The sequence below is a fragment of the Dromiciops gliroides genome, chromosome 3 (assembly GCF_019393635.1).
Source record: "Dromiciops gliroides isolate mDroGli1 chromosome 3, mDroGli1.pri, whole genome shotgun sequence".
Lineage (NCBI taxonomy): Eukaryota > Metazoa > Chordata > Mammalia > Microbiotheria > Microbiotheriidae > Dromiciops > Dromiciops gliroides.
In genome coordinates this window covers 442405280-442549458 of record NC_057863.1, presented here as the reverse complement: position 1 = coordinate 442549458, position 144179 = coordinate 442405280, and the positions used below count along the sequence as shown (strand labels likewise).

The 144179-nt window shown below is 37.9% G+C and overlaps 1 protein-coding gene across 1 annotated transcript; it reads left to right on the top strand.

Moving 5' to 3' along the window:
- The first annotated feature begins 33547 nt into the window (after positions 1-33547).
- On the top strand, positions 33548-122687 carry HAT1 (histone acetyltransferase 1). The gene is given in 14 exon segments (XM_043994375.1): positions 33548-33666; positions 54642-54746; positions 71445-71520; positions 73326-73446; positions 93203-93382; positions 93687-93808; positions 94309-94413; positions 94737-94843; positions 99987-100138; positions 103103-103219; positions 122285-122303; positions 122306-122380; positions 122383-122420; positions 122422-122687. Coding segments are annotated over 14 exon segments (1350 nt in total). The 5' UTR covers positions 33548-33563; the 3' UTR covers positions 122452-122687.
- Positions 122688-144179: the final 21492 nt, after the last annotated feature.

Below are 144179 nucleotides of genomic sequence, written 5' to 3'. Positions count from 1 at the left end.
AAAATTCTCCCTCTCTGCAATACACATTACTTCTAGGTCTGACTTCTGGGACCAAGAAGAATGAATGTAAAACCTCTCTGTATGTCAGCCTTTCAAATGCAAAAGACAATAATATTGAGGACCTGTCCTCTCTCTTTTCTGGTGTTCAGGTCTTCATTTCTCCTGCCTCAGACCCTTGCTTAAGTGTGAGACCATGAGCAAACTTTTTTACCTCTCTGCTCTTCAGTTTTTTCATTTGTAAAATGGACATAATAATACCCCCTAATACCTAATGGGGTTCTTGTGAGGCTCAAGTGAAATAATGTATATTATTGTACACTTTAAAGCACTATGTAGATTTAGTTATTTTATTGTAATTCTCTAGACCAAAGATCCATAGTTTCTTCAAATAATTTTCATATGTCAGGGCCTCCAATGCTCTCGCCATCTTAGACATCCTTTTCTGGAAATCCACAATATCAGTGATATTATTACAATATTAATGATCTGGTATCAGTAACTGAAGTCTGTATTATAGAGGTGATCTGACCAGGGTCAATGGGACAGTCACCTTCCTCATGCTTGACCTCTATTAAAATAACTTAAGGTAGAGAATATGGAATCAGAAGACTGGGGCTCAAATTCTGCCTCTGGTAATTACTATCAATAAGCCAATCAATAAACATTTACTAAGTGCCTACTATGTGCCAGGCACTGGCCCTGGCCTCAAGGAGCTTACAATTTATGAGGGAGATAACATGCAAACATATACAAAACAAGCTATAGACAGCATAAATCAGAAATAATTAAGAGGGAAGGCACTAGAATTAAGAGGGGTTGAAGAAGACTTCTTATAGAGGGTGTGATTTTAGTTGGGACTTACAGGAAACCAGGGAGGTCAATAGTTGGCGTGAGGAAGGGAGAGCCTTCCAAACATGGGGGACCTCGAGAAAGAAGGCCTGAGACATTATAATATCTTAGCCTGGAAACAGGTTAGAAGTGTCACTGGATGGAAGAATGTCTCTTAGGGCCTGAGGTGTAGGAAGACAGGAAAGGTAGGAGGGGGGCTGGGTTATAAAGGGCTTTGAATGGTCAAACAGAAAATAGTGTATTTGCTCCTGGAGGCAAAAGGGAGACAGTGGAGTTTAGTGAGTGAGTGTGTGTGACAGGATTGGGTCTGTGCTTTTAGAAAATCACTTAGTGGCTGAATGGAGGATAGACTGGAGTGGAGGGATGACGAGGCAAGCCAACCCACCAGCAGGATATTGTAATAGTTTAGGTATGAAGTGATGAGGGCTTGCAATGGAGTGGTAACAGTGTCAGAGAAGAGAAAGGAACATATGTGAGAGATGTTGCAAAGGTGAAATTGACAGGCCTTGGCAACAAATTGAACACAGGGGCTGAGAGATAGTGAGGAATTCAGGATGACTCCAAGGTTGTGATGAGCCTGAGGGACTGGAAAGATGGTCCTCCCTCCACAGTAACAGGGAAGGTAAGAGGTGGGGCTGTTGTTGTTTGTCCTTTGATGTCTAAGAGGACCATGACATGGGGGAGGGGAGGGGAGACTAAATCTGATGTCATGACTTGCAGTGAATTGGATTTAAGTGAGGGAGGGCTGTGCAAAGTCACCAACCTCACTCTCTCCTCCAGAGCCACCATTTGGGTCCAATGAGTAAGAGCTGCCCCACTGGGGACCCAACTGGCAAGGTCCAATTGGGCAATGCAGCTCCCTCTCCTTCTCCCTCTCCCTTCCATCCTTCCTTCAACACTCTTTGCCTCTTTTCTTACCTAGACTCAGTCACTGAATGGACATTGCCACCTGAGAAAGACCTTAGTTTAAAAAGGCCAAGGTGTCGGAGCAGCTAGGTGGCGCAGTGGATAGAGCACCGGCCCTGGAGTCAGGAGGACCTGATTTCACATCTGGCCTCAGACACTTAACACTTACTGGCTGTGTGACCCTGGGCAAGTCACTTAACCCCAATTGCCTCACCAAAAAAAAAAAAAGGCCAATGTCTCCTACCGCATGAGAACTATCTCCAGTCTTCCTGATATGTGAGGTGGGAAGGACTTAGGGGGGAAAAACATGTTTTGCACATATTGTTTAAGATGTCTACAGGACACCCAATTTAAGATATCTGAAAGGCAATTGGAGATTTGAGATTGGATGTCAGCCGAGTGTGGGACAGGATAGGTAGATTTGAGAATCATCCCCTTAGAGAAAGTAAATAAATCCATGGGAGCTAATGAGACCACCAAGTGTAGTAGTATAGAGAAGAAAAAAGAATTAGGGATCTCTGTTGTATAAAACACTGGACCTGGATTCAAGAGGACCTGAGTTCAAATCCAGACTCAGATACTTGACACTTACTAGCTGTTTGACCCTGGGCAAGTCACTTAACACTCATTGCTCCACCCCCTACACCTCCAAAAAAAAGAATAGGGATCTCTGACAATATCTGGGTTACTAGGAGGAAGTCACAACTTCCCTGGCCCACAGTTTCTTCATCTGTAAAATGAGATTGGACTAGATAACCTCTGAGGTCCTGTCCATAGTCAAGATTTATGATCATGTGATTGCCATTTCACACTACAGATTCATGGAACTTGTAGCCTGCTAAAACTCCCAGATCTTTTTCAAATTTTTTTCAAGTGAATTGTTTTTCTAGACCCAACAACTCTATTCTGTGTTTTTGTAGTTGGTTTGTTTATCGAGGTTTGTAGGATTTTTACATTTATCCAAATTACTTTCATCTCATTATATGTTATAATCTGTTAAGATCTTTTTTTGCAGGGGCAACTAGGTGGCACAGTGGATAGAGCACTGGCCCTGGATTCAGGAGTACCTGAGTTCAAATCCGGCCTCAGACACTTAATACTTACTAGCTGTGTGACCCTGGGCAAGTCGCTTAACCCCAATTGCCTCACCAAAAAAATCACAAGGTCATAGCCATCTTTAATCTTCTTCACTTAAAAGCAGGAAAGAATAGATACAAGAGAGATAGAAGTACCAGCCTCATGCAAGCTCCAGGTGAAGCAGGGCTGATGGCCCCTCCCCAATCTGCCAGCAGCTTGTTTTCTTTATCCAACGTCAGGCAGGCCGGGAAGACCCTGAACCTAGTGACCGAACTTGCCTTACTAGTGCCTTTTGAATGTACTCAAGCATTAGGTACACTGTCAATTAACAATCCATTTCCTCATCAGGTTGGTGTCAGATCAGTACATTTAGATCTGTATATGCTCCATTTGGGGAAGCAGAGTTCTTCCGTTACACTTTATTGTGCTTTTCTGCATGCAGATTTCCTGATCCTTTCCATGTATAGGATTGCCTCAGCCCTCTTGTGACACACTCACACACACAATTTCATAATTTGTTCATCTGTTCCCTGATTAATGAGTACACTTATTTTCCAGTTCTTTCCCACTACAAATAGAACTGCTCTTTTGAGTCCTTTTCTTCTTTCTTTAATCTCCTTACAATATTGCCCTAATAGTGATATTGCTGGGTCAAGGAATACACAATGGGTAATGACTTTAGGGATATAGTTTGAAATTGTTTCCCAGAATAACTGGACCAATTCATAGCTCTGCCAATAGCACTGACAAATCTGTTAAGTATTGATACCTTCATCTAAATAACTGATGAAAAAAATGTTAAATACAAAGTTAAGGATAAGATCCCCAGATTATTCTACTATAGGCTTCCCTTCAGGTTGATATAGATAGAATTGTTAGACTACTCTTAAGAGTCCAATTATTCAAAGAATCCAATCTAGCCCACATTGATCCATTTAATTCATAAGAAGAGACTTTGTAAAATGCTTTCTTGAAATCTAGATTAAGCTAGATCTCTGGTAGTCCTCTGATCTAACAAACCTGCTTATAAATGAATGCTACTCAAGCTACTCAAGGAATGATCACCATGTCTTTTTCTAATTGACCATAAGCCTCTTCTTTAATAATATATTCTTGAAAATGCATATGCCTTCCTTTTTGCAGTGGTGATATATGATATTGTACTACTACATATGCTGTCGGATTCCACTGTGTTGGCTAGTTTTGCTGAATTGTTTGCTCTCCCTCTCTCTTTTTTTTTTTGCAGGGCAATGGGGGTTAAGGGACTTGCCCAGGGTCACACAGCTAGTAAGTGTCAAGTGTCTGAGGCTGGATTTGAACTCAGGTACTCCTGAACCCAGGGCCGGTGCTTTTCTCCACTGCGCCACCTGGCTGCCGCTCTCCCTCTCTTTTTAAAATTATTTGTTATAAGGTATGCCTCTTTGGGTTAGGGTTGGATAGATTTGGAAATGAAGACAATATAAAAACAAAAGATGTCAATAAAACATTAAAAATATCATTAGGGGCAGCTAAGTGGCACAGTGGATAGAGCACCGGTCCTGGAGTCAGGAGGACCTGAGTTCAAATCCAGCCTCAGACACTTAACACTTACTAGCTTTGTGACTCTAGGCAAGTCACTTAACCCCAATTGCCTCACCAAAAAAAAAATTAAATTAAATTAAATTTAAATTTAATTAAAATTAAAATATCATTAATGATTTTTTTGGTGAGTAATCAAAATCAAGGTCACTGTTCTCTCTCTAGTAATAAGGTCTACAAATTCTTCTCTTTTTTGAAAATTGGGATATTTGTCCGTATCTAGTGTTATAGCACTACTCTTCCTATCCAAGATTTTTTTTATAGTATTTTATTTTATTTTCCAATTACATATAAAGATTGTTTTCAACATTCATTTTTGTAAAATTTTGAATTCCAAATTTTTCTCCCCTGCTTTTTCCACCCCCAAGACAGCAAGCAGATATAGATTATATATGTACAATCGTGTTATACATATTTACATATTAGTCATGTTGTAAAAGAAGAATAAAAACAAAAGGGAAAAACCACAAGAAAGAAAAAATAACAACAAATAAAGTGAAAATAGTATGCTTTGATCTGCATTCATACTCCATATCTCTTTTTCTGGATGTGGAGAGCACTTTCCACCATGAATCTTTTGGAATTGTCTCAGCCTATCCAAGATTTTTCAAAGATCACGGAAAATGGTTCAGCAATCATATCCCCCAGTTCTTTCAGAACCTTAGGATGTAGTGACCTTAACTCAAAGAAGTGCTTTCCTGCCATCTCACTTATCTTGAGTTTCAATTCCCTGTTAACCATTTTTTGTTCTCTTCTCCCCAATCTGAAGATATTTCTCTTTTCTACAGAAAACAGAAGGAAAATATCTGAATAGTTCTTCTTGTCCCCATTGTCATTGACTCATCCACTCTGAGATACAGACATTTTCCTTCTTTGAATTTCATTTTACCCCCCAACAGAACTAAAAAGTTCTTTTTATTATCCTTAGAGTTCACCACCAATTGTGGTCTATTGTGAGCTTTGTGTAATTTAAGATTCTAATCTGTTCCCCCAGTTTTGGGGGAAACTGACTAAAATCACTGATAAAACAAGTTTAGGTTTTTAAGGGTTTATTGGAGAATAGAAAGAAAAAGATTGAGAACAGAATTCCAACAGCCTGGCATTCCTATCTTTCCTCAAATTTCCTGTGAAGTCCTCTGCCGCCACCACCACCATCAAGTCACGAACCCAAAAAAGCGAGAGCTCTCCACGAAGGCTCTCTTTCCTCCTTCCTGTCTCCTCCCAGAAAATAGGAGGCTCCTCAAGTTGATTGGCTGGTAGCCTTGATAGACAGCACCCATGGGCAACCGTCATTTCCTGATGCCAAGGAAAAGCCACATGGCCTTGCCCTCTGAGGCATTTTCCTCATGGCGGAGCTTTCCCACAGCAAGTCTCCAGTAGGTGGCATCATTCCAATCATTACAGCTTTAAAGTTCCTTACACCATCCCTATTGGGCCATGCCATTCTTTTGTAACCATCCTTAGTTTTCCTTTATTCTATCAACTGTACATGTCATTTAAAAATTTTAGCTGGTCAAATCCTTATGCATCCATATGAGTCTATTTAGACAGCTCAACTTTTCTACCTCATCAAAACTATTTTTGTTTGTTTTCAGAATTTCATCTCTCAATGCAATTAGATATTTTTGAAAATTTCTCACCCCATTTGGCTCAACTTCCTCTATAACATTTTAGGTAATGGAAGTTTGTCTCTCCTTTGTTTGAAATCATCCAAGTCCACTCTTCCAAAATCAAATTTATTGATTGCATCAATACTTTATGTCCCCTTTCCATTCCAAAATGGATATCATATACGTTCAAAAAAATTAATAAGTTTATTAGAAATGAAAATACAATTTTTTATTCTTATGGCCAGAAAGCTTATTCCATCCCTTAGAATTTCCCTATAGGTAATTTCTCTAGACTAGATCATCAGAATATTTATATGACTTCATAATGAAAAACATTCCTTTTTTTCCCCAGCTGCCCAGAATCTTAAAGACAAAGGGTTTTTTTGAGTATGTAATAAGAATTATCTATTTTAAATGGAAGGAAAAAAATTCTACTTGATTGCTTCAAACTGCTAGAATAAGAAAGAAAGGTTAGCATTAGGCAGAATATTTCTAGTAAAGGGGGCAGCAACACTGTATTTGTCCTATCATACTCAAACATTTAAAAGTGAAGACACTAGATCACAGTGAAAGTTTTCTTGATAAGGTATTCATATTTTATGCAACTTTATAAGTTTTGTCAATGGGGGCAACTAGGTGGTACAGTGGATAAAGCACCGGCCCTGGATTCAGGAGGACCTGAGTTCAAATTTGATCTCAGACACTTGACACTTACTAGCTGTGTGACCCTGGGCAAGTAACTTAACCCTCATTGCCCAGAAGAAAAAAAAAAGGTTTGTAGGTGCCTACTTAGCACCAGAATCAGAAACTGAGAGACAGACAGACAGAGAGAAAGTTTCCACTTCATCACTTCCCTCTCCTATTGATGTTCCAGGTAATGGAAACTCCACTGGACTTTTCCAATTTGGCCAGATATGGTAAATTGTGATTAAAGTAAATCAACAAATATATACTGAGAGCCTATACTGTGCAAATCATTGTTTTAGACCCCAAGAAATATGTAAAGAAATTTAAGGCACAATTTCTATTATAGTGATTATGTATTGACATTAGTTAGAACTAATCTAAATTGAACTATAAATTGTTTAAGCTATAAAATAAGTATACTTTACAGGAGCTGATCAACCAGTTGACCAGCAGAAAATAAATCTGTTAAGAAAAACATTTCACAGAATTTCATTTGTAAGTTATTCTTTTCATTATCTATATAGAAATGTAATTGTGAATATAGTATAGTAAATATATATAAATATATAAATACTATATAAATATAGTAATGTAATTGTGAATGAGAATTTTGTCAATTTTTTTTCTGGATTGAAAAAAATTTTAAACTATAACAATGAATTTGAATAGCTAACCTGGAAATGAATTTTCAGAAAATCAACAAAGTTGACTGTGGGTAGAAGAGGGACTGTGAAAGTGTTTTCAAGAAGATAAATTTAAAAATCAGTCACCATTTTATCATATGTTCATTGCTGCCCTCTGAAAACTAGAAAATTGGCCATTTGCTAGTTTGCAATCCTTGCTACCTGGGAGGCTGAGGCTCATGGATGGATCTCTTGAGCTATAGAGTTCTGAACTGCTCTGGACTTGGGTAATCCAGTGTCTGCATTAGGTCCAGGATCAATATGGTGAACTCCACTGTCATGGGAGAAAGAAGGTGGCATTCTGTAAAGAATGACACTCTCAAACACAGTCCAATTAGAATTAAAATGGTCTTTTATTGGGCACTATAGAAAGTAACCAAGAGACAAGTCTCTTAGAGAAGACTTAGCCTCAAGGGAATGAGATGGCTTGGAGACATCTTTCACCTCAAACAGAAGGCAGACCAAAGCTTTTATAGAGGATAGATAGGGTAACCACCAGATGGTGGAAAGATCCTTTTAGGAGTGGGGTGGGGTAACATTCCTGAGAGTCAGGGTTTTTCTTTTGGAATGATAGTTCTGTCCTCTGGAGTTATTTTCTGTCTCCTAGCTCAGGTAGAAGCCCCATCTAACTGATTTTTCTGCTATAGAATTTTATCTCCCCCTTTTTTTTTGTGGGTTTTTTTTTTTGGTGGGGCAATGAGGGTTAAGTGACTTGCCCAAGATCACACAGCTAGTAAGTGTCAAGTGTCTGAGGCCAAATTTGAACTCAGGTCCTCCTGAATCCAGGACCAGTGCTTTATCCACTGAACTACCTAGCTGCCCCTCCCCTAACTTTTTAGGTGTGTTCATCCTAATATCCAACTGGACAGTTTAAACTTTTAATAGTCCATTTACTCCTTGATATGTCTGTCCTGTCCTAAGCCCTATGTCACCACAAAGCCACCACGATGGCTAAAGAGGGATGATCTGGACTAAGTTGGAAACTGAGAAGCTCAAGGATCCCAGGTCAACCAGAGAGGGACCAGGCATGAACCTTTGAACTTCCAGACTAGGTGAGATAGGAAGCCCCTAGTCTGTCTGTCTGTCTGTCTCTCTCTCTCTCTTAAGGCCAATAACTATTCTTTTAGACCTGGCTTCCTAGAAAAGTTGATATAAAGTTTGACTAGATTGGGGATTTAAATCTGCTAGTGAAGTTACCAAACATGTGGGTGGCAAGTATAAAACTGAAATGTAAACATACTACAGAAATCCACAGTACTTTGTCTACATACCTAGTCAATTTTTTTTTTTTGGCATCTGTCTAATCAATGGTGATTTAGAGCATTTTTTCATATGGGAATAGATAGCTTTGATTTTTTCATCAGAAAACTGCCTGTTCATATCCTTTGACCATTTCTCAATTGGGGGATGACTTGGATTCTTATAAATTTGATTTAGTTCCCTATATATATTAGAAATGAGACGTTTATCAGGAGTACTGGCCATAAAAATTGTTTCCCAGCTTTCTGCCTCCCTTCTAATTTTGGATGCATTGCTTCTGTTTGTACAAAAACTTTTTAATTCAATGTAATCAAAATAATCCATTTTGCATTTCATAATATTCTCTATCTCTTGTTTGGTCATAAACTGTTCTCCTTTCCAAAGATCTGAATGGTAGACTATTCCTTCCTCTCCTAATTTACCTATGGTATCACCTCTTATATCTAAATCATGTACTCATTTTGACCTTATTTTAGTATAAGGTGTAAGATGTTGGCCTATGCCTAATTTCTGCCATACTATCTTCCAGTTTTCCCAGCAGTTTTTGTCAAATACTGAGTTCCTATCTCAGAAGCTGGAGTCTTTGGGTTTATCAAACAGTACATTACTAATGTTATTTACTACTGTGTCTCCTGTGCCTAGCCTATTCCATTGATCCTCCACTCTATTTCTTTGCCAGTACCAGATAGTTTTGATGACTGCCACTTTATAGTAAAGCTTCAGATTTGGTACAGCTAGCCCACCTTCCTGTGCATTTTTTTCATTATTTCCCTTGATATTCTTGACTTTTTGTTTTTCCAGATGAATTTTGTTATTATTTTTTCTAGCTGGTCACAATTAGGTTTGCTTCTGAGCTGTATCCATATAAGGGAGGAATTGAAGAATTGTCCCTGTAACATCTCCCCCATTGACTAAGAAATACTGAGGTTTGGATCAGCTAGTTTTTTTGCATAGATTGTAACCCTTGAGTAATCAGACCAAGCTTTCATTAGTGAGGGAGACACAGAGCTGACTGTGCCATTGCCATATTGTGGAAAGCTGATCCCCCCCACACACACACCTTTCCCTCTGTGATGCAGGCAAGAGATAAGAGTCAGGCATGAGAGAGAATAAACGAAAGGGAGTTCTTACCTTGGCACTGTGTCGAGAAGTCAGCCTTTACCCAGAGTCATCAGGTCCAAGCATGGTTTGGATGTTTGGCTAAGCTTTTTGGTGAGGGAGGGAGACCTGGGCTGCCTGTTGCCGTCATGTGCAAAAGCTGACTGGCCCTACCTCTCTATGCTTCAGGCAAGAGGTGGGGGGGGGGGGGAAGAGCAAGAGAGCAAGGGAGAGAGAGAGAATAAAGCAAAAAGGAAGTTCTTACCTCTTATCTCTTGGTTTTGTGTGGCAAGAGGAAGGAGGAATTTCCCATGCCCCGAATTGGGTGCCAAAATTATGTCATGGGGGAAATGGATGGTAGGGGTCCTTAGGTATTCCTCTTTAAAGAATTATACCCTCTCGCACACAAATCCAATTGGAATAAAATAATCTTTTATTTAGGCACTAGAGAAAAGGAACCAAAAGTCCAAGGACTTCAAGGGGAGGTGGTTCAGAGACAGTCTCTGAGATACCTATGTCCTTGATAAGGAGAAAGGTCATAGCTTTTATAGATGGTAGATGGGGGTGATCATCTGAGAGTGGAATGTCCCTTGTTGGGGGTGGGTTGGGATAAGTTGGGTGAAGGGTGGGTGTTCTGATTTCTGGAGCTCTCTCTGTCTCCTTGGCACTGACCAGGCAGCAGACATGCCTAATGGGCTTATCTCCCTTACTTTTCAAGGTGTGTTCATCCTTGAGTTTAGCTGGCCAGTTTAAACATTAATACTCCCAAATTCCTGACCCCTTAATGAAATATAACCAGGCTTTAGTGCATACCCAGATAACTTAAAATGGAGGTACCCATGTGGAAGATGCCAACAACCTGTTTGTATGGGAAGACATTTTGCATTCTCCTACCATGTAAGTGGAAGCAGCCTCTTCCATTGGCTGTTTAGTTGGAACTGGCTACATCTTTAAACGACCAGAGTGAAACAGGCTTATTCTTTTTTATTTTTTTTTAATTCTTTTTTTTTTTTGCGGGGCAATGGGGCTTAAGTGACTTGCCCAAGGTCACACGGCTAGTAAGTGTCAAGTGTCTGAGGCCGGATTTGAACTCAGGAACTCCTGAATCCAGGGCCGGTGCTTTATCCACTGCGCCACTTAGCAGCCCCAGGCTTATTCTTTTTCCAGGGGAAAAGATGTTCTCTCACCGCCAAGGCACCCTGCGCTAAGCTGGGCAGGGAGAAGGACGACCTTCCCTTTTCCCTTAAGACCTATAGTCTGAAGAAATTGGCTTGGAGATTTGGTCTTAATTTGTCTTCTTCAGTTCTAGGTTTAGGAAGAAGGGGCTAAGATCCTGGAAATGAAGCCATGGTGACCTTGGAGGCAGGATTCCAAGCTAGAGTCCAATAAAGGAGCCCTGAGAAAGAAGGATCTGGGTACAGAAGGGGTACTTTGGACTTGAAATTTGGTGGAACTAATGTTATATAAGAGCTAAATTAAGCTAAGACTCTCCCTTCTGCCTCCCCAAAGAAGGAAGTATATGAGGGTTTTGTTCTTAGGTTGGGGAGGTGGTGGAGGTTTGTATATTTGCTCTTGTTATATCTTGGAAGTAAACATTCCTTTGTAAAAGCTAATCTGATTGTTAATTGGTTAAATGGAACTGGGAGGTTTAGGGAGCACACAATCTGTGGGGGTTTGGGCAGCTAGGTGGTGCAGTGGATAAAGCACTGGCCTTGGATTCAGGAGTACCTGAGTTCAAATCCAGCCTCAGACACTTGAAAGTTACTAGCTGTGTGACCCTGGACAAGTCATTTAACCCTCATTGCCCCTCCAAAAAACCCAAAAACAATCTGGGGGGGATTGAGCCAATGACGGGGATGAGACTAGGCTCTCTATCTCCTAAGGGTACCAGAGAATCTTAGTGCTTGGGAGAAACCTAACACACCTAACCCTTAGGCAGTGAGGGCCATTCTGGTCCTATTACTGTTTATAATACTGTACCCCGGTGCCTGCCAAAATCTTTTGTCATGATTTCAATAAAGCAATCTGACCTTTGCACAGCAAGGATATTTGAAGGGAGTTATAGAATTTATAAATGTAACCTAGTCCTAACCTTTGCCTAGTTCTAAAATTGTCCCTGTACTCCCTGAATCATTACCACACCTGTCAGTTAAGTTTTGCTTTCAGTCTATTCCTTACTAAGCATATGGGATGTGGCTAGAGGTGGGGTTTGAGAAGGGGAGATAAGGAAAACTATCTGTTTCTTTAACTGAAGACTCACTGTCCAACTTTGAAGCAAGTCAATTTCTGTTTTGTAGTCTGAGTCAAGCTGACACGAAAGTCAGTGAATCAGAAGGAATGCCAGTCTTGCAGTTGTTTTCTAAGTTTGTCTCTTCCCTCACGCATCTAGATACAAGGTTAATTTTATGGCTTTAGGTATTTCTGAGTCCTTCAAAACACAAAAATCTTTCTTTCCTGTTATGTTAGCCTTGTAAACTGAGACAAATGATCTTTTTTTTTTTTTTTTGCAGGGCAATGAGGGTTAAGAGACTTGCCCAGGGTCACACAGCTAGTAAGTGTCAAGGGTCTGAGGCCAGATTTGAACTCAGGTCCTCCTGAATCCAGGGCTGGTGCTTTATCCACTGCGCCACCTAGCTGCCCCCGACAAATGATCTCAGTGGAATTTAGATCTCTCCCCAAAGGGGAAGACTGGAGAACACAAAAGGCCAGTTCTTGAGATTTAAATCCCCTTCTTCCTAAAAGTGAAGGAAACCAGAGAAAGACAATGCCTGTGGAAATTACAAAAGGTTTTATTAAGCAGGGAAAAAAATCTAACACGATCATGGATACTATCCAGCCTATTGCAGAATAGGATGTCATACAACAGTTTGTGAGGGTTTATAAACAGTTTAACTGAGTTTTTTTTTGTTGTTGTTGTTTTTTTTCGGGGCTATGGGGGTTAAGTGACTTGCTCAGGGTCACACAGCTAGTAAGTGTCAAGTGTCCAGATTTGAACTCAGGTACTCCTGAATCCAGGGCTGGTGCTTTATACACTGCGCCACCTACCTACCCCTATAAACAGTTTAAAGAAAGGAACGTGAGGAATTTGGAGGAAAAGGTAGGCTTAGAAAGGCCCACTCCCAAGGGGAGGAGGGATGTATATGTGAGGAATTCGAGGGGTGGAGGATGTGGCCTTTGATACAAAAATCTGAAGGCATTCTTGGTGGTAGGCATTTCAGGTCAAGGCTTGATTATGTCATGGGGTGCAGAGCACCCCAAAAGTTCTCTGGGGCACATCAAGGAATCTTCTCCTTAAGAAACTAAACCAGGGGCAGCTAGGTGGCGCAGTGGATAAAGCGCTGGCCCTGGATTCAGGAGTACCTGAGTTCAAATTCAGCCTCAGACACTTGACACTTACTAGCTGTGTGACCCTGGGCAAGTCACTTAACCTTCATTGCCCTGCAAAAAAATGTATTAATCTGTTAACAGTTATAAATCTGGTTAAAAGAGACTATATGGGAGACAAGAAAGATTTTCCAAATTACCTGAGTATGTTTGAAGGTGATTTAGAATAAGCAGAAGAGGGGCAGCTAGGTGGCGCAGTGGATAAGGCACCAGCCCTGGAGTCAGGAGGACCTGAGTTCAAATACAGCCTGACACTTGACACTTACTAGCTGTGTGACCCTGGGCAAGTCATTAACCCCAACTGCCTCAAAAACAAAAAACAAAACAAACAAAGAATAAGCAGCAGCTTATAAGGAGCAAAAATACAGGACTGCTACATTCCCTATTATTCTAGATCTCCCTATTCTAGATCTAGGACCAAGTTTGCTTGATAATTTTTGTATAGATATGCTCATACCTGGAAAACCTGGTACTTAATACACAGTAGGTACTGAAATGATACATTATTAATAAAGGAAAAATTCATCCCCTCTGCATGGAATATTTTCCCATTTCTATTTTTTGTTTTTGCGGGGGGTAGGGGTGGGGGGGGTTGCTGGGCAATGAGGGTTAAGTCACAAAGCTAGTAAGAGTCAAGTGTCTGAGAGCAAATTTGAACTCAGGTCCTCCTAAATCCAGGGCTGGTGCTTTATCCACTGAGCCATCTAGTTGCTCCCTCCCATTTCTATTATTTAAATTCATTTATCTTACATCTCCACAAAGAATGAGCAATGTGCTAAATAATGCAGATGATTTTCACAGAGATGAGATAGCCCTGAATGATTACTATAGTGTAGAAACAAGAGAAACAATAGAGGCAAAGGTATGGGGGGGATTTGTGACCTGGATGGGGGGGGGCCTAGCTCACCCAAAGAATTGGAGGCTTATCTTGAATCTTATAAAATAAAAAGAGATTTATTAGGAAAGAAATATATGGCCGGGAAACAGATCACCTTGGTGACTGTTCCACTGGAATAAGGCATTTCCCCTTGCAAACACTGGGGCCAGATAACTAAAAAGAGATCTTCGATGTTAACAGGGTATCAGTAGGATATGTAGCATCCAACCATATCCTGCATATCCTCTTGCAGACCTTAGGATTGCTTATCATCATACTAGGGTCATGTCCTGCCACACGTCATACCTGAGGTGGGAGAGAGAGCTGCTTTTCCCTCCATCGTGGGGAGTTGGGATCTTTAGATTTCTTGGGGTCCTACTGCATTCCCATAACAGTGCAGAGTTGATGAGAGGGAATATTTGAAGTAAAGAAGAAGGAAGATGTGATTAAATCCACTGTGTAGGTTATAGAAGTAAATACTGGTCAGAGAAGCAGAACATCTATAGACAAATAGGACCTTTGACACAAATGAGCCATGTACTATGGGAAAGTCATAGCCTCTGAGGGACTGGCAACTATCTAAGACTATAAATTATTGATAAATTGCTAATTTGTATTGGTGGAAGAAATTTCTAGAGGAAGTTCTTCTATATTCAAATCCCTTGCCCAAACCCAATTTTGACTTATTCCCAATGTCTACCTTCTTTGAACCTATTCATGTGATATTGAATAGAATGGTAGAAATCATGAAAACAAATTGACTGGCTCCACTACAAATTTTTTATAGACTCTCAACGGGGCCCTCACCACAGAAAGGCAACCCTTTTACATCTCCCTAATTTAGTCATTACCCCACTCACCTTAAAGTTATCTTGACTAAAGACTTTACTCATACTTTACTGGGGGAAAAATTAGCCATTTGAAGCGAGCTCCCTCTTCTTCTCTCAACTTGTTGAGTAAGTCGAGAGCCTATAATCAGTAAAGGTAAAATGAGAATATTTCTACTACTCACCTTGTAGGTGTATCGTGAGATTCAAATGAAACAATGTATACAATGTCCTTTGAAAACTGATATGGGCCTTAGGATAAATCAGAAGAAATTTCTCCTGTGAGAAGCAAAACCAAAGATGACCAGATAACAGGACAGATATATGGGGTGTGAGAATTGGAACAACACCCCCTGCTGAGAGGGACATTGTGAGAATCAGGCCTGAAAAGAAAACATGTACCTTGGCATCCAGAAGTGACCCTTCTAGGGTTTCAAAAGTTGGATTGGCATCAGGAAGTTGTGTCAATCAGTGCTACCAGCCAATTAGTTTGGAGCTGTGTGTGAGGATACCCCTGCTTCCTGTTTCACAGTGGGCTTCTGGGAGAAGGGGCTAAGGATCCAGCTTTTTTGGTTGAGTACTTAGGTTTGGTGGCAGACAGAGAACTTCACATGGGCTGTTAGGGAAAGGCAAGGTTTTATCTCTGGCTATCCTGCATAGATCTAAGCTAAGAAATATGTTCTCAATCTCTCTCTCTCTTCACTAACTTCTTATACATTTTAATAAATATTTAAAAACCTAAACTCTTGCTGAATTGATCAGTAAAGCTTTGCTAGTTTCTCCCCCACACTGGGGTCAGGTCAGGCAACCTCACATTAGATTTTAAACATCACAGCTAGAATTTTAGGCTTTACAAGGAGAATCAAGGAACTATTAAAGTTTAGATTGACCAACTACATATCAGGATGGAAATACCTAAGATGTATAGGGAGATAAAATTCTATAGCAGGAAAGTCAATTAGGCATGGCTACTAGCTGACCAGAGCTAGGAGACAGATAACCCCAAAGGTCAGGACCATCATTTCAAAAAAAACCCCCTTGACTCTCAGGAATATGACAAGCATATAGGCTCTCCCCATACCACCCCAAAAAGAAACTTTCTATTTTCAAGTAGACACTCCGTCTGTCTTCTATAAAAGCTATATATATATAAATGGTATACCTAATCCTCCTTCCTTCTCTTCTGGGAGGAGAATGTTTTTAAGTTCTCCTCCCTTTGAGGCAAAGTCTTTGACTTCCTAGTGCCAAATTAAAAAAAAAAACATTTTAATTCTAATTGAACTGTGTGTGTGAGAGTATGATTCTTTGTTTTGTCTTTTTGTTGTTTTTTAGTGAGGCAACTGGGGTTAAGTGACTTGCCCAGGATCACACAGCTAGTAAGTGTTAAGTCTGAGGCCAGATTTGAACTCAGGTCCTCCTGACTCCAGGGCCGGTGCTCTATCCACTGTGCCACCTAGCTGCCCCGAGAGTATAATTCTTTATTGAGGGATACCTAAGAATGCCCACTTTTCCCCCATGACAAAACTTTCAAGCATTATATAACTGTTCTATAGCACATAGAAAACTGGGTTAAAGTCCTTTGTCTGAAATGTCCTGGCCATGGCATTGTCTATAACGTGATGTTTAAAATCTAATGTGTGGTCACCTTACCTGCCCCCAGTGTGTGTGTGTGTGTGTGTGAGAACCAGCAAAGTTTACTGATAAATTCAGCAGCAGTCCAGGCTTTTAAGTATTTATTATTTATTTTTATTTTTTTGATGAGGCAATTGGGGTTAAGTGACTTGCCCAGGGTCACACAGCTAGTAAGTGTTAAGTGGGGGCAGCTAGGTGGCGCAGTGGATAGAGCACTGGCCCTGGAGTCAGGAGTACCTGAGTTCAGGTCCGGCCTCAGACACTTAACACTTACTAGCTGTGTGACCCTGGGCAAGTCACTTAACCCCAATTGCCTCACTAAAAAAAAAAAAAAGTAAGTGTTAAGTGTCTGAGGTTGGATTTGAACTCAGGTACTCCTGAATCCAGGGCCACTGCACCATCTAGCTGCCTCTTTTATTTTATTTTTATTTTTTTGATTAAGTATTTATTAAAGTATATTAGGGGTTAGCAAAGAGAGAAAAAGCCACCTTCGCCTAGCTATCCAAGAGGGTGAATTTCTGCAAGTTAGGAAACATGGCTACCTTCCTCCTTTTTCTGCCACCAGCTCCTTCCCAAACCAAAGAGACCATTCCTCAGCCGCTTCTCCTGGAAGCCCCCTGTGGAACAGGAAGCAGGGCAATCCCCACACACAGCTCCAAGCTAATTGGCTCGTCCATTGATTGAATGACTTACAGGTGGTCTATGAATAGAGGTAACTTCCAGATGCCAGGCAGCTTCCGGATGCTAGTCACATGCTTTCTTTTCAGGGGAGGTGTCGCTCTTGTTCTCAGAATGTCTTTCTCAGCAGGTGTTGGCACCCTGATTCTCACAATAACCTCTCAGTGGACCCCAAGCAAAGTTCTCCCCCCAACCCTAGGTCAATGAGGGTTAAGTGACTTACTCAGGGTCACACAGTTAGTAAGTGTCAAGTGTCTGAAGCTGGATATGAACTCAGGTCCTCCTGGATTCAGGGCCGGTGTTTTATCCACTGCGCCACCTAGCTGCCTCCCCCCCAATACTCTTAACAGTAAGTTGAAGATCTGCATTGTTAAAGAAATTTTATACCATTGAAATCACAGTTGTTTTTTGTTTTCTAGAGAGCATATGTGCTTTTAAAATGTTTTGTGGTGATTATTTTTATTCTGAACTCAACAAATACCAAATCAAACAGACATTTGCATATACATGGATACATTAGAACAGAAAATGGTTATACAAAGAACTCTTCCTTTTCTTTTTAAATATCTAACTTCAACTTGTAACTTTCAATCCTGTTGTGCTTGTCCCTGCTTCCTTTTGGCTTTCCTTATGTTTTTTTCTTTGTGAAATCATAGTTTTGAACATAGTAGTAGTAGTAGTAGTAGTAGTAGTAGTAGTAGTAGTAGTAGTCATAGTCGTAGTAGTCGTTGTCATCGTAGTAGTATTGGAGTAGGTCCTGACTCAGCCTGACCTTAGATCAACTTTGCAAAAATTGGTGTCTTGTTTTCTGTGGCCATACATCCCCTTTTTCATGTCTTTCTACCCAGAAATTTCTCCTGGCTTCTAGTACCCTTGCTATTGTTTGCTCTGAACTTATTTCAAAATTTCCATGGTTTCTTCATTCCTCTGCCATTCCTTTTTTCTCCCTCTATCCCCATTTCATCTTTCGCAATCCATCAGATTGATGTTCCTAATGTAAAGGAGTGACCCCTCTCAGTTGTTGTAGACATAAGATACAATCACCAGTAATGCTGTGCTAAAATAAGTGTGCAGAGGGATATAAGGAAAGAAAGTACAGACAGATGTCAGATGACAGGTGTTAAGGTACTAACACTTTGCTACCACTTTAGGACGTGTGAAGTCTTCCTTTATGGAATTAGAATAGTTCAAGATTAGCGGCTAGAAGACTGGACATAATTCTGTTAGCCTTTCAACCACTGTCTTGCTAAACTCTAGTCATTCAAAGCTGTGAGCTGCGTTGTGGATTGTGATCCTTCTACCTATACTAGAAGGCAACATGGCAGAGTGGGGAAATTTTCTCTCTACCAGCCCCTTCCTTCCAGTAGAAGACACTAGATCCAGACACATACTGTCTAAACACAGGGAACTGAATGGAACAACTTGAGGTAGGAAGTAGTTTTAAGGAATGGTACATATGCTGATCAAGAGGAGAATGTAAACTTGAGAGAATAAAACTTGAATACAGATTTAAAGTGGAGGACAGATGAGTTTCTCAGTAGAGATATATTCATGAGAAGATTTTTATGACCACAAGGAGAAAGAGGCTATTTGAGGCTTGCCAGTATAAAGACATTAATTGCTTTGGCCACACGTGTTCCCTGCATGTCTGCTTCACTGTCATTGTATTCTAAATTTCTGCCCACTCTTTTAATAGATACCATGTGTATTTGTGGGAAAGTGTGCCCCAGGTTTATGAGTGGGCTACTGCTCTTATTGTGCGATCTTATTAAATTCTATGGCTTTGAACTAATACTGTTTTTTAGCTGGTGGGGGCTCATGAGCAATAGTTGTAGGAGTGCAGCCACATAAGTATTGCAGAACCTGGGAGCAGCAGCCACCCTTTGGTGGCCTAAAGTTGGAGTTCAAGTTGGGGAAGGAGTAGAGAACAAGTGCTACATGAAAACAGCATTTTCCTTAGTCCTCTTCTCATATACTAGACTCTAAATAAATGTACTGAGTTGAATCCTCAAGATTTTTAACAGCTTCCTTGCTGCCTTACAAAACCTCAAATGTCTTTGCCTGGTTCTCTATAATTTGGCCCTACTTTGTTTCTTGCCACTCTCTAGTACTGCCCCCAAACCACATTCTTTTTCCTTCGTTCTTTTTTCTTGGTGGGACAATGAGGGTTAAGTGACTTTCCCAAGGTCACACAGCTAGTAAGTGTCATATGTGTCTGAGGCCAGATTTGAACTCAGGTCCTCCTGAATCTAGGGCCGGTGCTTTATCCACTGTGCCACCTAGCCGCCCCCAAACCACATTCTTTCTCACCTTGCTACTTTTATTCCCATTGTACCCTCCTCCCACCCTGCAATCTCCCTATACTTATACCTTAAGGGCTAGCTCATGTTTGGTCTCCTTTGACTACTATTGCCCATGCCGATCTCGTCCTTTTCTGAATTCCAATTTAACACCCCCCCCCCAAAAAAAAAGAATAGTCAGCTCCTTGTGGGCAGGGTGAATGTGATATTAAAAAACAAAAACAAAACCCAACAACAACAACCCAACAATCCCCAAAACAAATACACAGTTCCTGACACTGGTACTCAATGAAGATAATTAAATGAGTAAGAGATCTCACTGATATACATGGTCCTTTACGTGTTGCAGATTTCCACCCACCCTATCCAATTCTCATCTTCCCAAAAATTCAAGACAAGGGGTCCCTCTAACATGCTAGAGGTCTTTCTCAACTTCTTATTTGTAAGAGTATCGGTGTAGTACTCTCATCTCCTGACGTGAACAGCCCATCTTCTCTTCTTTTCGTGTAAATATATATTTAAAATATTTTTTTTATATATAACAAAACTTAAAGTTTTGTTCCCAAAGTGTTCTTAACTTATATATATTTTTTTCCTTTTTATATTCCAACTCTTTTTTTTAGATCATTGTTCTGTCATGGGGAAAAAATAGGGTAGGGATAGGGGTTTGGAGTTTGAGGTCCTTAGAAATTCCTCTTTAAAAAATGATACCCTCTTGCACACAAAAGCAATTAGAATAAGATGGTAGCTTATTAGGGCAGGGGAAGGGAAGGGAAACCAAGAGAGAGAAATCCTTGGACTTCTTCTCATGGGGAGAAGGCATGGCACTGAGTGTGGCTCTGAGATACCAATCTCCTCGAGCAGGAGACAGACAGGAACTTTGATAGAGGACTGATGGGGGTGACCATCTGACTGTGGAAAGTTCCCTTAGTGAGGTGGTGATTGGAGGAGTTGGGTGAGGGGTGGCTTCAGATCTCTGGAGACATCTCTCTCTTCTGGACACAAAGGAAGCAGCCACACCTAATCTTATCTCCCCAGGGTTGAGGGAGACTAGAATGAAGGGTGGGGGTCGCAGAGCAAGCTCAGTCCAATCTGGTTCCACTTATCTCTCTAGGCAAGTCTGTCCTCTGCTTTAGTTTCTCAAGGAGAAGGTTCTTTGATGTGCCCCAGAGAACTTCTGAGGTGCCATGCGCCCATAACAGTTCTAAATGTCCAAAATCATTTTTATACTAAATTAGAAACACAGGTTTTCAGTGTGAAGGTACACTGAGGTCATGTAGTAGAAACCGTATCTGTCCAAGAATCCTGAATGTATTACCCACCTTCTGCTTAAAGACCTTTAATTATCCCTATAAAAGGACCAGTAAATCCTGACATCTAGATCATAGGATCATTGTTTAAGAGGAGGAAGGGATCTTTGAAGTCATATAGTCCAAGTCCTTTATTTTATAGGTAAGGCCCAGAGAAACTGTAATTTGCCCAAGGTCACAAAACAGTAAATGACTGAACCAGGTTTTGATCCCAGGTCCTCTGACTCCAAATCCAAGGCTCTTTCCAGTTATCATACACAACTCTGTACCCCCACTTTCTATTGTTAAATAAAACATTAAATAGTAGTCCCAGAAGAGGGCTCTGTGGGGCTCTATTTTGGTATTTGTGCGCCAAGTGTAAGAAATTTGTCTCATGGCCAGTACCAGCTTTATATGTAGGTGAAGTAGGCAGTCAAAATGTTAGGGTAAAACAGAGAAAGGGCAAGCTTGGGATAATAACACAAACTCTTCACTTCACAATTTTGAATAGTGCCAAACCCACTTTTGAGTCTAGGGGCAGCTAAATAAAATAGGGAATAGAGTCAAGACCTGAGTTCAAATTTGGCCTCAAACACTTACTAGCTGTGTGACCCTGGGCAAGTCACTTAACTCTCTTTGCCTCAGTGTTCTCATATATAAAGTGAGATGGAGAAGGAAATGGCCTTCCACTCCAGTATCTCTGCCAAGAAAATCCCAAATGGGGTCTCAGAGAGTCTGAAATGATGGAATGGCAATAACAAGAAGTTAAGGTTCTAATGAAATAGACAAGGTGTTTTAAAAGTTTTAGTGTAGTTTTAAGCTAATTCAGTTTTACCTTGCTGAGTTATTTCTATTTTTATTAATATATTTTGTTTAAAAGTAATTTTTGTAACAGATATTCAGACATACAATAAGCACTCAAACATTTTAAAAAATCATTCATTCAAACAATTACCTCTTGTACCATGTACATATGCTGAAAACAATTAAGCAAAGCAGCCTAATTAAGCGATTGCATTAGTACATGATATACTTAATTTTAAGAACCAAGTATGTTAGTTACAGGATAAATCATCCTTTGTGCACCTGCAAAAAAACACAAACAAATAGTTTTTCTTCTAGTATTTCAAAGGTAAGAAACACTAACCACTAATTTCTAGGTTTTTCCTTTACTCCATGGTGACAGGGGGATTTGGAATTATGCTTGTCTTTTATTATCCTTATAGCCATTCCATAAATATTAATTATGCTAAGAGGTTAAAAGCTCCTTCTGTAAATATTTAGTGTGGATTACTTTAGGTCTACCTAATATGGAATCATCTATCTTAACTTGTTACTTTATCTTCAGCTTCTATAGTTTGTTTCATTGGTAGAATCTGAAATAGGCTTATAATTTACTAAGTTCTCCTGATACTTGGTGAATGCCAAGGGGAGAAAGATGGGGAGAAAGAAGAAGGATGTCATGGGCTCATAAGGAAAACTAGGATCCCATAAACTCCTCTACATTTGGTCATATAGCAAGGGTTTTACTTAGTTGCAAAGGAGTGCTCTGCTGTGGCATGAGGAAACAGTGAATAATATAGCCCTTTGTTTCAACTGTGTGACATTCAGAAACAACATATATCCAGTATTTAATGTGTAAATTATGTAAAGTGTGTACTAAATTGCCTTTTTTAAAAATGCTACAAAAATGCTCTAAGCAAACATCTAGGACTGAACTTAATTAGAATGAAATAATTTAATGGGGAATATTCTTAATCTACTGAACTAGAAATGAATAAAGCAGTTAAAAAAAAGGTTGGGAAGAGAGGGAGGGAGAAAAATTTGGAACTAAAAATCTTATGAAAACAAGTGTTGAAAACTATCTTTACATGTAACTGGAAAATAATAAAATACTTTTACGATTTAAATAAAATAAAATATCTAATTAAAAACAAAGGTTGAAAATGAGTTCACATAGAATTATATTTCCCAAAATATTTCATGGTAGTAAGTGGAAGTAGCTTTCTTAATTCAAATAGATTGTCTAATTCAACAGGAGGCATAAAAAAAAGTTCTCAATTTAAGTAAAAAAATATAAACCTGTAATAACTTAAGAGAAAATCCTTAAAATATCCACACATGGAACTGTTACTAGGATTCTCCTAATTTAAATATGTGGATTTTAACAAAAGAACAATGTAAAGTTCAAAACGTGGGAACAATAATTTAAGTCTCCTTTGAAGAAAACACCATTTTTGTTAATCTATAAAGAAAACATAGTTGTTCAGAGTTTGGTGGTGCTGGTGGTGGTGGTTGTTTTTAATCTGCAAAAGGCACAGTCATGTCTGGGAAAGGATAAGAAGGAGGCACCAGAAGAAAATAGCAAGACAATTACCGGGCATCTCTGAAACCCTTACTACTAACACTTTTAGATATCTTCCTAAGAAAAGTACATTGCAGGGAAAGTGAGAAAAACATGACCTAGCTTTATAGCACAAAGCTTAAAATAGGAATTCTTAGTATTTTAGAGATGAAGTTGAAAATTGCCTTTTGTTATGAAGAGGAGAGGGAATCATAGAATCTTCACAGCTTAAGGGGCCTTAGAGATTTAGACCAACCCTCTCATTTTATAGATGGAGAAACTGAGGTCCAAAACAAGAGAAGTTACTTGTCAACAAGCATTTATTAAGCACTTATTATGTGCCAGAAACTGTGATAAGCACTGATACCAAAAAAAAAAGTTGCAAAAAACACTATCCCTGCCCACAGCAGAAAGAATATATAAATAACTATGCATATATGGTAGAAATTATAAATTTAAGGTAATTGGGAGTAAGGGAAGGATACTAGGAAAACTCTCCTGCAGAAGGCAGGATTTGTTAGATTTTAAATGAAGCCAGGGAAATTAGGAGGGAGATAATTCCAGGCTGAGGCGACAGTCAGTGCAAAGGCAAGTAGTAAGGAGAAGGATTTTTGTGTAAGGAACAGTAAGTTGGTTGGCCAGTGTAGCTGGACTGCAGAGTGGAGGGAGGGGATTTTAAAGTTTAAAAAAGGGAGGAAGGGTTCAAGTTATAAACACTTTAAAAGGGCAAATGGAAGATTTTACATTCGATCCTGGAGGTAATGGGGAGCCATTGGAGTTTTTTGAGTTGGGAGCGGGGAATGCAACATCGTCGGACCTGTGCTTTAGGAAAGTTACTTTGGCAGCTGAGCAGAAGTTGGACTGGAGCTAGAAGAGACCTGAGGCAGAGACACCAACCAGCAGGCTATTGGGGCTTGAGGTGATAAGAGTTTGTGTCAGGGTGGCAGTTGTGTAAGCAAAGAAGGCTATATACATATATACATAGACACACAGACAGGGTTTTATACACACACACACACACACACACACACATACATAATGTGGAGGCAGAAAGGACAAGACTGGTAACAAACTGGAAATCTGGGGAGTGAGAAGACAAGAATGACATCCAGGTTCTGAGTCTGGATGACTGGGATGCTGATGATGCCTTCGACAGTAATAGGGAAATTGGTCGGAGTCTGGGATCAGGGAAAGATAATGAGTTCTATTTGGGTCATGTTGGTTTTGAGATGTCCAGCAGGTAGATGGTGATACAAGACTGAAGTTCAGGGAAAAGGATAGGATGCAAAAGATGGTAAATATTTAACAATTGACTCTCTGTTGAATCCACAGTATTACCATCACTTTCTTAAGTCTAGACAATTAAAACAATATATCAAGCCCTGATTTTTAGCATTTGCCATTTTCTAAGGTGTAAATGTTTAAATATTTAAAGAAATTGGCTCTTGAAGGTGAGTATGAGGTGATCCTATATAGAGTATGAATCCAAAGAGATATACCTTAAGTACATACATTGTGCTCACTAGGTTTTATCTGGACCTTTGGCAAATAAATAATTTTATAGGCATAACAAGAGGCTACTGAATACATCTCAAAACACAAATTTTATTTAGATAAAGGGAGGTCTCTATCACTCATCCAGTTTAATTCTAGGATGTTTCTATCTGAAATGGTGATCTTCTCTCTTTGGCTCTACTCTTAAGTAGAAGTCAAATTTCTTTCCACTCTCCTCTTAATCCAAAGAAATGAGGATCTCTGTTGGTTCCTTGTTCCCTGAAGTTCAGTCTAAACTATATTCTAGGCATCTCCTTAAATATGTTCTGAACAAGTCAGGGACTAGAGCATGAAAAGTCCAACAGTTCACTTATTTATTGCCTTGTCTCTCCCTTTTACTAAACTGTCTCCCAACTACCAAAGTTGATTTGATACTACTTTTCTTTTAAAATTTTCATTAGTTCTGTCAACCAGTCTCTCTTGGTTGATAGTTTCATCCATTACAAATGAACAGATTCTTGCTTGCATAGAATACACAGGCTGTGGCCTCTTGTGCCAATACTAGAAAAACATAATGAGTACATTCAGGAAGTGTTCTGGAGTCATTAGAAATTGGCTCCAAAGACTGATTGTTTGGCAAATGCTATAAATCAGGGCATGACTTCTTGTTTGTTGACTGTCTAGAATTAAGTATGGAGAAAATAATAATGTAGATTAAACTTAAAAGTGCGTTGTACCTACAGGTTTTCCTGGAGAGCCAGCTGTTAAACATTTGCCAGCACACTCCTGAACACATCCCTCAAATAGGTATTGTCCCTACCTTTCCTAACATGTAGCTTACTGACTTTTCACAGGTCTATTTTCCTCCCTAGCTTTTGAGAGATAATCTTTAGCCAGATAGCTGAACTGTGTCCCTTTACCCAGATTCTACTGTTACAACCTAAAAACCAAAACCTGTAATACATGCCTTCTTTATTTTTTCCTAAATTAAGAAACTTTTAAGACTGAAAGTTGAAGAATAGTTGCTTCATTCATAAAGGGAATTTACTTATCAGGAGTTCTCTACACCAATAAACTAACACATCCAGGCCAAAAAAGGCAGGAGAGATAAATCTTTATTGAGGCCTTTTCATATCTCTGCAAATCATTTTATTAATATTATATTAAAAAAAAACAAGAAAGACTCAATCTGGTTGATCTACCTAGTAGTCATTTTTGCTATCCCTAAAAATTTTCCATCTAATGAAGAATACATTCTCTACATTGTTAGTCAACATCTTGTAAAGCAGTGGTCTCCAAACATTTTGTGTGTGTGTGGGGGCAATGGGGGTTAAGTGACTTGCCCAGGGTCACACAGCTAGTAAGTGTCAAGTGTCTGAGGTCCAGATTTGAACTTGGGTCCTCCTGAATCCAGGGCCGGTGCTCTATCCACTGTGTCACCTAGCTGCCCCTCAAACTTTTTTGACCACATACTTCTACCAGCAATAATATGCATTATAAAATATGCACAAAATAGAAATAAAAAAGGATAAGATAAAGATGAAATAATAGTTGATCCTAGAAGTAATATGGGACCATTATAATTTATTGAGTAGGGGACTGATACTGTTACACCTTGGTTTCAAGAAAATCATTGGCAGTTGCGTGAAGGGGAGAAACTAGACAGGGGCAGCTAGGTGGTGCAGTGGATGAAGCACCAGTCTTGGATTCAGGAGGACCTGAGTTCAAATCTGGACTAGCTGTGTGACCCTGGGCAAGTCACTTAACCCTCATTGTCCCACAAAAAATTAAAAAAAAAAAAGGTCATTGCAATAGTCAGTGGTGGAGTTATGGGAGGAGTGGTGACATCCTGAACTGGTGTCATGGTCCTAGGAGTAGAGAGAAGGAAAAGGTATGAGAAATGGTGTAGAGATAACTGAATAGATATGTGGGGTAAGAATGAGGAGTCGAGGATGATAATAAGGTTGTGAACTTGGGTGTCTAAAAGGACAATAGTGCCCTCAAAAATAATAGGGAAGTTTGGAAGAGGGTTAGGTTTGAAGGGAGAGTTGATGTAATGATATACACCATGCAGATTATTATCCATCTATGCTAGTTCATCCTGTGAGACTAACTCTGACTCACTGAAAATAAACAGGATTTAGCTCTGAGGAGAGGGGAATCTTTTTTTTTCCTTAATAAGGAACTGTCAGTGGATAGAGCACTGGCCCTGGAGTCAGGAGGACCTGAGTTCAAATCCAGCCTCAGACACAACACTTACTAGCTGTGTGACCCTGGGCAAGTCACTTAACCCCAATTGCCTCACTAAAAAAAAAAAATAAGGAACTGTCTCAGAACTTACATCAGTCATTAGTTGATATGGGGGCAGAATGTGAATATACTGGGAGGGGTTGAGAGATGGATGAAGGGGAGGAAGGATATTTTCCCAATGGCATCTCTGCACCTACTCATTTGGTTATCCTGGTGGAGGTTTTGTTACAACAGAACAACAGAACAGCTACTATGGGCCCACACCAAGGCAAAAGGGAAGAACTTGAGAGTTTGAACACTTATAGAAGAAGGCTGAGTGACAGTGTTGGGAAATAATGATTGAAGGGGGCTGTGTGGTTATGTTGCAAAGAAGCCTCAGTATCAGCTATTGTGGCGAGGGTGAATTATAATCCATTTTACTACCCTCCGGTTGGTAGATGTGGTATCTTTTGGGGTCATACAATCGATCTTACTTCAGAGACCAGTGATTTCAAGGACCAACAATTTCAGGTAAAGAATGTATTTTGTGTATGAAATAATTTGAAGTTCTCCAATGAGCTAACCATAATTTTGTTTAGTACTAGACTCTGTGCCAACAATGCAGTATGGCTGCTAAAACCCTAACACAGTTTTAGATGACAATAATAGGATAGTATCTAGATAATGGAAGTAAACAGTCCTGCTATACTTTTTTTTTTTTTTTTTTGCAGGGCAATGGAGGTTAAGTGACTTGCCCAGGGTCACACAGCTAGTAAGTGTCAAGTGTCTGAGACCGGATTTGAACTCAGGTACTCCTGAATCCAGGGCCGGTGCTCTATCCACTGCGACACCTAGCCGCCCCCTCCTGCTATACTCTTTACTAAATAGACTCCACATAGTATATTTTCTGGTTTAGGTACTACAGTTTAGGAGGGATCCTACCAGATGAGTGTTTTTCACTGAAGGTCAAACAGGACGGGAGTGGCTTGGAAACCATCTCAACAGAAGGAACAACTTAAGAATTCGGAATGTTTAGCCTGGAGAAGAGAATTAAAGGCTGACTTAGGTCTTCACATATTTAATGGGCAGTAATATAGAAAAGGAGTATAGTTTGGAATTATATAAGAAAAAAATACTAACTATTCATATCCTTTGACTCAGTGATCCCCCTACTGGGTTTATATCTTAAGGAGGTCAGTAATAAAAATAAAAGACCCATATGTATGTAACCCAAGTCTCAAAACCCATTTATTTGTATGGGACTTTTCTTGTTTACTCGATGTTCCTTGCTTGTGTGAGGTGCAGAATTGGCAAGAATTAGAGAAAAGACAGATTCTTGTCTTCTAGAGTCCAGATTCAAGAAAGTCACATGGTTGCACTCTCTTCACGTCCTTGAAGGGAGAAAAAGACTGGGAAAAAGCTGACATTAAAGAAGCCAGCACTTTGATCATATTTCTATTCCTAGCTTACAACACTAGACTTCAGAGATTTTTCCCCCTAGGTGAGATCTAGGACACTCTCTCGGTTTATTTGAGTTACCTCAGAGCTAAATCACTCTGTATATGGTGTAGAATATATTCTGATATGTATACTTTCTCTGATTTCTATTTATCTGTTTGGGTAAATAGGTTTTTTGGCTATTTGATGTGTGGAAATGGCATATGGTAGTAAGGGAGTCAAACTTTGGATAAATAGCTTGGGGCCTTTTTCCCCCATAAAGGATAGAGATTAGGAAGGCAGCTTGAATCTAAAAACTACTTCCCCTAGCCCAACAATATTTTGTTTTTGTTTTTGTTTTTAGTGAGGCAGTTGGAGTTAAGTGACTTTGCCCAGGGTCACACAGCTAGTAAGTGTTAAGTGTCTGAGGTCAGATTTGAACTCAGGTACTCCTGACTCCAGGGCCGGTGCTCTATTCACTGCTCCACCTAGCTGCCCCATGCCCAACAATATTAAAAGCAGTAGATAGATATGATTCTATTCTAATACCACCTCTCTCTGAGGAGGCAAGACTGCCCCGCCTTTGGCCCAAAGCCCTTCTTCTTCTCTTGAAAGGAATCAAAGTCTCCCTTGGGGAAATGTGAGGGGAGGGCATCTAGAGATACCTAGTCTCACCTCCCTTTGAGTCACATCTGGAACAAATCCATATGAATATGTATAACCTGCATGAGCAAGTTCCTTTTCTATGAAGATTATGTCTCTGGATGATGGCTGTGGGACTCCAGATGCAAGAAAGTCTGGTAGTCTGGGTGGCCTTTGCTATTCCCAAGACTCTTGGGCCTACCTACCCCACAAGTGGCAGTTAATATTGGTGATAGCTGGGATGAAGGCAGGAATTTCAGTTTTGTAGTGATGCTCAGTGCTCTCTAAGTCCAGTGGTTTCTCAGTTTCTTTTCTTCAAGACATTGTTCAGGAAGCACTCAAAATCATCAAAATTTATATTTATTACAAACAAAATCATAAGTAATTGATAGAGAAATGCCATTTTAAATAATGAGAAAATGTATCAAATACTTGGGTATTAACCTACAATATCATTTTTATAGAAATTGGGGAAGAATCAACTAATTGGAAAGAGTCAAAGTATGTGGCTAGTATGATCTAATATAGTAATGATTATGATATCACTCAAATTTAATATAGGTTTAATATAATGCTAATTTTAAAACCCATAGAGCAGTTGACAGAAAAAAAATAAATTAATATAATTAATATGGAATACAAGGTCAAGAATTTCAAAATAAATTGTGGAGGGGGAAAACAGAAAGAGAGACTTCTATCAACAGATGTCAAATTATACCTAAAGCAAAAATTACCAAAACTATCAACAAAATAGATCTGCTAATTAGGAACTAGTTCCAAAAACTTGCAAAACACTAGTGTTTGATAAATCCCTGACAATAAAATAAAGGGGTAAAAAACTGTTGGCAAAAACTGGATAGCAGTATACTTTTTAAAAATAATCATAGGATGCACAATTGGCCATATGCCACAATAAATTCCAGATGGGTCAATTTGTCTATATTTTTTAAAATTGAAAATAATGGAATACTATCAATTGAAACTGTAGGTAGGTAGACAATTCTTAGCTATTCAAGTAGAAGAAATCACAGGAAACAAAACCAGATGTTCTTTATAAACTAAATAACTCTGGTACAGCAAAAAAAATGCATTTAAAATAAAATTTAGAATAAATGAAAATAAAACAGATTTGTGGTAAAAGATTATTTATAATAAACATTTCTGATATTAGTCTGACATCCAAAATCAATAAGGAATTGGCCCAAATTTATGAGATCCATTCCTCAATAGATAAAATACCCCCCAAAATGTGAACAGGCAGTTCTTGAAACAAGAAATAAAAATTCCATTTGAAACTATGACATCAACGGAAACAATTCTATAAGCATTTAGTTTCTTGCTTTAATTTTCATAATGCACTTTTGCTTTTAGCAGTTTTACCATTAATTAGCTTTTGGAAGAAAGTAATTTTTTTATTTCCAGGATAAACTATGTACATAATTAAATGGCAATTTTGTAAATGCTGAGTAAAAGATGCTACTGCAAGTAATGTTTATTGTTTGACTCTGTAAGAATAGATCATGCTAAGTAGATACTGTTGCTTATAACCTGGTGATTAAATATAACATTAGAGGCAACATGTCAGAAACACACTGGACATATATGCAGAAAACCTGAGTTTGAGTCACAGTTCTGCCATTTATTTTAGGTAAGTCACTCTAAGCCTCAATTTCCTTATTAGAAAAATCAATTCAACATATACTTATTGAGAGCCTACTATTTGTAAAGCACTGTCAGTTGCTGAAAATGTAAAGATAAAATTGAAAGCTCCTTCTCTCAAATAGCTTACATTCTACTGGGTAGGTATAATATACACAATTAATACAAGGAAGTTTGAGGAAGGAGAAACCACTAACAATGGGGGACTTGAAGAAGACTTCACAAGCAACACTGGAACTGGGCTATGAAGAAAAATGGAGGAGTCTGAGAAGCAGTGGTGAAAAGGGAATTCGTTCCAGGAATGGGGTAAGGCCTGTCCAAATGCAGTAAAGTAGAAAATGGAAAGCTGAATTCAAGGAACAGCCAGCAATTCTGTTTCTTAGGATTTTAAAGCACATGAAGGGGAATGTGAAATATAACTGGAAAGGAAGGTTGCCACCAGATTGGAGACCTCTGAGAACCAGCCTAAAGAGTTTGCATTTATTCTAAAGAATATAGGGAATACTGAAAGCTACTGGGCAGGACAGCAACATGGGGATGATGATATATACTAGCTACCTATGTTACAGGTTTTTATGAAGAAACTGACTGTAAAATATATATAAATGATGGTGGCTGCTGCTTCCAACCTTATTTATTATTTCTTCTCTAAAAGTCTAACTTCAGAATACTGTAATTCTGTTTAAGATTTAGTGAAACAAAGACACTAATTCCTCTTAATGATTTCTTATGTATAAAGCTCAAAATTGTTGACAATTGGACTTTTTTTCTTTTTGTAAGGCAATTGGGGTTAAGTGACTTGACCAGGGTCACACAGCTAGTAAGTGTTAAGTGTCTGAGGCCGAATTTGAATTCAGGTCCTCCTGAATCCAGGGCTGGTGCTCTATCCACTGTGCCACCTAGCTGCCCTGACAGTTGGACTTTTAAAGAAACTACAATGTTGGTATGTCTTACGGAGTTTTGCCATTTGGAGGTTAAAATCCTTTTATAAGGATCAACATTTTGCTTACATAATAATTATACCATTCTTGTCTTTTTGACTTAGAGTGCCTTATGTATAAAATCTAGATTACAAAACTATAATATAGAGCTAGAAGGGGCCTAAGAGGTCAAACCTCTCCTTTTATAGATGAACAAGGTGATGCTCAAAGAAATTAACTTGTAAAAGGTCATACAGCAAGTAGCAGAACTGGGCTTTGAATGTAGGTCCTCTGATCAAAAATCCAGGGCTCTTTGTACCATAAGAGGTGCCATTCAGGAAATGTAAACTCAGAAAGAGGTGGGATAATCATGTAGAATGAGCAAAGGATAGCAGATGGACAACTTATGCACTATACTAGTACTTACAATGTAAGTAAAAATACCTAAAACAAGAGTTCTTAAGTCTTTTTGTGTGTCATGGACTTTTGTTTGTCATGGGCTCTTTTGGCAGTCTGGTAAAGCCTATGGTCCCCTTCTCAGGATGATGTTTTTAAATACATAGAATAAAACATACTATTACAAAGGAAAGCTATTATATTGAAAGTTATCAAAACATAGTTATTGGGGGGGGCAGCTAGGTGGCACAGTGGATAGAGCACAGGCCCTGGATTCAGGAGGACCTGAGTTCAAATCGACCTCAGGCATTTGACACTTACTAGCTGTGTGACCCTGGGCAAGTCACTTAACCCCAATTGCCTCACATACACACACACACACACACATATATATATATATATATATATATATATATGTGTGTGTATACATGTTGATTTTTAAAAGCATAAACCTGAGGTTAAAAAGCCCTGACTTAGAGGAGGGCTTCCCAGAACATTATGTAGATTCTCAGTGGAGCAGCTGTGGAAGAATATAAATGAGAGTCAAACAGGATGATGGGGTTTGCAGTAGATTGTGATCAGTTTTGAATTTAATGACATCGCAGATTCACGGAAGATTATAATCTCAGTGGCAAAAGAGAACCCTCAAATAACATTGCTCTTATTCTAGTCTTGGTCAGCTTCCTCAGTCATAGTTATAGAATTCTTATCAAGGTCAAATGGGGGTGGGGCAGGAGTTAAAGGAACTTTTTCTTTCTTTCTCCCCCTTCCTCATGTTCCCAAGTCTTGGTCCTTAAAGCCATTTGTGGTTTCATGCATGACTTTGAAACATGAGAGGAGTCATTCCTGTGTAAACAATGTTTAGGGGTTCTTAAATGAGCTTCATTCTTCAAGAGAGTAACATACCTAGAACTATTAAATATTAACAAACACAAGGGCCAAAATTAGCCATCATCTTACCTACTTCATAGCACAGGCCATTTAGAGCCTCACAGTGCTCGGGGTCCCTGGTCCCAGAGGTCCTACAAGTTGTATTTTGGATATTGTTGCTGCTTGTCCTTCGTTCTCGAAGAGGACCATTATTTTAGACATCCCCAGCCTGTCACATAGCAAGCACTTAGTAATATTTGTTGCTTAGATGACGACCCAAGGAATCATTGCTTCAGTGCTGTCAGTTTCCTAGTGACCCGAGAATGAATTTATGGAGAAAAAACCCATATTACTTACAGGTACAGGTACTTATTTAGGAGCTTGCTTACTCTTAGCTGTAAGAGCACGAAGAAAAGCATGTTAGCTTTGAAACTTACAGGACAAAATTTAAACGAGAAAACTGAGTCCACTTTTCTTTGATTTTGCTGTCCCACACTAGGAAGACAGGTAACAAGAACATTAGTAGCAGGTTTTCAGAAAGGACGCCAAAGGCTGAGAGTAAAGCCCTCTTAGGGGGGCGGGGTTATTCAAATAAGTCCTTCACGGACTCCTAAAGAGCAGCGACTATTCATAGCTCTCTTTAAAGGCTGGGGATCCTTGACCTCCGGCTTCGCCTAGCTGGAGGACAAGCGGGTCAGCCCTTTTGGTTGCTAGGCAACAGTGGGCCGTCTGCCATGCTCAGCCAGATTGCGCTGGGTTTCCCAGCGCTTCCGCCCCAGGGGCCCGCGGGCTGCGCGCTCTAAATGCTTGCTCTTCAGCCTGCCGGCCGTTCCGGGAATGGGCGGAAGTGCGTCACTGCGGCACGCTCACTTCCGGGCAGGGAGCGCGCGGGTTGATTCGTTCTCCTCGGCCGCTTCAGCCTGCTGCACGGAAATGGCGGGTAAGTTCCCGGGAAAAGTTTACCTAGGGGGAAAGGGGGCGGGGAGGCCGTGAGGATGGGGTGCCGAGGTGGCGGCGGCTGCACCGGCGGGAGAGGCTAACGTCGGTCCGGGATGGGAGGAGGGGATTGGCCATAGCGTCTTGTGCACCCTGCCGCTGGAGCGCAAGCTCCGGACTCTAGTTCTTGCTCTCCTGCTAGTCTCTTCTTTTCCTCCTCCAGCCCCGGTCCAGACCTCTGCGCTACTGGGGCCGTCATGCCCGGGGCAGCCGGAGTTCGCAGGGCATGGCCTGGGCTGACAGACTCTACTCCCCCCCCCCCCGCCCGACTCGTTCCGCGCCTCTGGCCCCGCGTTCATCTTGCCCCTCCCCCCCACGCCTGCCTCTCCTGTTCGGTCGCGAGCGCCCCTCCTCCCGCCGCCTGACAGCGACACCTCCCCGGGCCCGGGAGCTGACGGCGGCCGCGACGCCTCGAGGCCCCGCCCCGAGCCTCTTTTCCCGCGGTTTCGGGACCGCCAGTCCCTGGCTGTCAGAAATGCTTTATAGTAACCCCCAGCCTCTCATCTGTCATCTGGCGCTCGCTTCAGTTTAGGGTCTCTCGGGTTCCGTTTAACTTTAGGTCGGGAAGCGGGTTGTTGTACATTTCCCCTCTACCCGTAGACTTCCATTTAGGGTACAAGTACGGGGGACTGGAAGGCCCCCCCCCCCCCCCAAGCTCCAATATGTTTGTTGTATTGACCCTACTTTACCTTCTCCGGACTCACCACTTTTTGATAATTTACCTTGATTTGACTTTTTCTCTGTGGTAGACGTTTTCAAACCACTTTAGCAAGTGTATGTACTGGTCTCCCAAGTTGAATAAAAAAGTACCTCCAGGGCTACAACTTCTTTCAGACACATTAATATTGCATTGATTTCTACCTTTATCTTCCTAATATAACCAAACTCTTAATTCTTTTTTCCCTATTAGGCTTTAAGAAAACTCAAATGAGATAGTCTATTCTGTTAACTGAGTAGAGTTGAACTATAGCATTTAATATAATTCATTTTTTATTACTTTTTATTTTATTAGTTTGTTATTGTTGTTTGGTCTTTTTTTTTCAGTTGTGTCCAATTTTTCCTCATTTGGGATTTTCTTGGAAAAGATACTGGAGTGGTTTGCCATTTCCTTCTCTAACTCATTTGACAGATGAGGAAACTGAGGCAAACAGGGTTAAGTGACTTGTCCAGGGTCTGCACCTAGTGTCTGAGGCAGGATTTGAAATCAGGAAGATGAGTCTTCCTGACTCCAGGTCCAGCACTGTGCCACCTAGCTCCCCAGTCTAGACAAATAGAAAAAGCACCAGGCATTTCAAAGATCTAAACTGTGGGTAATTAGTTACCCATGGGGTTGTATGACTGAATGTGGGAGTCAGCAATAAAAGGTTATGTATTACATGTTTTATATACCATATATATACACCAGTGGTCTGGTAAAAATTTCTTGGGCAAAAAGGGATAGAGAATGAAAAAAGTTTAAAAAGCCATGGTTTAGAGGCACAGAATTGCTAGATTTAAATGGGTATCTTAGAAATAATTTTATCCAATGACTTCACTTTGCAGAGGACATATCTGAACTTGTACTACTGCATAACAAGTGGCAGAACTGATACTGGATATTCTGATTTACAATCCACTGTTCTTTTCCATTCTACTGAATTCCCTCTCTGAACTTAAGCAAACACATCTGTTAAATGGGTATGAGACTACTTACCTTACCTTAATTAATGCTTTAGGGCTATTGTAAGGCTTAAATCAAGGAATGTGTGTAAGATAATTTATACAATGTAGGGTATTTAATACCTTTTGCTAGACACTGGAATACAGAAATTAAGAATCTATTATAATTGTATGTAATTGTGGTTTGTTGTTCATTCTCTTACTTCTGTCTTGGTATAAGTGTGATGAGCTCAGGAAACCTCTAATTTCATTAAGTTTTATTCTTTGCTTAAAGGGCTACTTCACCAGTTCTATCTAATGAACAAATTCTACCTAAAATAAGAACCACATGTCTTGCTTTGCTGCAAATTAACCTGACTTCAAGGTTTGATTTTGTTACTGTGTGCCTTTTCTTGTTTTTTTGTTTTTTTGTTTTTTTTTAGTGAGGCAATTGGGTTAAGTGATTTGCCCAGGGTCACACAGCTAGTAAGTGTTAAGTGTCTGAAGCCTGATTTGAACTCAGGTCCTCCTGACTCCAGGGCTGGTGCTCTATCCGCTGCGACACCTAGCTGCCCCTGTGTACCTTTTCTTAAGCCTTTCTCTTAAAACCCTAGTGTTTATTAATATTATTGAAAAATGAAATGACATGTATGTGATACAATTAGGAATATGCTTTCAGTCAGTTCAGTTTGAAAAGGGAAGGGGATGTAGTATGGTCATTTCTCATTTTGGGCCAAATCTGTTTTTTCTTTGGAGTGATTTGGGTGGAAATGATTTGTTTGTACAATTTTTATATACTGAATTGGGGGGAAAGATCAACATCAAGGATCTAAAATTTGTATACTAAATTTTTATATTGGGTATAAAAAAATTACATGTTCCTTTATTTTTTTACTATAATCAAACTCGTATTTCCTTTTTTTCCATTACGCTTTAATAACACTCAAATGAGATTGTCTGTTGTGTTGTTTTGAAGTAGAGTTGAATTATAGTATTTAATGTAGTTCATTTTTATTAGTTTTAATGGCACACTTTCCATTTCAAAGCATATTAAGAATATAGGTCACCTACACCAAATCATAGAGTTTTAGACCCAGAAGGTACTAAGTGCCATCTAATCTAACCCCCTCATTTTACACATGAGGAAACAGTTGCAAAAATTTAATGCATTTGCTCAGGGTAATATAGTCAGGAATAGCTACAGCTCAGGTCACTGTTTCCATTGCTCTTTTTGCTATGACTCAAAGGAAAGCAATCCCTTTTTCTTTTCTTAGTATATATATTGAGCATATATGGGGAGAGGGGGGAAGAAGCCCTTATATATTGTCTATTGTGTGCCAAATACTGGGCTAAACACTTTTTTTTTTCTTTTGGGGGGGGGGAGGGCAATGAGGGTTAAGTGACTTGCCCAGGGTCACACAGCTAGTGTCAAGTGTCTGTGGTCAAATTTGAACTCAGGTCCTCCTGAATCCAGGGCCTATGCTTTATCTACTGTGCCACCTAGCTGCCCCCTCAGTTGCTTTAAACGATAGGTTTTCTTTAATTTTTCTAAACGTTGTGTATCTTCAGGTATAAAATTACAGAATTTTAGTGCCTGAAGGAAACAGATAAAATCTATTCACAGAATTAGGTGGGGGCAGTTGGGGTTAAGTGACTTGCCTAGAATCACAGGGCTAGTAAGTGTCAAGGGTCTGAGGTTGAATTTCAACTCAGGTCCTCCTAAATCCAGTGCTAGTGCTCTATCCACTGCACCACCTAGCTGCCCCAGAATTTTTTCTTTTGTAAAGGAGATCTGGGAATTTTACTTGATTTATATAGACATATATTATCCTGGACTTGAACACCAAATGAAATGAGCATTTTCGTATGCAAAGTGCCAAAAAAAGAGTATTGTAAATGAAGCCACACATCTTTTATGACTTGCAGTTTGCTTTTCCCTTTAAGTATATAGTAGATTCAACGTTTAATTTTCAAAACTGTCCTGCTTGTCTTTGTTTCCTTTTGGCCTTCCTTTTGTTCCTTTCTGTGCATTTAAATGCTTCAATGACCTATTTTTCTTTCTTTCCTTTTGGGGGGTGGCAACCCTATTAATAGCCTACCCTCCTTGGATAGGGAAGAAAAAAACATTCTAACAAATATGTATAGTCAAGCAAAACAGGTCCCCACACTGGTCATTTCCAAAAATATCTATTTCCTTTTTCACAGTCCTTTGCCTTTGTGTGAGGAAGTGAGTGAGGAAGTGAGTACTATGTTTCATCATTGGTTCATTGAACCCATTCCTTAAGTCTTTCAAAGTTGATTTTCTTTACAATGTTATTGGGGTTTTTTTGTTTGTTTTTTTTGGGGGGGTTGTTTTTTTTTGCGGGGCAGTGGGGGTTAAGTGACTTGCTCAGGGTCACACAGCTAGTAAGTGTCAAGTGTCTGAGGCCGGATTTGAACTGATGTGCTCCTGAATCCAGGGCCAGTGCTTTATCCACTGCGCCACCTAGCTGACCCCAATGTTATTGTTAAATGTATATAAGTTCTCTGAGTTCTACCTACTTTACTTTGCTTCAGTTCAAACCAGTCATTTCAGGTTTCTCTGAAACCTTCCTTTTTGTAATTTCTTCTGGCATAAGAATACCATTTCGTTTATATACAGCAACTTATTCATCCATTTTCCCAATTGATGGTCATTTTCCTTAGTTTCTAGTTCTTGACTGTAACAACAAAAAGCTGCTATGTAAACATTTTAGTACATGGAGATCCCTTTACTCTTTTTTGGGGGTATAGGCCTAGTAATTGTATGCCCAGTATTTAAAGGATATGCAGTTTAGTGACTTGAGCATAGTTCCAAAATGCTTTGCAAAAATTAGTTGGACTATCTCACAGCTCTGCCAATAATCATTAAGTGCTTACTGTGTTTCGGGAACTAGGCTAAGTACTGGAGATACAAATACAAGCAAAAGACGTCCCCTGCCTTCAGGGGGCTTAACTGGGGGAAAAAAATGCACTAAAGGGATTTGAGGAAGTGGGTGAAGAAGTATGTAGACTTGAGGGATGGTTTTGAAGTCAGAGAATCTGAAGCACAGGTGAGAGGGGAATAGAGATTGTCCAGATTAGGCCCCCTCGCCCCCCAAATGGAGGCCTCCCCCAACTCACCTATGGGAGGAAAGGGTCTGAATGGCTGGTGAATGTTCTGGTGAGAAGGCCACAAGGGTAGATGCATGTTCCATGGTAGGGAGACCCCTGGCATCGAGGCAGGTTCCAGGGTGAGACTGCAAGCGTAAAGGCATAGTATTGAAGCTCTGAAAGTCAGAAGTACAGTTGGTAGTGTTTTAGTAGTAGTACTTTCATGGCCTCTCCCACAAATGGGTCACTCCCTTCCCCTTCTCTGAGTTGCTTTAATTTTCCTTTTCTCTTAATTATTAGTAATTTGGAGCATTTTTCATATGGTTTTTGATGGCTTGAGTTTCTTAGAGAACTGCATAGCCTTTGACAATTTTTCTCTTGTTATCTGTTTTACAATTTATCATGTTCTTATATATTTGAATCTTTTAAAATTTATCTTGGATATCAGACCATTATTGGAAATATTTGCTATAAAAGTTCTCTTCTAATTTAACTTTCCCTTTCCCTTTTCTATTTGGGGGGGGCTGGCAATGAGGGTTAAGTGACTTGCTCGGGTACCCAGCTAGTAAGTGTCAAGAACTCAGGTCCTCCTGAATCCAAGGCTGGTGTTTTATCCACTGTGCCACCTAGCTGCCCCTCTTTTTCCACTCTTAATAGCATTTTTTTCCAGTTACATGTAAAGATAATTTTCAATGTTTGTTTTTTTGTTGATTTTTGGTTTTGGTGGGGCAGTGAGGGTTGAGTGACTTGCCCAAGTTCACACTGCTATTAAGTCTCAAGTGTCTGAGGCCAGATCTGAACTTAAGTCCTTCTGAATCCAGGGCCAGTCCTTTATCCACTGTGCCACTTAGCTGGCGCCCCCCCCCCTTCCCCGACTTTTTTTTTTTTGCAGAGCAATAGGGGTTAAGTGACTTGCCCTGGGTCACACAGCTATTAAGTGTCAAGTGTCTGAGGTCGGATTTGAACTCAGATCCTCCTGAATTCAGGGCTGGTGCTTTATCTACTGTGCAACCTAGCTGCCCCCTCAACATTTGGTTTTGTTTGTTTGTTTGTTTGTTTTTGCAGGGCAATGGGGGTTAAGTGACTTGCCCAGGGTCACACAGCTAGTAAGTGTCAAGTGTCTGAGGCCAGATTTGAACTCAGAGACTCCTGAATCCAAGGCCAGTGCTTTATCCACTGCACCACCTAGCTGCCCCCAACATTTATTTTTATAAGATTTTGAATTCTAAATTTCTTTCCCTCTCTCCCTTTCCTTCCCCGTCCTCCCCTTTTCTTTCCCTCCCCAAGACAGAAAGTAATTGATATAGGTTATATATGTACAGTCATAAGTCATATTAAACATTTCCACACTAGTCACGTTGTAAAAGAAGAATCAAAAAAAGAGGAAAGCCTCAAATCCCCCCCCCCCAAAAAAACCCGTTAGAAATACTATGGGTCAATCTACATTCAGATTCCTCAGTTCTTTTTTCTGGATGTGGAGGGAATTTTATTTTATTTTTTTAGATTTTTGTAGGGCACTGAGGGTTAAGTGACTTGCCCAGGATCACACAGCTAATGAAGTGTCTGAGACTGGATTTGAACTTAGGTTCTCCTGAATCCAAGGAGGGTGCATTTATCCACTGTACTACCTACCTGCCCAAGAGCACTTTTTGTTTTTGTTTTTGTTTTTTGTGGGGCAATGGGGGTTAAGTGACTTGCCCAGGGTCACACACCTAGTAAGTGTCAAGTGTCTGAGGCCAGATTTGAACTCAGGTACTCCTGAATCCAGGGCCGGTGCTTTATTCACTGTGCCACCTAGCTGCGCCCCCCCCCCCCCCCCAGCACTTTTTATAATGAGTCCTTTGGAATTGTCTTGGATCATTGCATCCAAGTGTATCACATTTCATCACCACACAATGTTGCTTCTAATGTGTACAGTGTTCTCCTGGTTCTGCTCACTAAACTCATCAGTCCACTTAAGTCTTTCCAGGTTTTTCTGAAATCTGTCTGCTCATCATTTCTTATAGCACAATAATATTCCATTGCATTCATATACCACAACTTGTTCAGCCATTCCCCAGTTGATGGGCATCCCCATAATTTCCAATTCTTTGCCACCACAGAGAGCTGCTATAAATATTTTTGTACATATGGGTCCTTTTCCCTCCCTTATGATCTCCTTGGGATACAGACCTAGTGGTATTGTTGGGTCAAGGATATGTACAGCCCCATGGCCCTTTGGGCATAGTTCCAAATTGCTCTCTAGAATTGTTGGATCAGTTCACAACTCCACCAACAATGCATTGGTGTTCCAATGTTTCCACATCTTCTCCAACATCTATTATTTTCCTACTTTGTCATATTAGCCAATCTGATAGGTATGAGGTGGTATCTCAGAGTTGTTTTAATTTGCATTTCTCTAATCAGTAGAGATTTAGGGCATTTTTTTCATATGGCAATAGATAACTTTGATTTCTTCATCTGAAATCTTCCTGTTCATATCCAGTTTCTCAATTGGGCCTACCTGGATTACTGCAGCAACATGCTGGTCTATCTTCCTTCCTGAAGTCTCTCTGAACTCCATTCCATCCTAGATTTAGCTACCAAATGATTTTCTTAAATTGCTGGTCCAATGTCATCACCTTGCCTTAATTCAGTAAACTCAGGCCGCTCCCTCTTGCCTCCAGGATCAAATACAAAATCTTTTTTGCATTCAAAACCCTTCATAACCTATCCTCCTTTCCAATCTTCTTAAACCTTACTCCCTGCCACTTAATCTTCAGTTTAGTGACACTAGCCTCCTTTTCCACAACCAAGACATTATCTTTCAGGTCTAAGCATTTTCTCTGGCTGGCTCCCATACCTAGAATGCTCTCTCCTCATTTCAACCTACTGGCTTCCCTGACTGCCTTCAGGTTCCAACTAAAATCCTATCATTTTCCCAACCCCTCCTCCTTCTGGCTCCCTCTAGCTGTTATTTCTTATTTTTCCTGTATATAGTTTGTACATATTTGTTTGTTTTCTCCACCATTAGACAGTAAGATTCTTGAGGGCAAGAACTGTCATTTTGTATCCTGGAAACTTAGCATAGTACCATGGGATAGTAGGTGCTTAATAAATGTTTATTTACTGACTCATGAATTTGACCCCTTTCCATAGTTTTAAATAGTTTTCCTTCCTTGTTCTTTTGCTTTGACAGTGATGTGACCTTAAATTATATCATGTATCCATTTGACCAGTCATCTACTGTGTGTGATTTTTTCAGGGCAGCTAGGTGGCACAGTGGATAGACCGCTGGACCTAGAGTCAGGATTTTAAGTCTGGCCCCATACACTAGCTGTGTGACCCTGGGCAAATCACTTAACTCTATTTGCCTCAGTTTCCTCATTTGTAAAATGAACTGGAGAAGGCAATGGCAAAACCACTCCCATAGCTTTGTCAAGAAAATCCCTAAAAGAGGTCAAGAATTGGACGCAAGCGAAAAATTACTTTGTTGTTGTGTGAGATTTTGCTTTATTCCCAATTTCTGTCAGTTTTCCAGTTTTCCCAGCAGTTTTTATGAAATAGGGCATTCTTAGCCCAATGGTTGAGGTCTTAGAGTTTGGTCAAATACTAGACTCCTAAGTTCATTTTCTTCTATATTTATCATATACCTAATCTGTTCTACTGATTAATTTTTTTAAACCAGTATTAAATTGATATGGTATTTCTAGGCCTCCTTCTTTGCTATTTCTTTTTATTATTTTCCATGAGATTCTTGACCTTTTGTTCCTCCATATGAATTTTGTTACATCATCTACTTCTATATATTAACTGTTTGGTAGTTTGGTACAACATTGTTATATATTAGCCCAGTCCAATAATGAGCAATTAATAAAATTCCACTTATTTAGGTCTCTCTTAATTTGTGTATCTTGGTTGGTAAATTCCCAGGTAGTTTATGCTTTCTGTTGTTACTTTGAATGCAATTTCTCTTTCAATCTCTTCCTGCTGGGTGTTGTTGGTAACATACAGAGATGCTGAATGTTTAGGTAGACTCATTTTATATCCTGCAAATTCGCTAAAGTTATTGTTTCAATTAATTTTTATTGACTTTTAAAATGTAGACCATATCACCTGCAAAATATAGTTTTGTTTCCTTGTTGCCTCTGCTTCTTCCTTCAATTTCTTTTTCTTATTGCCATAGCTAGTATTTCTAGTATTATGTAAAATAAGCTGTCCTATTAGACGTCCATACTTTACTAAATCCTGAGCTTATTGAAATGTCTCTGGTTTCCTTTATATATAAAACTGGTTTTTTTAGATGACACTTAACCGTACTAGAGAAAAGTACATTTATTACTATGCTTTTAAGCATAGTTTTGTGTTTTAACAGAAAATAGGTGTTATATTTTGTCTGACCCAACTTCCCCTTTTCTCTTTATTTTGATAGGCAAATTAAGACCTTTGAGAGATTTATGAGAGGACTTAAAATCTGTGGAATTTACATTTCATAGGCAGTTTTACTACCATAAATAATCAAGTAAAAGAATACCTTCCTTTTAAAAAAATTATTTTTAAAGGTATCCCTGAATAATTCTGTACCCCTTCTTCAATTTTTACAAAAATGACACTAGAAGCTTCTATAAACTGGTCCTTGCCTATTCAGACAGTTCAACTAAAGATCTGGCAGCCTGTTTATTTGCTGGTCAACAGTGATTTTACCTACTTGAAATTGCTTCTTAATTTCTTTCCTGGCTTTCCCAAATAAAGAATGCAAGGCTATTAGATCTTACCAGTGCAGGTGATTTCTCAGATCACCTCCATCACTAAATTCTGTGAGTAAAATATCAATATATTGGGAAAAGTAGAGGATAGAATTAAATCCATGTAATACTTAGTTTGCTTTGGGTAATTAATTAACATTTTATATTTAACATAACAAAAATAAACTTAAGCATTAAAACGGTAATAAATAAATAAATAAAACCTCCCTATCCTTATGATTATATAGACTTACCTCTTTGATCACTTTGTATATATTCTAAGTCTATAAGCCATTGTAGGCATTAAATTCCTATAAATATTTGATATTGGTCTTTTATATGGCATAATTTTTAATATTTTGTGTGGTGTTATATTTGGAAATTTGCATTAATTTCTTGAATTAGGAAATATTCCTTTTCATACTATAACTACAGAAATGCAAATTTTTACACAGTAGGGATTAATGTGCAAAGTTCTAGGGTTTTTTTTCTTTATGTATAAAAACTTATCTGATAAAAATTTTGCTAAAAAAATTCAATAGCTATTGATTTTATTATGTACAAAGCACTGTTAATAAGCATTGAAAGAAATAAAATGTTTCAATATAAAATGGTTACATACAAAATTGGAATACTGTTATAGTACTCTTGTTTTTTTTAATTAATAAAGTATTTTATTTTTTTTCCGTTACATGTAAAGATAGTTCTCAACTTTTGTTTATACGAGCTTTACAATTTCAGATTTTTCTCCCTCCCTCCCCCCTCCCCCAGACAGCAGGCAATCTGATATAGGTTACATATATATACACATAATAACATTAAACATATTTCTGCATTAGTCATGCCATAAGAGAAAAAATCAGAGCAATGATGAAAAACCTCAAAATAGAAAAAAACAACAGCATCAGAAACAAAAGAAATAGTATGGTTCATTCAGCATCTATACTCCGCAGTTCTTTTATTTTCCCTTGGATTTGGAGATCCTCTTCCATCACAAGTTCCCTGGAACTCTTCTGTGCCATTGCATTGGTGAGAAGAATATAGTCCATCACAGTAGATCAACACTCAATGTTGATGATACTGTGTACAATGTTCTTCTGGTTCTGCTCATCTCACTCATCATCAGCCCACTCAAGACCCTCCAGGTTTCTCTGAAGTCCTCCTGCTCATCGTTTCTTACAGCACAATAGTATTCCATTGTATTCATATACCACAACTTGTCCAGCCATTCCCCAATTAATGGGCATCCCCTCAACTTCCAATTCCTTGCCACCACATAAAGAGCAGCTATAAATATTTTTGTACATGTGGGTCCCTTTCCCCACACCTTGATTTCTTTGGGAAAAAGACCCAAAAGTGGTATTGCTGGGTCAAAGGGTATGCACAGCTTTATCGCCCTTTGGGCATAATTCCAAATTGCTCTCCAGAATGGTTGGATCAATTCACAGCTCCACCAACAATGGATTAGTGTTCCAATTTTCCCACAGCTTCTCCAACATTTATTATATTTTCCTTTTTTGTCATTTTAGCCAATCTGATAGGTGTCAGGTGGTACCTCAGAGTTGTTTTAATTTCCATCTCTCTAATCATTAGAGATTTAGAGCATTTTTTCATATGGGAATAGATAGCTTTGGTTTCTTCACCAGAAAACTGCCTGTTCATATCCTTTGACCATTTTTCAATTGGGGAATGACTTGGGTTCTTATAAATTTGATTTAGTTCCCTATATATTTTAGAGATGAGGCCTTGATCAGAAGTATATAGTACTTTTCTTAAAGAAATAATTGAACTCTGAGGTACCACCTGACACCTATCAGATTGGCTAAAATGACAAAAAAGGAAAATAATAAATGTTGGAGAAGCTGTGGAAAAATTGGAACACTAATGCATTATTGGTGGAGCTGTGAACTGATCCAACCATTCTGGAGAGCAATTTGGAATTATGCCCAAAGGGCAATAAAGCTGTCCATACCCTTTGACCCAGCAATACCACTTTTGGGTCATTTTTCCAAAGAGATCATGGAAAGGGGAGAGGGACCCACATGCAAAAATATTTTTAGCTGCTCTTTACGTGGTGGCAAGGAATTGGAAGTTGAAGGGATGCCCATCAATTGGGGAATGGCTGGACAAGTTGTGGTATATGAATACAATGGAATACTATTGTGCTGTAAGAAACAATGAGCAGGAGGAGTTCAGAGAAACCTGGAGGGTCTTGAGTGGGCTGATGATGAGTGAGATGAGCAGAACCAGAAGAACATTGTACACAGTATCATCAACATTGTGTGTTGATCTACTGTGATGGACTATATTCTCACCAGTGCAATGGTACATAAGAGTTCCAGGGAACTCATGATAGAAGAGGATCTCCAAATCCAGGGGGGAAAAAAAAAGAACTGTGGAGTATAGATGCTGAATGAACCATACTATTTCTTTTGGTTTTGGTGCTGTTGTTTTTCTATTTTGAGGTTTTTCGTCCTTGCTCTGATTTTTCTCATAACATGACTAATGCAGAAATATGTTTAATGTTATTATGTGTGTGTATATATATATATATATAACCTATATCAGATTACCTGCTGTCTAGGGGAGGGAGGGAGAAAAATCTGAAATTGGAAAGCTTGTATAAACAAAAGTTGAGAACTATCTTTACATGTAATGGGGGAAAATACTTTATTAATTTTAAAAAAAGAAATAATTGAATTAAATCCATTGTTTGATAAATTCTAATTTGATAAATCCATTTGATGAATTACCAGAAGAACTGGAAAACAAGTCTAGAAATTAGGTTTAGATGAACATTTTAGACCAGATTCCACAATAAATTCAAGATGGCTAAAAATCCTAATTATTAGAAATGTAGCTTTTTTGTTTTTTGTTTTTTAGTAGCTTAAATTCTATTATTTTTAATAGTATTTTATTTTTTTCCTGTTACATGTAAAGATGGTTTTGAGATTTGTTTTTATAAGGTTTCTAGTTCCAAATTTTTCTCCCTTCCTTTCTTATCCCCTCCCCAAGACAGCAAGCAATCTGATATAGGTTATATATGTACATATATCTGTAACATATTTCCATATTAGTCATGTTGTCAACAAAGAATCAGAAAAAAAAGGGGAAATCCTCAAAAAAGGAAAAAAAAAAAACCAGAAGGAAAAAGTAAAAATAGTATGGTTCAATCTGCATTCAGATTCTACAGTTTTTTTTTCCTTGATAAGCATTTTCCATCATGAGTCCTTTGGAATTGTCTTGGATTATTGTATTGTTGAGAAGAGCTAAGTCTATCACAACTGATCATCACACAGTGTTGTTGATGCTGTTTACAATATTCTCCTGGTTCTGCTCAGTTCACTCAGCATCAGTCCACTTAAGTTTTTCCAAGTTTTTTCTGAAATCTGTCTGTTCATTTCTTATATAGCACAATAGTATTCCATTACATTCATATACCATACCTTGTACAGCCATTGCCCAATTGATGGGCATCCCCTCGATTTCCAATTCTTTGCCACCACAAAGAGAGCTGTTATAAATATTTTTGTACTTGTGGGTCTTTTTTCCTCCCTTAATGATCTCCTTGGGATACAGACCTAGTAGTGGTATTACTGGGTCAAAGGTAGAGATAATGTTACCAAAAAAAAATTAGGAGTGAATATGATTATATACTTTTGACTGTGATGAATGGGGGGCATAAATTCTTAAACCTCACTAAGACTTTTGGGGCATTTTCTGTACATAGGCAAGTCACAGAAATATAAAACCAAAAGCCATTCTACAGTAGAGGTCAAAACATATGAACAGGTTTGTTTTTGGTTTTTGCAGGGCAATGAGGGTTAAGTGACTTGCCCAGATTCACACATGTAGTAAGTGTCAAGTGTCTGAGGCTGCATTTGAACTCAGGTCCTCCTGAATCCAGGACTGGTGCTTTATCCACTGTGCCATCTAGCTGCCCCCAGCCTTCATTATCTTAAGAGACTGATGCCCCATGGAGGATTTATATGAGGACATGTGCAAGAATATTACAGGACATGGAAGTATTAGTGGGTTTCAGAATATACTTTTAGAAGACTTACCCATATTATGACATGTCAACTCTTAAGAGGAAGAAATAGGAAAAGAAATTTACATTAAAGTGTTTTCATCTTTTAAAAAAAGCAAAATTACTTCCCAGATGTATCCTAAAATCAGAACATAGTTAGCTTTATACTTTCTGCCTCTATATCTACAGTACTGCATCCTGAAGTATTATTATAAGTTCCTTAATAATTAATTATTTGATTATGTTTTCAATACTCTACCTTTTAAGATGCCTGCATAGTATATTATATATTTGTATAACAGGTGCTTAATGCTTAAATCAAAGTGAATAATTTTTAGAAGGTTGGTTTCTTCACACCCTATCACTCCCCAATTATTTTCAACTTGGGCTGAAATCAAAAGGATATCTCCTCCCCAATTGAACTGTAAGTTCATTTAACCTAGCCATCACTGAAATTTCCATATTGACCCATCTGTATGACACATGTGCTCTTTTTTGTTTGTTTGTGGTTTTTTTTGCAGGGCAATGGGGGTTAAGTGACTTGCCCAGGGTCACATAGCTAGTAAGTGTCAAGTGTCTGAGGCCAGATTTGAACTCAGGTACTCTTGAATCCAGGGCCGGTGCTTTATCCACTGCACCACCTAGCCGCCCCGACCCATGTGATCTTAATGATGACACATTTAGATGAAACCTACATATCTTTGTATCTGCCCACAGCACCTAGTACAGTGCCTTGCATATAGCAGACACTCAAATATTGAATCCCCCACAATGCACAATTCCTCAAAACAGTTAAGTAAAATAGCCTATGGTTATAAGAGAAGTACATGTAGCCCTACACTAATTTCCATTTGTTAAAATAGAGAAGAGATTTATGCTTTACAAGTTATTAACAGTCCTTTTATTATTAATTTTTTTTTTGTGGGGCAATGAGGGTTAAGTGACTTGCCCAGGGTCACACAGCTAGTAAGTGTTAAGTGTCTGAGTCAGGATTTGAACTCAGGTCCTCCTGAATCCAGGGTCAGTGGTTTATCCACTGCACCACCTAGCTGCCCCCTAGTCCTATTATTTTTGATTTGAGTTTTCATGCCATTTGAAGTTGTCTTCATTTTTGTGTTTGTAGATTTGGATATAGTCTTTTGGTTTGTCTTGTTCATCTTCACTTCATGTTGGGCTTTCCTTATCTTCATATTCACTATTCTTTATGGTATAATAATATTTCAACATATTTACATATTATGTTTTTCTCCCATTTCATAAGTTAGATGTGGTTTGTTTCCCCTTTTTTTGCTATTATAAAGAGCTGTTATAAACATGCCTATATTGTGTTTTAAATCCTCTTTATAAAACTCTAAAGCCCCACACTTTCATATTCTATAATGTTTTGAATCCCTTACAAACTAGAAAATGAATAATGTATATCAGGATGTATTTAGAATTCATTTTATTTAAAATGCTATTGTAAGTACTAGATATTTTAAAGTCAGAGTTATGAATTAATTTTTTATGCCTTTTTCTTTGTAGACTAGATAAAACTGTATGGAGTGATTTCATCAATTAATCAGCAAGCCTTTATAAATTCTTAGAGTGCCAGACGACATGCTAAGTGCTAGGGATACATAGAAAGGAAAAAAAATAATTTCTCTACCTTTAAGGAGCTTCCATTCTAATAGGGGAGACAATATGTAATTAGGTACATACAGAGTACATTGGAAGGTGACCTGTAATTGGTAGGGGACTAGGAGAGGCCTGCAGAAGGTGCCATTTTGAGACAAGGCTTGAAGAAAGCTGGGATTCTAAGAGGCTGGGGTGAGGAGGGAAAACATTCCAGGAATGAGGGGTCGGCCACTGCAAAAGCACAGGATGCAGTGTTCTGTGTGAGGAACAGCAAGTGAGTCTATAGCTGGATGTGGGCGGGGGTGGGGTGGGGTGGGGTGTAAAATGTAAGAAATTGGAAAGGTACAAGGGGTCCAGGTTGTGAAGAGTTAGGAACTGTCTATATTCTGGAGGTAATAAGAGAACCACTGGAACCTGCAGTTTAGGAAAATCACTTTGGCATATGCGGAAGGTAGATTGAAAAGGAAAAAGATTCGAAGTAGAGACGTAAATTAGATTATTTTTGTAGTCCACAGGAGTGGTGATGGTTATAGAATTGTGCTTGTAAATAACAGAAAATTTGTATCTTATTTTATAGGGAATGGGGAGACAAAGAAGCTTTTTGATCCAGAGGGCTAATTAGGAAGCTGGCATAATAGTTCAGGCAAGACATGATAATATCTTGAACTTTAGGGGGATGGCTGAGTGGAGGAAATGAATGAGTTACATAGGAATCTACCAGTTTTGTCAAATGGTTTCAGAGGTTGAAGGTGAATGGAAAGCGGAGGATGACTTTGAGGTAGTGAATCTGGATGGTTGGAAGGACAGTGGCGCCCTCAACAGAAATAAATTAGGAACTAGGGTAGGTTTGGGGGGAAAACTATGAATTTTAGTTTGAAATGCTTGTAGGACATTCAAATAGAGATGTCTCTTAGGTATTTGATATTGTGTAGGACCTTGAGTTTAGGGAAGTAATTAGATTAGTAGGTCTAAGAATCATCTGCATAGAGATGCTAATTGGATATTTTGTAGCTAGTTTGAAGTTGTGTGGAGAGAAAGAGGACTTTGGGACTCCTTCCTGAGTTCAAATCCAGACTCAGACACTTAGTTTTTTGACCCTTGGCAAGTCACTTAACCCTGTTTACCTCAGTATTCTCTTCTGTAAAATGAGCTGGTGAAGGAAATGGGAAACCACTCCAGTATCTTTGCCAAGAAAACCTCAAGTAGGGTCATAAAGAGACTCAAGAAACTGAACAACTACCACGACAACAAAAACCTCCCCAACAAGGAAGAGCCTTGGGGAATATTTCTAGTTAGGGGTGGCACTTGGGATTCAGCTAAGGAGACTGAGGAACAACAAGAGAAGGTAAAATGTGAACCAGGAGAAAACATTGTCTTGAAAATCCCTGAAGAAAAGGGGTCTAGTCAGACATCCTAAGTAGAGAGATGAAAAACCTGAAGTTTAGGCCTATGTCTGCTAGTTACATGAGGAAGCTTAGATTCAGAGTCAGTCATAGAATTTCAGAGTTGGAAGGGGCCTTGGCCATCTAGTACAATCTTTACCTGAAAAAATATCTCTGCTACAGACAAGAGGCCAATAAGTGGTTATCCAATCTTTTCTTGAAGACTTTAAGGACACTTTAAGGAGTAAGGAACCCCTGACTTGGTGTAGTAGAAAGAACATGAGATGGGGACTTGGGTGTAATGGAATTGAAATTATACCTCAATACCAGTGTAAGCACAGTCAAGTCGTTTAATGTCTCAACCTGTTTCTTCATCTGAAGGAGTTGGACTAGATGGTCTTTCTTTAAACTCCCTTCCAGCTCCAAATCTTTGAACCTGTGACCCCCTGAAAGCACCTTTTCTACTTTTGTTTAGCTTTAATTATTAGGAAAAATCAGGAGACCGATATTGAAGTACAAAGCCCTTTCTTTGTACTATTCAGTTTCCATAATAAGATCTTTTCCATTATTTTGTTACCATAAAGGTTTTATTGATGTTTGCAGCACAGCTCGTTTTAGGTTCTGCAGAGGGGGCAACATTGACCTTTAAAAAAAATTATACAGAAAAATTTATCAGCATCTTGAATTTTTAGTATAATTCATCTCTGTCTCAATTCACATACTTTTCAAAACTAGTGATGAGTAGAGTGTAGTAATAGTTCCTGGTTTATTCATTCTACTCTTTTTATATAGCTTCTTAAAAAATAATAGGGGGTGGCTAGGTGGCACAGTGGATAAAGCACCGGCCCTGGATTCAGGAGTACCTGAGTTCAAATCTGGCCTCAGACACTTGGCACTTAACTAGCTGTGTGACCCTGGGCAAGTCACTTAACCCCTATTGCCCTACCAAAAAAAAAATATTTTCTCATTTGATCCTCACAACAACCCTACAGAATGCTATCATTATGCCCATTTTACATTTGAGGAAACTGAGGCAAATAGAAGGTTGAAATGACTTGCCCAGAGTCATGCAACTTCTAAATGTCTGAGGCTGAATTTGAACTCAGGTCTTCCTGACTTCAGACCATAAACTGACATGGCTTAGTAGCAGATATTTAACACGTTTATGGATCTTTTAGTGATACTTAAAAATCTAGAGCAATGAAGGCTTTCTCTCCTTCTACACACACATACACACTAAAATATCTTGTAGTAGTGCTACACTGAAAATGATGAAATTCTGCTTCATTGGCAGCAATTGCAGTAAAGTCATTGTTCTCTTAAGCAGGCATGGAAACTAACTTTTTTACATCCAGTCTTAAATCAAACTAAAAGATTGCAGCAAAGCTATCCAGCTTACTGTAGGAATGATTTTAATTTAGCAATAGTGTCTCCTCTTCAAAGGTCATACCAAAAGAACACAAGCACTGGCAGGTCTAGCTACACAGACTTAGAGTACAGACCTGAAGAGAAGCTGCCAGGGTGAGGGGAAAATAAACCAGATTTGGATCAGGAGGCCCAAGTTTGAATGAATTGTTCTGATAGCTATGTAGTCCCTTCCTCTCCACCAAACTAGTCATTTAACTTCTCTGGACCTCTGTTTCCTCATCTCTAAACTCTGCTATTTACCTCACAGGGTTATTGTGAGGAAAAATGTTTTTTTGGTAGGACATGGTACAGATTTCACCTCCAGGGCTATATTTTTCAAAATGAATTATCCAAGTTTCATATTGCTGCTTGTCAAGTTGATGGCAAACCAGTGTTTGAGGAAGTACTCAAATAATAACAAATTAACATAACATTTTGAGTTTATAAAGTGCTTTCCTCATAAAAGCCCTGTTAAGGGAGGTATGATGGTATGTAATTATGCCCACTCTATAGATGAGGAAGTAAAGGCTGTGACTTAGCAAGAGTCACAAAGCTGATTTGAAGAACTGTAACTGAAAGTCAGATTTTCTGATGCCAAGTACATTGTGTTTTGCTTCAGTGTTGCAAGTATAAAGGAAGGGCTGAAGTAGGGTGATTTAGTTACCTTGGGAAATTGACCAAATATCCTTAGTTCCTGCCAAAGCTCTCGTCTAATGATTGGTGACCATAACTTGTTAGGTCATTAAATATGGTGTAGAAGTCTTATTTTATTTCTTCATTTGTCTGTATTGGCTAAACAGTAAAGATTTTGTTTGAAAGTCATGTTGTATCTGAAAGCTGCTTTGTCATCTTAATAGTACACAATTGATAATGTGCATTAGCCATTTCTGCTCCAGCAGCATTTTTCCAGCATTAAAAATGAAATGTTATATAGTAGTTGCCAAAGACAATTTTCTCTTTGCACTATATTTTTTGAGGGGGCGTGTGTAACAGGGTCTTTGACATTTTAAGACACATCATTGGCACTGCATGTGTTTTGGAAAACTTTGTGTAGATGTAAATTCCTGTCAGGAAACCACTGTAAACAGGTTTGTATAGTATGAATTATATCACTGTATGTTGACTAAAGAAGAGCTGTGTGTTCTGATACTTTCAGACTTAATATATAAAGCCTACTTTGTAAGCATCCTCCTTAAAATATTGAGTCCTTTCAGTTTGAAATTGCTAAAAGCAATTTTAAACTTTTTGTTTTTGTTTTTGTGAGGCAATTGGGGTTAAGTGACTTGCCTAGGGTCACACAGCTAGTAAGTGTTAAGTGTCTGAGGCCGGATTTGAACTCAGGTCCTCCTGACTCCAGGGCCGGTGCTCTATCCACTGCACCACCTAGCTGCCCCAGCAACTTTTTTTTTTAATTATTTTTTTTTCCCGTTACATGTAAAGATAGTTCTCAACTTTTGTTTATACAAGCTCTCCAATTTCAGAATTTTTCTCCCTCCCTCCCCCCTCCCCTAGACAGCAGGCAATCTGATATAGGTTTTTATATATATATACACATACATACATACATACATACATAATAACATTAAACATATTTCTGCATTAGTCATGTTATAAGAGAAAAAATCAGAGCAATGACGACAAACCTCAAAATAGATAAACATCAGCACCAAAAACAAAAGAAGTAGTATGGTTCATTCAGCATCTATACTCCACAGTTCTTTTTTTTCTTGGATTTGGAGATCCTCTTCTATCATGAGTCCCCTGGAACTCTTCTGTACCATTGCATTGGTGAGAAGAATCTAGTCCATCACAGTAGGTCAACACACAATGTTGATGATACTGTGTACAATGTTCTTCTGGTTCTGCTTATCTCACTCATCATCAGCCCACTCAAGACCCTCCAGATTTCTCTGAACTCCTCCTGCTCATTGTTTCCTTTCTTTTCTTTTTTTTTTTTAAGTGAGGCAATTGGGGTTAAGTGACTTGCCCAGGGTCACACAGCTAGTAAGTGTTAAGTGTCTGAGGCCGGATTTGAACTCAGGTACTCCTGACTTCAGGGCCGGTGCTCTATCCACTGCCACCTAGCTGCCCCCCTGCTCATTGTTTCTTACAGCACAATAGTATTCCATTGTATTCATATAACCACAACTTGTCCAGCCATTCCCCAATTAATGGGCATCCCCTCAACTTCCAATTCCTTGCCACCACATAAAGAGCAGCTATAAATATTTTTGTACATGTGGGTCCCTTTCCCCTTTCCATGATTTCTTTGGGAAAAAGACCCAAAAGTGGTATTGCTGGGTCAAAGGGTGCCCCAGCAATTTTAAACTTTAAGAAGATTGATGAGATCTTTTTGGGAGGGTTGAGATGGGGAGGGGGATGCCTATTTCTTTCATTTTATTGTTATAGGGTCATCTCTACAAATTTATCTTACATTACATACCTTACATACCTCAGTGCACTAGACACTGAGAGGCTAGTGACCGACATGGATCTGTGTCAGTGGCAGGACTAGAATCTACATATTTCTGACACGAAGGCCAGTTCCATATCCATTATGCCATTCTGACTCTAAGACAAGTTGTTTTTACTAATTTTTAAAAATCAGAAACTTAACCTTGAGCATCACTATAATCAATTAAACTTGCAACTTAACCATCTTAATTGTGTTATATTCTAAGTGTCTGAGGCTAGATTTGAACTCAGGTCTTCTTAACTCCAGGCCCTGTGCCCTATCTACTTTATGAGGTGTTTTGCAAATCTTAAAGCTCTATATAAATGCTAGTTATTTTAAAGCAACATTTACAGTATATATTCCTAATGAGGTAATTATTGGGTCAAAATGTGTGATTTTTGATACTTTTACTGTTATATTGCCATCATTTGAGGCTTTAATAAAGTTTTTATGTTTAGACTTTAGCCTCCCTAATATTATTCTCATTCATAATTTTATTTGACATTTAAATAACTTCTAATCAAATGCTTTTGATATCTTTTCCTTCTCCCATAGGATTTGGTGCAGTGGAAAAATTTTTAGTGGAATACAAGAGTGCTATGGAAAAGAAGTTGGCAGAGTACAAGTGTAACACCAATGAAGCAATTCAACTTAAATTAGGTATGTTACATTTTAGGTGTTTTAAATCCTGCTTTTGGCATATATACACTTCTTTTTTTTTTTAATTAATAAAGTGGGGGCAGCTAGATGGTGCAGTGGATAGAGCACCGGCCCTGGATTCAGGAGTACCTGAGTTCAAATTCGGCCTCAAACACTTAACACTTACTAGCTGTGTGACCCTGGGCAAGTCACTTAACCCCCATTGCCCCGCCCCCCCAAAAATTAATAAAGTATTTTTTTTTCCGTTACATGTAAAGATAGTTCTCAACTTTTGTTTATACAAGCTTTACAATTTCAGATTTTTCTCCCTTCCCCCTCCCCTAGACAGCAGGTAATCTGATATAGGTTTTATATATATATATATATATATATATATATATATACATATATATATATATATACATATATACATGTGTATATATATAAATATATATATATATACAATATATATATATACAATATATATATATACATATATACATGTGTATATATATATATATATATATATATAAATATATATATATATACACACACACACACACACACATACATACAATTCTTTTTTTTTTAAATTTTTTTTTTTTTAGTGAGGCAAGTGGGGTTAAGTGACTTGCCCAGGGTCACGCAGCTAGTAAGTGTTAAGTGTCTGAGGCCGGATTTGAACTCAAGTACTCCTGACTCCAGGGCCAGTGCTCTATCCACTGCGCCACCTAGCCGCCCCATACGTACACTTCTTAAAGGTTGTTTATTTCATGTTGATAGGATTCATTTGTGGAAGGACTTTTTAACTTTTATACTTAGAACCTTCTATATCTATGGTTCACAGCTTTCTGCTTTGATATGAATAAATCTCAATTGTGGTCACTGATTCTGTTAATGTAGAAACAAGGTAGATATAGAATATAGAAGAAAGAAATAATAAGGATTTTTAATATTGCTACAGTCAGGTCAATAGCCTTGGTTATGGCTGGAGGGGTGGAATAGAGACCTGTATATCAACTCACTCAGTAAGAAGAGAAGTCAGAATAGAGATTCTTTATTATTTAAATATGTTATGTCAACATTTGCTTAAGCTAATTTTCTGTCAAAAAAAAAAAAGTAAGATTTGTCTAGCACTACTTGTTCTTTATGAGCCCTATGATCAAGGAGCTTACAGTCTACCAAAAGGGTTAAGCATGTACATAGATAAGTAAGTAAAATGTAATTAGAGGAAGAGAGTACTAACAACTATATTATATGGAGTTGAACTTGGAGAATCAGGAGAAATTGTAGGAAGTGACACTTGAACTTCGAAGAATTTTAAGAAATGGTTGTGAGGAAGGAATACATTTTAGGGATGGAAAATAGCCTGTGTGAAGGCATGCAGAGAGGAATGTCAAGTTCAGAGATCAGCTAATAGGCCAGTTTAGCTGTAGCATCGAGTTCAAGGGTAGTGATGTAAAATAAATATGGAAACGTAGAGTGGGGTCAGATCGTTGGAGGACTTTTAATGCCAAGCTAAGGAGTTTATCAGTTTAGAAACAATAGCAGGGGGTTGATATGGTCAGACTTTTGCCCAAGGAAATTTTATTTTAGCAGTTCATCGGGGTATGGATTGGGGAAAAGAGCTAGGAAGCTTGGAGAATAATTAAGGAACTATTACAGTTGTGTAGGGGGGGAAAATGATTGGGGCTTTGTAAATGGAGGAGAAAAAGGAATATAGATCGGTAGGATTTAATCAGTTGTCAGTTGATTGGAATTGTAAGAACTGAAGAAAAGAAAAGAGTAAAGGAATTACTCTGAGGTTACAAAACCAGAATGTGATGGTTAGTCTCTTGATGATCCAATATAAGAATAGGGGAATGTTTCCCTTGGTTCTACTCCTAGTTGCGTGATTGCTCCTTCTTAATCTTTCTTGCTGGATCTTCATCCACTCCATACCTGCTAACTTTTTTTTTTTTTGCTGGGCAATTGGGGTTAAATGACTTGCCCAGGGTCACACAGCTAATAAGTGTTAAGTGTCTGAGGCCGGATTTGAACTCAGGTCATCCTGCATCCAGGGCCAGTGCTCTATCCACTGTGCCACCTAGCTGCCCCATATACCTGCTAACTTGTAGGTTAACTAAGTTTGTCCAAAGTTCTTTTCTCTTCTGCCTCTATACTGTTCTATAGTATTTTCTCTGGTGGTCTCAAACCTACTTATCCAGCTCTAATCTATCTCCTGACCTCCAGTATTGCACCTCCAATTGTAGACATTTTAAACTTAACATATTCAAAATGGAACTTCTTATCTTTTCCCCCAAACCCAACCCGTTTTCTGATTTCCTTATTACTCTTGAGGCTACCATCTTCCCAGTCACCCAGCCTCACAACCTTGGTGTCTTCTTTTTTTTTTAAATAAAAGTATTTTATTATTTTCCAGTTACATGTAGAGATGTTTTCAACATTTGTTTTTATAAGTTTTCCAATTTCCAATTTTTCTCCCTCCCCCCCCTCCCCTAGACAGCAGGTAATCTGATATAGATTTTATATATATATATAAAATAACATTAAACTTATTTCTGCATTAGTTATGTTATAAGAGAAGAATCAGAGCAAAAAAGAAAAACCTCAAAGAAGAAAAACAACAGCTTGGTGTCATTTTCTTCACCTTACTCTCACCCCCTATATTCAATCTATTGCCAAGTCCTCTTAACATCTCATACTTAACCACTCTTCTGAAACTGCTGCCATCCTGGTCCAGGCCCTCATCACCTCATGCCTAGACTGTTGCAATAGTCTGCTTGTTTTCCTGCTCATCTTCCATTCAGCTTTCAAATTGGTCTTCCTAAGATGCAAGTCTGACTATGTTGCACCCTCTGTTAATAAACTTACTGCCTCCCTATCACCTTTAAGATGAAATATGAAGGGCAGCTAGGTGGGGCACTGGATAGAGCATCGGCCCTGGAGTCAGGAGAACCTGAGTTCAAATCTGGCCTCAGATACTTGACACTTACAAGCTGTGTGACCCTGGGCAAGTCACTTAACCCCAATAGCCTCCCCCCTCCCCCCCAAAAAAAGATCATATATGAAATCCTTTGTTTGGTATTAAAAGCCCTTCATAGCCTGGTCCCTTCCGTTACTGCCTTTCCAGTCTTCTTATACCTTACTCCCTTCCACATAACTCTTTCATCTAGTGATGGTGGTCTCCTTTGCTCTTCCTTGCACTCAAGACACTCCTCCCAAATTTGGGTATTTTCTTTTTTTCTTTTCTTTTTTTTTTTTAAAGTGAGGCAATTGGGGTTAAGTGACTTGCCCACTGGGGTCACACAGCTAGTAAGTGTTAAGTGTCTGAGGCCAGATTTGAACTTAGGTCCTCCTGACTCCAGGGCCGGTGCTCTAACCACTACGCCATCTAGCTGCCCCATCTTTTTTTTTAAATTAAATTAAATTATTATTATCTTTTAAATTTTAATTTAATTTTATTTATGTATTTATTTATTCATTCATTCATTCATTCATTCATTCATTCATTCATTCATTCATTCATTCATTTATTTTTAAAATGGGCATTTTCACTGACTGTCTTCTGTGCCTGGAATGCCCTACCTCCTCATCTCTGCCTCTTGGCTTCTCTGGCTTTCCTTCAAGGCTCAGGTAAAATCTCTCTCTCTCTTTTATTTTTTTATTTTTAATTTTTTTTGGTGAGACAATTGGGGTTAAGTGACTTGCCCAGGGTCACACAGCTAGTAAGTGTCAAGTGTCTGAGGCCAGATTTGAGCTCAGGTCCTCCTGAACCCAGGGCTGGTGCTCTATCCACTGTGCCACCTAGCTGCCCCCAAATCTCACCTTTTGCAAGAAGCTTTTCCTGAACTCTGTTTATGCTAGTGCCTCCCCTCTGAGGGAGTGCCCTCCCCCTCTGAGGGAGTGCCCTCCCCCTCTAATTTATCTTTTTTTTTTTTTTGGTAGGGCAATGAGGGTTAAGTGATTTGCCCAGGGTCACGCAGCTAGTAACTGTCAAGTGTCTGAGGCAGTATTTGAACTCAGGTACTCCTGACTCCAGGGCCGGTGCTTTATCCACTGCGCCACCTAGCTGTCCCTCTGATTTATCTTTATCTTATATGTATCTTGTTTGTACATGGTTGTTGGCATGTCGTCTCCCCCATTAGACTGTGAGTTCCATGAAAGCAGGGACTCTTTTTGCCTTTCTGTATATCTCCACTACTCAGCAAATGCCTGATATAGAGTACATTCTTACTGAACCTTAAGAACATGTAATTTCCTTGAGTATAACTGGCCTGGTTGCTTAGTTCTTACCAACAGCAGATCAGAGCACATCTGTAACTAAAACTGAATAGACTTGCTTGAGGCTCAGAAAGGTTAGATGACATCTCCATCTTCACAGAGCTAGTAAGTCTTTGATTTGAACTCAATTCTTCATGACTCTAGTAGTTTATCCATGCTGTTATTTGTAGCTGTTTGTTAAAGCAGACCTTTGGTTTCTCTAGTTTTTGGTTCCATGATTGTGAAAATACGTTGTATTTCTTCCTTCCTTTCCTTTCCTTTCCTTTCCTTTCCTTTCCTTTCCTTTCCTTTCCTTTTCCTTTTCCTTTTCCTTTTCCTTTTCCTTTTCCTTTTCCTTTTCCTTTTCCTTTTCCTTTTCCTTTTCCTTTTCCTTTTCCTTTTCCTTTTCCTTTTCCTTTTCCTTTTCCTTTTCCTTTTCCTTTTCCTTTTCCTTTCCTTGTCCTGTCCTGTCCTGTCCTGTCCTGTCCTGTCCTGTCCTGGCAATGAGGGTTAAGTGACTTGCCCAGGGTCACACAGTTAGTAAGTGTCAAGTGTCTGAGGCCACATTTGAACTCAAGTCCTCCTGAATCCAGGACAGGTGCTTTATCCACTGTGCCACCTAGCTGCCCCCATTGTATTTCTTTTAAAATAATTTTTTTCTCCCATTAAGTTTTATTTTCCCAAATTACATGTAAATACAAATTTTGACATCGTTTTTTAAAAAACTTTGTATTCCAAATTCTCTTCTTCCCCCCAACAACTCAAGCAATTCAATATAAACTATACATGACAAGTCATGCAAAACATTTCCACATTAGCCAGGTTGTGAAAGAAAACAGACAAAAACAAAAAAATTATGCTTCAATCTGTATTCAGAAACCATCAGTTCTCTGTAGATGGACCTGCATTTTTCATAGAATCTTCAGAGTTGTCTTGGATCATTGCATTGCTGAAAATAAGCAAGTCATTCACAGCAAATCATCTTACAGTATTGCTGTTGTTTTGTATACAGTACATTTCATGTTGGATCAGCTCATGCAGGTCTTCTGGATTTTTAAAAATAATTTTGTTAAAATTTTGTCACTAATTTTGACTAGTGGTAAATAAATAATGAAGACTACTACTGGTTTGCATTTTTTGGTTTGTTTGTTTTTTTGGGTGAGGCAGTTAGGGTTAAGTGACTTGCCCAGGGCCACACAGCTAGTGTTAAGTGTCTGAGGTCACACTTGAACTCAGGTCCTCCTTACTCCAGGGCTGCTGCTCTATCCACTGTGCCACCTAGCTGCCCCTACCTGTTTGCATTTTGAAGCTATTTTCAGAGTTTTCTCTAGAGATAAATACTTTGAAGAGTAAGTGCTTCTAAATATGTTAAATGCTGTGGCATTCAGGTTTGTACAGATTGGGATTTTTTTGGTGTTAATGGGGGAGACCATATGTCAAGTCTGTATGTGTGTTTAACACTTACCAACACATATGTATCTACCTTATTTATGTACTTGATTTACTTGTAAGTACATTATCTTGAGAACTAAGAATTAATCAACAAAACTTCTGAGCAGCCAAAAGGTATAACATAAAAGTCTGTGCACTAAAGATTCATGGAACCCAACCTTTTTACTTATTTAAACAAAATTGCTTTCCTGCTTTTTCTGGGTAGTACCAGTTGTGGGAAGGGGGAGTCTCTGGATGGATTTCTCCTGGAGATAGACATGGAGAAGTGACAAATTAGTTAAGATAGTGATTAGCCTGAGGCTAATTGACTGTTAAGGCAAGCTGACCTATGAGACTCTCAGTGACATATAGCATATTGTTACATTGAATATAATTTAAGAAAATAGTGAAATATATTTCCTTTTTTTTTCCTTTTATGAAGGGTAAGCCTCCAGTTACCTGGAAAATGCATATGTATGGGATGATCCATTCTCCAGTGATACTAATGGCACAATATATGTATATTCATAGATATATTAACATTTTATATAAACATATTAGAAATTTTTGACTAACATCTGCTTGGTGAATGATTATGTAAATTAGTTAACTGTAGCACAGTGATCCGTGATATAATTGAAATGGATACTCCCTACACTGATTCAGATTGAAGTATCCTGTGTCTCAGTTAATCTTCATTAGTGGCTCTGTTCGAAGACACATTACCCACCTCACAACCTTTTGGTGATAAGCTTTTCTCTTGTCCTCAGAAAACAGATAATTCATCAGTATCAGCCTTCTCAGCTTATGTCATGCTAGATCTCATGTTCTGATATAGCTTTTTTTTTTAAAGTGAGGAAATTGGGGTTAAGTGACTTGCCCAGGGTCACACAGCTAGTAAGTGTTAAGTGTCTGAGGCCAAATTTGAACTCAGGTACTCCTGACTCCAGGGCTGGTGCTCTATCCACTGCGCCACCTAGCTGCCCCTCTGATATAGCTTTTAAGAGTACCATGTCACTTATAAATATCAGTAGGATTTTAGTGGAAGTTTGGGGTCAGTCTTTTTGGTTGATATTTCAAAGTTTTGTTTATTTAGCAAATGGGTTTTTCTAGCCAAATAACTAACCAAACCTGTTTAAACATCTTTATTTTAGCAGTATAACTAATGCAAAACAGTTGAAACAATAAGGAGGCTAAAAGAGCCTGAAAAGTAAGCAAACACTTATTCTCCTTGCCTGTAGAAACATGGAAGCCAAGGACAATTCTGGTTTAGAGTATGAACCTATTTGTGTAATATTACTGGGGATGATGGAAAACTATGAGCAGTGTCACCCCAAAACGTTGAAAAGAAGAACCTGCAAAGAGAAATTGGCATGAGATTCCTATGTACTTTTTGAAGAGATGACAATGATACTTAAGAAGATGAAGTTGGAAAGAATGTCTGGTCTTAAACAAACATATAGATAAGAACTCAGTGCTAGAGGTATTACAGTTTTGAAGGTATTCTGGGATTGGCTTTTCAGCATATCTTAAAGGGTATAAGATTTCCAAAGGGATAGAAAAAAGATCATGGAGAGTTTTTATTCAAAAGGTAATTGGGGGGGGTAGCTAGGTGGCACAGTGGATAAAGCACTGGCCTTGGATTCAGGAGTACCTGAGTTCAAATCCAGCCTCAGACACTTGACACTTAACTAGCTGTGTGACCCTGGGCAAGTCACTTAACCCTCATTGCCCTGCAAAAACAAAACAAAACAAAAAAGGTAATTAGGGAGACATAAGAAATTACTTACACATATTCCTGTTTTATCTCGGAAACTTTTCTGGGAGTGTTCTCTACATTCATTGAGAGTAGATTAATGTGGAAGGACATAGACAAGCTATTCTTATTAGGGAGATCTCTGATGCATTGAACTATATATGACCTAAAAGAGAATTTTATTGGTATCAGAGTAAGAATGAGATACAACACATGGATAATCTGATTGGTATGTTGGTACTTCTAAGACAAGAAGATGACTTAGTACATAGCACCATATTCTCTATGAGGGATTTTTGAGAAAATATGGATAAAAATTATATAAGCTAAAAAGGCATGGAGGGAATATCCACACTTAGGAAAATACAGATACATCACAGTAACATTCAAGAAACATCTGAATTTTGTAGGCAAAGATATTGTAGGATGTTAGCTGTTTGAGAGCCAAAACTAGTTCATTTATTGTCTTTGTATCAGTGCTTAGTAAAGTGCTGGGGACATAGTAGGCATTTAGCAAATGTTTATCATTGACAAAAGATGAATTATTAAATGGGGTTTCTGCCCTTATGTACTCTGTGTAGATTTTATATGGAAGAAGATATGTAAATATCAAATTAGTGACATAATGAAATTTTAAAATGTATATATCTATCTCTAATATTCTCTGAATAATAATCTGAATTTTAATCATGGTTATGGTATAGACAGTTGGACTAAGTATATATCAACGTGTTTCCTTTGGGCTGAGAGGGAGAGGCAGGAATAATGAAGAAGTGAGTATATAGTCTAAGCAGTTCAGGATTCTTGTTAATTCAGTTTTCTTGTGTATAGATGCTTAAATGAAGCCTAAATAAGTTACTTAAGATAATCTATTGTATTTCTGTATTCTAAGGATCATAGCTCTAGAGCTAGAAGGAACTTCAGCAAAAGAGAAGGGTAAGCCCAAAGTCACATAGATGGCAACTGTCATAAGAGGAATATAGTTCCTCTGACTCCAGAATTGGTTGCACTTATGACTTCAGAGTCAGTGATTGTACAGTTAGATTGGATGAACTCAGTGTTCATGAATATAGGATTATGGAATTTTTAACCCAGAAAGGTTTCTATAGATCATCTAGTCGAACTGCCTTTATTTTATAGATAAAGAACAGAAACCCAGGAGACTTAAGGGAATTGCCCAGTAATAACTTGTATCTATTATAGGGCTCTAAAGTTAAGAATGCATCTTCCTTATAACAGCCATGTGAGGTAAGTAGTTAAAATATTATCTTTATATTATAAATGAGGAAGAAATTGAGGCTGGGATTTTGCTAAGGTATTAAGTACATTCAAGGCATTCAAGTACAGTCCACTTTCCAGGATACAATACTGCCTTGGCTAACTGTTCTTCTTTCCTTTTTTTAATTTGCCATCATGGAAGGAAAGACCATGTCTCTTAGACCTCGATAATGAACTTGTTACCTACAGTATCAAATATACAACCCCCTGTTAGGCATTTAAAATTCTTTATAACCTGACTGCGTCCATTCCTCCAGCCTTTTAATAACTTATTCATTTACTCTTTTAGTTTCACTGCCCTACTTGCAGTTCCTTGAACACAACACCATCTCCTATTTCCTTGCCTTTGCACTGATTTTCCCCCATGCCTATAATGTTCCTTTACTTCTTCTTAGTTTCCCTGACTTCCTCAAGGCTTGGTTCATCTTTTGCAGACGTTTCCCCTTCCCCCTCATTCACTCTTTCCTTCCCTTTTCATATCCATCTACTTGTTACTAACTTTATATGGACCTAGTTTTTTTATTCTCTCTCTCTCTTTTTTTTTTTTTTTGCGGGGCAGTGGGGGTTAAGTAACTTGCCCAGGGTCACACAGCTAGTAAGTGCCAAGTGTCTGAGGGTAGATTTGAACTCAGGTACACCTGAATCCAGGGCCAGTGCTTTATCCACCTAGCTGCCCCCGACCTAGTTTTTTTTACATGTTGTCTCCTCCATTATAATATATGCTTCTTGAGAGCAGGGACTGTTTCTTGCCTCTATTTGTTTTCCCAGGAAAAAAACATGATGCCTGACCCATATTAGGTGCTTGATAAATTCTTCTTGACTTGCTTTTAGTTTGTTGTTCAAGGAACAAGTATCTTGACTAGGAAGTCCGATTCCTCAAAACATTGGAAAAATTATGAGAATACTTCTCACTTATTCATGTGTCTTAATTAGTTTCCTAGTATCCCTTCAACCTCTTATAATGGATGGTAAGGCGCTCTGAGGTTTCCCCTTCTAACATTCATCCCTGTTATTTTGTAGATGATAAAACTAGCATGGATGAATTTCCCATGGTCACATTGTGAGTTAGGAAACATAGGATCATATGGAAGGGTCCATAGATGTCATCTAGTTCAGCCCTCTCATTTTATAGATCAGATAACTAAGGCCCAGAGTGGTCAGATGTAGTAAATGGCACAGACAGGAATCATCCAGGTATTTTATGCTTCCAAATGCAGCACTTGACTGCTGCAGTCCTGAATAATCTTGTGTATTTTGGGGGGGGGGGTGAGGCAGTTGGGGTTAAGTGACTTGCCCAGGGTCATACAACTAGTAAGTGTTAAGTGTTTGAGTTTGGATTTGAACTCAGGTCCTCCTGAATCAAGGGCTGGTGCTCTGTCCACTGTGCCACCTAGCTGCCCCCAATCTTGTATATTTTTAAAAAATTAAATTAATCTCAGATATTTGGGAAGAATTTTAAATGTTATTATAATTACAGAAGGTATACTTGGAAGTCAATTAGGGTACCTATTTTTATTATATGGCTAAAAATTATTTGTAAATAGTAGAGTAAATGCATGTAAAAGATGCTTTTTTTTTTTTTGGGCGGGGCAATGGGGGTTAAGTGACTTGCCAAGGGTCACACAGCTAGTACTTGTCAAGTGTCCGAGGCCGGATTTGAACTCAGGTACTCCTGAATCCAGGGCCAGTGCTTTATCCACTGTGCTATCTAGCCGCCCCCAAAAGATGCTTTTGAAACATCCAACAGCTTGTTGGTGCCTTAGGGGGGTATACCATTATACTTCACTATTTTTCTCACTAGCAATAATACTAAATTCAAAATTGCTTTAGTTAAAACTGACATCTGAAATAGTATAATTCCCATTTTATATGATGAGACTTGCCAGTAGAGGTAGCTGATGGTGCATTGTATAAGAATACTGGGCCTGACATTAGGAATACCTAAATACTAACTGTGATCCTGGGCAAGTCACTTAACCTCTGTTTGCTCCAGCTTCCTCAGCTGTAAAATGGGGATCATAATAGTATCTACTTCCCAGGGTTGTTGTGAGAATCAAATAAGATATTATTTGTAAAAGTGCTTAGCATAGTGCCTGGCACACAGTAGGCATTACATAGATGCTTATTCCCTCCCTTCCTCCCAGTGTACTACAACCAATAAGTGTCAGAGATGGATTTCAAACCCAGGTGTGTCTCCTGATTTCAAGAACAGTCCACTTTCCATGATACAATACTGCCTTGGCTAACTGTTCTTCCTTCTTTTTTTTAACTTGCCATCATGGAAGGAAAGGCAATGGGTAGAGAATAAAGTACCAAATGAAAAGGTTAATTGCCTGTAATTTAAAAAATCTCTTTACATTTCATTACAGTGATTTGTCATATGCTTATGTATTATAAGTATGTAATATGACTATATCTATGTGTTTTATCTACTAAGATCCTAGTTTCATTAAAGTCAGGGATTATGTCTAATCAATGCTATTATTATTCCTAGCACAGTACTTTGTGCATACTAACTGCTTAATATGTTTATATTTTGTATTACAGGTTTTTTTCGTGGGGCAACGGGGTTAAGGGACTTGTCCAGGGTCACACAGCTAGTAAGTGTCAAGTGTCTGAGGCCGGATTTGAACTCAGGTCTTCCTGAATCCAGGGCCGGTGCTTTATCCACTGCGCCACCTAGCTGCCCCCTTTTTCCTTTTTTTTTTTTTTTTTCTATTACAGTTTCAGTTTGATCCTATGTGAGTTGTAGGATGTTAGTTCCCTACTGCCATTGTATTTTTTATCAGTCTAGGCCTGGAACTCAGATCTACTTCTAGTACCCCAGAGATGAAAGCAACTGGCTAGTCCTTTGTAGGCCTCAGAAATATACTTTTTCTATCTCTTAATGTGATCTGTATAAGTCTGAGGCTAATTAGGGACTTCCCTCCTCCCCTCAATCTTAGCCATCTTGCATTTCCTCATCCTGAAAGTTACAGCCAAAGCCTGAGGTATTCTGTCCTCTTTCTCTGCCTCTCCCTTAGGTTGGTGTTTTTCCATTTCCTTCACTCTGTCTTAGAGAGCTGTATGTTTTTAGCTCCATTTGGAATACTCATTCCTCTGTCTTTGCTCTCGCTGATCCTCTGAAACAACGCGTCTGTGTACCAGTGGAACAAGGCACCTCTTTCACCTTCCTTATGTCAGGCTATTGTCTTGCCTCCCAAAAGAGCAGTGGAGACTTGATAGCTCTCTGGAGCCCTTAGGGATTTAATCACTTCCCTATCTCATAACCATGAGTCTTGTTTGGATCTTTCTTGCCACTGTCCCCCATTTCCCAGGCCTAAAAATTGTGTACTAATAATTAGAACAAAAAAATTGTATGATATAAAATAATATAAAATCTTCACCTCTAAAATATGCAGCCAAAACCATTTTATCACAAGTACTTAAAAAAATCTCCATGATACCTTGTTTATACTATTAATGACAGTAGAGATTGTACACACATGATTTTGAGAACCTCCACTTTTAAGAGAAAACAAAGAAATAAAGAGATATGATAAGTGGGGTTTTTTGGTCTTTTTATTATTTTTTTATTGAAACCATAATAAAACCATGTCAGTCCATTCACATTTTCCTGTAGGGGAAAAAAAGAAGCCTTAGGTCTGCTATTTATTTGCTCAGGATACAGGTATAGTAAGTAACAGGTAAGGAACTACATAAAATATAAAGTTTGGAATTGTGGAATTTTCCTGTATTCTTGAATCACAAGTTTTCACAAGGAGTTATGATGCCACCCAAATAAAAAGGGAGTGGTTCAAAACTTTTCTAGGTAACTTTTTTCTTTACCTGCCATTGATTAAAGATTAGAATTTTGATCAATGAAATTAAATAATTCTAAAAAGGAAACTTAATTAAAGGAGTAAGATTCAAATTGACTTAGATAATTTGAAAATCTTTAATTTAGAATTATCTCTGAGATATGTATACCTATAGATAGTGAAATTCTTGATATTTTGTCAGAATGAGAGTGTTGATTGCGTCAAATCTTGAAATCTTCAAAGCCACATAAATGAGATCTATAATAATATAGCAGGGTTAGGTCTAAGTATTTACACAGGATAAAAACAAATTGATGAAGAACATTAATTGTCCAGAATGACATCTAGAGAAAGAGAGAAAAAGAGAAAGCTCATGTGTACTCTGTATGTGTGTGTATACATATACACACAAATACTGCAAATAGATAATTGATAGACACTGAAATTGGATAATGAATTAGACATGGGGTAGAACTGGAGGAGAAGAGGTTTAAATTATTTTTGGGAACTTGCAGAGTTCTTTCAAAGACCCCAAACTTCTCTCTGAAACAAAGGCTCATCTTTATTTTTAGACCAACATTCTTTCTATGATGTTCCATGGCTTTGAGTCAAGGGACTTTGAAGAATTAGAATAATAAAGAGGTACATGGTGAGTGTGACCAAACTCTCAAACTTTTCTAAAGAGGAACTCTGGAGAGGTAGTATAAAAGCTTCTCTCAGAGAAAAGTATAATCAGAAAATTGGACTGGTACGTGGCAAGAGGAAGGAATGCATTAATAGAGATTGTGCCTTGGGAGGTTAGGAGACCTCAAGGAAGCGTTGAGAACATTGTTTGGAAATGGACTGGTGTCATACACACTGGGTGCATAGGTAATAAGCATGACTATATTATAAGGGATGAAGAGATCACAAATATATTTGGAGTAATTTAGATACTGAAGTGTAACTTGTAAGAATAATTAGACTTTGAAGGTAGCTAGGTGGCACAGTGGATACATTGCTAGACCTGGAGATAAGACTTCGTAAGTTCAACTCTGACCTCAGACACTTGCTAGCTGTGTGACTCTGGGCAAGTCACTTAACCCTGTTTGCTTCAGTTTCCTCATCTGTCAAATGAGCTACAAAAGGAAAAGGTAAACCACTCCAGTATCTTTGCAAAGAAAACCCCAGATGGGGTCACGATGAGTCAGACTCTACTGAAAAACAATTGAATAATAATTGTTCAAGAGGAATGATTTGGGAGAGTTAGCTATACATGATTGTTGTTGTCATCGTTGTTTGTCCTTCATTCTTGAAGAGGACGATGACATCAGGATGGTGTCATGAGTTGTACTGAAATGGATTTAAGTGAGGGCAGGGCTGTGCAAAGTAACCATCCTCACTCTCTTCTAGAACCATCTGGATCCTGTGGCGAGATATATATCAGGATGACTGGAGATGGCCCTGGATGTTTAAGGCAATTGGGGTTAAATGACTTGCCTAGAGTCACATAGCTAATAAGTGTCTGAGGTGATATTTGAACTCAAGTCCTCCCAACTTCAGGGCCAGCGCTCTATCCATTCTGCCACTTGCTGTCCTTGGCAGTACATGATAGGACTTTATATACTTGTAAACTAAAACAAATATAAATTATTCTTTATTTTTTGCTTAGTTATAGGTCTTTTGGGGGGGGGTGAGGCAATTGGGGTTAAGTGACTTGCCCAGGGTCACACAGCTAGTAAGTGTTAAGTGTCTGAGGTCAAATTTGAACTCAGGTCCTCCTGAATCCAGGGCCAGTGCTCTATCCACTGTACCACCTAGCTGCCCCAGTTATAGGTCTTTTTTTTGTTTGTTTGTTTTGTTTTTTTAGTGAGGCAGTTGGGGTTAAGTGAGTTGCCCAGGGTCACACAGCTAGTAAGTGTTAAGTGTTTGAGGCCGGACTTGAACTCAGGTACTCTTAACTCCAGGGCCGGTGCTCTATCCACTGTGCCACCTAGCTGCCCCTATAGGTCTTTTTTAATGCCAGGTAACAAAATTGATTAAATTTTCATGAATGACAGTCATAATAATGCTATTCACTATAAATAGTTATCTTGGTTTTTCTTGAGACACTCAATATTATATAGGTTCATATATCTTGTGCCTGACTTCTTAGGAGCCTACAAGGAACTTAGGATATGATAATTCGTGAAACCAAAAAAATGTAATTACGTTTTTACCAAATCTTTCTCCCTTGTTCTTTACCTTCTTTCCTTTCTTCAGTGTTCTCAAATTTGAACTGGAATTAGAATTGTATTATCTTTCAGTAACCTATTTTAGAGGCATATATGGATTCTTCAGTGTTAAATAATAGAATGATACAGTCTTTCTGAAGGTGTTAAAAGGTATTCTGCCCCATTCCCAACAACTAAGTGTTGTCTTAGGTTTATTTGTTGTTGTTGAATCATAATTAAACACATAGAGGACCTACAACCACTTCTCTGAGGCAATTATGAATCAAGCAGGCAGGCATTACCATAGTTCCCAAGCTGTGATTTGGGATGAAAAGTAAAGAAGCTGGAAATTATAGTTAGAAGAGATTCTTTTATTATGGGAACCATTGAAGGAAAACCATAATTATTCAATATAAACCACATCTATTTGGCCCTGAACCTTTAGTTGTGCTCATTATGTGACCTAAGAAAGGAAATCCACTTGATGACTTTTGACTAGTATATGTATAGATTTTCCTTTATATTTGTATGTGTATTGGAAACGGGTAGGAGAGGTTGCAAGAAAATGAGATATATACTAAATGGTACATAGAAAACTGATGTTGGATTCTAGCTTCAGACAGTAACTTAAGACCCTGGACAAATCACTTAAATTTCTTTCTCTTTGTGTTCCTGGGCAAGTCACTTGACCTCATTTATCAGCTTCAGTTTCCTTATCCATAAAATAGAGATCATACTAGTACCTACCTCCCAGGGTTATTGTGAGGATCAAATGAGATAATATATGTACTTTTTTTAAGTGAGGTAATTGGAGTTAAGTGACTTGCCCAGGGTCACACAGCTAGTAAGTGTTAATTAAGTGTCTGAGGCCGGATTTGAACTCAGGTACTCCTGACTCTGGGGCCGGTGCTCTATCCACTGCACCACCTAGCTGCCCCGAGATAATATTTCTAAAGTGCTTTACAAGCCTTCATAGAAATGCTGGTTATTGTTATGGGGGGAGGGGCATCATCCATCCCTATGCAGATAACTTTAAATGACTGATTTGAGAGCTTTATGTAATGCAGAGAAAATATCCCAAGATAATAAAGCAAGTTCTCTGTTTCATTCAGCCAAGAAGCATTTATCAAGCACTGTGTATATGCCAGGCATTGTGCTAAACTCTGGAGATATAAAGAATGGAAAAAGGCAGCACATCAAAACCAACGAACACAACTGTATCTGACAATATATGCAGCATTCTAAATACAGTTTCAAAAGACAGTTTAAAATGTTTTTTCTCAATAGCAGTGTCAATAAACTAAGTATATAGTTTTCTAAAGTAGCCATTTTGAAGGAAAGGAGTCATCTTTTATAGTACACTTGTTTAGGGGAGAGAGGCACTGGTTAGGAAGGGGAAAAGTGTGGTAAAGGGAAGAGAGTCTTACTATTTTATAATTGTATTTATATATAAGGTCTTTAAGGAATCCTAACTATAAGCAAGTGGCACCATCATCCATGAGCAAGATAACTTGCTCCTGAAATTAATAGTATTTGTATTTGTATTTATCATGGAGTGGCTAGATCTAAATATATTTTTCTGTTTGTTGAATTATAAGTACATCTAGACCTCTAAGGTCATTATTTTCCTAATAATACTAAGACATTTTAATTTCTAATGCCATAAAAATATTAATAGATATTACCTGCATTGACAAAATTTCTTTGGGCAATCTTCAGCAATTTTAAAGAATGTAATGGGGTCTTGAGACCAAAAAGTTTTGAGAAACACTGATTTGGAGAAATAACTATTTGTTTTCTCTGTTGTGTTTGTCTCTTTATTTTCCAGAATGCTAGATTTTAAGCATTTCAGCTTTAAAACTTCTAACTTTCAATATTGAATTGTCTCATAAAAATCCAGTCAATGCAGAAGAATGATACAAAATTGGTGAAACCCTGAATGGAACTGCTGCTGTTTATATATATGTATTTCATGTGTGTATCTTTTTTTTTTTAATAGTTCGCTTTGCTGAAGATCTCGACAATGACAGCACAACTTTTAATCCTGAGTACAGCCATCAAATATTTGGTGATGAGTAAGTATTGTAGAAACAGAGGCAAATAAATGTAAATAGGATACAAACATTTATTCTTTAGCTTCAACATTTATTTTTATTGTTTGCCTTTTATATAACATTTCATGTTTTCTGATGTTGGTCTTTTTTGATTTTACAATTGGAAGTTTTAAGTAACTAGATTTTTTTTTGCACTATAATTTATGAACAATAAATAAGCAGATAACATGGTCCTATTAAGAAAAGCAATTTGTAGGGTATGTTATGAGATCTCAATATAGTAGTGATTATTGCTCATAAGCCTGAGGCATGGTAGGATCTTAAAATACATTCTGATTAATCAAAAATAATTTAAATTATATTTGATACTGTCTTGTTATATTTTTATTTGTTTTATCATAGTTTTCTATAACATATTTGATAACTCTAAGTTAACCAAAATATTAAAATAACTGTAATATTCTCCCACCACTTTGGATTAGATGGAATTTTACTGTATCATGGAATTATTGTTTTTGTGAATAATTGTGCTATTATGCACAGAGACCTTGACTTTTTTTAAAGGTCAACTAAGAACGTGAGTCCATTGTCAGTCACAGTTGTGCTATATGTCAACATTGTTCTGTTGATTTTAATTTAGTTTTATCAAATTTTATATAAGTTCCAACAATTTTATTTACCTCATGATTTTCATTTTCTGACCATGTGTTAATTTCACTGGCTGTTAAATGTATTCAGTTACCGTTTCATTGGAGTAATGTTCATGAACTCTGTCATTTTATACAATAAATAGCTCTTTATAATACATTCCTCTTAAAGGAGAATATTGATGCATCAATCTGAGGTTTTTTGAGTGTTCTTTTTTAAAAACAGAATTAAAATAATTTCTTTGTAGGTTGGCCTTCTATATTTTAAAGAATTAGGCTTTGTCATGTAAAAACAAGTATGCTTCACTTTCTAATTTCTCTCTTTGAATAGAATATTTTATTAGAAGCATGCTTTATAGTATTTATTTTATTGCTCTTTGCTTTTATTATCCTCCATGACGACATGGGTTAGGGAACTAAGTGATAAGTGCCACTACTTTTTGGCACATTTCACCTAGCAAACACTCAGTAGTGTCTTTGTCAATGCATTTGCATATCCTTCAGGATAGCCTTAAAAAAAAAAGTGTGTTTATGTGAAGTTCTTTAGGTGGTCAACAAGGCAAGAGAGAGGAGGGGATAACTCAGCCCCTAGTGACTTAAATTTAAATGGTGTCTTAATTACATGTCCACTTATTGTTTCCTTTAAATATCACCAATATTTAATCTCTGAAAGTATGACAAAAGTCTGCCCACTTCCTAATCTAGTAACTTAGAATGAGTTTTGGAACTGTCATTGTTGCTTTTAAATATATTTCCTAGGTTTCTCATGGCACTGAAATTTTATTGGAAATTATTTAAACCTACTTACTTATCCTAGAAAATGGCAGCAGGGAAATTCCAATGACCTTGTTTGGTCCTGGGAACATTCATTTGAAAGATGGCGATGTGTACTGCCTTAACTCCTGGTTTCCTCAGAGGGGTTAGGATATGGTCACTTCCCTTTTATAGAGGTGGAAAGTTGGTAGAAGGAATCGCTTTTAGAATTTTGATAGGCTGAGGTCCTAGTTCAACTCTTACCTCTTTTGGCTATTTAAATTATTTTGACAAATGTTTATTTGTTTTTATAGGAACAATAAGAAATATTTTAATGCATGCAAATTCAAACTTTTCATAGACAGTTAATATGATAATTCTTTATTTCTCTTGGGTTCTTGATTGCTGCTTATTTTTTCCTTCCAGTGAAACTGTCTTCGGTTACAAGGGTCTTAAGATCATTTTGTACTATAATGCTGGTAACCTGTCAACACTCTTCCGAATCGAGTATGCTTCTAAAGTTAGTGAGAATTTCGACTGTGTAGAGGTAAAAGCAGAAATAAAATTTATATTTTTACTACATTTTAATTATGTTTAAAATATTATTACATTATTATAAACTTTTCTAGATAAGAGAGGGCTATTTTATCCAATTGTCAGTTATCACTTCTACTACTAATTAAATTATATAGCCATTTTTCCTACTCCATCTATTTCTTAGTTACTTTTCTATACACTGTTTCAGCATGACTTTTTGTGCCAAAGGTTGCTTTTAGATTGTGGATCAAGAAAACTGTTTACTGAGAAGCTTCACTGTTGCACATTTTCTGTAATTGTTGTTGTTTGTCCTTCGAAGAGGACTGTGACATCAGGACAGTGTCATGACTTGGATGACTATTGAATTGGATTTAGTGAGGGAGGGCTGTGCAAGGTCACCAACCTCACTCTCTTCCAGAGCCACCTGGGTCCAGTAGCAAGATATACCTCAGGATGACTGGAGATGGCCCTGGATGTCTTTTTTTTTTTTTTTTTTTGCGGGGCAATGGGGGTTAAGTGACTTGCCCAGGGTCACACAGCTAGTAAGTGTCAAGTGTCTGAGGCCAGATTTGAACTCAGGTACTCCTGAATCCAGGGCCGGTGTTTTATCCACTGCGCCACCTAGCCGCCCCCAGCCCTGGATGTCTTAAGGCAATTGGGGTTAAATGACTTGCCCAGGGTTGCACAGCTAGTAAGTGTCTGAGGTGAAATTTGAATTCAGGTCTTCCTGATTCCAGGGCCAGTGATCTATCCATTGTGTCACCTAACTGCCCTCGTTTTTTGTTTTTTTTTTCATATTTTCTATACTTATAATTGAAAAAGTGTCAAATTTTCAATATTACATTTTCTGTAATATAAAGGAATGGAAATCAGTGAGGTCGAAGAAAATATCTAATTTCTCTTTTTCCAAATTTTGCTTGCAAACTGCTTTACTAATTTCCCATTATCAATCACCATTTTCATATTTTTATTTCTTCTGGCTCAAACCTCATAGAGATTTTGTTATTATTGTTGTTATTAGGACTCTTGCATAAGCATAAATAATGAAGCCAATTGAAACAAAACTGAACCAGCCAAAAAGAGGTCAGGGCAGAAGTGAAGTTGAGTATTTTGCATATATATTTTTCTATTCCAGATCAAAATGTAGACTATTTTTGTTTTATCCAACTTCCAAAAAGATCTGCTTATTCTTCTAAAAATGATGTGTGTTTTTCTGATTAAGGTATTAATCTTTTACAGAATTAATAATCTAACTTCCTATGCCATAAAAAAATGATGAACTGAATGGCTTTATTTTACACATTTGGCATACAGCACTACACTTAGTTTCTACAACTTCTTTTGGGTGTATTGTAGAATTCTCTTGTCAAAGTCAGTACCCTTTAGGCTCTTACAAAGTTAATTCTCACCTAGTTTTGTTGTTGTTGTTTTTTTTTTTTTGGCGGGGCATTTGGGGTTAAGTGACTTGCCCAGGGTCACACAGCTAGTAAGTGTCAAGTGTCTGAGACCAGATTTGAACTCAGGTCCTCCTGAATCCTCCAGGGCTGGTGCTCTATCTACTGCGCCACCTAGCTGCCCCTTATTAAGCAAATTTAACCTTGCTTAAATATTTTTTGTATTTGGCTATATCACGGACATAGTCCCACACTTCAATTTTCAGTTCTTGTTCATTTTTATAGTTTTTTAATATCTTCCTTTGCTCACAATTATCATTAATTATTGTTAGTATATCTGCCTCTAATATTGCTTCTAATCTCTTTTGGGTTGTGAAATACGATAAAACCCTTTTTAGAATTAGGTGTAAAACAAGAATAGACACGCTTCAAGTGAGGATCTAAGTGATTTTATGGCATGGAAGAGTCCATTTTGGCTCTTCAGGAGCCTTTCTTCTCCCCTACTTGTATTTTTTTTTGCTCAGTGTTCTAGGTTGATTGAAGAGGTGTGTGTGTATGTTGGGGTGGTAGGGGGCGGTAGATAGGGTTAAGATCTTCAGTTTCATTGGTGTAGGGAACTTAGTGGTAAAGACTGCCACAACTAATGCATATTAGCAGCTCCTATTCAGCTTATAGTCTTAGAGGGACTTTAGAATTCATTTATATGTACTGTATGTTTATATGCATTTTAAACTTTTGATAACAATGCAGATGAGACCAAAGGGTACGTTGTGATGACTTGGTTTTTAAAAAGATTATTTTTAGTATCTAGGCCTGTGATTTCATTGGTATAGGGAGCTCCTGGTGACGAAATTTCTTCCACCAATGCAGATGTGCAATTGTGCTACAACTTAAGAGCTTTAAAGTATTGCTTAAGAAACTTAAAGGTTAAATGAATTCCTTAAGTGGACTGGGTGACTTCCATCTTCCCCAAAGCAAATTCATTCTTGCCCAGCAGTCTACCACTTTCTGCTGTGCTGCCTGATCTTCAGCCTCAGGTGAGAAGAGGAAACAGACCTTTCCAACCATGTGCCTTCCATCTCCTATGTGTGTCCCCTATGGAAGGCAACAAGGTGCAAGCTGGCCAGAACATCCAGTTCAAAGAGGAGCAATATTCCCTTTGACCTTGGGCCTTCCATCTCAGCTGTGCCTGTCCCTTGAGGAAAGAGGAAGAAAAATTCAGTGTAGAGTGGGACTTTACTTCCATTTCTTGCTGTCCCATCTCTTGTCTAATATCCAGCCTTTGGAAGGAAGAGAAGTAATGAAACAGTGACTCCCATCTGACCATGGTACCTTCCAATTGATGCTATGTTCATCTCTAGCCTCTCTTGACAAGAGGAGTGGCACCTTCTCCTCAACAAAGAACAATATCATACAGCTATACTCAATGTATCTCATTGGTTTTGGACCCCTCTAGGTCATCATCCAAACACTATTATTACCCATCCCCATCCCTCCCTCACCTGATTCCTTATTCTCATCCTTCTTCAACCCTCCCACCCTAAAGTTCAACCAAATATCCCCCAACTTCTTCCATTGTGCCCATTGAAATGCCTGTTTCACAGGCAACAAACTTCCCTTTATCGTAAATTTTTTCCTCCCCCACTCCTTCCATCTACTAACCCTTACTAAAACCTTATTCCTCTGATGACACAGTCTCCCTAGCCACACTTCCTAATACTGGCTGCACTGTCATTCATTCACTTTAGCTCACTGGCCAGAGCAGGGGAGTTGGAATACTTTTTGCTTCATATTGTCGCTTTAGGTTCTCTCCCCATCTCCACCACTCAGTAACCTCTCTTCCTTTGAGGTTCATGCTATTCATATCCACCACCTTATTAAAATCCTAGTAGATGTTAACAGACCTCCAGGCTATTTTCATTTTTTCAATGAGTTTGGTACATGGCTTACAATTTTTCTCTCTTCTCCAATCTGTGCTCATACTAGGAAACTTCAACACACACATACATACATACACACGCATATTGGGTCTTTCAAACAATGTAACTATTCTCTTCCTCAAACTTAGATTCATTTCCCATGAGCCTCCAACCCACCTCAGCTGTATACAAAGATGGTCATATTCTTGATCTTGACATTATCTATAAATCTACCACTTCCATATTCAAGAATTCTACAATCTCTTTATCTGACCATAGTTTATTGACTTGTCACCTTTCCCTCTGCCTTCTTATACATAACCCAAATCTTATACATAACCCTAATCTTCATCCCCATATTGATTGCCACTTGTAAGGGCCAAATTTAATATGGGGAGTGCTAATTGGGCAGCTCGCTGTAATATTGGGGTAAGAAAGGAGATTAACAGCCTTTTTAAAAAAAACAAAACCGTTTATTAATGGGAACAAATTTAAAAACTCAAGTAAGGTTAGTAGAACTAGGGACAAAGAAAAAGGGAGTAGGGGAAGGGAAAAAATACAATCTGCAACTCAACACCACCCAGAAATCAGCAGTTTCAAAGAGAACCCGCTGCACAGCGTTACAGCATCTCGATCCCTCTACCGCTCATGCCAGAGTCCCCTCTCCTCCCAGAAGCCCCCTCTCTCACAGGAAAAAGAGCCGACCACACACACAACCCTAAGCTAATTGGCTGGCAGCCCTGATTGACAGAACTAACAAGCTGCTCTACAAATGCCAGCCCCCCCCAGCTTCCAGATACTAAAGATCACCTGACCTGTCCTCACTGGGTTTCTAGTCATGGTGGGGCTTCCCTCATTATAGTTTGGCCAGGCCCATGTAGGCAAGTGGGTGTCTGGAGTGAGTTAGTGTGCACGGGCATGCGCCAGGGCCTCCAATCCCAGCAAAAGATGGTGTCACAGAAACCCCAAATCACAACCAATTCCTTACACACTGTCTTCCCTACACTTGCTACTCTCTCTTTTCCCTATCTTGACTCCCTTCATGACCCAATTCAACTCTATACTGTCCTCTTTTGAGTTCTTAGTCCCTTTATCATTTTGCCAATTGTGCCTTGCCAAGCCTCAGCCTTGAATAACTTTCACCATCTCATTCCATACATGCTGCTGAATTGAAGATGGAGAAAATCCTACAACTGCTCTGATTGGGTCCATCACAAATTCATACTACACAGCCTCAACAAGGTCCTTACTGCTGTTAGATAATCCTACTATTACTACCATATCAGCTTTCCGTGCAAGTTTCTACAGTGGTTCTTCGAAACTTATTCCTCCATCCACAAACCTCACATGGCTCCCCTCCCTATCACCACTTCAGCTAAGAACCTTGCCTTATATTTTGTTTGTTTTGGGGTTTTTTTAGGCAGTTGGGGTTAAGTGACTTGCCCAGGGTCACACAGCTAGTAAGTGTTAAGTGTCAGAGGCCGGATTTGAACTCAGGTCCTCCTGACTCCAGGGCCGGTGCTCTATCCACTGCGCCACCTAGCTGCCCCCCATGCCTTATATTTTATAGAAAAATTGAGGCCATTCACCATGTGCTTCTTCTCCCCTTTTCCTCATCTTATATCACTCATATGCCCTCTGTTGCTATTTCTTCCTTCACTCCTGTCTCACATGATAAGGTCTTACTCTTTGCCAAAGTTAACCTCTCTACCTGTGCAAGCAATCCTATTCCATCCTCTCTCTTCCAACAGATTTGCCTCTTATCCCCATTCTGTCACTTCTTTTCTTTTTTTTTTTAAGAATTTATTTATTTACTTATCTATTTATTTGTTCGTTCATTCATTCATACATTTATCTATTTGTTCATTTATTCATTCATTCACTCATTTATTTATTTATTTGCTTGTTTGTTTGTGCCAGGCAATGAGGGTTAAGTGACTTGCCCGAGGTCACACAGCTAGTGTCAAGTGTCTGAGTTTGGATTTGAACTCAGGTTCTCCTGAATCCAGGGCCAGTGCTTTATCTACTGCGCCACCTAGCTGCCCCCTGTCACTTATTTTCAATCTCTCCCTATCCACTGGCTCCTTCCCTATTACCTACAAATATGCACATGTCACCCCTATGCTAAAAAAACCTCTCATTTGTTCCTTCTATCCTCTTACATCTCTTTTCTTTGTGTCTAAACTCCTTGAAAAGCCAGCTTCAATAGGTGCTTCTACTTTGTCTTCTCTTGATCTCTTATTAATCCCTTACAGGCTGGCTTCCAACCTCATCATTCCACTGATACTTTTCTCTCCAAAATTACCATTGATCTCTTCATTGCCAAATCCAGTGGCCTTTTCTCAATTCTCATTCTCCTAAACCTCTCTGCAGCCTTTGAAACTGTTGATCATTGTCTCTTTCTTGATACTCTCTTCTCTCTAGGTTTCTGGGACACTACTCTCTCTTGATTCTCCTTCTGCCTATCTGACCACTCAGTCTCCTTTGCTGGATCCTCATCCAGATCACACCCTCTAACCATAGGTGTCCCACAGAGTTCTGTCCTGGACCCTTTTCTTTCTCTATACTTACCTTACTTAGTGATCTTATTGGTTCCCATGGATTTAATTGCCATCCTATGAAAATGATTCCCACGTGTACCTATCCTGTCTAAACCTTTCTTTTGACCTCCAATCTTGCATCTTCAACTTGTATTTCAGACATCTTGAACTAGATTCCAGTAAACGTATTACACTTAGCATGTCCAGAACTGAATTCATTTTTCCCCCTGAACCCTCTTTCATTCCTAACTTTCCTGTTACTGTGGAGGGCAGTACCATCCTCCTGGTCTCCCAGACTCACAACCTACGTGCCATCCTCACTCTCATCCTCCCACGTCCAATCTGCTGTCAAGGCCTGTTGATTTCACCTTTCCAACGTCTCTTGAATATGTCCCTGTCTCTCCCTGACACTGATAATATTCTGGTACAGGCCTTTATCACCTCATACTTTGATGATTGTAATAGCTTGCTTGTGGGTCTGTCTTCATTGTTTCTTTCATTCAGTAAAGTGTTTTTCCTAAAGTGCAGGTCCAATCATATCAACTCCTTATTCAGTAAACTCCATTGGCTGGCTGTTGCTCTCTTTGACATTCAGAGCCCTTTATAACCTATCCTTTCCTACCCAGTCTTCTTACACTTTACTCCTCACCTTGTCCATTTTGATCCAGTGACACTTTGCCTCCTTGCTGTGCTGTGATTAAGACACTCCCAAATCTCCACTGTTGACATTTTCTCTGGCTGTCTTCTATGCCTAGAATGTTCTTCTCATCTTCATCTTTTTCTTTATGTCCCAACTAAAAGCTCATCTTCTGAAGGATGCCTTTCCCAAATCTTATTAATTATAGTACCTTCCTTCTGTTAATTATTTCCTATTTATCCTGGATTTAGCTTGTTTATACATTTTTGTTTTCTTGTTGTCTTCCCCATTAGATTGTGAGTTCCTTGAGGATTGTGACTGTCTTTTGCCTCATTTTGTATCCTCAGTGCTTTGTACAGTGCCTGGCACATACTGGTTACTTAATAAATGTTTATTGATTGACTAACTGGTTTGGCTGGCTTAGGTGACACAGCCAATATTTGTCAGAGGTAGGGCCTGAGCTCGTTCTAAGTTGACTCCTTAACTACTATTTGTATCCAAAATGGGAACTGCCTCTATTTTGAAAAGTTGTAATCTTAAATTTACTAACATTTATCACAGAAGTCTTATTTCACAATTAAATGTCATTAAATCTTCCAAACACAGGTCAAGTTGGTATTTACTGGTATTTATCCTCATGAAACTCATTAGTCTGTGGGCATTTTTTTTTAGTTGTAAGGCTAACTGAGCTGAATTGATTTCTTCCAAAAGAAATATTGACTTAATTATTGATAAATCTTTCAAATATTGTATACAGTGAAAATAGCTATGTATTTACATTGACTTCTAATTGCTCCATGCTTGAAAACCTGTTTTTTCCATTTAGAAATACATTTTCACTGAGAAATCAATGTTCTTTGATTTTTAAGTTACTTTATAAAGTGTCATTCTGGTCAAAAAACCATTTAAATGTGTTCAAACATTCTCTTTGCCATACTCTTTTTTTACTTTTCCTTTGAAGGAGGGAAAGAAAATATGGAATTAGATGAATGCTTCTTTCTTTAGAAGTTACACATGGTTGTATTTTTGCCAGCACTTGAGTTGTCATCTTTTGTATAAAGTAATATGTTGCCTATACAGGACATGTATCAAGATCATTAAATTATTTTTATGTCATCTAGCATTTATTGAGCACTTAGTCTCCAGAACCACACTAGACACTGATGAAAATGTAACAAAACATGGACATGGTATCATGGAATTTATAATCTAGTTGGGGGAGAGGAAACTAATTTCGGTAAAACCAGAGAACACTTAGGGGTGAAATTGTGATGTCTACTACTAGGAGAAACTGCTGTGAAGAAAACTGCTAGGTTTGGAGAGAGAGAAGACTTTTCTCTTTCCCACTGATAGACATTAAGATTGTATCTTAATGCAGCTAGGTGGCGCAGTGGATAAAGCACTGGCCCTGGATTCAGGAGTACCTGAGTTCAAATCCAGCCTCAGACACTTGACACTTACTAGCTGTGTGACCCTGGGCAAGTCACTTAACCCCCATTGCCCCACAAAAAACAAAAACAAAAACAGATCTGCTAAAATGTACCTGCCTTCTCATAGTAAAAAGATAATGTTAGACATGACCTCTGTATCCATGTGTCTTCTCTAACTCTACATCTTTGTTTCAGGAAAGTGTTCTATTAGGGTAGTTATTGGGAAATAAATGCAATTTAATATTTTAAAAAAAAAGATTGTATCTAGTTTTTTCAGTTATAAGTAGTGTTACTGTGAACATTTTTCACCATTTGGGGGGGGCAGGGCAATGGGGTTAAGTGACTAGCCCAGGGTCACACAGCTAGTAAGCATTAAGTGTCTGAATTAAGTGTCCTCCTGAATCCAGGGCCAGTGCTCTATCCACTGCGCCACCTAGCTGCCCCTTCACCAATTTTTTAAAAAAGAAAACTTAAAGCATATATTCCCTACACTGCAATTGTTGGGTGCCAAAGTATATGATTATTTTTATAAATTCTACTTCATATTGCTATATTGTATCACTCAGGGGTATTCTGAGTTTGGAGTTCCAGTGACATTCAGTGAATGTACTTGTACCATAATCTTCAGTGTCTTTGATTTTTATTGCTTATAATTATTATTTTTTTTACCAAGTTTGGGCATGATATGATTTTGCATCCTATTAATTAAATTGAGAGTATATTGCCATTTTTACTATATTACTATGACTCATCAGTTATCATTGTTTATGTAAAATATTTTTCATTCTCATTGCAATTGTTAGGATTTCCAGTACCATTTCAAATAAAAGTGGTAGTAGTGCGCATGCTCATTTTATATCTGTGTGTGTGTGTGTGTGTGTTTTGGTGGGGCATTGGGTGTTAAGTGACTTGCCCAGGGTCACACAGCTAGTAAGTGTCGAATGTCGGAGGCTGGATTTGAACTCAGGTACTCCTGAATCCAGGGCCGGTGCTTTATCCACTGTCTCTATATCTGTTTTTACAAGAAGTACTTCTAATGTTTCTTTAATGATATTATATTGACTCTTGACTTCAGGTAGGTACTTCTTATTGTATTGAGGAAAAATTGAAAGTTTTTCTAGATGGAAAGAAAAATTATGAGCCAATATATGGTGAAGTGAGAATAAGTATGATATAGGGAGAGGACTGTGAATAGCCTCCTAGGTGGGGAATAAAGTTGAATTTTAAAGCTAGGGTCACATAACACAGAGCCTTGAAGTTCATTCTTGATGATGTTGGCACTAGGGTGCTAGGCATTATTGTGACTCTTAATCAAAAAGGTATGTTAAATGAAAGGTATGTCTTGAGAAGGCCATGGTTTATAAGTTGAAGGGCGTGGAAGTAGGAAATAGAGATAGAGAGCAGCTGCCAGGAAACTGCTTTTATAATCCCATTGTGGGATTTTTTTATTCCATAATTATTTTAAGTGCTAAAAATCCGCATAGAAAGCAACAAATGATTAATTTGGTATGTAGAGATAAGATGTGGTTTTTAAAAAAATGGTATCAGAGGGACAGCTAGGTGGTGCAGTGGATAGAGCACCGGCCCTGGAGTCAGTAGTACCTGAGTTCAAATCCGGCCTCAGACACTTAACACTTACTAGCTGTGTGACCCTGGGCAAGTCACTTAACCCCAATTGCCTCACTTAAAAAAAAAAAATAGTATCAGAATGACCATAAATGTAGAGCACAGTTACAAATAGTACCAGGCAGGCAGGGGCATCTAGGTGGTGCAGTAGATAAAGCACCAGCCCTGGATTCAGGACGACCTGAGTTCAGATCCTGCCTCAGACACATGACACTTATTAGCTGTGTGACCCTGGGCAAGTCACTTAACCCTCACTGCCTGCAAAACGAAAAGAAAAGAAATAGCAACAAATAGTACCAGGCCCTGCAAGCAGAAATTAAGATACATACCAAAAGAGATTGTGTATATGTTATTAGATTTCCCTACTAGCTACACTTAAATGCAGATCACTTTTTAAAATTAAGTGCAATAGTTTTTCTCATGGTTTATATCAGTAAGTCACAGAGAACTAATTTTGATGCAAAGTTGATTTTAAGTTTTTTAAATTTTTTCTCCTTTATATTGGTATTGCCATCTGCTTTTTTTTAAACTTAGTAATATTTTCCCCAATAACATGTAAAGCTAGTTTTCAACATTCTTTCTTTCTTTCTTTCTTTTTTGGTGAGGCAATTGGGGTTAAGTGACTTGCCCAGGGTCACACAAGCTAGTAAGTGTCAAGTGTCTGAGGCTGAATTTGAACTCAGGCCATCCTGAATCCAGGGCCAGTACTCTATCCACTGCGCCACCTAGCTGCCCCATCAACATTCATTTTTATAAGATTTTGAGTTCCAAATTTTTTTTCTCTCCCTTCCCTAAAACAGCCCTTCTTCTACCCTAAGACAGTGAGCAGTCTGATCTAGGTTATACATGTACAATCGTGTTAATGTTCTTTTTTTCCCTCCTCATTCTAATTAGGATTTCCTCATGTCTGGATACTATTTTCTTTGTAGGTAAAATAGTGCTTATTCTGTTTTAATGAATAAAATTTGTTAACATTTAACAAACACCAAATTAAATAACCAAAACGCTCCCCCCACCACCCAAAAAAGGATTGTACATGAAACTTCAAATTTTTATTATGTATAGCTTGTTTTTCCTTTTAAGCATATAATGCACCCAACAGATAATTCTCAAAGCTGTCTTGGTTGTGTTGTCTTCTCATGTTCCTTCTGTTATCTTGTATGCATTAAAAAAAGTTTAGCCCTTTTGATTGTTTAATACTTTATCTGTCCCCAATTACATGTAAAAATAATTTTAACACCCATTTTAAAAACTTTTAAGTTCCAAATTCTCTTTCTCCCTCCCCTTTTGAGAAGGTAAGCGATTTGATATCGGTTATACATAGATAGTCAAGCACAACATTTCCATATTAGTCATGTTGTGAAAGAAAACAAACCAAAAAAATCCTCAAAAATAAAGTTTAAAAAAATTATGTTTCTATCTGTATTCAGACCATAATCAGTTCTTAGGGGATGGATAACATTTTTCATCATAAGTGCTTCAGAGTGATCTTAGATCATTGTATTGCTGAGGATATCTAAATCATTCACAGCTGATTATCTTACAATATTGCTGTTATTCTGTACATAGTACATTTCACTTTGCATCAGTTCATTTAAGTTAGGTTTTTCTGAGAGCATCTTCATCATTTCATACAGTGTAACAGTACTCCATCATAGTTACATACCACAATTTGTTCAGCCATTCCGCAATTGATGTGCATCCACTCAATTTATGATCCTTTACCACCAGAAGAGAACTGCCATAAATATTTTTGTGCCTATAGGTCTTTTTCCCTTTTTGTTTTTATCTGTTTTTGGATACAGACCTAGGTCAAAGAGTATGCATGTTTGTTTGGGCTTTTTTACGATTTAGAATTTTTTTTTCTCCAAATTACATGTAAAAACAAATTTTAACATCAATTTTTAAAACTTTGTTCAAAATTCTCTTCCTCCCCACCTTGAGAACTCAAGAAATTCAATATGTTATGCATATGTTATCATACAAAACATTTCCACATTAGTCAGGTTGTGAAAGAAAACAGAATAAACTTCAAAAAAATGAACTAACAAAAAAATTTTGCTTTAATCTGTATTCAAATACCATCAGTTCTTTCTCTGTAGATGGATTGTATTTTTCATAAATCCTTCAGAGTAGTCTTGGATCATTGTATTGCTGAAGATAATCAAGTCATTTACAGCAGATCATCTTACAACATTGCTGTTATTTTGTATATAGTACATTTCATTTTGCATCAGCTCCTGTAATTCTTTCCAGGTTTTTCTGATAGCATCCTGTTCATCATTTCTTATAGCAAAATAGTGTTCCATCATCCCATAATTTGTTAAGCCATTCCCCAGTTGATGGGCATCCCCCCAATTTCGTATTCAGCTTTTTAAAAAAATCTCTTTTTGGATATCAACCTAGTAGTGGCATCACCAGGTCAAAGAGTATGCATGGTTTTATTGCCCTTTAGGTCAATAAATTAGGGCATAGTTCCTAATTGTTCTACAGAATGGTTGAATCAGTTTACAACTCCACGAACAGTGTATTACTGTCTCATTTTTCCCACATTCCCTCCAATAGTTGTCATTTTCCTCTTCTATTAGCCAATCTAAATGGGTATGAGGTAGTACCCCAGAATTGTTTTGATTTGCATCTCTCTGTGGTAAAAATTATTTATGGTATAGATTAATGCCTCAAGTTTTTAGCTGAATCATGCGCATGCTACTGAGCAGCTTTTGAAGGACCTCCCCTTTTGGGGGAGGAAAAACTGAAGGCCACCAGAAGGGAGGCAGCTTCTGGTAGGCAGCCCGTGTTCAAAAGTTCACTCTCTTTTGGCCTGGTGAGCAGTCTGGTGGCATCCTGGACCTGGTGGTGGTGGTGGTGCGTGTTTTGCTCTGTTTCAGGTGACTGCTGTTCTGATGAGTAACTGTAGACTGACCGGGGTTGGTGAGTTTAATTATGGAAAACCCTAAATTCCTTTGAACTAGCTTAATTGAGAACACTCTGGCATTGCATAGGCTAAGCTTAGAGTTAAGACTGACTATCTGTATTTCTACTTCCTTATTTCCTTAATTGGTTTCACCTTTGTGATTTAATTAATTCCCAAGAAATAAAATCTGATCCTTTATGAACTAAAGCTCAGAGGCTCCTTTTTTTTTTTTTTTTTAGTGAGGCAATTGGGGTTAAGTGACTTGCCCAGGGTCACACAGCTAGTAAGTGTTAAGTGTCTGAGGTTGGATTTGAACTCAGGTACTCCTGACTCCAGGGCCAGTGCTCTATCCACTGCGCCACCTAGCTGCCCCAGAGGCTCCTTTTCTTATTGGCCTGGGAGGAATATATTATAAAAAGGAAAGTTCAAAGGGGAGATTAAACCTAAAAGAGTTCCTCATTTCCAGGACCGCAATATTAAAGCAAGTCACCCAAATAACGCTCCGTATATCAAATTTTGGCCCTCACATCTCCAGTCATTAATGAGTTAAAGCATTTTTAATATGATTCTTATTAGCTTTATTTCATCTGAAAACTGTCCATATCTTTTGATCATTTATCAGTTGGGGAATGGTTCTTATTTTTATAAATTTGACTCATTTCTCTATATGTTTGAGAGATGAGGCCTTTATCAGAGAAACTTGCTTCATTTTTTTTCACACTTCAATAGCCTTCTTCTTTGGGGGGCTGTGGAGGGAAGAACTCTACAGTAAGAATACCTTTCCTTCTTCCACTGGAAAGAAAATTAAGAAAAACAAAATCTTTTAACATGTAGACATAGTTAAGAAAACAAATTCTTATGTTGTCTATAGCCAAAAATATATTTCATTCTGCATCTTGAGTCCATTACCTCTCTGAGGAGGTAGGTAGCATGATTCCTTATTGGTCCTCTTAAGTCATGGTTATTAACATTGTTATTGTATAATTTGTTCTCCTGATTCTATTCTCTTCAGTCTGTGAATAATTTATAAAATTCTTCCTAGGTTTCTCTAATGGTTCTCTAGGTTCCATCATTTCTAATGGCATAGTACTATTCCATTACATTCATATACCATGATTTGTTCAGTTATTCCTTAATCAATGGGCACCTGCTTAGTTTCCTGTTCTTCTTTGCTATAACAAAAGGGCTATCTTTTTTTTTAAAAAAAACATGAGGGGGCAGCTAGATGGTGCAGTGGATAGAGCACTGGCCTTGGAGTCAGGAGTACCTGAGTTCAAATCCGGCCTCAGACACTTAACACTTACTAGCTGTGTGACCCTGGGAAAGTCACTTAACCCCAATTGCCTCACTAAAAAACAACAACAAAAAAACCCCCCCAAAAAAACATGAGTTCTTTTCCTCATTTTTTGTTTTCTGGCTATAAGCCTAGAAGTGTTAGACCTAGTGGTCAAAGGATATGTACAGTTTAGTGACTTTGGGACATAGTTCTAAATTGTTTTACAGAACAGTTGGAGCAAATAACAACTGTTTTAGTGTCCCTGTCTTCCTGCAACTCCTCCAGCATTTGTTATTTTCCTTTTCTACCATCTTAGAGGTATTGTAATTGTTTAGTTAGTGAAAAACATTTTTTTCATGTAGTTGAATTTTAGTGATTTAGAACATTTTTTTTCATATAGTTGCTGATAGCTCGAATTTCTTCCTTTGAGAGCTGCCTGTTTAATATAGTTAACTCTCGGTTATTCAGAAACTAATTTGTCCCTTTTTTGTGAATTATATATGACCATGCATCCATATCCTGCTGCCCATCTTATGGTAATATCACTGCTTATTTAGTGTTGGTGGGCATGGGCAAATATGAGGAGTGAATCTCAAGTCACTTTGTAAATTGCTAAGTTCTGGTACAAGTTTTGGTGTGGAATAAGTGGAAATTAATGGCTAAAAATAGGGAATTATATTATGCATAAATTTCAGTCATCCTTATCCCTCTCTTCCATTAATATGGATTAGATTTGAGTGGAAGCTGTAATGGAGATCAAAATATTACAAATCAAGTGCACACAGTATCTTGTTATGAGGAAGATGAATCTTTTGCACTTTATAGAATGGTTTTTGGTTTTTTATTTGCAAATTTCTTTCTTTTCTATTTTTTTTTGCAGGGCAGTGAGGGTTAAGTGACTTGTGCAGGGTCACACAGCTAGTAAGTGTTAAGTGTCTAAGGTCAGATTTGAACTCAGGTCCTCCTGAATCCAGGGCCAGTGCTCTATCCACTGTGCCACCTAGCTGCCCCTCACTGCTCTTTTAAAGAAGGTAGTATTCTACTTTCATTCTTGAAATGTTAGCTTTTGGATAAGATGTGACAGTGATACTTCATAGGTACTGTGTTTGTGTTCCAAACTTCATTGTAAAATAGTCTTAATTTTTCAAAAATTTTATTTAGGATTTTTGGGGGGGGGGGCAATGGGGGTTAAGTGACTTGCCCAGGGTCACACAGCTAGTAAGTATTAAGTGTCTGAGGCCGGATTTGAACTCAGGTACTCCTGAATCCAGGGCCAGTGCTTTATCTACTGTGCCACCTAGCTGCCCCCTTTGCTTAGGAATTTGATGAAACAAAAAGAAGAGTACAATTTCACTGTAAATCAGATATAACACAAAACCTGTTTTGTAGGTAATTTTGGAATATTATCAAGGTTCAGCTAGTTCAGGGTTCTTTTTACTTGTATGATAAAAATATTCTTTCTGACATAAGTGAGACTGCAAATTAGCTATTTATGAATTTTTAAAATAATACTGAATTTTCCAAAGTTTTTGATGATATTTCCTTTTCAAATATAAAATCTCATACAGCCAATACTATTTTTCTTCTTCTTACTACAAAAATAACTAGCAAGAATTAGTTAGATGATGCTACTTTTTAAAAAGACAATAAGATTATGATATCTTGTACTTAAATATCAACAAAATTATTCATACTAGAAACTGCAGTATCTTCATAGTCAAATATACTCCCATTTTATAGATAAACAAACTTTGCCCAAGGTAGTAATTGAGATAGCTAAGATTTCATTCCAGTTATTTTGACTTCAAATCCAGTGGGTTTACTTTCTACCACCCTACCCCGTACCAGAGCAAGGATCAGTAGTGGTCCCAATATTACTGATTCTTAGCACAGTCATGAATTAAAACCCATGTCATCTTTATGTGCACATTGTATATTATATTGAGTAAAATAATGAAATTTTAGAGTTTAAAGTAATTGAGAGATCATTTAGTCTAAAACATTAACCATAATCCAGAAAATTTAAAAACTCATTTTTTCCCCATGCTTAACTTTTAGGAGAATCCAAATTTTAGAAACCCCAAGCTTAAATGAGAGGTTTGTTTATCCCCAAAAAGGCAAATACAAAAAACCCTTTTCAAGAATATATTCTGGATCAGTGATTCCCAATCTAGAAGCTGTAAGATTATTGTCAGGGGTCCATGAATCCATATGTACCAAGGATTGTCATTTTGTTCTTTATTTAGCTCTAGCAGAATATGCAGTTTCAATAAAAGGCTTGTTTGGAAGTTTTATATTTTCAGTTGTTACTCCTTTTCAAACATAAGTAGATGTGATTAATCAGACAGATTCGCCTTAAACATGTTATTGAATTCATATTTTTTAATTGCCATGTTTTTCCTTCAACATAATAGCATGGCTCTAGAGCTAGAAGAGGGTCGTAGAAGCCATCTAGTCCAGGGACCTTATTTTACAGATGAGAAATTTAAGACCAGACCAGTGAAATGACTTGCTCATGATCATCCATGTAGTAAGTAGCAGAGCTGATAATTCAGCACAGGGCATTTCATTCTCCAAGTTCAGCACTCCTTCCATTGTAGCATGCTGTCTGTCAGTAGATGCTAAAATCACAACTAATATTTTGGGTTCCATGGCATTTTTAAAATATTAAGTAGGAGGGTTATTATGTATATATATAACCTATATCAGATTACCTGCTGTCTAGGGGACGGGGGAGGGAGGGGAGGGAGGGAGAAAAATCTGAAATTGGAAAGCTTGTATACACAAAAGTTGAGCTATCTTTACATGTAACAGGAAAAAAATAAAATGCTTTATTTAAAAAAAAAAGAAAACAAAAAAAATTTAGTGGGGGGATGGGCTTCATTCTTTATAAAATAAGTTGAAATATGACTCCTTCACCTTGCAATGTTGTACAAGCATAATTGAGATTTAGAATGCAGAATCTGAGTGGATCTTGTTCAACATATACTCTATTTACTAACATAGGAAAATAAATAACTATTTCAATGAAATTCTTTATAAAGACTTAAAACAAGGGGCAGCTGGGTGGCACCTTGGATAGAGCACTGGCTCTGGAGTCAGGAGGACCTGAGTTCAAATCCGGACTCAGACACTTGACACTCACTAGCTGTGTGACCTTGGGCAAGTCACTTAACCCCAATTGCCTCACTTAAAAAAAAAAAAGAATCGAAACAAAAAGATCATTTTGGCTTAATCCTTAGCATGAAATTCAATTAACCAAAAGATAATTGTCTTTAATACTTCCTTACTCACTTTCTCTCTGTCTCTCAATATGTGTGTGTGAGGGGGGCAGCTAGATGGCGAAGTGGATAGAGCACCGGCCCTGGGGTCAGGAGTACCTGAGTTCAAATCCGGCCTCAGACACTTAACACTTACTAGCTGTGTGACCCTGGGCAAGTCACTTAACCCCAATTGCCTCAATTAAAAAAAAAATATGTGTGTTTGAGTATATATAATATATTATATATAATCTGTTACGTATATATTCTTTGCAGACATGTGTATACATGTATGTAAGAAATGTTATATCACATCCTTATTCATACATTCTGTTTGTTTTTCCTAAAAACTAAGTAGACATTAAAATCCCAGTTAGTTGTCTTAAGTTTTGTCATGCAGTTTTTAGGGAGTGTAAATTCAGTTTTTAACAGTGAATTTTGTTATATAAATCATGTTAGACTAAAAAAGTGATATTGCTATGCCCTTCAAAGATTAGCATAGCCAGGTAGGTGATCCTTGCAGCTTGTTTTATTGGAATGAAAACAGGGGTGTCAACTAAGAAATATTTGAAGTGATTAACAATTGGTACAAAGGTGTAAACTATCATACTATATGTTCTGTGTAGAAGGCAATAAGCAGGGGGCAGCTAGGTGGCACAGTGGATAGAGCCCGGCCCTGGATTCAGGAGGACCTGAGTTCAAATCCGGCCTCAGACACTTAACACTTACTAGCTGTGTGACCCTGGGCAAGTCACTTAACCCCAATTGCCCCACAAAAAAACACAAAACAAACAAACAAAAAAAGAAGGCAATAAGCATCTCAGGAAAGTTTTTGAGAGTAATGTAAAACTTAAAATGTTAAGTGACACGTAAAGTTTTTAAACTGTTTTTCTTAAATTATTCAAGTTGAGAACTTTATAAACATGCAACTTTTAACTGTTCCATCCAACTTAAAATTATTAATCAGTATTACCTTGTATTTGAATCATCAGAGAACAGGCTTATGAAGAATAACACTATTCTTCCTTTAACATAATCTTATTTAAATTGCATTGATAGTTTAAAATAGAATCCCTCATTTGGTCTTTTCTTTAGTGTTCTGTTGTCCAGATTAGCCAGTAATTTTAGAGAGAAATATTTATCAAATCCTGCTTAAAAAATGAACAAAAAAGAGTTCTGGTAAATTCAGCTTCTTTTATCTTGATGATGAATCAGATGCAGAGACTATGTATGTATTAAAAGTAAGCTTAGGGGCAAAGTATTGTAAAGCTATATTCTAACTGTCTAATAGCTCCTTTTTATAGATGGAAACAAGTTAAATATAAATGTTGGTGGTACCAAAGCATTGAGAATACAACTTGTTTGTGATAAACTCCATCCGTGGTTCTCCATCCTAAAATTGTAACTGAATGATGATAAAGTGCTATTCATCTGCAGGTGCATTGCTTCTACTCAGTTAAAGATGGTTGAAAGGACAGGAATTAGTAGCATGTTGTATTAGCCTTTTGTAGTGTATTTTGTCCTAAGCATCTTAATTTCCCTGTTTTGAATGCTAAGTAGCAAGGGTCTTGGTTTAGAACTAATACCCATCATGCATGTAAACGGTGTGAAAGAGCTGCTTAGTAAGTTAACACAAAGTGTTCTTGTGTCAGTCCTTGTGGAAATAGATACAATACAAACATTACAGCTGAACTCACGGCAAACTCCATTAAGTAAAAACCTGGCCTCATTGTTCAGAAAAAAGTTTGAATAGAATGCAAGCTCATTTTGTTGAATGTAATGTCAGGCTTTTAGGGACTGTATTGAGGGGTAAGGTTTTGTTAAGTTGAGACCAATTCATTAAGTTTTATTGCCTGGTGAGAAGCAGTAATACTTTATTGTGAGACTTCATCAAATATTCATGGTTAAAGAGAAGTAGTAAATGTATTCAATCAAGTGGTCTTTTGGGGTTTTGAAAAGGATTATGAAGTCTGCTCAGCTGATAGTCTGAACATTCACCAGGGTTGTTTAACAAGGGTAATTTTAATCTCTGAATTTAATTTTGTTAAGACTTGCTTTTTCTCCTTCAGTAAATCTGAGTCTGTAGAAATCATGACAAATATATATATGAATGTGTACATACTCCTATTATGTTAGTGAATGCATTTCCAAAATGCTGATAGATATTTTAAAATAATTTTGTTCAGAAATCTCTTGTATTAAATCTCTTCAAAAACCCTTAATTTTTTTTATGTATGGAGGAGTTGAGAGCTGCCCCCTTCTTCATTGTGAGATTCCTATTCATTTGCCCAGTCATTAGCTTTATCCCACTGCTGAAGGCAAACCTTTCTTGAATAGGGGAACATGTTGGTCTCTTCCTATGTAGCACAGTTTACAAACTTTTAAAATTGATAAACTTCAAAGATTATGTACGATTATAGTCAGCATCAGCCATATTGTATTCACAACTGCAAAACCAGGAAAAATATCACAGCGGCTATTTGACCTCCTTTTATTAAATTACAGTGTATCAGTGCTTACTAGAGACCAGTATAACAAAATCAGTGTGGCTTTAGATATATGACTGGGTGGTCATATACATAACAATTTTCCTGAGTTCACTACAAGTTTATATCTTTTCTTTTAATTGTATATTGTAATAATGACCTGAAGTTACACGGTCTTGTGAGTCCTATTTATGTTTTAAAGGTTTTGAATGTTTTTAGCTAAATTTTAAGGAGAATCGTTGATTCAAAAATTTTTCCATTCTTTTTTAATGTCCAATCCTTAGGCAGATGATGTTGAGAGCAAAATTAGAGAAATCATCCCTCCAGGATTTTGTACAAACACAGATGATTTTATTTCATTGTTGGAAAAGGAAGTTAATTTTAAACCCTTTGGCACATTACTCCATACGTACTCAGTTCACAATAAGGAAGCAGGAGAAAACATTACCTATGAAATATACAAGGTAAGAACAAAGCTAGATATTTATTTAGCATAAATTGATACTTCTTATTTAATATGCTCAAGGTTGCACCCAATATTTGGTTTATTTTCAGTGATCTTTCTTGACTGCAGAATATAGCTCTTATCATTTAAAAAAAAGTTCTTTTCACAGTGTATGTGTGTGTGTCTGTGTGTGTGTGTGTATACACATCTTAATCAGAGCATTCTGCTCCCAGACATTTTCCCACAGGACAGTTTTGTGTTCTACAGACTTTCACTTACCTCTGTGATGAGTTTCACCTGACTTTTCTTGGCTTTTTCCCTAGGCTGACATGACATGTACAGGCTTTCGAGAATATCATGAAAGGCTTCAGACCTTTTTGATGTGGTTTATTGAAACTGCTAGCTTTATTGACGTGGATGATGAAAGATGGAACTACTTTCTAGTGTAAGTACAGTTCTAAAGCAACAGTAGACCTTATTACCTCCACAAAGCCTGCATTTTAATTGTGGCAGGCCAATTATTGGGACAGTATAATGATATTTTTCCCAGGAAAGAAAAACTATTGTTTATCAGGCTTGAGTTTTCCTTCATTATGCTTTGGGAGATCTTGAGAATAGAGCTGAATTAAATGCTGTTGTCCGTTAGAGCCCTGAATGTAGGCTTAAACAGTAAAATGAGCTTTGCCTGTGTTTTCTTTTACTTGCCACCTATTCATCTTTATAATAGGCAAGTGCACTGAAGTGATGTAAAGAGGTCTGATTTATCCAAGTTGCTGCACACCAATTAAGTGAATTGTACATTCAGAACATAGCAGGTGTATCCATTGGGCCCTCACAGAGTAGCTTGCTGACACTGAAAATTCAGTCAGAGAATGGAAAAGAAAATGGACACTGCATGGGAGCGCGACTGTAATTGACCTGCTTGGCTTTCTGTTTTATCTGCAGATTTGAGAAGTATAATAAGGATGGAGCTACGCTCTTTGCGACCGTAGGCTACATGACAGTCTATAATTACTATGTGTACCCAGACAAAACCCGGCCACGTGTAAGGTAATTGGCAGTGTAACACGTGCCTTGTCTTTTATTTCAGAAGAGGGAACTGCTGAAGTTTCCAATACTTGTTATAATGGTGTTGATTTGTTTAAAAAAAAAATCACCATTATCCAGTGGGTATGCACTGATTTATTTCATTGTACCCTTTGAAACAGTAGGGAAGATGTTTTGATTATCTTTGTAATTTTAACATTTTTTTTAAAGATAAAGTTTCCATGATTTTATGGTACTTTGTAAGTTGTTCATCACATATAACTGATTTCAGATTTCAAATGGTCTTTTTTTTTTTTAATGAAAAATGATTTCTCTCTGTATTGTAGCCAGATGTTGATATTGCCTCCATTTCAAGGTGAAGGCCATGGTGCCCAGCTTTTTGAAACAGTTCATAGATATTACATTTCTTCTCCTATAGTTCTTGATATTACAGGTATGTAAATCTTTATTCTCATCTTCAGATTAAGTTACTGAAAAATAAGTGGCTAAATTTCGTATTATGTATCACAATTGAATTAAGACTAGTACCATGGTTTGGGTAGGACATTTTAGATTGTAAACTCCTAGGGGGCAGTGGCTGTATCTTTTTAACTAGCTGTATAGAGTGTTTTAATAGAAAGGATTTTCCAAGTTCACAGTTCATGATTATTATCATTATGTTGAAATGGTTGTAACTTTCTATTTGAACATGTTATTCATTGGAAAGTTGAGTTTTTCAATACCCATTTTTTGTACCTTCCTCCTTTGTTGAAACCATGAAGGAATGTTTCTTTTGAATGTGATATAAATTTTAATAAGTTCATTAATTATCAATAATTTTATGGGTTTCATTTTCCTTTCATTATGTTTTTAGAATTTTGAAGAAATATAAAGCCAGTATATGAGAAAGTAGTATGATGGGTGAATTCCAGAGCTACTTCATGATGTGAACATCAATCTATTAATTACCCCATAGATGACTGATTAGATAATAATGAAAGAAAGATTTGACTGTTTAATCTATGATTTCATCTATTAGATTCTTCTATTTAAGCAGTAAATTAGTATCATGAAAATTGAAGATTGGGAGAATGTGCAAGTAGCTTAACCTAAAATACCATGGTGCAGCTTTACTTTTTTTTTTTCCCCCTGCAGTTTATGGAATTGTTGCCAAAGAAATAAATTGCTATTTAAACTATGAGAAGCAACTTTAAAAAAAAAAATTAAACATGCTATTCCACTGCTGGCCACTAGGTGATGAATTATTTGGCTATGGCACCCAACTGTTCATTGTCACAAATAGAGGATAATAGATTGTAAAGCTGAAAGAACCCTTGAAAATTTAGTCTGACCCTTTCATTTTTATGTGTTCTTGAATTTTATTTTATTTACAAGAAAGTCTTAGCACCATATGATAAGATGGGCTTATTTTTAATCTAAAATAAATAAAAATTGATCTGAAGCAAATTCCAAATTGCCATTTTTGAATAATTTACTAGAAAACATGCTGTTTCAACAAGGAGCTCAAAAGGATAAGGAATCACTTACCATTTTGTCTTGCTATCATTGTAAGCTACTAAGATATATGGAATTCAAAACTGGGACACAGGCAAGGATTTAATGAAAGTCTGAAAGTTAGATGTATTTGCCAAGTGAGAATTCACTAAGACTATAGAGAATTGAAGGATAAACTATTATAATTTGCTTCAGTTGAGTTGTAAATGGATAGTCATCCTTCTGATTTGCTTATGGTTTAATCAATGATTTAATGCAGTTTTAATCTGGTATCTTTTGTTACAAACTACTGATTTGAGCTGTTCTACTTATTAAAATGAGATTTTGGAAACCATCGGTGGATTCTGGGTCCCAGAATATATCTTTGTGTCTAGGTCTATACTGTTTTGTTAACTAAAATTTGTTCTTGGTGGCTTTGTTGTTAAGTTATGCTGTTTCTAGAAAATAGATATTTGCATTACATCTCGTACCTATGTTAGAATAAAAATAATGTGAAAGTATTTTATAGTGTGTAGCATCTTCATTTTGAGGATGTCTATCCATCACAAATATTCTTGTGAATACCTGCTATATCTCCTGATACAGGCAAGCGTTTTTACAGGTAGAATAACATATAAAATAATTGGTTGTGTCTTCCCTGATACTAAAATGTAAATTGAAGGTAGGAATAAAATTTGATATGAGAATAAAAGTTGTCTCCTTCACCAGTAACATTATCACATAAGTATATTTGCCCTTTAGAAGTCACTTATTGTTCAAGAACTTCATATTTTAGAGCTTTTTTGAATACTACATTTAAATTTTTTATCCTTCATTAATTTGTGCTTTTATCTTATTTCCCCTTTGCTAATATATCATTTTCTTATCTCATATTTCATTAAGAAGCTTTATATAACTGAGCACTTATAATTATTAAGTGTTATAGTTTTAACTTGTAAAAATTCAAACTTTGACCCTGTCCTCTAATGCATATCCTGATGAACCTTGTAAAAATCTGTATTTTAGCATGTTTCATTATTAATATACTGCTTATCTCTTTGGCATTAAAGCAACTGATAAAAAAGACATGCCAAATTGTTGGGGTCAGGAGGTACTGTAAATTCACTAAGGCTAACACTTTTATCATAGTTGTGGAGAGTTAAAGAAATTTTGAGAAGGCAGCATGGCCCTTTTGAGCCACACTGAAAATGTAATCAGCCTATGAAGGCTTATTTTTAAGCTAAGATTATTTGCATAGTTTAAGGTGACCTTTCAATTGTATGAAAATTGAAGAAGAGAATATGACACACTTTTCAGTTTTAAAATTTATAATTTAGCTTAAGATAAAGATTTTTAAACATGTTCCACATTACTATGAAATACCTAGTGAATTCCTGTTTGCTCCTGGTTACATCCGATTTCCTTTTTGAGAAATATGTTTTTTTATTTGTTTACATTTAGTCTTATTTGTTTTTTTCTAGACCAGTTTTCAGAACCTAAATGGCAATGGACACAGTATTTTACATTTAAAAGTCTGGATCTTAAGTCAGTATTTACATTTTTAAGATAAAGTACATAACATAAGCAAGCAATCTTAGAAAAACTTGAAATAGTTGAGGCCTTTTTTTCTCTCTCATTTGGATCAAATATTTTAGTTGTCATTTATTTCTTATCTGAAATTATAATTCTTCATTAGAGTTGGTTGGTGTGTTTATAGAAAAGGCTTAGTAGTTAATGGATTTGAATGCATCTTGAACAAATGCAAATTTTCTTTTAACTGCTAATTGTTGCCTATAGGCCAGCTGACAGTCTAGTTTCATTTTCATGAACCAGACTGCTTTACTAACTAATGGGTCTTCTGTATTTCTTTGCCTAGCCATACTTTTCTTTCATGTTCATTTCAGTAAGAAAATAAAAAGGATTTATGTGGACAGTTTTGAAATGCTTTGGAAAATGCTGAAAATTTTTTTAACGTCCCTTTTATTTCTTAAACTGATTTGACCTTGCTATTTTCTATTTCTCCATCACTGACTGTGTATGAATTTAATTCTTTTTCTATGAAGAGTAGTCTTGATAGTCTATGATACTAACTGCATGCTTTTGTATACAAGGTCCTCTTTTTAGGAACTCCTCTAAAAGTTTAAAATAATATCATATGGGACTTGTCCATTATAAGTGTAAAACAGTCAGACAGCAAACACTTACTACACAGATAACCTTAAAGGAACCGTACTCCTGAAGATCAGGAGTGAGAGCATGAGAGCTAGGGAGAGGAGGGGCAGGATTAAAAATAAGAACTTTTTAGACTATAAGCATCACAAATATTGCATAGTTCTTTGGGATGGTTGATGATGCTCTGTCAGTAAATATGGAATAAAGAATATGAGCTAGAATAAGGGAATATTAGGATAAGCGCTTTAGTACCTAGAACAAATAAAAGAAATATAAAAATTGTAGAATTGGGAATGATTAAAAAAAGCACATTGTTATAAGTAAAACACATAAAAATAGGGAACTTCCAAACATTAGAGTATGTGTACTCTTCAATAGTTTACTTTAGTTATATATGTTATATACATATTCTTTTATAAACTTTTAGGGGGCGGCTAGGTGGCGCAGTGGATAAAGCACCGGCCCTGGATTCAGGAGTACCTGAGTTCAAATCCGGCCTCAGACATTTGACACTTACTAGCTGTGTGACCCTGGGCAAGTCACTTAACCCCCATTGCCCTGCAAAAAAAAAAAAAAGATACTCATCATAAACTTTTAGAATTTATTTAACTTGATGTTGGAGTTAAAGGAGGTAACTTGGCACTTAGTCTGAAACTGCTATTTCTTTTCTCTCTTCTCCTTCCTCCCTTTTCCTTCTTCCCTACTCAACTTAGGACCACCCCCCCCCCCAAGCTCCCATACCTTTAAAGTTTTTATGCCAGGAAGGAAATATAAACCTTCCAAACATTTGTGACAATAGTATGATGGACCCAAGTTTTTTAGCATGTGAGCTCAAAATTCTACTCTTTTTCATTTTGACTGTTGGTTTTAGACGCACTATTCTTTTTTCAATAATCTGTTGTGGGAAATTAGACTCACATCCTGATAGATATATATTTTTATACATGAATGCTGATTATAGCTGCCACATTTGAAATACCTTTCATTTATCTTCTTTAGTTTGGTAAGTAGAAGGAAGATAGAGTAGATACATAAAAACGAAACTGTTCCATTAGTCCAGTTTGCCCAGAGAAGCGCCTCGTGAAGATGTAACTATACAATAACTTCGGTGAATCAGTTTCTGCTGTGAATTAGAGATAGGTAGTTGATATTTTGATGTATTAGATATTTGTGTTGGAAAGAAAATTTAAAGATTGCCATGTTATCTTCTTTAAGCATAGAAATCTTTGATGTGAATGTATTATTAAGCTGAATGCCAGATGTGTGCTAGCCACCAAACTGGAGGAAATATGTTTTCCATGTGGTCAATACTCACATTCCAATATAATACAATTTTTCCTGTGCTATTATGTCATTACTTTGTCATCTTTAAATAATTGTTTTCCTATGCTGAATAGAATTTTTAGTTTTTTAAAAGTTTGATAATTTTTATGGGATAGTTTTCTGTGTTACAAATGTAGTCATAAGCAGGTCAATGCCATGAGATAAAACAAAAGTAAGCCAACTTTCCTCCTACATAGGTTACAGAATCTAAAATTAATTGATTTACTTGGCATGTATTAGCGAGTGGCTGCCTCTGAAAGGGCTGTTCTATGTACGTCTGTTTGGTGGTGTGCCTTTTCTATTTTTAGTCTAGTGAGTGTGAAAACTGAGACTGCTTGTCACAGCAGTGTGACATGAGATAGTGTTTTAAAAGACGAACACTTAGATCATAAGTATTCCATAGATTTATAAAGAAAGGATTTTAGTTTTAATATTTGACTTAGTTGGGAATTTTTGCTGCTTAAACACAATTGTAGTTTGTAAGAAGTATTTAAAAAAACAGTTATGCCTTTCATATATTCTTATGAACCTTTAAACTAGATCATGTATTTATCATTCAAAAGAAAAATAATTTTGAGTGTGTAATCTTTTTGACTTTATTTCTTTAGCTGAAGATCCATCTGAAAACTATGTGAAACTAAGAGATTTTGTACTTGTGAAACTTTGCCAAGATCTGCCTTGCTTTTCTGCAGACAAGTTAATGCAAGGATTCAGTCAAGATATGGTGACAGAGGCACAACAGAAGCTCAAAATAAACAAGGTATTTTAAATTATAATAGGCAAAAGTCTTGAATTTTATAAACAAAATTTTTAAATATTTAAGTATTGATAAATATATAGAAAAATATTGCTAAACATAACATTTGATTATTGCATTACTGCATTGTTGGCAGAAATTGGCATGCTTCAGCAATTATAGTATAAACATTACAAAGCACAGCTATATAAGCAAGAAAGAATGTTCTAAGAGATGTCTTAAGTTTATGATAGCATTTATGCCCCTGCTTAGCTGTGAAGGACTTAGAGCAGTAGCTGGAAAGGAAGGTCCTGTGCACTTTAAAATATATACTTCAACATTCTTTGTCCCTTCCAAGAGATATCACCTAGCTTTCTAAACTACTAAAGGAAAAGGATAATTTAAATTCTTCCCAGTACCAACACGTTCATTCTCCAAAAAAAATCCAAAAGCAACAATATAGCTTTCAGATACTATTTCCTTTCTGGCAGTGGTGATGAACACTAGTTCATAAAGTATAATGGTGTCATGCCTTCATCATTCATAGCATGCAAATATTTTTTAAAATGCATGTGATTTAGTGCTCAAAATTTTTTTCCCTATGATTTCCTAATTATTTTTCTTCTGTTTTAAAATAGCTAACTTATTTAAATTTGGTTTAAGCTTGACAGTTTAATGAGAATCATTTTTAGTCTTTGTCAATATGAAAGCAAACTAACATTTTAGCAATGAATGCATTAATGTAGAAATGAACAAAGATGGTTTAGCATGGGAATTGGCTGGGGGTTTTCCTTCCCTTTCATCCTTGTTTTAAAGTGTTGATTTTTTTTGTCCTATAGAAGGAAACTTTTTTTTAGGGGGTCTGTTGATTAGTCAGTGACATTCCCATTTTATGTAACAGGTTGGGAGGCAGGAAATACAATATAAAACACAGTATAGAATCCTTTGCGGACACAAACTCAGAAAATTAAAACTCTTTTCAATTCATTGCATAACTATTTAAAAGGATCTTGGCATTGGAAGGAATAAAGAATAGCTGTTAGGGTTCTGAGAAGATAATTACTGCATTAAAAATAAGAGAATTTATTACAGACATGCATTAAAATATACAAAATACAAATACTGCCTTAATAGTTGCACTCTGTGTTTTTAATTTTCGGAATCTTCTGGAGTCCCTAAGTCCATAAGTGAGAGAATAAATGAATGTGTGGGTTTTTTTGATGGACAGATATATTGATAATAGGTAATTCAATTAGATATTTTATTAACTTTTTTCATTTTGCAGATTTTAGAAGCTTAGAGTTCCAGTTTATTAGTTTATGATGAATAAGGAGATTTCAGATTGATCAGATACAACCTATTAACATAACTAGAAATGTTTCTCCTGTTTAGTGCTTTTCAGTCAGTCAACAAAGCCTTGTCTTTTAGGAAGTTACAAGAAAACTTTTAAAGACCCATTAGTTTGATATTTTGAGTAGTCCTGGCAGGACTTTTCAAAAACAAAGGACAGTAAAGTAACCAAGAAAGAAGAAAAAGGGTCTGCTTATATACATATGGGTGGGTGTGTGGGAAGCAAGAAGGATATGGTGCATCTGCTGAAATTAAACAGGAAAGATCACTGGCAAAATGGAGCTACCAGGGTAATTCAGGAGAACATGGAAAGTTAGATGAAATAAAGGAATAGAGAAGAGAAGTTATATGTGGTTCAATACAGTTTTTGATGACAAGTTATAATAGTGTTAGATAAAATGCTAGCATTCAATAAATACTTAGATTTGATTAAAAATGGACTCAAAGAATTTTTAGTAAAGTATTCCTATTTAAGCTATCTTTTCCCAAAATGGTCTGTCATTAAATAAATCTGTAGTAATAAACCAATTCCTAAATCATGCTAGTCATATCAAATCTTACTAGTTCAGGACTTGATTTCTAGACATTATGAGATTTGTCCCCAAATTGGTTGGCCTTCTGTTCCATTATTGCCTACTCAGTTACCACAAAATGAGAGATATTGAAAAGCCCTTTTATAAATAGATATTTACTATGTTAGTTTTTAAAGAGAAAGTTTTCTTTATTAAAAATGACCCCAAACATTTTGATAGTATAAAACATAAAGGACCAATATCTTTTTTTATTTGCTAATTTTTAGTGTTATATTTTCAAAAGAAATTGACCGTTTCACCTACTTACAATTGAAATCTGTATAGTGAGCATTCATAGCCTTACACTTGGAGTGGGGGCAGTTTTATTACAGTAATGGGGACTCCCTAGAGGAGTGTTAGCTCGTAAAGGAGAATGTTCTGATTCTGCTTTGAAACATATGCTGATCATTTTATACCCAACACGTTTACAAGGATTACAGCAGATATTATAGTAGTACTTATTAGGAAACACTAGTATAATTTGTACAAAAAGATTCTGGACTGTTCTAGGAACTAAAGACATTTATTTCATTGCCTAAGAATCCTAATTTTTTTTAAAAGAAATAACAGAAATGATGGGAGAATCTTTATTAAGAAATAAATCTCACTAATTAGGAATGATTGAGCACTCTGGCGTGAATTGTGAAGAAGTCTTCCCTTTTAAAAGCTCATTTCTTGTTGCTTAAATAAGTTTCTTAACAAATAGTGTTAAACATGGAAGTCAGGAGAGATTTGCTTTAAGAGATATTTGTAATAAACACAATGGTATGTAAACCATAGCTCTAAGACTTTGGAAATTTTGTTTATGTGAAGTTGGGGTTTTTTGTTGTTTTGCATTAGACATACTAAATGGTAAAGTATTGACTGCCTAATTCCAAGTCTTCACATTGTTTCTATTTTAATGTGGCTTTGTTGTAACCTTAATGGAAGAATAAACATCTTAACAAATTCAAGTTTGTTTAAGAATATCATTAATTTTAAAATTAGATGATGAATCCATCAGGGCTTGTATTTATTCAAGAATTTTTTAAAATTCACACTGCTTTTTCTTTTGTTTAATTATTAGCAACATGCCAGGCGAGTTTATGAAATTCTCCGATTACGTGTGACTGACATGGGTGATGCTGAACAATCCAGAGGCTATAGACTGGACATAAAAAGAAGATTAATTGGTCCATATAAGGTATAATTAGGTTCAAGTCATCTTGAAATATTGTGTCCTATTCAGTATTTGGGGCATCTAGATGGTGCAGTGGACAGAGTGCCAGGCCTGGGGTCAGGAGGACTCATTTTTGTGAGTTCAAATCTGGCCTTAGACACTGAATGACTGTGTGACCCCAGGCAAGTCACTTAACCTTGTTTGCTTAGTTCCTCATCTGTGAAATGAACTGGAGAAGGAAATGGCAAACCACTCCAGTATCTTTGCCAAGGAAACCCCAAATGGGGTCATGAAGAGTTGGGCAGGATTGAAATGACTGAGAAATATCAATTCAATATTTAAATTAAAGGCCTAGAAGGAATATTATTGGATACCATTTATAGGAGGGTTTAAACCATTCTGCTGCCTTTTGTTTGACCTGCCTGTTAAAGCTCTACAATGATTTAAATTTCTCCACTACTTTTTGGGGGGGGAGGGGGCAGGGCAGTGAGGGTTAAGTGACCAGCGCAGGGTCACACAGCTAGTAAGTGTCAAGTGTCTGAGGCTGAATTTGAACTCAGGTACTCCTGAATCCAGGGCTGGTGCTTTATCCACTGCGCCACCTAGCTGCCCCTCTCCACTACTTTTTATTAATTTGTTTTTGTTTTTGTGAGGCAGTCCGGGTTAAGTGACTTGCCTGGGAGTCACACAGCTAGTAAGTGTCAAGTGTCTGAGGCCAGATTTGAACTCAGGTACTCCTGACTCCAGGGCCGGTGCTCTATCCACTGCGCCACTTGGCTGCCCCTTATTAATTTTTTACTGAAGTGATATGTAAACTATCCTTGTTAGTTTAAGTACCTGTGAATATGATAAATTCACACATGGTAGGTTTTTCTTTCACTTTTATGTATCCAGGAAAATCTTAAGGACCAGAATATGGTGAAACCTTTTCCTACCTTCTTCTTATCTGCATTTTCCTATTCTTTAGTTTTTTTTTTGTTTGTTTTTTGTTTTTTTGTGGGGCAATGAGGGTTAAGTGATTTGCCCAGGGTCACACAGCTAATAAGTGTCAAGCATCTGAGGTCGGATTTGAACTCAGGTCCTCCTGACTCCAGGGCTGGTGCTTTATCCACTGTGCCACCTAGCTGCCCCCTTTCCTATTCTTTAGTATGCTTTTTCCTTATGGTACTAATGGCACCCTTTTCTACCACTGTCTTTAACTATAAAGTGGTCTTTTCTCCCTACATTTTTGTCCCATGTTTCTGGCTTCTTTTTGCCTCTTTTTTCTGCCTTTATTCCACTTCTACCTCTAAACTCAGAGTTTTCCCCCCTTTTATATGTGGAAGGTGTGGCAAGGTGAAGGAAGTGAAAAAAATTGGTATGACCTGAGCCACTAGAAAGACTGAAGAATTGCCATGATGGTGTTTGGCAAAGAACTGGTCTGAGTGTATGCATAGTTTTTATGTTTATGGCAGTTTTAAATCTTAGTTACCTGTGTATTTAGGTCTGACTAGTCATAGCATAGAGGATGCTACTATTGAGTATCACTTGTGGGAGTTTTAACTTGAGTCTTTTAATTGACTAGCTTAATTAAAAGTAGACACATAGGGAGCAGCTGGGTGGCGCAGTGGATAGAGCACCAGCCCTGGATTCAGGAGGACCTGAGTTCAAATTTGGCCTCAGACACTTGACACTTATTAGCTGTGTGACCCTGGGCAAGTCACTTAACCCCAATTGCCTCACCCCCCCCCCCAAAAAAAAGTAGACACATAAAGAGCATCTGAGGACTACTTTATCACAATTCTTCCAAGTGTGTTTCAGAATAATTAAGTTCGGTATAACCTTAGGATTTAGCTAGTTGTTATTGTATATTGATATATATTGTAACCTTTTGAAATTATTCTTGGTTGATTTAGGAGCTATGGTCTTGTTTTTCTTATGATGTTCCTAAAAGGGCAGAGAGCTTTAGCTAATGGTAGCATTGAATTTCATCTTTTGTGAAGCCTGAAAAGTCTCCTTGAAAACCTGAAGAGGGATGGCTTTGAGTACAGGGAAAGCTAAGAAAGAGTAAGAAGTCCAGTGAACTATTGTGGAGCAACTCCAGTGATTCTTTTGACTTTGTACTATGATTTTGTTTTTAAAATGGGTCTTTAAAATTCCACCATGTTTTTAAATGTTTGTAGGTTAAGAGGGAGAGGAAAAAGGTTTGGTCTTTATGAGAAGTTGCCAGCAAGGAGTTAGGATGAAAAAAGTGCTCAGGGCAAGTCAGTTACACCCTTAGCCATTTCATGCAACTTGAAAGGAAAAAAAAAAAGCAAACCAAGCAGGTCAGCTAAGAAAAAAGTGAATAATTTAATTGCCCAGGGAACTTTGGGCTGACCTGGGAAAACTCTTCCCTGGGTCTTGGTATGTGGCAGGTATTTTTTCTCTTCTCTTTTCTCTTTCTGATCTGCAATATGATCAACTGATAGTGACAGAAAGGAATGCTGTGTAAAGGCCTGCCCTGAGGAAGAGAGGAGAGAAAGCAAGTAGTTAAAGACAGGTACCGGCTAATAGCACGAGAACATTTGGCCCATCAGCAGTTGTAAATTAAAAGTCACCAGTGGCTTCAATGTTTCTTCACTCACTAGGTATTTTTATATATATATATTTATATTTATATTTATATATTTATATTTGGGGGGGTGAGGCAATTGGGGTTAAGTGACTTGCCTAAGGTCATATAGCTAGTAAGTGTTAAGTGTCTGAGGTCAAATTTGAACTCAGGTCCTCCTGACTCCAGGGCCAGTGCTCTGTCCACTGCGCCACCTAGCTGCCCCATCACTAGGTATTTATTAAAGGCCTGCAATACTGTGCTAGGTACCAGGGATATAAAGACAGGACTAAAATAATCCTTGCCCTCAAGTAGCTTACATTCTGCTGGGGTGATGCAACATTTGCATCAGTGATTAAGCACAATATAATTGTAGGAGGTTGAGAACACTTAACAGCCATGGGGGCCATAAAAGACTTCCCATTGGAGATGGCATCTGAACTCGGCTTAGGAAGTACGGAAGGTAGAAGTGAAGAAGGAATATATTCTAGGCATGTGGGACAACCTGTGAAAAGACAAGCAGGCAAGAGATAGAGATCTGAGTCTGGGGCATTTGGGCTACGTCACAGTATGCATGCAAAGGAAGTATCGTGAGTTAAATCTCTAGATGGGTAGACTAGAACCAGACTAAGAGGATTTAAATGTCAAACTCTTGAGTTTGTCTTTCCAGGAAGTAATGGGGAGTCAGCTGAGGATTCTTGAGCAGCAGGAGAGTGGTTTGATCAGATCTGTACTTATTTTGGCAGCTGTGTGGGAGGATAAATTGGAAAGAAGACTAATTGGTCAGGGAGATTCATTAGGATGCTCTTGTAGTAGTCCAGCTTAGAGGTTGTGAAGGTCTGAACTCAGGTGGTGGCCAAAAAAAGTGAGAAGATGGCTGAAGAAATGTCAATTCAGCCTTCACAGTTAAGGGCCAGGAGTAGTAAGAAGTGGTCGGGTAATTGGAAAGGAAGCCAGATGAAATTACTGTTGCAAAAGCTTAGTGTGGAGAGTGTTCAGGAGAAGGGTTTTAGATTTTGGCAAGTCTGACTATATTGTTCTTCTATTCAGTAAACTCTAGTGGTTCCTTATGATTCTAGGATCAAAATAGAGTTAAATTTAATAAACATTTATTAAGTGCCTATTATGTGCCAGGTGCAACTAGTTGTTGAAGTAGATGGAGCACTGGGCTTGGAATCAGAAAGACTTATCTTCATGAGTTCAAATGTGGACTCAGACACTTACTAGCTATGTGACCCTGAGTTGTAATCTGCATCCACACTCCACAGTTCTTTCTCTGGATGTGGAGAGCATTTTCCATCATGAGTCTTTTGGTATTGTCTTGGATCATTGTATTGCTGAGAAGAGCTAAGTCTATCACAGTTGATCATCAAACAATGTTGCTGTTACTGTGTACAGTGTTCTTCTGGTTCTGCTTACTTTACTCAGCATTAGTTCATTAAGTCTTTCCAGGTTTTTCTGAAATCTGCCTTGCAGAAAATTTTCAACACAATCATGGCTGTTCTTCCACAGGTGAGGAATTAAACCAACAGTAAGCAGATTCAGAATAATTTTGGGGGGGGGTGAGGCAATTGGGGTTAAGTGACTTGCCCAGGGTCACACAGCTAGTAAGTGTCAAGTGTCTCAAGCTGGATTTGAACTCAGGTACTCCTGACTCCAGGGCCAGTGCTTTATCCACTGTGCCATCTAGCTGCCCCTAGAATCGTTCATTCTTCATCCTTAGAAAGTTTTGTTTCACAAGCTGTTGATATTACCTGCAAAGGTGCAAGTTAAGAGAACTAATTTTTGGAGGTCACAAATCCCATTCTGCTGGTTCAGGTTTGACACTAAGTTGAATTTATTTCCTTTTTTCACTTTAAGGGCTGGTTAGTATTCATTTGACATGTACCTTTGGATTAGTGCTGCAGCTTGTGTCTGTTGTTTCTTAGGTAAGGTCTATTTAATGTGTCAACCTATCATGCATATATTCTCCCAGTTATTTGTATGTTGTTTTTCAAGTATAGTTAATATGTTAAATCCCTAGATACTGACTTTTAGCAACATTTTCTTCAAAACATGAATTACTTAACAACAATTCCAGAAACCAAGAAATTTCTTTAGCATATTTAAAAATTGTTATTGGCGTTGTTCTTCTAGATCTCAGTTAAACATAAGGTAAATCAGATAGCCAGATTAGAATTTTACGTTTTTTCTTTAAACCTTTTATTTATCATATAAATGAAAATATTCATTAAATTATTTTTTAAAAATAAAATAAATCAAGATTACAAGGAAAATTTTAAATATTTAAACATTTAGCTCAATTCCAAGGCTTCAGGAAGCACTATGCACTTCTAAATCAAAAAGTACTTTTTTTACAAACCATATTCCCCAAGGAGTTATATTAAATCTGTTTTGGAACTCTAGTTTGAGTGAAGCAAAAGAAGTTTCATGCTTTATCAGTCAGATGGTCTCTGTAAGTTAATAGAAGTGAAAGGATTTTGAAAACGTATAAAATGTAAGATATTGATCCAGTGAAGTAAATGTATGTAGCAGTATTTATAAATTGTTATCTATAATCCCTATAGATAACAGTATATAGTCCTTGATTAAAGGCCCCAAGAGACATTTTATTAGAAAGCATTGTAAGTATCCTTAATGATGAAGATATCAACTTGTTACATATTTTCTAACATCTCTATTAAAGAATTTTATTTAATTATCAATTTATATATTACTCAAATTAATTTCTTGAACCTATTATAATTTTTCTCCAGTTAGGAAAAAGCAGTATTCCTTCCCTTCCTCCTTCTATTATCAAAAAAATTAAAAAGGAAAGCTCTCGTAACAAATAGGCATAATCAAGTAAAGCAAATTCCCATGCTAGCCACATCCAGAAAATACATGTCTCATTCTTTTTTTTTTTTTTGCTCAGGGCAATGGGGGTTAAGTGACTTGCCCAGGGTCACACAGCTAGTAAGTGTCAAGTGTCTGAGGCCGAATTTGAATTCAGGCACTCCTGAATCCAGGGCTGGTGCTTTATCCACTGAGCCACCTAGTTGCCCCATGTCTCATTCTTTACCCTGACACTCTTGTTGCTTCATCAAGAGGTGGATAGAGGGGGCGTGTTTCATTACTGGTCTTTGGGAATCATGGTTAGTTTTATTGTGTTGTTCTTAAGTTTTTCAGTTATTTGTTTTTATTGTTTAAGTCGTTCATGTTTTTTCACTTAACTTTGCATTAGTCAACTGAACTAGAATTATTAAGACTTTCTGAAATGGAGTCACGACTGAAATATAGGCCTGAAAGGGTATACCCTATTCAAATGGATCAGAACAGATGAAAGGGACTATAGAATAGCATTATCTAAAATACAGCCATGTCAGAAAATCCAGGCAATAAAGCAGGTAAGAATGAGGGAGAATATTTGAGTGGTTTTAGTTCTGAGTAAGAGGCTGCTCCCTAATAATTAGAGCTCTCCAGAAGTGTAATAATAGGCTTTGACAGGTAGTTCCCACTTGCTGGATATTTTCAAGCATATACTGCATGATTTTTCAGGTATGGATTGAATTAGATGGCTTCATAAAGGAGCCAGTCTCTGAGCTGGTTATTTAAATGTGAAGGATTCAATAGGCAGAAATTAGGGACATGAGCAGTTTAGGGAATGACATGGACAAAGTCATAGAGATTGGAAAGGGCGGGATGAGTTTTGTTTGGCAAATAGTAAGCACCCCACTTTATTTTTTTAATCTTAAAAGTATTTTATTATTTTCTAGTTAAGTGTAAAGATAGTTTTCAACATTTGCTTTTATAAAAGTTTTAGTTCCAGGGCATCTAGATGGCACAGTGGATAGAGCACCGGCCCTGGATTCAGGAGTACCTGAGTTCAAATCCGACCTCAGACACTTAACACTTGCTAGCTGTGTGACCCTGGGCAAGTCACTTAATCCCAATTGCCTCACCCCAAAAAAAAAAATTTAGTTCCAAATTTTTCTACCACTCTCCCCAAGACAGAAGACAATCTGATATAGGTTATGTATTTAAAATCACATTAAGGGGCAGCTAGGTGGCGCAGTGGATAAAGCACGGGCCCTGGAGTCAGGAGTACCTGAGTTCAAATCCGGCCTCAGACACTTAACACTAGCTGTGTGACCCTGGGCAAGTCACTTAACCCCAATTGCCTCACTAAAAAAAAAAAAATCACATTAAACATATTTCTGCATTAGAAATGCTGTGAAAGAAGAATCAGAACACAAGGGGAAAACCTCAAAAAACAAAAACAAAAAAAGTAGAAACAGTTCGGTTCAATCTGCATTCAGATTCCACAGTTCTTTTTTCTGGATGTGGAGAGCATTTTCCATCATGAGTTCTGTGGAATTGTCTTAAATCATTGTATTGCTGAGAAGAGCTAATTCTATCACAGTTGATCCTTGCATAATATTGCTTTTACTATGTACAGTGTTCTCTCCAGGTTCTGCTCACTTTACTCAGCATCAGTCCACTTAAGTCTTTTCAGGTTTTTCTGAAATCTACCTGCTTATCATTTCTTACAGCACAATAGTATTACATTACATTCCTATACCACAACTTGTTTAGCCATTCCCTAATCCTAACCCTGATGGGCATTCTCTCAATTTCCAAGAATCCCACTTTGATTATAGTTTAGCATATGTGAAGAGAATTGGTTTAATTTCAAGTTGGAAAAGTTAGTTGGAGCAGATTCAGAGAATCTTGAATGCCCATCTAAGGAACTTGAACTTTATTTGTATTAGCCATGGACTTCAGATAAGTCATTTACCATCTCTGGGCTTCAGTCTCCTCATCTAGGGAGTGTTGAACCATATGATTACTAAGTTCCAAAGGGGGAACTATGGAAGGTTACTGAAAAGAAGACTGATTATCTGAATGTCTTAATTAGGAAAATTTATTTGGCAGTAGTATGGAGAAAAGATTGTAGTCAGGAGAATTGAAAGCAATGTTGTCAGTTATAGCTATTACAATATTCCAACCAGGACATAATAAGGGCCTAAATGAGGTTGGTGGCATTTGGAATAGAATGGAGGGAAAAGGTATAATTGATGGGACTTGATAACTGGATTAAGATATGAAAGTGATAGAAGAATCAAAGATGACTATGATGTGAGTTCTGTAGCCTGGGTATTTAAGAGAATAAAAGGCAAATTGAAAATTGGAGCAAAGAGAGAAAGCTAACAGGGAACTAACTAGTACTATGAAGTAAGGTAGGAACTGGTCAGAAAATATAGCTGACCAATATATCCTTTATTTCCTATCTCTACATTTAATTAAGTAAAACCTATAAAACTTCTCTACTAACTTCATAACTTGTGATGTGAAACCTTTTGACTCTAAGAGAGGATTCTACACATTTCCCTCTCATATATGCTCTTTTGTCTTTATAGTATATAATTAGAGGCAATGAAGCTGTATTGCCTTAAAAACTATTTTAGAATTCAACCTGATCTCACTTAATTATGCTTTTGCTATGATCAGTACATATCTTTATATTTGTTATGATTTTGAAACAACTAGATATTTCATGTTAGAATTTAAAAGTACTAATCACAGTTAACTGACATGTGCTGCCTTTTCACTTTTCTAATTCTTCATAATTAACTGGGTAAAAATGGCCCTCTGATCTAAACATGACAAATGTGTGTTCTCAGAAGATTTTTTTATAAGCTTAGAAATTACTTTGGGTTAGAGCTAAGTTTGGGGACATCAAAATTAATGAATAGTTTTTTGAGATTAAGAATTACTTCCGGGGGCGGCTAGGTGGCGCAGTGGATAAAGCACTGGCCCTGGATTCAAGAGTTCCTGAGTTCAAATCCAGCCTCAGACACTTGACACTTACTGGCTGTGTGACCCTGGACAAGTCACTTAACCCCCATTGCCCACCCCACCCCCCCAAAAGAATTACTTCCTGTTTTAAAAAATTCGTAATTGATACTTTTCAGTTAGAAGGGACTTCCTTAGGTATTAAATAAAATCCATACCTGAACGAAAATTTTCCACATAACACTTACAAATGATTATCCAGCCTTTACTTAAAGAACTCTTTTTTTTTCTTTTTCTTTTTCTTTATTTTAGTGAGGCAATTGGGGTTAAGTGACTTGCCCAGGGTCACACAGCTAGTAAGTGTTAAGTGTCGGAGGCCAGATTTGAACTCAGGTACTCCTGATTCCAAGGCCGGTGCTTTATCCACTGTGCCACCTAGCCACCCCTACTTAAAGAACTCTTAATGAGGAGGGGATGCCCCAAATTTCATGAGCCAACTAATCTAGCTTATCCAGGTTTTATCATCTTTCTCATTGTTTTGCTACATATAAGAACAACTGGCTTGTTAAGTTATACACAACTGGATTGTACTCAGATTATTTTAGTTTACTCCTTCTGTCATTCTGGTGTACCCAGAAGGAGTCATTCATGTCCTCATTCTTTTCAATGTTTTGTTGATGACCTATAGAAAGGAGGAGCTCAATAAATCTTCAGGTTTTTTAGGTGATGATTAGATCAAGTTATTTGTCTTTAAGACAAATAAACGTCTGAATGATCTAGACCAACTGGAAAAAAATCTGAACAAAACTGGATGACAGTAAGGATAAATATGAAGTCTTTTATATTCAAGGCCACCAAGGAAGAAGACAGCTTGAGAGTTATAATTTACCACAAGTTGAATACTTCACTAATGTGGTAATATTATGGGGGTAGAAAAGCTACTGTGTTAGTGATACTAATTACAATAGTCAAAATTTATATTAGAACTTTAGAGTTATTTTGGTATCATCTGCCAACTAACTATATGGTATTAGGCAGGATATTTATTGCGTCTGAGCATTAGTTTCATTGTTCAGGGAGGATTGAACTCTATGATCTCTAAGGCCACTTCTTGTTTTGTTTTGTTTTGTTTTTCGGGGCAATGGGGGTTAAGTGACTTGCCCAGGGTCACACAGCTAGTAAGTGTCAAGTGTCTGAGGCCAGATTTGAACTCAGGTACTCCTGAATCCAGGGCTGGTGCTTTATCCACTGCACTACCTAGTTGTCTAAGGCCACTTCTAACCAGGAAATCCCTTTTGTTACATTTTATACTAATCTGACCCCCTATTTAGAAGATTGTCCAGTTTTGTTTAGCACTCTTTAAAAATGGAGGTTCAGAAAAAAGAAACAAAAATTATTAAAGGAGGGGCAGCTAGGTGGCGCAGTGGATAAAGCACCAAACCCTGGATTCAGGAGGACCTGAGTTCAAATGTGGCCTCAGACACTTGACACTTACTAGCTGTGTGACCCTGGGCAAGTCACTTAACCCCAATTGTCTCCCTTTAAAAAAAAATTATTAAAGGAACACAAAAGAGTGCCTATAAGGAAGGGTTTACCAGAAAACATTTAAAGTAGTGACTTTACTGTCATATTCAAACATTTAAGGGAATAATGGTAATTTCCCCTTCATGTCTATAAAGGTCTAAATTGCGGTGCACAATTTTAAATCAAAGCATTAAGATTGCGATTGGGCACAGAGGAATCTGTTTACCTTTGGAGGGATTGTATCTCCATTCATGTGGTTCAAAGAATAATAGATCTGGAGCTAGAAAGGCGATTAGAAGCCATCTAGTCCACCTGATTCACTTTACAAATGAGGAAGCAGTACCAAGAGGGAACCAGGTCCACTCAGTGATAGGCTATATAGATTCATCATTTTCTTGAATAATATTTTTTTCTTTTTTTGTGCCCAAGATTTGTGTCCTCTAATGAACTACAACTCTTTATGCAGTGTAAATGCATGGGGTCATAGATCATGAGCTGGAGTGAACCTCAGAGGTCATTTAATCTGGCACCCTCAGTTTATTTTTTATTCTGTTGTTTTACTTTGGAGAAGGAAAAATGACAAGCCACAACTTGCCTATGGAAAAAAGCATTTGGGGTGGGACAGAAAGGTGGGTGATAAAGGCCTCTAAGGGATACAAGAGGCCTCAGAAAAAATTCTACAGCCACTCTCAGAGAAAGTTTCTAGTCAAGCAAATCTCAGAATAAAAACTCTAAAAGAAAATCTCCAGTAAAAATCACATTTGTGACAGTCACACACACTGTCTCATGCTCACACAGCAGGAGGACCCTGTAATATTAATACTATTCTCACACACTGAACCATCCACGACTTACTGTGCGAATAGAAACGATTAGAAAGCCTGGGATTTCATGCTCTGGAGTTCTCTTAAAATTAAGAAGGCACAAAACCATGGAGTTGTTTCCTAAATATCATTGGGTACTTCTGTGTAAGTTTTGTTCCATAATAATCTACAATGTAACTAGTGCCATCAGAAGGATTAACAATCTGCATTGAAATAAGAATGAAGTCAGTCGGACTGCCAATTCTTCAAAATCCTACTGTGCAAAACTTTAGCAAACCTAACGTTGGGTATCCCAAGTAAAACCTGTCTGCTCCTAACCAGCTAAGAAATAGAGAGCGACTACCACCTGGCAGGAATGGCTGTTTATATTACAGCAAGGTATGGTCTTGAAAACAAACAACTTCACTTCCAGTAAAATGTTTCATTGGCACTACAGTCCTTACAAGTTATGTTGGGCATCCTCAGTTTATAGATGAGGAAACGGACCCAGGGATGTTGTAACTTACCCAAGGTCACATGAATACTAAGCATTAAGATGGAATTTGAGCCTCGCTTTTCTGACTCCAGAGTCAATGTTCTTTTCATTATGTCATATAAATATAAAATTTTACTGTGTTGCCTTTTTTCTGATTTATACCAGAATGTTGGTGAAATAATTGAAATGGAAAACCTTTGGGGGCAGCTAGGTGGCACAGTGGATGAAGCACCAGCCCTGGATACAGGAGGATATGAGTTCAAATCCGGCCTCAGACATGACACCTACTAGCTGTGTGACCCTGGGCAAGTCACTTAACTCTCATTGCCCTGCCCCCCCAAAAAGAAAGAAAGAAAGAAATGGAAAACTTATGAGGGAGGTGGGTTGGGCATTTTTATTTCAACAGCCAGTTTAGTACATTGGAATTGATTTCATAATCACCTGACATACAAATATAATTACTTTAAAATTTAACTTAATAGGCTAATAATAATATTCTTTTTTACAAGAGAATTTAAAAAATTTTTTACTATCTTAAATATAGTACCTTTGTAGACTGTTTATATACTAGAAATTCATCAAAAATTTTTCTTAATATCAAAACTGAAAAACTTTAAAAAAATTTCTACTATATTCTGGTATTTTAATATCAATGCTTATATACCAAGCCATATATATTTTTTTTTCCTTTTTTTTTTTTTTGAGGAGGGTAGGACTACTGCTCTTACTTTTAATCTTTATGAAATGGACTCAGAACGTGGAAAACATTATTTTTCCCCTTTTCTTTATAAGGAATGAATTTTGGCACAGTCATGGATTGTGGGTCTAACACTGATTGTAAAGTCAGAAAAAAAGTAAATTGCTTTTGAATAAATAAGTACAACATGAATAAAAACATGTTTTATTTATTATTATATTTATATATTATTTTTATATATTTGTTTTTATATATTTTATATTTATATATTATTTATTATTATAAGTTTTTAAAAGCTTTACATTTTTATATGATGGAGACCATGAATGCAGAGATTGATCCATTAAATATTTTAAATACAAAATAAATGTGGTGGGGTTTTTTGTTTTTGGTGAAATTGGGAAGCTGAGAAGCAAGGCTTCCCTATGGAGTTTACTTACTATATAAAGGCTTTGGGTCTGGATGATTTATGATTATAATACTGTTGCACTATCAAATAGTCATGAGTGGATAGAGTAAAATAAGGAGAAAAGGGAACTGTTAGAATTAAACTTTGTACTTTCTAGAATTATATGTTCATTTTATGTGATTTTTTATTATATTTAATTGTACCTAAATTTAAAAATATTTTTATGACTTAAGAACTAAAATTACCAGATCCATGCTTCCTTATTGAGGCTACAGAGGAAGTTTGTACAGGATTTGATTTTCCACACACAGTGTAAATTCATTACCTCTTTGTTGCTTATGGTATTGTAAAAAATTAAAACCAAAACATAAAGGCATGTCACTCCTTTGTGACTTTTGGCCCATAATGTATGTATGAAAGTTTAAAGGAAAATCATCTGAATTAATAGATAAGTATAGAGGTCTTCCATTCTACATTTTTATATATATATAATTTTTTTTTTTTTAGTGAGGCAATGGGGTTAAGTGACTTGCCCAGGGTCACACAGCTAGTAAGTGTTAAGTGTCTGAGGTTGGATTTGAACTCAGGTACTCCTGATTCCAGAGCCAGTGCTCTATCCACTGTGCCACCTAGCTGCCCCCTACATTTATATTTACAAGTGTTTTGTGTGTTCCAGGTAGAAAAGGAATTCTGAATTAACTTAAAGTAAAATATTAATAATATAAAAGCAATAATGTAAAACTTTTGTTTTTAACATTAAGCTTATTTGCATAACTGATCTTTACCTGGATGTTCCATGAGCACATCAAGCCCAGAATGACCAAAATGCAACTTATCTTCTCCCTCGAACTTTAATGTCCAGACTAGCTTATTTCTGCTTAAGGTATCCCATATTTACATCAACCCAGGACCTTTTCAATTTACCCTATATCCTGTGATCGAATCACTTGCCTCTACAACATTCAGTTCCTTCTCTCTAATCAACTACTACCCCTGATTCAACATACTGTCAATTTTCACCTGGAAAATTGCAATATCCTTAGCTTTCAGTCCCTTACTTTCTATCTTTCTCCACCCAGCTGTCAAAAGAATCTTCTAAAGCACAAGTCTCGACCTTGTCATTCATCGACCCGTGAAATCTTCTATGGCTCCTTATTGTCTTGAGGACACCTTGGCTTTCAGAGCCTTTTATAATCTGGTTCCAGTATTGATTTTTGTATTAGAGAACAATTTGAGCATAACACAGATTTTGTGTTTGTTTTTTCAGTTTCATCCCACAACTTCATTTATGAGAAACAGCAAGAACAGAAAACTGCAGCACTGACAATAACTCAGAAGCTGCAGCTCTTCCAACACCGAGTTCCACAAAGCAAAGTTCAGCTTTTTTCCAGGGCACAGTGCCATATTTATGGCAATACTCCTATTGACCTCCACCTCCCTTCCTCCCACTTTTCATAACCATGAGCCTCCAGAATTACAACCTGCTGAGGCCATCTTCTTTCCCTTGGTCCTGACTTAACCAGCTGGAGACCATGGATACTGCTATTGTAATATTTAATCCTGTACATGTAAAAATGTGCTACTGTTTTTATTAGGTTCCTATTTTTGTGTCATTGATGAAGTTTTTTTAGTGTTGTATTCATAACCCTACCTTTTCATAAATACTGTGGTTTTTATTGTGCAGTTTTGCACATTGAGATGCTCTTTGGGAATGTATATGTCATACTGTATCAAACTGACCCTACTTCATACATTCCATGTTTCCATCTTAAACTGGCCAGCTTGCTGTTCCTGAAATTTCTCCATCTTCTTTCTCCATGCCCTTTTAACAGGTTACTTCCTCAGCCTGGAAAATATTTTCTCCTCACCTTAGCTTTACTTCAAGGCTCAGCTCAGGTTTGTCTCCTATGGGAAGCTATTCTGTTCTCCTTTGTTATGTTTTTGCTCTCTTCAAATTATCTCTTATTTACTTATTGTGTTTACCATGTTGTATTCCTCACCCCTCCCCCCCCCATCCTGCCCACATCATACTCTGCACATCATAGATACTTAATAAAAAGAAACAATTCAAGTATTTGTTATTTTTTTAATCATGAAAGTATTTTATTACTTTCCAGTTACATGTAGACATAGTTTTCAACATTTGTTTCATAAGATTTTTAGTTCCAATTTTTCTTCCTTCCCAAGTCAGAAAGCAATCTGGTATAGGTAAAAATGTACAATCACATTAAACATATTTATGCATTAGTCATGTTGTGAAAGAAGCAGCAAACAAAAGGGAAAACCTCAAAAAAAGAAAAAACAACACAAAAGTAGAAACAGTATGGTTCAACCTGCATTCAGAATCCACAGTTCTTTGTTTCTGGATGTGGATAACATTTTCTGTCATGAGTTCTTTGGAATTGTCTTGGATTGTTTTATTGCTGAGAAGAGTTAAGTCTATCGCAGTTGATCATCACGCAATATTTCTGTTACTAACTTTCTCCTGGTTCTCCTCACTTCACTCAGCATCACTCCACTTAAGTCTTTCCAGGTTTTTCTGGAATCTGCCTGTTCATCATTTCTTACAGCACAATAGTTTTCCATTACATTCATATACCACAATTTGTTCAGCCACTCCCCAATTGATGGGCATCCCCTCAATTTCCCATCCTTTGCCACCACAAAGAGCTGCTATAAATATTTTTGTATATGTGGGTCCATTTCCCTTTTTTCTGATCTCTTTGGGATAGACCAAGTAGTATTACTGAGTCAAGGGTATGCACAGCCCTATAGCCCTTTGGGCATAGTTCCAAATTGCTCTCCAGAATGGTTGGATCAGTTTACAACTCTACCAATAATATATCAATGTTTCAGTTTCTCCACAGCTTTTCCAACATTTATTATTTTCCTTTTTTGTCATATTAGCCAATCTGATAGGTGTGAGGTGGTACCTTAGAGTTGTTTTAATTTGCATTTCTCTAATCCATAGTGATTTAGATCTTTTTTTTTTTTTTTTTGCATATGGCAATAGATAGCTTTCATTTGTTGAATTGTTTCTTGAAGCTTATTTCTCATTTACAAATATAGACGTTAAAAATCTCTGGCTATGGGGCAGCTAGGTGGCGCAGTGGATAGAGCACTGGCCCTGGAGTCAGGAGTACCTGAGTTCAAATCCGGTCTCAGACACTTAACACTTACTAGCTGTGTGACCTTGGGCAAGTCACTTAACCCCAATTGCCTCACTAAAAAAAAAAAAATCTCTGGCTACTACCTATTCCTGTATTCAAGAAACTTTCTTATATATTTTCTTGTGCCAGATGGTTGAAATTTTCTGTGGGATATATGTTGATTATTATGAGTACTTTTTGGTGCTCAGTTTCCTATTCTTTCCTTCCCCCAAGCCTCCACAAACCACACATGATAAGGAGAATTAAGGCCTGCTATTGAATGTATTCTCCTTTAAAAGAGGGTAGCTGTTGTTTACTGGTGCTTGATCTCATTTGATAAAGCAAAAAGCTCAGAAGTAGACAACTGAAGACAACAAAGGCTGTTAACAGTGTAGAAACAAGCAAACTTGGCCATTATATAATTTTGATTTCTACTTACCACCAAACTTCTGAGCTTAGTCTATAAACTGCTTATAAAGGTCATTTAAACATCCAGTTCATATTATTAAGCACTTTTTATGTGATTAAGAGCTGGGGATACAAAGAAAGGCAGATCAAAGAAGTTCCTACTCTCCAGGAGCTCAAGGTCTAATGGAGGAGACAACTTGTAAATAAACTGTGTACAAACAAGTTATATACGGGATAAATTGGAGATAATTAACAAGAGGGAAGGCACTTCCATTAAGGATAATCAGGAAAGCTTTCTTGTAGAAGGTGGAATTTTGTCTTGGCCTTGAATGAAAGCAGAGAAACCTAGATAATCATGAGGAGAATTCCAGGCATGATTGATAGCCAATAAAATGTCTGGATTCAGGAGATGGGAATTTTTTGTTTGTGAGGAACAGTAAAGGAAGGGGCTGTGTCACTGGATTCTGTTGTATGTAGGATAAGGTATAAGAAGACTGGAAAGGTAGATTGTGGCTATCAGGTAGTCCGATAATTTTTTTTTTTTTTTTGCGGGGCAGTGGGGGTTAAGTGACTTGCCCAGGGCCACACAGCTAGTAAGTGTCAAGTGTCTGAGGCCGGATTTGAACTCAGGTCCTCCTGAATCCAGGGTTTGGTGCTTTATCCACTGCGCCACCTAGCCACCCCTAGTCCAGAAATTCTTGAGTTCTCCCTCCTGGATCTATCTTTCAGGTCAGTTGCTTTTCCCCCCCCCCCATTCTTTTTATTCTGTTTGACTGATAGCTGGTGTCTTGTGGAGTCATTAGCTTCCATCTGCCCTATTCTAATTTTTAAGGCATTATTTTCTTTACTAAGCTTTTGCACCTCCATTTCCCTTTGGCCAATTATATTTTTTAGGTTTTCTAAAGTCAGTTTTTGTGCTTCTTTTCCAAGCTGTTGACTCTTTGAAATTTTCTTGTAACTCTCATTTCTTTTCAAATTTTTTCTTCTATCTCTCTTATTTGATTTTTTAAATCCTTTTTTTAGCTCTTCCAAGAAGGTTTTTTGGTCTTGAAACCAACTCATCATCCCCCTTGAGGCTTCACATGTAGGTGTTTTGACTTTGTGTTTTGGTCTTCCCTATCGCCATATAAGCTCTCAATAGCTAAGGGCACTTTTCTGTTTCTTATTCATATTGTAGCTTATTATTTTACTTTTGAAATTGCGGTCTGCTCCTGGGGCACACACAGCGACTACTATTTCAAGCTTCTTATGCTGGGGAATAGGGGCCTGGTCACCAGCTTTCTGTTCTGAGGCCTCTGTGTCTTGCAGATTCCTCACAGATTCCTCCCTGCTCTGGGCTTGCTCCCTGTGCTGGGATGGCTCGGCCTAGTCAAGCCTGTCCTGTGGGTGTTTCTCTAGCTCTCAGTTTGCCCTCTGAGCTGGGGCTGGGGGGGGGGGGTTGTCTCACAGCTGGCCTGCTGTGCTACCAGCCTGTTGAACCAGAATCAAGGGGCCTCAGCTGCTGATCTGTGCTGTGGCCAGGAGCCTCCTGCTGACTTGCTCAGACACCCTCCGTTGTTGCTCTCCCGAAGTGAGACAGACCTCTCATGAATCTTCTAAATTTTCTCAAGTTGGAAGATTGTGCCTTTCTGTCTTTTTGTAGGTTCTGCATCTCCAGAATCCATTTAGAGGCTTGATTTAATGTTGTTTCTGAGGGAAACTCAGGAGAGCTCAGGCAACTTGCTGGCTCCTCTCTTCCATCTTTGCTCTACCTGCAAGATTGGAACGGTAGAAAGCCAGGTTAGAAGTGGTTTTGAATGCCAGATAATTTTATATTTGATCCTGGAGGTGACAGAGAACCAAATGAATGCTCAGTGACAAGGACAAGACTGGGATTTTAAGTTGCTGTTTACCATAGGGTTTTGGTTTTTTGGTGAGGCAATGGGGGTTAAGTGACTTACCTATGGTCACACAGCTAGTGAGGGTTAAGTGTCTGAGGCTGGGTTTGAACTGAGGTCTTCCTGAGTCCAGGGCCAGTGCTTTATCCACTGTACCACCTAGCTGCCCCCCTAAAGTTGTTATTTACCAAAAAAATCTGACTCCAGTGTGGCATGGATATGCCTTTTGAGTATGGTCACAGGAATAGATTGTGAGGTACAGAGAGTGTTCAGCACCATCAAGTTGGCCATAAGATGATTTTTTGGGGGGTGGGGCAATGAGGGTTAAGTGACTTGCCCAGGGTCAAACAGCTAGTGTTATCCACTGTGCCACCAAGCTGCCCCCAAGATGATGATTCTTTTTTTTTTTTTAAGATTACTTTATTCTAATTGGATTTGTGTGCAAGAGGGTGTAATTCTTTTTTTTTTTTTTGGGTGAGGCAATTGGGGTTAAGTGACTTGCCCAGGGTCACACAGCTAGTAAGTGTTAAGTGTCTGAGGCCGGATTTGAACTCAGGTCCTCCTGACTCCAGGGCCGGTGCTCTATCCGCTATGTCACCTAGCTGCCCCCAAGATGATGATTCTTTACCCATAGCAACCCATGAATAAACCACTCAGAGAAGATTGAGGATTGGGTTGGGGGTTTGAGGGGTTGGGGGCGGGATCAATGCCCAGTCCCCAAATTTCCTTACTGTAGTTTTTCACACACATTACTTACCTTTTATTTTATATTTTTCTTTAGCTGAGGCCAACATCAATTTCTCTCGGGCACTACTCCCAAGAGTATTTTGCAAGCTTCAAATCTTCAGTATATTTTTTATTAACTAATAGTTTAAATTTTAGGCTTCCTTTAAGGTTGCAATCTCCTTTTATTCCTATTACTAATAGGCTTAGATCTAGAATTGCAAAGGATCTCAGAAGCGATCTAGTCCAAGGCTTCTTGAACTGGGTTCAGGTAAACTGAATGTGGATTTGTAAAAAAACTTGGCAACAATTAAAGCTTACGTATACCTATATACCCAAGGTCATGTAAAAATTTCTCAGGCAAAAAGAGGGTCATGAGTGGAAAAAGTTTAAGAAGCCTTGATCTAGTCTACCCCTCCTTAATTTTATAGGTATGGCAACTGAGGCCATAGGGGTTAAAATGACTTAACTGAGGTCACACAGGTTGTAAGCATCAGGTGATATTTGAACAGAGTCCTCTGACTCCAGAGTCAGTATTTCACTGATACCACAGTTTTTTTCATTGTTTGTTTTTAACATGGGAGATTACTGTTAAAGTTACACAGATATAGAAATTGTTGACTTTCCCTAACAAATAATTTTATTTTACTACCTAGAAAAAGCAGAGAGATCTTGCCAGATGAGAAGATGTCTCAGGCCTGAAGAGCTGACAAACCAGATGAACCAAATAGACATAAGTATGCAACATGAACAGTGGAGGAAAGTTTCCAGCAACTTGTTTCAGACTACAGGGAGGATAATAGAACGACTTGCCCAAGCATAAAGAATCAACCTTTCTCATACAGGAAATTTGAAGATTTCTATACATTGTGCTGTGAAAACACCCTCTTGTGCTTAATTGAGAAATCTTAATGTGACACTTGTATTTACATTAAAAGCTATTTTTTTTCTCTATTTGAAGATTTTTCTTCTGGTGGGTTTGGGATTGTAGGTTCTAAGATATTGTTTGTATTCTAGGAGTACTCACTGCTAAATAAACCACAGGTATAGTTTATGAAATACCTATCACTGCCATTTCTTTTTTCTTAAATAGCATTCAAAATGCTAACATGGAAATGTCAGGTTCTAGTAACATAGCTACTCCCTTAAATGAGAGGAGAAGGCCAAATAAGGAGTATAGTACTCAGCACTAAATATCCTCAAAAACCAATAACATGCCATTAAGACCATGTTGCCATTTTCTTCTAGGGTATGATACTCTGGAACTAGAAAAAGAAAATCTGGTTTCTCAAGTCTTCTTTCCAATTATCTTGTCTTAGATCCCCCAATTTTTTTAACTCTGCTGATTCTCCTTTGAGATGTAGGGTTTTTAAATAAACTGATATAAAAAAGTCCAATAGTTTCTTCTATCCCAAAACTACATGGGGGGGGGGGAGATTAAATGGCTTGGTATTGGTGGATTAGGGGTGAAGAACTTTTGCATACAATCTGAGTACCTTTAGTGGCCTGTTAAATCTCCTGATAAGTGAAAGGAAAAGGCAAGGGAAAATAAAACTGCTTGATGGAGTCCTAGCTCTTCCCACACACTCCTACAGTGGATACAAGTACAAAGAAGATTCGTCACCTTTTCTTACTTTATTTAGAGGCGTTGTTCTCATTTTAGGATTTTTTAAAATTGAAGTTTTGGAAAATGTGAACCTTTACCCCAAAACTTCCTTGACTTTAGATAGACTCACTTGGAGCTACCAAATACAGTGAAATTGAATAAAGTCCTACTTACTTGAGCCTGTATTTTTCCAGTAACGAAATAAGCATCTCTGACTACTGAAAGAGGGCTTAACTTACTCTAGAAATAATTTTTAGGGCCTTTGATTGTTGGTCTTTCCCAGAAGGAAGAGACCTTGGTTTTTAAATGAGGATACTGAGACCCAGAGAGCACTTACTGAGTCACAAAGGCAGTAAGTTGCAAAGCTGGGTTTTGCCACCAGGGTGGGGGGCAAGGGGTGTAGATTAAGGAAGGCAATGGTCCAAAGCAAAATAGATGCTTGAGGAGGAAACAATAAAGAAAGTATAAGAGAATAGGATATAGAAAAATACTGTTAGCAATCACAACTGAAAATGAATGGGATGAACTTACCCATAAAATGGAGGACAGCAGAATGGATTAGAAACTAGAATCCAACAATATATTCAGGAAACACTTGAAACAGAAAGATACACATAGTATTAAAATAAGGGGCTGAGGCAGAATCTATTATGCTTCAACTGCTGTAAAAAAGGCAGGGGTAGCAATCATGATCTCAGACAAAGCAAAAGCAAAAATACACCTAATTAGAAGAAATAAACTCAAACATTTTGCTAAATGGAACCCCAGACAATGAATATAAATGCTGAACATATATGCACCAAATTGTTATGGACCTGGGCTACCTCAGAAGTTTTCTGAGGGAAATCAAGGAACCTTCTTGTGAAGCTAAACCAAAGGATATACACACTTAAAGAAATGGCACCCATTCGGAACTGAGTTAACTCCAGGACCACCGCTCTTCATTTCAGTCTCCCCCCACCTCAGGGAGATAAGATTAGGCCTGGCTGCTTCCAGATGGGAGCCACCTCTCATCCAACTTCTCCCAGCCACCACCAGTAGGGGATAGTCCTCCCTTGGGTGATCACCCCCCAATAAGAGAATTTTCCACAGTCAGATGATCACTCCATCCGATCCCTCCACCATTGCTCCTCTAAAAGTATTTGCCTTTCTTCTGCTCAAGGACATAGGTATCTCAGAGAATCATGTGTTTCTGCCCTATCTCCCCCTGAGACTTGTCTCAAGGTTTTTCTTTCTCTAGCGCCCAAATGAAATATTTTATTCTAGGGGCGGCGGAGCCAAGATGGTGGAGGAAAGACATTAAACCCACAGGGCTCCTAATACAATCACCCCCAAAATAGCAATAAAAGAACCCTTGGGGCAGAAAAACACACAGAAATACCGGCTGAGAGTTTTCTCCAGCTATAGATAAATTTTAGGGGGCCGTGCTGGACCACGAATAAAGCCTAACCCTGCGATTGGGCCGACACACCAGACACCCGCCAGAGGAATTTACCCCAGTGCCTCTGAATCGGCTACAGCACTGAAGTCTTCTGGAACCAAGCCCACAGTCGAACTGAACGTCTGGCGGAGGTGGGGGGGTGGGGTAGGGGGTAAGTGCAGAGGTACCAGTGGACTGGGGGGAAGGATCAGACTGTCCCACCCCAGCAGGGAACCAGGAAGAAATCCTGAGTGGCGGGAGACCCAGGTGGGGGAGGGGAGCAGGGGAGCAGTCTCATCAGAAGCTGAGAACCACACCACAGAAAGCTTTGCTGGTTGGTTGCTTAGTAAAGTAGGCCTGAGGTTATCTCCAGACCTGAGAACAGGCCAGGTGAGATTAAAGCCTGCCCCCCCCTCAACCCAAAACACCTGGGACCCTGTGAAGCTGAGAACAGGAGTGGAGCCAAGAAGCAGCCCCACCCCCCAGTGGAGAGTTTAAAATCAAATGAAAGGGAGGCCAGGCAGGCTGAGAAGAAGCCCAACCATCCCCTGGGCCACGCTGTAGCTTGAACATGTGTCCTGGAAGCAGCTCCTGACAGTGAGGCCTCCTTCCTGCTGGGGCTGCACTCATGGGAAACCTCAGGGAGGGAGCAGACGAATGGAGTCATTGATATACTTGCTGGACCAGCTCTCTGAAAACCCCAGGCATCAAGGTCTGCTGGCTCATCAAATGAAAGAGTGCCCATCCACAGAGGGCTCCCAAGCCTGGTAAGAAGAGCTCATTCAGGGGGCAGCTAGGCGGCGCAGTGGATAGAGCACCGGCCCTGGATTCAGGAGTACCTGAGTTCAAATCTGGCCTCAGACACCTAACACTTACTAGCTGTGTGACCCTGGGCAAGTTACTTAACACTCACTGCCCTGCAAAAACAAAACAAAACAAGAACTCCTCCTGCTCATCATTTCTTACAGCACAATAGTATTCCATTGTATTCATATACCACAATTTGTCCAGCCATTCCCCAATTGATGGGCATCCCCTCAACTTCCAATTCCTTGCCACCACATAAAGAGCAGCTATAAATATTTTTGTACATGTGGGTCCCTTTCCCCTTTCCATGATTTCTTTGGGAAAAAGACCCAAAAGTGGTATTGCTGGGTCAAAGGGTATGGACAGCTTTATTGCCTTTTGGGCATAATTCCAAATTGCTCTCCAGAATGGTTTGATCAGTTCACAGCTCCACCAGCAATGCATTAGTGTTCCAATTTTCCCACAGCTTCTCCAACATTTATTATTTTAAAGGCCTTATTTCTAAAATATATAGGGAATTGAGTTGAATTTATAAGAATAAGCCATTCCCCAATTTATAAATGATTTGGTAGCAAAGAATTGGCAACTGGGAGGTTCCCCATAAATTGGTGAAAAGTTGAACAAGTGATAGTATTTGAATATGATGGACTACTACTGTGGTATTGAGAAATAATGGAGATGATTTCAGAGAATCCTGGGAAGACTTGTATGAATTGATACAAAGTGAAATGAACAGAACCAGAAAAACAATTTATACAGTAACAACAATATTGTAAAGATAACTGATCACACACACTGACCAACCATAATTCTAAAGGACTCATGAGGAAACATATGTTCCATCTCCAGAAAGTGAACTGATAGACTCAGAGTGCATAAATGATGTATATATCCTTCTATTTCTTTTTTTCTTGGAAGATGACTGATTCAGAAATTTGTTTTTGCATTTACATATTTATAATGAGTTTTATTTTTCTTGTCTTATCAATAGGTGGGGGAGGGAGAGGGAGGAGGTGATTTTGAACTAAAAGTAAAAAAAAATTGTAAACATCCTTGTTTATTTATTTATTGACATAGCAATACTACTACTACTAGGTCTATCTATACCCCCCAAAGAGATCAAAGAAAGAGAAAAAGAACCCATATGTACTAAATATATGTAATAACTCTTTGTGGTAACAAAGAATTGGAAACCAAGGTGGTGCCCATAAATTGGGTAATGGTGAAGAAATTGTTAGAGGAATGAGATGGAATATTATTGTGCCATAAGAAATAACAAAAGGTATAGTTTTAGAGGAACTTGGGAAAACTTGTATGAATTGATATAGACTGGAGTGAGCAGAGCTAGAAGAACAATTTTTACAGCAGCAAAATATTGTCAAGCAAACAATTTTGCAATACTGAAGAACTTTGATCAGTTCAGTGATCAACCATGATTGCAGAGTACTCATGATGAAACATACTATCCACCTCTTGACAAAGAGGTAATAGCCTAAAGATGCAGAACATCCACTTTTGCATAGTTAATGTGAGCATTCGTTTTGCATGACTTTGCCTAAGTCACACAAGGGTTTTGTTTTTGTTTTTTTTTTTTCAGTGGGAGAGGGGGAAGATGGGAGGACACTATAAATATTTGTTACCAGAAAAAGAATTTAAAACAAAACTAACCCATGTTGCTGCTATAAACTACTTGACTGTCAACCAGCCTAGATCACTAAAGGAAGACTCATCATGATGTCACCGTGATAACAGAGAGGTGTCTACCCCAATCATGTGAAGACTGCTCCCGGCAGAATGGATGAATGGATAAGAAAAAATTGTTCCAATGGCCGTGAAGGCGGCTGAAGCAGGCGCTGTGTTAGTGTTTAGAGCTTGGTCAGACATTGAAGATGCCAGGGTCATCCTCTGAGTCCCAAGCTATCAGCAGTTATCCTGACTTTTGTCCTGCCACTGAACTTCTATGATTCTGGAAGAGGGAGTGAGGTTGATAGTTGTGTGACTCTGCCTCATTTATTTATTTTTAAAATAAAAGTATTTTATTATTTTCCAGTTACATGTAGAAATAGTTTTCAACATTTGTTTATATAAGATTTCCAATTTCCAATTTTTCTCCCTCCCTAACTTCCCTCCCCCCACCCAGACAGCAGGTAATCTGATATAGGTTTTATATATATATATAATGTTATTATATATATAATATATATAATGTTATTATATATAATGTGTATATATATATATATACACACATAATAACATTAATCCTATTTCTGCATTAGTCATGTTATAAGAGAAGAATCAAAGCAAAAAGGAAACACCTCAAAACAGAAAACTCACAGCACCAAAAACAAAAGAAATCATATGGTCCACTCATCATTCATATTTCACAGTTCCTTTTTTTTTTCTTTTTCTGGATTTGGAGAGCCTTTTCCATCACGAGTCCTTTGGAACTTTCTTTTACCATTGGATTGATGAGAAGAATCTAGTCTATCACCGTTGATCAACACATAATGTTGATGATACTATGTATAATGTTCTTCTGTTTCTGCTCATCTCACTCATCATCAGTTCATGCAAGTCCTTCCAGGTTTCTCTGAACTCCTCCTGCTCATCGTTTCTTACAGCACAATAGAATTCCATTACATTCATATACCACAACTTGTTCAGCCATTCCCCAATTGATGGGCATCCCCTCAACTTCCAATTCCTTGCCACCACGTACAGAGCAGCTATAAATATTTTTGTACATGTGGGTCCCTCTCCCCTTTCCATGATCTTAGACATTTAACACTTACTAGCTGTGTGACCCTAGGCAAGTCACTTAACCCCAACTGCCTCACCAAATAAAAAAAAAAGTACAGAGTCTCACTGGTTGATAGATGTTGACCATGACCCTTTAGGAGAGTCTACATAAAATACAGAATTCCACTGGTTGACAAATCTATCTTGACCTTCCAGGGGGTCCTACTGAGCTGATGAGCAGACCCATGGGCTAGGCTGATAAACAAGATGTCAAAACATCCCCATGGGGCCAATGGGCCAGTAGACAGGCAGACCACAGGTAGGCAAACAGGGTCATTTATTGACCAAATGCTCATGGCCATCTCCCCATGTTGGGCAATAGAGGGATGATGAGGACAAATGGGCAACAAAAATAGCTGAGGCAATTTCTATATCATTGAGTCATATCTGCCACACCAGCATTGGTCCCCCCACTTAGCTGGAAGAAAGGGTAGAGGCCATTTTAGTTATTTTCCTATTATTAAGTGAATTTCATAAGAGCAAGTGAATTTATAAACTTGTAATTTAAAGTTTTTGGCCTATTATAAGAAAGAACCTATCTTATTTATCTCTGAATATAAAATCTGTGTTAATATGGACTTTCCTATACAAATATTAGTTGATTAAATGTATATTGATAGACAAGTATAATGCTAATAATTAGTAAAAATAACTATCCCTATGGAATCACACCAAATTGATTAATACCGGTTGGAATAAAATAAGGGTCTAATTAAAATTATCTATCACAAATAACAAAAATATTATAAAGGCAAACAACTGTGAAAGATGCAAGAAGGAAGGAAACAAGCATTTATTAAGTGTCTACTATGTGCAAAGCACTGTGCTAAACACTTTACAAATATCATTTCATTTGATCCCCAGGAACACCCTGAGAGTTGGGTGCTGGCAAGAATTCTGATCAATGCAGTGCCCAATTATGAATCCAGAGGACTTGTGATGAAACATGCTGAAAGAAGTAAGGGTCTCAGAGTGTAGATTGAAACTATTTTTTTTTGACATGAACAATACAGGAATTTGTTTTCCTTGACTGCACATGTTTGTAAAAGGGAGGCTTTTTCTTTTTTTCATTTTAATTGGAGAAGGATAGGGAGGGAAGGCAGATTGCAGTTGACTGAAAAAAATTTCAATTAAAAAAAAAGAAATGGCTTTTAAGGACAAAGACTTCAATAGAGGGCCATTCTAAGAACTGATTAATGGCAGTAACTGCAGAGTATTGTGGTCTCAGGTCATCATTTGTATGTATTTTAAGATTTGAGAGGGTAAAACTCACAAAATGAAAAATCATAGAATTGGAGCTAATTGGTGATTCAATAAGGAATGTTGATTGCATAGGGAAGATTTGGTTAGTTTTTAACCTATGAAGTGAAAGATGAGTAACTAGGAAGCTCTGATGTAAGCCACAAATCTTTTCACCTTGTCCCAAGAGTTAATTTATTTTGCTGTAAGCAATCTTGACTGCAATCGGGGTAGATGGCAGAGCATTCTGGTAAGTGAATAGCTGGGAAGGTGTTGTTGTTGGTGAGTAGTACACTGTGGTGGCTGCCCCCAACTGGCCAGTTCCTACTGAGCAATGCTGCTGCTTCCTTCTCCTTTTCTTCCTCCTCCTCCTTTTCCTTTTCTCCCTCTGCTCACATGGGGACTCATACCCTTATATGTGGGTGTTCTGTCTAAAGGAGTTTACATTTTGATTGTTTATACTTCAAAAGTTATTTTGGGCTTTGTGGGCTACATTTTTGTTCTTTTTTTTTTTCCAGGGCAATAAGGGTTAAGTGACTTACCCAGGGTCACACAGCTAGTAATTAAGTGTCAAGTGTCTGAGGCTGGATTTGAACACAGGTTCTCCTGAATTCAGGGCCAGTGCTTTATCTACTGTGCCACCTGGCTGCTCCCTTATTTATGACTTCTTGAAACAAAGCTCTGGAAAACCAGACTTTTTTTTTAATCATAAAAGTATTTTATTATTTTCTAGTTACATGTGGAGGTAGTTTTCAACATTTGTTTTTATAAGATTTTTGGTTCCAATTTTTTCTCCCTCCCTCCCCTCCCCAAGACAGCAAGCAATCTGATATAGGTTATGTATGTACGATCACATTAAACATATTTCTGCATTATTCATGCTGTGAAAGAAGAACCAGAACAAAAGGGAAAAACCTCAAAAAAGAAAAAAAAAGTAGAAATAGTATGGTTCAATCTGCATCTAGAATCCATAGTTCTTTTTTCTGGATTTGGAGAGCATTTTCTATCATGAGTCCTTTGGAACTATCTTGGACCATTGTATTGCTGAGAAGAGTCAAGTCTATCACAGCTTATCAACACACAATGTTGTTGATACTATGTACAATGTTCTCCTGGTTCTGCTCATTTCACTCAGCATCAGTTCATGTAAGTTCTTCCAGAAAACCAGACTTTGTTAAAGCAGATTGTGATTCAAATGGATCTGGGAAAGGAGAACCAAGATGGAATAGCAGGAAGCAGAGCAGAGTTAGCTCCCCAACACAACTTCTCTTAAACAGATCTGGAAAATTCTAGACAGAATCCTGAAGGGAAATCCAGAAAAAGTAACAGTCTTTTGTCCAGCCCAGGTTGGCCTAGCAAACCATATAAAGAGGTCTGTGCACCAGGGCAAGTGCACCCCCAGACCCATACTAGGGCACTGCAATGGGGACAGGTGCCAACTGGAGCATCTTTGTCACTGACTACCTAGTTCTGGGTCACAGAGCCAAGGCAGATTGAAAAGACCTGCACACATGGGTGTCATTCCCAGAGAGAGGAAGGCCCTGACTGGTGTATCAAGAAAATAAGAGGTTCAAAAATTAACAGCAGTGGTTGGACTCAGACCCCAGGAACAGAGCTGGACTTCAGTTCCAGCATTCATCCCAGCCTGCAGAAGGAATGACCAGGGTAGTAATCCTAGGCAAAGGGGGAGCCTGCAGTTCTGTCACTGTGAACCAGTAGAACTTCTGGGCTGGCTGAGAGGGCCTGATGCTGCTACTGATAAGGTTTAAAACTTGCAGGACTTGGGAGCAGCTAGGTGGCACAGTCGATAAAGTAACGGCCCTGGATTCAGGAGCACCTGAGTTCAAACCCGGCCTCAGACATTTGACATTTACTAGCTGTGTGACCTTGGGTGAGTCATTTAACCCTCATTGCCCCCCCCCCCCAAACACACACACACACACACACACAAAAACCACCAAAAAAACTTGCAGGACTCAGCTATGGGGGCAGCAGACTTTGCCTTGGACCAGAGCACTCTGGAAAGCTTGCAGGTCCCCAACTGGTCCGCAAGATAAGGCATAAACACAAAAAGGACCAGCTCAGGGGGAGTGAGGTAGCACAGTGGGTGGAGTACTGCTCTGAATTCAGGAGCACCAGAGTTCAAATTCAGCCTCAGACACTTACTAGCTGTGTGACCTTGGGCTAGTCACTTAACCCCAATTGCCTTAAAAGAAAAAAAAAAAAAGACCAGACTAGACCCTCTTTCCAGAAGGGTGGCAAATCCCAACCATCAAGTTAAGAAGTAGGCTGAAAGAATGGGCAAACCCTTCTCAGCAATACAATCATCTAAGACAATTCCAAAAGAATCATGATGGAAAATGCTCTTCACATCCATAAAAGGAACTATGAAATCTGAATGCAGATTGAGGCATACTATTTTCACTTTTTCTTTCTCATGGTTTTTCCCTTTTGTTCTGATTTTTCTTTCACAACATGACTAATGTGGAAATGTTTTAAATGATTGTATTGTATAAGCTACACCAGATTGTGTGCCTTCTTGGGGAGGAGGGATAGAAAAAGAAAAAATTGGAACTCGAAATCTTACAAAAATGAATGTTGAAAAATATCTTTATATGTAATTGGGGAAAAATAAAATACTATTAAGTGAATAAAACAAAAAAAATTTTAAAAAGAATGGGCAGGGGAAGCTAGGTGGCGCAGTGGATAGAGCACTGGCTTTGGATTCAGGAGTACCTGAGTTCAAATGTGGCCTCAGACACTTAACACTTACTAGCTGTGTGACCCTGGGCAAGTCACTTAACCCCAATTGCCTCACTAAAAAAAAAAAAAAAGAATGGGCAAAACAGAACCCCATCATCATATGCTATTTGGTGGCAGGGAAGCTCAAGACACAAACATGAAAGAAGAGAGTGACTCTAAAACATCTACAAATAATGTCTCTAAGAAAAATACAACTGGAACTCTTAGAAGGGATGAGACAAGAGTTGTTTTTTTTGTTTTTTAGTGAGGCAATTGGGGTTAAGTGACTTGCCCAGGGTCACACAGCTAGTAAGTGTCAAGTGTCTGAGGTCAGATTTGAACTCAGGTCCTCCTGAATCCAGGGCCAGTGCTCTATCCATTGTGCCAGCTAGCTGCCCCTAAGAATTGGTTTTTAAAAGAGTTTTTAGGGGTAGCTAGGTGGTGCAGTGGATAGAGCACTTGCCCTGGATTCAGGAGGACCTGAGTTCAAATCTGACCTCAGACACTTGACACTTACTAGCTGTGTGACCCTGGGCAAGTCACTTACTCTTCATAGCCCTGCTCCCCCAAAAAAAACAACAACAAAAAAAGAGTTTTCAAAAGTTTTTATAAATGGAATGAGTACTTGAGGAAAAAGTTGGAAAACAAATGAGAGGTACAGAAGAAAGAACTGGAAAAGGAATTAGCAGCTTAGCATAAAGGGTACAAAGTCTTGTCTAAGCCACAAAATCCTGGAAAATTAAAATGAACCAAATGGAAGCTGTTGACTTAATGAGATAAGAAGGAATGTTAAAACAAAATCAAAAGGCTGAAAAAATAGGAAAAAAAATATGATAGCTTACTTATATCAACTGAACCGGAAAACAGATCAAGAAGTTTAAGGCTCATTACTTTATATGAACGCTGTGTCCAAAATAAGAACCTAGGCAACAAATTTCAAGAAATCTTAAAACTGGCCAGAACTCTTAAAACCAGAGGGCAAAGTGAAAAGAGGAAGAATCCATTGATCACTTCCAATGAAAACTCCCAGGAACACCATGGCCAAAATCCAGAGCTTCCAAATCAAAGAAAAAATACCGCAAGTAGCTAGAAAGAATTTAAGTCCCAAGGGGACAGTAAGAATCACAAATGATTTTAGCAGCTACCACTAAGGAGTGGAGAAGTTAGAATATAATAATACATAAGGCAAAGGTCATAGGCACACAGCCAAGATTAATTTATCCAGCAAAACTTAGTATAATGCTAAAGGAGAAAAAAATGCATCTTTAATGAAATAGATTTCCAAGCATTCCTGATGAGAAGACCAGAGATGTGTAGAAAATTTTAAATTCAAACACAGGAGTTAAGAGCAACATAAAGCAAGCAGCAAATAGGAATGAAGAATGAACCTGATTAAACAAGTATAAACTGCTTATATTCTAATATGGGAAGATGATACATATGTTCCCTCTAAGCCCTATCATGATCAAGGGTCATAGAGAGAATTTAATTAAGGAAGTGGGTCTGTTATGTCTTAATTATCTTAAGTGAAGAATGGAAAGAAAGGGGTAGAGAAATACATGGAGGGTGGGGTGAGGTGGGATGGGGAGTGGTAAGGGAAGGAAAGTTAGGGAAAATTATCTCATAATCAGAGTGCACAAGTAGACATTTATATAAACAAGGAGGAGGGGGTGGGGGATGCAACTAACACTTCACCTTCACTCTCATCTGAACTGATTAAAGGAAGAATATGCATATAACTGGGTACAGAAATATATTTCATTCAACAGGGGAAAAAGAGGGAAAAGGGCGAAGTAGAGAGGAGAAATTGGAGAATAAATTAAGGGAAGAATTAGTCATAAGTAAAACAAACTTTGAAGATGTACTAAATAATTATAACTCTTTTGAAAAATGGCAATCTAAGGGAGTACCCATATACTAGGGAATGGATGAACAACTTATAAATGTAATGGAATACTACTGGGTTATAAGAAATGATGAAGGGGATGATTTCATAGAAACGTGAGAAGACTTGTATGATCTGATGCCAAGTGAAGTGAATGTAATACAGAGAACAACTGATAGATGGACAGCAATAGGTAAAGGCAAACAACTTTGATGAATTAGGAACTCTGATCAGCATAATGATCAACCATGATTTTAGAGAACCAAAGATGAAACATGGTAGAGAAGTAAAAGACTTGGAATGCAGAATGAGATTTTTTTTTTCTAATATGGCCTATGTGGAAATTTGTTTTGAATAAATATATATGTTTGTAATTGGATTATTTATTTATTTATTTATTTTGCGGGGCAATGGGGGTTAAATGACTTGCCCAGGGTCACACAGCTAGTAAGTGTCAAGTGTCTGAGGCCAGATTTGAACTCAGGAACTCCTGAATCCAGGGCCAGTGCTTTATCCACTGCACCACCTAGCTGCCCCCTGTAATTGGATTTTTAAAATTAGTTTTCAAGTGAGGGGTGGGTTTGAGGTGGAAGGGTAAGAAGGCAGAATTCTGGGAGAATGAAAAAAATAAAATGATTTAAAATTAAAAAATGATATATTGTGACTTTCTTTTTGGAATGTGATGTTTAAAATCTAAATGTGTGGTCACCTTAAATTAGAAGCTTTAGCACCAGTCTTTGGGCATTAAACATTTATTAAAGCATACCAGGTATTCATGTGGAGTTTAGAAAGTTAAGAAAAGCCTATCTAGCCTAGAGTTCCAGCCTGGTTTTCTACCTTTTTTTCCTTCCCCCAAAGGGGAGGTCTTTCAAGTAGTGTGGCTGAGACTGGTTCCCTATCGATGACGCAGTCTATAGCCTCTGAGGACACTCCTTCTCAGGGTTGGCCAAGTTTAAACTAGGTGGCTAAAAATCTAATCATCTTAAGTGGGTACTTAGTAATTTCTCATTCACACCCAATTCAAACATTACTAGATCAATCAAGTTGGACCCCTGGGCATCTTCCAAATTCCATTATTTTACCACAGGAATAAGGAGAAAGTTCCTACTAATCAAGTAGAATTATTTTTTTTAAAGTTAAGTGGTTTGTCTCATATGTATTTCTCAAAGACAGCTAATCTAATAAGCTTTGCAGTCCTTTGGCTTTAAGGGAACTACTAACCAATTCAATAGTATAGCACTTTTCCAACACCCTTTTAAGAGTGACTGTAAGTTTAAAGAGCTTATAAATGCTTCATTGATTTGAGTGTAGATGATAAAAGGATTTGCCAAGCTATGAAGATGAACAGACAAGCAGTTAGCAGAGATGAAGGTTTCATGTGGTACAGACATTCCTAGATGGACCAATGACATCAAAGTCTGCAGTCAAGTGTTACCCTGGTTATATGGGTTGTACTTTGGCATGTGCTTCCTGCCAGGTTTCTCTAAGGGTGTGCCCATCCTGTGCCATAGGGCCTGAATGTATTGGTGAGAGACTGTGCCCCAGGTTTATGTGTAGATTGTGACAGGTTCTAAGTTTCATGATCAACATGATAGAGGAGACATTTTCTCCAACTCTCCTGACCTCTTAATTTTGTTATTGAGTCATTTTTAGTTGTGTTTGACTCTTTCTGACCCTACTTGGGGTTTTCTTGGCAAAGATACTGGAGTGGTTTGCCATTTCCTTCTCCAGCTCATTTTCCAGATGAGGAAACATGCAAATAGGGTTAAGTGATTTGCCCAGGATCAGACAGCTAGTAAGCGAGATTTGAACTCAGGAAGAGGAGTCTTCCTGACTTCAGGGCCCAGTGCTCTATCCACTGTACCACCTAGCTACCCCATAACCTCTCAAACCTCTCTAAAATAGAAAATGTACACTAGAGTTAAAGCAATTCCAGCTGTGTCCATGGCCTAAGACCATGGGTATCAAGAACCCATGGGTACCAAGAACCCATGAACTAATGCTTAACTTAGATGTACTTAGAATACTCTCCCCTCAAGGCCCACCACACTCCCAAGCAAAACAGAGTTAACTCCATACCCTGACCCTTCCCCTATCTTCCCATGACCCAGGAGATCCAAACTCCAAACCTCAGAAATTTGCTCAGCAGCATCTACACCGGAGCAAAGGAACATATGGAATGACAAGGCAGGACATATATCCTTGCATTTATTTTATTTTTTTAATTTAATTTTTAAATATTTAGAATATTTTTTTCCCAAATTACATGTAAAAACAAATTTTAACAAATTTTTAAAACTTTGTATTCCAAATTTCTCTTCCTCCCTCCCCACCCCCCCCTTAATAATTTGAGCAATTCAATATATTACAAATGTGTAGTCATGCAAAACATTTCAGCATTAGTTAGGTTATGAAAGAAAACAGACAAAAAACTTTAGAAAAAGGAACTAACAAAAAATTCTGCTCCAATCTGTTTTCAGATACCATCAGTTCTTTCTCTGTAGATGGACTGCATTTTTCGTAAGTCCTTCAGAGTTGTCTTGGATGATTATATTGCTGAAAATAACTGAGTAATTCACAGCAGATCATCTTACAATATTGCTGTTAATTTTTATACAGTACATTTCACTTTGAATCAGCTCATGTAATTCTTTCCAAGTTTTTCTGATAGCATCCTGCTCATCATTTCTTAATACTGTGCCTCCTGTTCCATTGATCCTCCACTCTATTTCTTAGCCAGTACCAGATAGTTTTGATGACTGCCACTTTATAGTAGAGCTTCAGATTTGGTACAACTAACCCACCTTCCTGTGCATTTTTTTCATTATTTCCCTTTATATTCTTGATTTTTTGTTTTTCCAGATGAATTCTGTTATTATTTTTTCTAGCTCTATAAAATAATTTTTAGGTAGTCTGATTGGTATGGCACTGAATAAGTACATTAATTTAGGTAGAATTGTCATTTTTATTATATTATCTCGGCCTATCCATGAGCAATTGATATCTTTTTTTTTTTTTTTGGTGAGGCAATTGGGATTAAGTGACTTACCCAGGGTCACACAGCTAGTAAGTGTCAAGTGTCTGAGGCTGGATTTGAACTCGGGTCCTCCTGAATCCAGGGCCAGTGCTCTATCCATTGTACCACCTAGCTGCCCCGAGCAATTGATATCTTTCCAATTATTTAGATCTGATTGGATTTGTGTGAAAAGTGTTTTGTAATTGTGTTCATAGAGTTCCTGGGTTTGTCTTGGCAAGTAGACTCCCAAGTATTTTATATTATCTACCATTACTTTAAATGGAATTTTTCTTTCTATCTCTTGCTGCTGGACTTTATTGGTCATGTATAGAAACGCTGAATGAAAGTAGTAATTTTACCACCAATGAAGTGGAAATTAAAGCAATAATTAGGAACTATTTTGCCCAACTGTATGCCTATAAATTTGACAATATAAATGAAATGGATAAATATTTACAAAAATACAAACTGTCCAGGTTAACTGAAGAGAAAATAAAATCCTTAAATAAGTCCATATTAGAAAAAGAAATTGAACAAGCCATTAATAAACTCCCTAAGAAAAAATCCCAAACATTTAAAGAACAATTAATTCCAATATTTTTTCTTTTTTTATTGAATAGAATTTTATTTTCCAAAATATATGTAAAAACAAATTTTAACATCAATTTTTAAAAAATTTGTGTTCCAACTTCTCTTCCTCCTCCATTCCCACCCCCCCACCCACTAGAACTCAAGCATTTCAAAATAAGTTATACATGAGTAGTCATGGAAAACATTCCCACATTAGCTAGGTTGTGAGAGAAAACAGTCAAAAAACCCCCAAACTTCAGATTGAGGAATTGTCAAAGAGGAAAAAAAAATGTGTTTCCACAGGCAGCTAGGTGGCACAGTGGACAGAGCACCGGCCCTGGAATCAGGAGCACCCGAGCCCAAATCTGGACTCAGACACCCAACATCCACTAGCTGTGTGACCCTGGGCAAGTCACCCAACCCCAATTGCCTCACCAAAAAAAAAAATGTGTTTCCATCTATTTTCAGATACTATCACTTCTTTCTCTGTAGATGAGTTGCCATTTTCATAAGTCCTTCAGGGTTATATTGGATCATTGGCTTGCTGAAAATAACCACATACTTCCCAGCAGATCATCTTACACTATTGCTGTTATTTTGTATACAGTACATTTCACTCTGCTTCAGTTCATGTAGGTCTTTCTAGTTTTTTCTGATAGTATCCTGTTCATCATAACCTAAATAAAGTACCTTAAACGACAAAGAATTTTCTTCATATTAGCCCAGCAAAGTAGGTACCATACATTTTGCCATTATATTCAATCATCATAACTACTTCCCTCCATCCTATTCCCTTCCCATGATATTTACTCTATTTTCTATCTTCTTTTAAACTATTCCTCCTCAAAAGTGTTTTACTTCTGACTGTCCCCTCCCCTACTCTGTACTCCCTTTTTTTTCACCCTTCCTTCCTTATCCTCTTCCCCTCATACTTTCCTATAGGGTTAAATAGATTACTCCTCCCAACTGGGTGCAAATGTTATTCCCTCCATGAGCCAACTCTGATGAGTTTAAGGTTTTGAGCTAATTCTGTGTTCCAAATTTTCTTCCTCCCTCTCTCCTCAGCCCTCCCTATGAAATCAAGCAATTCAATATGTCATACTTGTGCAGTTATGCAGAACATCTTTACCTTCCTCAAAAGTATTTTGCTTTTTTATTGCTCTCTCCCCCAATCTGCCCTTCCCCTCTCCCCCCACCCCTTATCTCCTTCCCCTCCCTCAGGGCAAAAATATATTGCTATACCCACTTGAGTATGTATGTTAGTCCTTCTTTGAGTCAATTCTGATGATATTAAGGTTCACTCACTCCCCAATTCCTTCCCCTTCTTCCCCTCCTCTCCATAAGCTTTTTTCTTGTTTCCTTCATGTGAACAACCTCTCCCCTTCCCCCTCCCTCAGTCTATTTCTCCTACACCTCAACCCTATTTTAAAGATGTCATTATGGGTTAGTTAGGTGGCACAGTGGACAATGCACCAGCCCTGGACCCAGGAGGCCCCAAGCCCAAATCCGGCCCCAGACATAAGACACCCCACAAAGAACAAAACATAAATGCTTTACAGATATCATCCCTTCATATTCAGTTCAGACCTGTCTCCTCTGTTAATTCCTTACTGGGATAGTTCTTATGAGTTTGAAGTATTATCTTCCCATGTAGGAATATAAACAGTTTAATCTTTTAATATCCCTCATGAAGTCTTTTTTCTGTTTATCTTTTTATGCTTCTCCAGGGTCTTGTATTTGAAAGTCAAATTTTCTATTCAGTTCAGGTCTTTTCATAACAAATGCCTGAAAGTCTTCTTTCTCATTGAAATTCCATGTTTGCCTCTGAAAGATGATGCTTAGTTTTGCTGGGTACATGATTTTTGGCTGTAGTCCCAGTTCCTTTGCCCTCTGGAATATCATATTCCATGCCCTCGGGTCCTTTAATGTAGAAGCTGCTAGATCTTGCTTTATCCTTATTGGAGCTCCACAGTATTTAAATTCCTTTTTTCTAGCTGCTTGCAATATTTTCTCCTTGACCTGGGAGTTCTGGAATTTGGCTATAATTAATTCCAATATTATACAAATTATTTGGAAAAATAGCTGCTCATCATTTCTTATAGCACAATAGTGTTCCATCATAATCTCATCCCACAATTTGTTCAGCCATTCCCCAATTGATGAGAATCTCCCCAATTTCAAATTCAACTTTTTAAAAAAATCTCTTTTTGGGACAGCTAGGTGGAGTAGTAGATAGAGCACTGGCCATGGAGGCAGAAGGACCTGAATTCAAACCCAGCCTCAGACACTTAATACTTACCAGCTGTGTGACCCTAGGCAAGTCACTTAACCCCAATTGCCTCACCAAAAAAGAAAAGAAAAGAAAAAATCTCTTTTTGGATACCAACTTAGTAGTGGTATTACTAGGTCAAAGAGTATGCATGATTTTATAGCCCATTGGCCATAGTTCCAAATTGCTCTACAGAATGTTTGAATCAGTTTACAACTTTACTAAGAGTGTATCAATATCGCATTTTCCCCATATCCCCCACAACATTTGTCATTTTCTCTGCTGTACTATTATCCAATCCAGTGGGTATGAGGTAGTACCCAGAATTGTTTTGACCTGAATATCTCCAATGAATAGTGAGTTAGAGCATTTTAAAAATATGGCTATAGGTAGCTGTGATTATTTCATCTGAAAACTTCATGTCTTTTGATCACCTATCAATTGGGGAATGGCTCTTATTTTAACAAATTTGACTCAGCTTTCTATGTCTTTTAGAACTGAGGCCCATCAAGCAAATTACTTCAAATTTTTTTCACAGTTACTATTGCTAACTGTATTTCCCTCCATCCTATTCCCTCCCCATGACATTTACTCTATTTTATATCTTCTTTCACCTTATCCCTCCTCAAAAGTGTTTTGCTTTTGACTACTGCCTTCCCCAATCTGCCTTCCCTTCTTTCACCACCACCCCCATCCCCTTCCACTCCTACTTTCCTGTAGGGTAAGATAGATTACTGTACCCAATTGAGTATTTATGTTATTCCCTCTTTGAGTCAATTCTGATGAGAGTAAGGCTCACTCCCTTGTATCTCCCCCATCTTCCCTTCTACTCCATAAGTTTTTTCTTGCTTCTTTTATGTGAGATACTTTACCTCACTCCACCTCTCCTTTTCCCTTTCTCCCAATGCATTCATCTCTCAACCCTTAATTTTATTTTTTTAAAGATGTCATCCCTTTATATTCAACTCACACCTGTGCCCTCTGTCTAAATATCCTCCATTCAGCTGCCCTAATAATGAGAAAGTTCTTATGAGTTAGAAGTATCATCATCCCATGTAGGAATGTAAAGTTTAACCTTTTAATAACCCATATGATTTCTTTTTCCTGTTTACCTTTTTATGCTTCTCTAGGGTCTTGTATCTGAAAGTCAAATTACCTATTCAGCTCAGGTATTTTCATCACAAATGCCTGAAAGTCCTCTCTTTCATTGAATTCCCATCCCCCCCCCAAGGATTGTACTAAGTTTTGCTGGGTAGGTGATTCTTAGTTGTAATCCTTTGCCCTCTGGAATATCATATTCCAAGCCCTCAGATCCTTTATTGTTAAAGCTGCTAGGTCTTGTGTTATCCTTACTGTGGCTCCACAGTATTTGAATTGTTTCTTTCTGGCAGCTTGCAATATTTTCTCCTTGATCTGGGAGCTCTGGAATTTGGCTATAATATTCCTGGAGGTTTTCGTTTTGGGATCTCTTTCAGGAAGTGATTGGCAGATTCTTTCAATTTCTATTTTACCTTCTGCTTCTAGAATATCAGAGAACTTTTCCCTGACAATCTCTTGGAAGATGATGTCTAGGCTCTTTCTTTGATCATGGTTTTCATGTAGTCCAATAATTGTCAAATTTTCTCTTTCCTGGATCTATTTTCCAGGTCAATTGTTTTTCCAAGAAGATATTTCACATTGCCTTCTATTTTTTCATTCTTTTGGTTTTGCTTTATTGTGTCTTGATTTCTCATAAAGTCATTAGCTTCCATTTGCTCAATAGTAATTTTTAAGCAATTATTTTCTTCAGAGAGCTTTTGTACCTCCTTTTCCATTTAGTCAATCTGGCTTTGCAAGCTATTGACTTTTATCCCCATGATTTTCTTGCATCACTCTCATTTCTCTTTCCATTTTTTCCTCTACCTCTTTTACTTTATTTTCAAAGTCCTTTTTGCGTGCTTCTATGGCCTGAGATCAATTCATATTTTTCTTGGAAGCTTTGGATATAGGAGCTTTGACTTTGTTATCTTCTTCTGAGTGTATATTTTGATCTTCCTTGTCACCATAGAAACTTTCTAGGGTCAGCATTTTTTTTTGTTTGCTCATTTTGCCAGCCTATTTCTTGACTTTTAACTCCTTCTTAATGTGGGGTGCTGCTTCCAGGGTGGAGGGTGCACTGTCCCAAGCTTCAGGGGGTTTGAGCAACTGCTCTCCAAGATACTTCTAGGAACTTCCCCCAGGGTAGTATGATTCAAGGAGAGGCACATTCACCACTCCTCTGTCCTGTGTTCTGGTCTGGAAGCAACCACAGGCCTGCTTCTTTTCCCTCCAACCTGGAAAAGAATCCTGTTGCACTATGGCTGCAAGCTCCAGCCCTGCCTGGGCCACCACCCAAGTCTTTGACCTGGACCCAAGCATGGGCAAAACAACAGAATCTTGCATCAGTGCCAGCAAAGAGATCCCTGTAATCTCTCCCTGGCCAACTGCTCAACCCCCCCCCCCCACCACCATCCACAGGCTGAATTCCAGAAACAGCTGCAACTGCAGTTGATTCAAAAGCTCCCAATGCCTGGAAAGGACTGAATTCTACTCTCCCCTAGGCACAACAGAACTTTCCTGTCAACCTTCTAAGTTGTCTTTGCCTGGAAAATGATTTCACCTTGTCCTTTTGTGTGTTCTGCTGCTCTATATTGTCTTATGACATTATTTGAAGGTATTTGGGAAAGCTCAGGAAAGTCACTGCTTTTCCTCCACCATTTTGGCTCTGCCCTACTGTCCTTACTTTGTTGTTGTTGTTGTTTTTTGTTTTTTTTGCAGGGCAATGAGGGTTAAGTGACTGGTCCAGGGTCACACAGCTAGTAAGTGTCAAGTGTCTGAGGCTGAATTTGAACTCAGGTCCTCCTGAATCCAGGGTCAGTGCTTTATCCACTGTGCCACCTAGCTGCCCCTTCCTTTTTTTTTTTTTTAAATTTTATTTATTTATTTTTTTTAGTGAGGCAATTGGGGTTAAGTGACTTGCCCAGGGTCGAACAGCTAGTAAGTGTTAAGTGTCTGAGGCCAGATTTGAACTCAGGTCCTCCTGACTCCAGGGCCGGTGCTCTATCCACTGCACCACCTAGCTGCCCTGCCCCTTACTTTTTTTTTTTTTTGAGAGGTACATTTATATATTTAGACAGCACATATATACATACATCTAAATATGCACATTTACATTGCGAATTTCTCTGCCTCATTGTTTTTTTTTTGTTTTTTGTTTTTGTTTTTTATGAGATATTTTATTTTTTCCGTTACATGTAAAGATAGTTCTCAACTTTTGTTTATACATGCTTTACAATTTCAGATTTTTCTCCCTCCCTCCCCTCCCTCCCCCCTCCCCTAGACAGCAGGTAATCTGATATAGGTTATATCTATATATCTCTATATATATACATATACATATACATATATATATACACACATATATATACACATAATAACATTAATCCTATTTCTGCATTAATCCTGTTACAAGAGAAAGAATCAGAGCAGTGATGCAAAACCTCAAAATAGAAAAAAAAAAAAACAACAGCACCCAAAACAAAAGAAATAATATGGTTCAATCAGCATCTATACTCCACAGTTCTGCCCCTTACTTTTAATAAAGCTCAACTCCACGTTCCATTCCTCCCCTCTAGCCCCGCAGTGCTAATGAGTTCAAAACTCCAAATGGCTGAAATTTAATCAGATTTCAATTGCCCAAGTTGAGGGGAGTAGGGGTGCTCTACCTCAGAGCCAGAGACCTGAAGAACAGAAGGCATAGGGCAAGACAGGTGTGGGGGGTGGCAGTGGGGGTGGTGGAATTGTGAGACACTCCACCAAGCTTGAGGGAAAGAGCCCAGCATCCCACAGGGACCAATTCTGCTGCCCCCATAAGTCACTTGGGGCAGAGAACTTAGGTGGTAAACTATTAACTGTCCAGAGTAGGAGGAAGTTAAACTGCTTTGAGAGCTAGGTGGTAAAGTGGATAAAGTCACTGGCCTAGAGTCAGTAAGAGGAGTTCAAATCTGGCCTCACTTACTAGATGTGTAACCAGAGGCAAGTCATTTAACCTTTGTTTACCTCAGAAAAAAACAGGGATAGTAATAGCACCTACCTCCCAGGGTTGTTGTGAGGATCAAATGAAATAATCAATTGTAAAGCACTTAATACAGAATCTAACATATGTTAAGTGCTATATAAA